Raw genomic sequence first — 144,179 nt, 5'->3', positions numbered from 1 at the left:
ATAATACTAGAGCTTCCAGCAACTGCAGTGAGGCAGGACAAAAAAAAAAAAAAAAAAAAAAAAATAGACACGAGGACTGGAAAGGAAGATATAAAACTGCTCTCCCTTGCAGAAAATGTGATGTTCTGTGTAGAAAATGCCAAGGACTCTGAAACAAAACTCTTAGCGGTAATAAGTGTATTCAGCAAGGGTTGCAGGATGCAAGATCAATACAAACATCGATCACGTTTCTCCCTGCTAATGCAGAACATGTGGAAACTGAAATTACAAAATAATGCCATTTATAAACCGCTACTTAGGCCCACACTTAACAAAACAGGGGGAGGATCTCTGGGCTGAAAATCACAAAATGCCAATGCAAATGGGGGCAGGGGACCCCTGTGGTCACAGGCTTTGCTGCTGGCCTTTAGGACCAAAACATCAGGCTCTGCGACACGGTGTTGGCCTAGGGTATATCTTTGAGACACATAGTCTCTGTGCAGTATGCTCATGCGTGAATGTGTGTGAGAGCGTGCATCTGTGTAAAGAAAATATGAGCTTATCCAAGAGTATTAAACCAATAAGAGCACATTGTGTTATTTTTCAAATTGAAACATAAGTTATTGGTAGGTGTAGAGAGCGGCTATAGTGTCTGGACAGGTCCAAGCCTCAGACTAATGAGAAGGCACAGTCCTCTCATGGCCACGTGCAAGTCCCAGCTTGGCAGGCAGAGCCTCCCAGCACAATGATGGTCAACAGCTGTAGTTGTCAGCTTGAACCTGTGGTCTGAACATGTGGCCCCATGTGCCTGAGTGATGTGGGCTTGATAGAGTTCAGGTGCACGTAACTGAGTAGGATCGAAACCCATGAGAACGTTGTAAACATCTTGACCATGTACCTTACTTTGCCTCTGGCATCTGGCTATAAAATAAAGACATGGCTTGTAGTCCGTGGTGCTGTCACTCTCTATCAAAGAGGGCACTGTCCTACCCAGACCCAGCTTTATTCTCTTGTCTGTCTTTTCTAATCCTTCACCGCCCTGCTCAGGATCACTGAACCTGGCTGAGCTGGCGGCACATAAGGCGTCCTGGGGCTGAGTGTGCCATGGCCGTGCCAGCCCGCCACAGGTGGGTTTATTTGAAAAGAGAAATAAGTCAGAGCGTGTGAACGTAGGAAAGGGGAGTGTGGCTACAGGGACCATGGCTGCAGCACCTGTTTCCTGTATTGCAGCCAGCGTTTGTTTTTCTCATGGTAGGTTGCAGTCAAGATTGCTCAAAAGCCATCGGCCTAATGTAACTTCAGCCTCTTAAGCAATTTACTTCCAAGGGCAGAGTATGAAAATCACCTCTAATATGAAAAAATACGTGGTCATAAATGTAGTGCTTTATATTCGAACTAGGGGACCAGTGCACAAATTTGTGCACCTTGAAAGGAACTGTGGGCCGCGCGCGAGGCTGCGGTAGGCACAGGGGTGGGTCTCGGCCCAGCCTCTGGGCTCCTGCCTGGCCTGTCCTGTAGAAGCCCTCGATCATCTGTCTGCCAGCATCCCCGCTCCCGCTGCCCCCACTCCCACCTGCTGATGGTGCTGGCCCCGCTCGAATCTGCTGATGGTGCAGAGCAATTGGGGCGGGTGCCATCAGCAGGTGTGAGTGGTGGCTTTTGCTCTGATCACCCCTCAGGAGCAGGGGGAGGTGGAGAAGCCCTCAGGGACAATCAGGGCTGGCAGCTGCTGCTCACACCCACTGATGGTGCAGAGTGATTGGGGCCAGTGCCAGGCAATGGCAGTAAATATGCGGCTCCAGCACCAGCTGTGGGTGTGAGTGGTGGCTCTGACTCCAGGAGCAGGTGCGAGTGGCACATGGGAGCAAAGAATTTTCAGTAACCACCAGAGGCTCAACCTGATGACAACAACCAGTGCCCCAACTTGGTCTGGCACCCCTGCTCACCTGCTCCACTATCCTGCTTCAACTGACTCCAGCCATGTTCTGTACATGCCCCCTGGTGGTCAGCACACATCATAGCGACCAGTTGTTCTATCTTTTGGTCTATTTGCATATTAACCTTCTATTATATAGGATTTCCTACAATAGAATCATGTTATTTCATAATACAAGTTTGAAAAGGGGAGGCTTGCAAAGTATTGAGTCCTTTAAACTTTCAAATATGAATTGTATTGTGGAGAAAATGTTATGTTTAAGGGTTTTTGAGATCCCCGAACTCAAAGGACACAGAATGACACCACCCCCTCCCTGAGGGAGGCGAGGAAGAGCGGTGTGCCCCAGGCCAGGGAGCCGCAAGTCCTAGGGGGATTCAAGGCCTTGGAACCTGGTCAAGAGGGATTACTCTGAGCAACCCAAGGAGAAGTCAGAGGGCCTGAGAGCGGAGGGTAGGAAAACCAAATCTGTCCTGAAGTCTAAGGATCCAGGAGGACAGCGACGATGTAGGAACAGAGCAGCCCTGGCCAGTTTGGCTCATGGATAGAGGGTCAGCCTGTGGACTGAAGGGTCCCAGGTTAGATTCTCGTCAAGGGCACATGACTGGGATATGGGCTCGATCCCCAGTGGGGGGTGTGCAGGAGGCAGCCAATCAATGATTCCCTCTCATCATTGGTGTTTCTATTTCTCTCCCTTTCCCTTCCTCTCAGAAATAATAATAATAAAAAATATATCTATTATAAGTAAAAAAGAACAGAGCAGGGGCAAATGCAGGGACTATGGAGCCCAGAGTTGTTGTTGTTTCTTAAAATATATTTTATTGATTTTTTACAGAAAGGAAAGGATAGGAATAGAGAGTTAGAAACATCAATCAGCTGCCTCCTGCACACCTCCCACTGGGGATGAGCCCACAACCAAGGTACATGCCCTTGACCAGAATCGAACCCAGGACCTTTCAGTCCGCAGACTGATGCTCTATCCACTGAACCAAACCATTTAGAACCCAGTGTTTTTGTTTCTTTGTCTTTGAACCTTTCCAAGTGTATACAGCAAATACAGCGCTAGTGCTCTGATCAGATAACCTCATTGTTGATTCAATAAAATGCTCACAATACATGGCAGTATTTTAATTTATTCGGTGAATTAATGAGGAATTGGAGAAATTGTTTTCCCTTTATAGTCATTCTCCTTCTTTCTCACGTCTATACCTTGATCCTGGACGCCAGCAGTGGCCATGGCGTTGTGGAATTGCATTTAAGGAGAATATGCTGTTTATGTGGAAATGTACACTGTGGTAACTTTTGTCCATCAGCAAAGCCCAGGCGCCTTTTGGACCAAGTTCAAGCACTATGGTTAGTGACGAAGGAGACAGGCTGGCGAAGACCTAGAACTTGACCTTGGGTGGGGCCACTGGCAGCCGTCACCCGAGGGCAGACACTGGGGGCTTGTGCGGCTAATTATTGGCGAGAAGGAAGGGCTAGTCTGGGAATGGGTTTTCTGGCTGTTTTTCCATGTGGCTAATTGCATTTTTTTTTTTTTTTTTTTTTTTTTTTTTACTAACGAACCAAGTTTTTTACTTTTATAAGCACTGTCTATGCTTACTTTGGCAAAAGACTGGAATTCACTCCTCCCCCCTGGTGATCCTTAGACTGGCAGCTGGAATTCAATCACAGAAAGGCAGCAATGACTGCCTTGACTTAGCAATGACGGTAAAAAGAGACAAGAGAACAGGTCACGGCGACTTGCGGCCGGAGTCCCGCCTTCACTACCCGGATTCATTTCATCCCACGTGGTTCGCTGAAGTTTTCACTTAGAAATGTTTCCCTTGCTTTTTGATGACTTCACTTTTTGAAACTTTGACTGTCTTTGGTGAAAAATCGTCCTCGCTCCAAATATCCTTCTGCTCTGTTTAATTACTTGTGAGAAGATTAGATAATAAATTGCAAAATAAATGCATCTCAGACACATTTCTTTCCCCCCAATGGGACTCACATAATATTTCACATTTGGTTAACAGCCCTGAAAACCACGAGGTGCAAGCATTGCCAATGACGTATTACCAGGAACAGCGTCTGGGCTGACGGGGGTCTCGGGATGAAGGCGGGGAAGCGTCTGGAGGCTGCTTTTCCATCCACATGGGGCCAGGGCCAGACAGAGGCTCCCCAGATGGCATTTGTGTGTTGCTGGTGTTTTTGCGAGCAAGTATATGTGCGGAGATGACTTTCCATGTGGCCTTCTCTCCCAAATGAACTCAACATATTGGGAAAACAGTTCCTTCTGAGATGAAACTTTTCCAAGGATGCATTTCTCCTGTCTCACTGTTATTCCTCTCAAAATTAATCACCCAGGTGGACTATGGTCACTTTTGCCGGATCTGCGAGTTAAATCTCTGTGGGGTTGGTAGACCTATTGATAGAATGGGATAAAAGTCTCCCACAGGCCAGAGTCATTTCTCTGCTTTGTTTCAGGAAAAGGGGGTATCATCTCATCCCCAACACGAGGTTATCAAAGCTACTCCCCAAATTGGGAGGGCAATGATACCATGATTGTTCTTCCCCATTTCCGGCCCAGGGTTGTTCATCAGTGATGACTTGGGAATGTGATGGTTTACCTTCAGCTTCTCCAAGGTTTATCTGATTCTCACGTGACTTGGGTCATGATGACTTGAGGTCCATGGGGTTGCCCAAGAGGCTTTATTGACATAAAGTTATTAAACGAAACTTGGGGGGTAACACACAGTAGGGTATACTGGTAAAGTGTGAGCTATAGAGACACAGAGAAATGACTTGGATTAACATTTTAGGGACAGTTGTGATTCAAACATGAGATAAGAAACAGCGTTGTACAGCTCCCAGAGGCTTGAAGAATTAAGTGAGTAGGCATGGATTTAGGGCACTCCGTGTGCCAGAAATTATGCCCGTGGTAACGATGATAAAGATATGACCTAGTCCTTACCCTAGAAAAATTCAGTCCAGTCTGGGAATGTAAAATGCATATTTAGTATATGACATGCAAAGAATCATTGCACTTGAATAATCATACGCAAGCAATAGGAACTTTTTTTTTGTGAACGAGAGGATGAAATTTTGTACCAAGTGCAATGAATTAGTCTGAGGGTCTTTTTCTATGCAGAGTAAATGCTCCTCTCACTTCCTCTGATGTCTTTAGAGAATTGATTTCAACTCATATGTTCAGCTGGTGTTCTATTGTCAATTATAGACATTGTCTGGCTTAAACTTCTTCACTGGCTGTCGGCAGAGTTGGACAAATTCAGGGCCCTTATTATCTAAGACATAAATATGCACATTATTTTATGTTTATGCCATTTGCTCATGCTGTTTCTTCTGGAATTTCCTTTCTTTATCTCAGTTCACTTGTCAATGGCTCAATGCAGCTACCCTGAGAGTCCAGTGCTCGCAGCATCCTCTGCTTAACTCCTGCCACCACCCTGTCCGCCTCTTGGGTGCAGCCTTGGAGAATTTTTTTTTTAAAATTCTCACCCAAGGATATGTTTTTATTGAGTTTGAGAGAGAGGAGGGGGGAGAGAGCGAGAGAGAAACATCAATCAGTTGCCTTCTGTGTGCTTCAACCGGGGATTGAACCCACAATCTTCGGTGTACTGGACGATGCTCCAACCAACTGAGCCACCTGGCCACGGCCAGAGAGTATTTGATGCACATTAGGTTTCAGAAGAGGTTTATTAAATGAAAGAAGAGTGAAGTGCTGAATTAAAGTGATTATTTTTATTTATTGAGTACTTTTTATGTCCAACACTGGCTAAGCATTTAAAATATATTATCTCCAATTATCACAACACTTCTGACAGTAGCTGTAATTTTTCTTCCTGGAGAGAGGAGAAAATAGACAGTGAAAGAGGTTGAATGAATTTTCCTGTGCCTCATAGCAAGGCTGTAGCAGAAAAGGGAGTTAAAACCTAACCTGTCTGACTCGAGACTTAAAACTCCGACCTGCATTTTAACAACCTTGTTAAAAGTCAGTGAAAATAAAGTTAGTTTATAAGGACGATTACAGTTTAATTTCCCAGTATGAACATGTAAACATGAATATATAAGGTATAGATGTTACATATAAAATATATGGAGTTCTACTTACTGTAAAAGATATACTATGTTAGTACTATAGCTTACATTCACTGTAAACATAATTTGCAATAGCTATCTATTGGTGCTCTATGAAATTATATGTAAGCATCTAGTAATCTAAGTTTTATGTGTCCAGAGTGTAAAATAATCAAACGGAAGAGCTGGAAACACATAACAGTGGTCCCTGTGTCAGACTTTCCCATCCTTTGTCCCCTTTCTGGAGAATGTCACCCAACTATTTTTTATGCTAGCTTCTCAGGTAATTACCCTCAACTCAAAATGAGATCCTTATCCTCTCGTCTCCTAATTTGTCACTCTGACGCCTCTGATGAAAGATGAACGTTTAGCTCATCGATCGTGCTTCATGTCACCTCTCCTTGTCTCCCAATTTCGAAAGCTCTCTCATTTCTCTGAATTCTGTTTGGCCGATCTTGCTTCTTTATTGTCCTTAAACGTCTATGGCCCCCTTCAGTTTCCTACAGTATTTCTCAACTTCTCTTAGTCGAGAAATGATATTAGAATCCGCCCTTCCTCTGATGTCTCCTTCGCACTCAGTGAACCAGCTCCGGTTACGTGTGTCTTTCTCTACCTTCTTTTTTTTTTTTTTTTTTTTAAGAGTGAGAAATCATTTTATTTATTTATTTATTTTTAAAACATATTTTATTGATTTTGTACAGAGAGGAAGGGAGAGAGATAGAGAGTTAGAAACATCGATGAGAGAGAATCATCGATCAGCTGCCTCTTGCACACCCCCTACTGGGGATGTGCCCACAACCAAGGTACATGCCCTCAACCGGAATCGAACCCGGGACCCTTCAGTCCCCAAGCCGACGCTCTATCCATTGAGCCAAACCGGTCTCGGCTCTCTACCTTCTTGTAGTGTGGTGTGTGTGTGTGTGTGTGTGTGTGTGTTCACTCTAGAAATTACAACGTGCACTTTGACTTTCCCTGGACATTACAAGGTCATTAGAACATTTTAATTCATTACGTTAACTTATAAGCCATCGATTCCTTACATTTTCTAACACATATATCTACACTTACACATGCAAATAAAGGTAAGTATAAATGAGCAGTGGCTGTATAAAACAACAAATCATAATATGGAAACGTATGTTTAGTAGTGTATGTTTTAACACAAGAGTATTATTATGGTTTTATTCATTCACTGCTCATTTATTTATTTTTTATTTTTAAAAAATATATTTTATTGATTTTTTTTTTTACAGTGAGGAAGAGAGAGGGATAGAGAGTTAGAAACATCGATGAGAGAGAATCATCGATCAGCTGCCTTTTGCACACCCCCTACTGGGGATGTGCCCGCAACCAAGGTACATGCCCTTGACCGGAATCGAACCCGAGACCTTTTAGTCCGCAGGCTGACGCTCTATCCACTGCGCCAAACCGGTTTCGGCTCACTGCTCCTTTAGAGCCTCCACTTATGGACTACCTTGCTCTTCATTCCTTCCTATATCTCTTCCTCTTCATATTTTATGCTGCCTTTGGTTGTATACTATGAGTTTTAAAATTCTGTTATAACAGCCCAGAATTTTCTTTCTCTTTTTTATATTTTTATTGATTTTTAGAGAGAGAGAGAGGAAGGGAGAGGGACAGAGAGAAACATCTGTGAGAACCATCCATCAGCTGCCTCCTGCACGCCCCCTACTGGGGAATCAAGCCCACAACCTAGGTGTGTGCCTGACTGGGAATCAAACCAGGAACAACACAACCGGCTGAGCCACACTGGCCAGGGACATGCCAGCACTTCCCTAGCATTTTCATTTGGTTCTTTGAGGTGACAGCTCCCGGCCAATGTTTTTAAGCTTTACTTAGAACTGATTGTTGATTTTCTCCACCCCCACCCCCTTCAGGGTTTCTTATCCTAACATGTTTCTAGTTACCTTAGCTTAGCTGGACATGGTAGTTTGAAAAATTAATTGTGGAAATCATTCAAGGTGGGACATATGTCACCCACCTCTAAAGAGGATTTTTATTTGCCTGTATCTAGAAATTAAATTCAGGCCCAGATGACAAAGGCTGTGCTTTGGACAATATCTCTATTTTGGCAATTTGATAGATATCCCAGGTTTCCGTCCCAAGTCCAGACGAGTGCAGTGAGGGTGATTAAGGAGCTGAAAAACATTGATGTTATTATTAAAGTAATTTTTCCTGAAGAAGACAAATCTAGGTGCTGATTTTATAGGTTATTTTTGAATCACTACAATTCTATTCTTCATATCTGCTCAGCAAGGAATAAGAGAAAATAAGCTTGAAATCTCCCAGTGGGGACAAGTGTAGATTAGATAAGTGACTAAATCAATTACTGACTGAGACACAGGAAATGTTTCTGTATTTCTTCCTTCAGGTACCACTCCCAGTGGATCTTCGTGGGCCGTTCTCACTATACGCCTTGCGTTGTAAGTTGATGAGGCAGAGACCCTAGCTTTTCATTTGATATTTCTTGTGTTGTTTTCTGTCCCTCGTGAAGGATTAGAACACCCAGCCATCAGTTCCGAGTTGATTGCATTCAGGTACAAAATGATACCAATTCCCTTTACCTCTGTATTGTGCTTTGTACTATTTCACAGTGCTTTCTTATCTATTCTCTTCACTGGCACCATATTTAAAAATCAGGAGGTAGGCAGGGTGGTTTGATTAATGTTCATTATATAATTAATGGAACTGAATCCCAGAAAGGCTATTACTTAAATTTCAACAATTTCTGATAAAGAAGTTTGGTTAAAAAGGGGGTTTCCAGTCTTCTTTTCATAGACTTTAATGTGGATGAAACATTGCCATGGGAATGTTTCCCAGAATTTAAATACCAAGTTTGTTGATGAAGGCAAGGCCTTGCACACCCCCACGCCAGCCTCACTGGCTTTAATCTTCTTCATGTTTGATATGAACGATGCCCATACTCTTCCTCGCCCCCATTGCTATAGTCTCTCTGTGCACCTTCTCTCAGCCAGGTACTGCACTGCCTGTGTCTTCCTTGGCCTTTGACATTGTTATCCTTCCTGAATATTTGTTCTTTAAATATTCTCCCCCCCCCATCTTTTTCCCCTTGGATTTCCATTTAGCTCTCTTTACCCAATCAGAAGTAACCAGGACTTATTCCTCTAAACACTCTTTTATTTTTCCTCTTCCTGAGGACTGGGAGCTGTGTAAATAGGTATGTTTTCTCCTGCTAGCTTAGGAAAAAATATGCATGGACTATTAGGTCTCTGTTGGAACATAGAAATGTGTGAGATTCTCAGTATTGAGATTACTATTTCCCTAAACATTCAATTATTAAGTTTATGGACAATGTGTAGAGCATCAATGTAATGTTTGGTCCAGGGTAAGTACCCAATCAGTAAGAACCATTATCACTATTTCTACTACTGTGACCACTAATACTAATAAAACCTCATTCTTGCAAACTCAAATCTGGATGTTTCTTTCTTACTCTCTTGAGCTGAGGTGGCATCCTGGGCAAATGAAGCAACATGATGCCAACTTAGAGGCGCTCCTCTGGCTCTGGGTTGGCTGGGCACCCGAGGTCTAGGAGCCCTCTCTTAAAAAACAGTTTGTGCAATGAAGATATATATTATCACTAACATGCCATCAGTGCTGAAACACGACTTGGCCACAGCTGTGACTATATCAGAAGCATGACTTTCTGGTGGGATTGATTTCTGAAATGACGTTCTCAGCAGGGGGGTCTTCAACCTATCTATCCCACATTTATTTTTGGGAATGCCTGCAGAGTGCAGTGTGAAATGAGGGTTTCCTGAAAAAAAAAAAAAGGGGGGGGGAGATTGAGTTTCAAGATCATTTTTTAAATAGCGTGTGTAGGAGGTTCTGCAAGAGTGAAGTTGAAACTATAAAGAGAGTTTCCTGTAGAAGACATCTTTAAAAACAGAACCACAATTTAATTTTTGTCTTGGGTAAGCTGTCTTTATTTCGTTGACCAGCTTTGGCTGGGGCATGGGGGTGGAGGGTGAAGTGATTAAACATAAGAAATCTTATCTTTTGTCTCAAATGTTTGAGAAATGGGTTTATGAAGGTGAATTCGTCGGGGCCCATTGTGGCAGGAATGTAAAGGTACTGAACTCTGTTTGGGAAATACCGCTACCTCTGTTGTTTAATTGAACATTGCTGCATCAGCCAGAGATCACCTACAAACCAGGCAAAGAGAAGAAATGCTATGATGAAGACTGTGTCATGTGAGCGTTGACATTGTTGACTGTGGAAGGAATTAAATGATGCATTAACCGATATAGGATGGAAATTTGAACAAAGTCACCCTATTATTTATGAGAAAACTCATAAATAAAAAAGACAGGACTCAGATGCTGGCCAACAGGAGACACGTTTGCCCTGCATCACTGATTTGCCCTGTAAATATTTCTAACACTTGAGTCTGTGGCATACTGAAAGCGAAAAACAATAAATCTGCATTATCTGAGTTATGAGAACTCTACCCCATCATGCTAAAGAGGCTTTGAGCCCAGTGGCCTGGCTCAGTGGTTGAGCATCCACCTATGAGCCAGGATGTATGTCACGGTTCAATTCCTGGTCAGGGCATATGCCTGGGTGTAGGCTTGATCTCCAGTGTGGGGTGTGCAGAAGGCAGGGGCTCATGATTCTCTCTCATCATTGATGTTTCTATATCTCTCTCTCCTTCTCCATTCTTCTTTGAAATCAATAAAAGTATATATATATATATATATATATATATATATATATTTTTTTTTTTTTAAGGCTTTGACCATGATTGTGATGCAAACAGATTTTAGAAGATGAGCTACTTCTTAAGGCTGTTTGTTGGACTAGGACCGAGCAGGTGAGCTCTTTCTTTTTGAAACCTCAGAGCTATTGATCAGGAGTGGGAGAGGGCTTTGATTTACAATGTCCCACAAAGTCTAGATTCAGACTTGATGTTCTTCCTCAGAAAAGTGAGTCTCTTTGTGGTTGGCTAAGGTTTCCTCAGATAACCTGATGCAAAAACCGCCTCAGGAGGCCTGGCCAAGTCAGAAATGAAGGTAATTTAGCTGCAGGGGGTATTTCAGAGCATCCTTAGCTTCCCGAGTCTTGCAAGATCTGAATCATCTTTTGTTTAGACGAATCAGAGTTTTATTTTCTGAGCTTCAACAACAAAGCTCCGTGTATTTGAAGCGTAATTACCAATATTGAAGATTATAGCCACCTAACTTGGCAGACGATTACTCTTCCTCCGGCTCACTCCTTTAATCAAGGGCATTTTAGGGGCCAAATTTGACAGCTGCAGTGCTGGAGACAGATTGGGAACAAGGTTCTGGGATAAGTTACATTTTCGCCAGCTTTTGTGTCAAGGCAATTGGCAATCTATTAGGAAGTTTCATTGTCTGCATCACAGCCAGGAGGGGGAAAGGCACTATCTCTTTGGCAGAGGTAACACTAGGATAAAGTGACTTTGATGAAATCTCATTATAGTCACATCTGCAGGATCAAAGGAGGAGAAAAAGAGCCCATTTTTAATTAAATTGATTGGGGTGACATTAGTTAATAGGATCATATAGGTTTCAAGTGTACATTTCTATGATACATGATCTGTATATTGCATTGTGGGCCCACCACCCAAAGTCAAATCATCTTCCATCACCATATACTTGGCTTCTTTTACCCTTTATTATCCTCCTCCCCACCACTCCCCCTCCCTCCCACACACACCTTCTTCCTTCTGGTAACAGTCATACTGTTGTTCATGTCTATGAGTTTTGATTTTTATATCCCACATATGATTGAAATAATATGGTTCTGAGCTTTTTCTGTCTGACTCATTTTGTTTAGCATAATATTCTCAAGGTCTATCCATGTTGTCATGAATGGCAGTATTTCATCTTTTCTTATGGCTAATATTCCATAGTATATATGTATCACATCTTTTTTTATGTTTTCATTGTTGGTATATAGGAAAGCAGTGGACTTTTTTTTTATTTTTATGATCTTGTATCCTGCAACTTTATTGTATTTGTTTATTGTTTCTAATAGTTTTTTGGTGGAGTCTTTAGAGTCTTCTAAATATAGAATTGTGTCATGTGCAAAGAGTGACACTTTTGCTTTTTCATTCCCCGTTTGGATGCCTTTTATTGCTTTCTCTTGCCTGAATGCCCTGGCGAGGAGAATGTGGAGAACTGTGTTGAATAAGAATGGTGAAAGGGGCATCCTTGTCTTGCTCATGATTTTAGAGGAAAAGCTTTCATTTTTTAACACTGAGTATGATATTGGCAGAAAGCCTTTGTTATGTTGAGGTACTTAATTTTTTCCTCCATTTCATCAGTGTTTTAATCATAAATGGATGTTGTATCTTTTTTTGCATCAACTGATAAGATCATATGATTTTTCATCCTTTGTTTGTGGTGGATTGCACTGATGGATTTGTGTATGTTGAGCCATCCTTTGCACCTGGAATGAACCTTACTTGATGGTGATGCATTCTTTTTTTTTTTTTTTTTAACATATTGTTGTATTTGATTTACTAGAATTTTGTTTAGGATTTTTGCATCCATCAGAGAACTGGTCTGAGTTTGGAGACATAATGAGTAACATTTGAAACAGAGGCCTGTTTTTCTACCCTGCCCATCCCCACTCTGAGGACATGTTTTTCTCTTGAGTGAGAAGAAGGTTCAACCTAATGCTTCATCATTCAAAGTGGCAGCCTCATGTTGTAATGCTGCATCATGTCCTGGGACATCGCTTATCTAACAGGACTGGCTGATTATTAGCATACTCCATGTTTTCTCCAGCTGCTTTCTTTTTAAGAAAACAAATTGTCAAGTTCAACTGGCTCCCATTTGTACTTCATTGCTTCTTGACAGCAAACACTCGGCAAAATTGTATTGCCTCTGGGTGTTGATGGTCTTAGGGCAGAAAAAACAATTACGTGTATTATTTCTCAAGTTAAAAACTAAGACCCACCCTCCTTAAGAATCCAACCCTCTTGAAAAGTCTCACACAGCATTTGTTTCTAGACTTCATAAAGCAACAGGGTCTGTTCCTGTGTTCCCTCAGTTCCTTAACTAGCCTTTTAAAGATGTTATTTCATTGAATGGAAGAAAAGGCAGCATCTTTAGGGAGACTGACCACCATTATCAAGGACACTACAATACTATGTAAACTGATGAACAAAAACAGATCCAGAGACAGAGAAGCATCGATCAGACCATCAAACCTCAGAGGGAAGGTTAAGAGAGGGTTGGGGAAAGGAGGAGAGATCAACCAAAGGACTTTTAGGCATGCATATAAGCCTAACCAGTGGTCATGGACAACAGCGGGGTAGGGACATATGTGGGGAGGGGTTTGTGATGGGACTGGGGGGATGAGGACAATTATGTGATACCATAATCAATAAAGACATTTTTTTTTAAAGGACACTACAATACTATGGTATGGAGACCTTCTCCATTCGGGCCGAGCAGGGTTACATGGGGGAAAAGGTGAGGAGAGGAATGATTTATTTTCCAGTCGATTCAGTTTGGTCTGATTCTATTGCTTCAGAGTCTGTGGAAACAGAACCCCAAGGCCGCAACCTTTTCGTTCTGACCCAGGTGTCTGAGGAGCGGATATGTTAACCTCATCGGAAATGCATTAACTTGGCCAATTTCTCCAGCTCCGTGAACACACTTGTTGGTAGAAACTCAGCTTGTTCTTGTCACGACTCAAGGGAAGGATGGCAGGTGGTAGAGTTTAACATGCTTTACACCCAAGAACGAGATTGCAAGTAAAAAGAAAACAGAAAGCATGTCTTGGGCTGGCATTCTCTTCTTTCTTCAGATGAAAGCTGGTGGGAAGATGCTCTTGGAAGACGTACAAATGTGGGATTAGAGACCAGGCCTGCCCGTGGCCAGCTCTGTGATGCTGGGCTAGATACTGGCCTCTGAGAAGAGTGTTAGTTCACGGGTCATGTGAAGACAGGGTGGATTAGTGCACATATCTGCATAATCCAGACCCTGATGTGGAATAAGGCTACAGGAATTTCCCCTCCTCCTCCTCATTACTGTTGCTACTATTAGAAATCATTATTACATATGAAGACTAAACTACACCCTCACAGTAAAATGCATACCAGGATTTTCTTACTATTAAGTTATTATGTTAAATCCTTACATGTCCACGGAAGAGGTGTCAGAGGTATGAACCACGAGTGTCTCCATGAAGTAATGGATGAGATGACAGCTCCGGTGGACTCAGGGAAAACCTTCCAGCTGTGGAGAGACAAAGGCTCATCTTAATAACACGAATGAGAACGATTTCATGTTATTAAGATATGTGTTATTAAGAATACGATTATCTTGCTAGTTTAAGTAAACAGATTCAGAGAGGTCAAATAACCTTCCCAAGATCACATGATAAGGCAAAGCTAAAATTTGAACTTGGGTTTGGTTGACCCCCGTGAAAACTGATTTTGTTTTTGTTTTGTTGGTTGTAATTTTGACATTTGATTTTTTTCTGATTAATAATATAATACTTGTCTATGTCTGGTATGTTGGAACATAGGAAAGCATAAAGATGATAAAAAGGTAATTTGTACTCCCGTTACCATGAGACAGTCACCCAAACATTTTGGAGTTTATCTGTCAAAAACACAGTCCACTGATTGCTTGCTTCTGACACGTGACCCTGCCTGCATTTAGAGGAAACATTATTTCACCGCCCTGGGCTTGTCTAGTTCCCCTTCAGGAAACACTGTGTCCGGGCCTTAGTTTCTGCCACAAGGCATGTTTTCAACTCGTAGACCATCATGTTGGCCAGTGTGGGAATGACTTGGGATGTGAGTATCTATATTCACAGGGTAGACTCCCAATGGTCTCAGCGATGGCCATGAAAGGTCAAAAATTTTCTGCCAGCAACACAAAGGTCTCATTCAGAGCTGGGCAGAAGGAGGAGGAAGGGGCCAGGAACCATTGCACTCCAGTCTAGATCCCCTTCTGCGGCACTCACTTCCCTAGAGCTGGTTTCCGACTCCAGGATTAGCTGATGACAGGTGGGCTACAGGCAGGTGGGGTGGGCATGTGCAATGGAAAGGATGGTGCCTCTGTCCTCTGCACTCAGATGAGAGGTCGTTGTAGACACCCTGTTTAGTGTGACTGCCACCGATGACCTATCTCCTTCCAGGCTGGCCTAGGGACCTGATTCTATTTCATGGTCTCTGATCATCTACTGCAGGGCAAGGTCAGTGTGTGTGTGTGTGTGTGTGTGTGTGTGTGTGTGTGTGTAGGCAAATGTGTCTGTAATTCCATTTAGGATGCTGGTGTCTGTGGAGGGATTATTGCTATATTTATGTTTGAACCTGGCTTATTAAGAACCTCTTGGGGATGGAGGTGGGGGTAAACCAAGCACTCTGCTTTTAAAAAAAGCAATTTTAGCATTTCCCCCTCACTTGCATTTGAATCAAATGTGCTCTTCTTCTTCTTCTTCTTCTTCTTCTTCTTCTTCTTCTTCTTCTTCTTCTTCTTCTAATATATTTTATTGATTTTTTACAGGAGGAAGGGAGAGGGATAGAGAGCTAGAAACATCAATGAGAGAGAAACATCGACCAGCTGCCTCTTGCACACCCCTTCCAGGGATGTGCCTGCAATCAATGTACATGCCCTTGACCGATGTACAAACCTGGGACCCTTCAGTCTGCAGACCGACGCTCTACCACTGAGCCAAACCGGTTTCGGCTTCTTCTTCTTCTTCTTCTTCTTCTTCTTCTTCTTCTTCTTCTTCTTCTTCTTCTTCTTCTTCTTCTTCTTCTCCTCCTCCTCCTCCTCCTCCTCCTCCTCCTCCTCCTCCTCCTCCTCCTCCTTCTTCTTATTCTTCTAATTTAGAGAATATCTAAAGTCACTTTTTAAAAATAAAATTTATATATTTTCTTTTAAAGATGCTCTTAAGGGATTTCTCTACCCAGGACTCCACAAAGCACACTGCTGTATGGGATTTGGGTTGTACACCCATTTGTCATCTCTTGCGCTTAGCTGCTAGTCTTCCCTCTTTCCAAATCCATAAACGCTGAATGCCAGAATTGTAACATGGCATTGACCTTGGGTCCCTGCTCACCCAGTGACACTGAAACCGCACCCAGGGACATGGGAGTGCCGAAGGACGGGGTTAGATGATTAAAAACTGCGAAGAAAGAGAAAGAAGAAATGCATGATGATGAAAATAAAACATAACAATTTATTTTCTTTCACCATCAGTAGCTGGTGGTAGGACCAGCGTGGGAAGAGAAAATGGTGGTGGCCACATCGGAAACCACGCACGGCCTCCTGGGGTTCAGTTAGTCTCTGCGTTTGTGGGGAACCTGGGCCTCAACCATCCCGGGGACCAGCAGCCCCTTGATGTGTGTGGTTTTCTCACCTCCAAGCCTCCATCCTCTTTCTATAAGCTCACTCATTCTTCAAAATGCAACTGAACAGCTTTTCTGAGAATCTTCCCCAGTCATCTTCCTTCAGACTCTCAGTGTCTAGCGTCAGGCCAAGGGCTAGGTGTCCGATCGATTTTGAAACAATGGATAACTGATATAGGAATCAATACTGCTGGTGAGAATGTTCTCTTCCTTTTCCTTGGAGAAAGAAAGGCAGTGGGAGGAGGCACGGTTTCTGAGATGAGGGGAGAGGAGGGAGATGTGAAGAATATAAAATTCCCACCTACCTGTGAATTGATTTCTAGAGTCACATAACAATTGAGTTTCTGATTTAAAAAAATTGGAACAAGGTGAATGAATGCTCAACGACATACCCAGAGCTGTGTCTGGGTGACTGAATAATACATTACATATTTGCATCAAAATAATAGATGTAAGTTATTCCTGCTTTCTTTATCAAGGTTTTACACTTATTTTTGGAACAGGAACTACTTTGGATTTAATTTTCTAAAAATCTTAAGATTCCTACTGGGGATTGAAGAAAGAGGTAGGGTGGTTATAAAAACAAGCTTGAATATATTAAATTTTTTTTTAAATCTAAAAAAATAACTCAAAATGATGAAATGAAGCCATTTGCTAGAACAGGAAAAAAACAAAAATACAGGCATTGATTGGAACTTGGTTCTGTCTGAAATTTGAGTCAGAAAATAAGTAGCAAATATTTTTCAGAACTGATGGCAAACTGCTTTTTTTTTTTTTTTATAAAGGACAGACTGATACTGTTTTCAAGCCCGAGACAGTAGACAGAATACATAAATATTCAGGTTTATCCCATTTTAGAATTCAGTTCAGCTGATTGCATTGGATCAGGTCTGAAGGAAATCCCTCGGTTCCTAAGAAATCAGGCATGGCTAAGTAATTGCAGAAGAAGCGAATCTCGGAGCTGGGATGAATGTTATGAATAATCTAGTCCGGCCTCTTTATTTTATAGTTGAAATTGAGGCTTCGAGAATGAAATGAATCGTCTGAGGTCACAGAGGGAATTATTAACGGAGTGGGAACCCGGATGCAGGCCTCCGGAGCTCAGCCTGCAGCCCATTCCTGGGACAGCATGTGACCCCCGGTGAGGGGGTCAGTGGCTCCTGTACAAGGAGTGACGTGTGGACTTGAACTGCTGCCTCGACCAGATAGATTTCCCTTCTCATGAATGACGAAGCATAATGCCATTCAGCAAGCACTTATTCAACTCGGCCCTGGGCTTGGTGCTCAGAAAAAAAAATTTTAAAAATATATTTCATTTTTTACAGAGAGGAAGAGAGAGGGATAGAGAATTAGAAACATCGATGAGAGAGAATCATCAATCAGCTGCCTCTTGCACACCCCCTACTGGGGATGTGCCCGCAACCAAGGTACATGCCCTTGACTGGAATCGAACCTGGGACCTTTCAGTCCTCAGGCTGACACTCTATCCACTGAACCAAACCAGTTTCAGCGGTACTCAGAAAATTTGAAAAATAACATTAAGATTGAGTTCCTGCTCTAGTGATGCGTGGAAGGGCGAGGACCTCATCACAGTGTGAAGCGGTCAGATGTGTTCTGAGCAGGTAGACCAGAGCCTGGCACATAGCAGATGAGGGGACTCTGCCGTGTGCCTCCCCCTGGAGAACTAGGCTTGTCTGGCACCGCCCAGTGCTGGCCGCTGAGACTAGGACAACTGACTCGAGCAGCTACATACAAGAGGGGCCAAGATGGCAAGGTGTCCCATTGTCTAAGCCACGGGAAAGATTTTCAGATGGTATCCAATTCAGCATTTACCTTTCTATAAATGTAATTAATTATTTACTTACTGAATCCTCACCTGAGGACATGCTTAGAGAGAGGAAGGGAGAGAGAAGAGAGAAACATCGACTGATTGCCTTTGGTATGAGCCCCAGCTGGGAATGGAACCCACAGTCTGGGTCTGAGCCCTCAACGTTTCGGTGCACAGGATGATGCTCAACCAACTGAGCCACTCCAGCCTGGCAGTTTTCTTCGTTTAAAAGGAGGAATACAGTGACGTGGGAAAACACACAAGCTCGCCGGGTGCGCAGCGTTGCACAACACTGAAGCGGCAGGCATAGAGAGAAGTCACCCCAACAGCAGAGTCTCACAGCCTAAAGGCATCCACGAAGCGTACAGTGCCCCTCAGCATCCCTCCCAGCTTGGGTGAGGGAGCTGCTTCCCCAACCCAACACCAGCCCTTGGCTGAGGGTCAAGGGGGCCGGGGCACCCCGACCTTCCCCGGGGCGTCCAGCTCTGTGTCTGCAGCCAGGTGGTCCTAACAGCTCCGGGCCGCCCTCCAAAGACCCGCACAGGAGGGCAGTTAGAGGTAAAAGCACGCGAAGGCCAGGAGAGGGGCGCTCAGAATTGGCCCAGAAAGGGAGTCTGGGAAGAGCACTAACGGTTTCCATACCGCTGGGCTCAGCAGACTGTCTCTGCAGAGGGTCAGGTGGGAACTGGTCTAGGTATTTCGGGCCACACGGTCTCCGTGGTAACTGCTCCGGTCTGTCCTTACGGTGTAACAGCGGCCACAGACGATAAAGCGTGTCTGTTCTAATAAAACTTTACGATGGACACTGAGAGTTAATGCCATGGACCTTTCACGTGTCACAAGGTGTTATTCTCGCTTTGACTTTTTTTTTCCCCTTCCAACTATTTAAAAATGTAAAAGCCATTTGAGCTTCCAAATCTGCAAGCATGGGCAGTGGGCTGGCCAGGTTTTGCAGTTGTACTTTTTAATCATCCAATATCGCAGACTCACCAAGTTCTGGGCACTATATATTTTTTATACATATGTTTGTTTTAATTGATTTTTTAGAGAGAGATGAAGGGAGAAGGGGATAGAAACACTGTTGAGAAGGGAAACATTGGTCAGCTGCCTCCGGCATGCCCCACTGGGGACTGAACCCGCAACCTGGACATGTGCCCAGCCTGGGAATGGAACCAACAACCTCTTTGAACTAAAATTTTGTTCCTGGCTTTGAGGCCAGCGTTGTAACACTTTTGAAATCAAGTGCGCCTTCTGTCACTGTGCAAATTACCCAAAGGGTATTTAAGGCCAAGATGCTTTTTACAATTAATGAATGGTGCTCTCTAATTAAGGAGTTTGGTTATTGGCCTTGTTTTTGACAAAGGCCCGTGTGAGTAAAGGTTCCAGTCTTCACTTGGTTCCTAGGAGGCTAACTCGGAGGAGTTGAATCTTTCTCAATGACAGTCTCTATTGAGGGCTATTCTGAGGGAACTTAAAATGCAATAAACTCATATTTTTATCAGGAAAAACATCCTAGAGCTCTGATTAGAAACCCAAAGCCCTGAAAAACCCAAGTGTCTCTAGAAGAAAGACGATGACTTTTCTGCTGAAGCTATGGGAAAGCTCGGACACGGGAAGACTGGGAGCCTAATGTGGGTCAATTCTAATCACAAATCAAATTTCATTTTACAGACAGCCTGAACGTCAGCTGAAAGGAACGCAGTTTATGAAGCAGCAGTGTGAACACTCACTGTTCCTCTTTCAGTATTTCTCACTGCGCTCTGGGACTCGGTTTGCTCAGCTATGAAATTTTTATTAGAGTGTTTCTTGCTTTTGCTTGGGAAACTAACAAGAATATGACACGTTAGGGGTTACTGGGCGGAAAGGAAAAGAAAGTCTTTAAGACCAGCTGAAGTGAGCTGCAGCTCCTGAGCTGATCACCGAAGGAAGCTGCTGTTCACCATGTCCATCCTCCCCGAGGCCCGGAAGGCCCCCCTGTCGATGGGCAGATAAAGACGAACCCTTAAAATCTTGCGACTCCACCAACACTAAGTGCTCCTCATACTTGGAGCTTGCCTACCACAGCTTCTGCAGAGAGTACTGATCCCTGAGACATTCTGCTTTTTTTTTTTTTTTTTAGAGATATTTTTTTCCCTATTTTATTTTTTTCCATTTTTAAATTAAGGTATTATATGTGTACATATCTTACCAATGCCCCCCGACTCCCATACATGCCCTCACCCCCCAGTGTTTTGCGTCCATTGGCTATGCCTATATGCATGACATTCTGCTTTTTTTAACCATCATGCTCTAGGAAACCAGAAATGCATGTTTGAATCTGGATCCAACAATAAATACTCCGGGCTTTTAGTTCAGGGAGCAGTGCTGTGACAGTGAGAGAACAGGGATGTGATGATGGGTGAACGGGGTTGAGACTGGGATTTCGGTGAGTCCTCCCCGCCCAGAGCTAACGTTGAAGCGGTAAAGGAGTTAGTTAGTTAGACCCAGTTCCCAGCATTGATTCTGCATTGACTCATTTTTCTTCCACGTTTAGCTTCTGAGTTAATTATTCATAATTTTCTCATTTAGTACACGAGGAAACAAAAGCACGATGACCTAGTCAAAGTGTACAACTTGCTTCAGGTAAGTAGCTAATAAGTGGCGAGGGGGCTTCGGACCCTGATCAGATGCTTGTGTTGTTGCCCTTGACTGGAAACCACCAGTGATTTCAACCTGTTTAATAAGCGAGCCTGCCCGGTTTAGTAAGAGATGTAATCGTGAGGAAGTTTTCCCTTGTGTTAAAATGGAGCCTGGCTCCTTGAGAATAATGCTCCTTGTTTTTTGTGTGGCTCCTTGGGGCGCAGGAGAAAAAAAAAATCTAATTTCTCTCTGTGGTAATATATGAGGTCAATTACGGAGTCCCATGCCCGCCTCTCCTCTCCTCGGGGCCTGGGGCACAGCTCACAGCCATCGCACTGAAGCGTCTCACCTTCCAGGCTCATGCGTTCTAATACCCAGGACTTCTGTGTGTCCTGATGAGCTCAGGGTGAAATAGGGTCATCTTTCTTGTTCCAGTACTTTATACCCAGCGATGCAGGTAAAATAGAATCATTCTGGGCACCCTCCACATTTTGAAGATGAATTAAAGTTGACCACACCTCCAAAACAGGTTCCATGTTAGCATGCAAAAAAGTACATGTTTGTAGTGGATCCTTATGAATCTTGTAGGAAGTTAAATCTTCAAATTAAGACCCAGAGGGAGGTTGGGGTCCTGGGTGGAGGTCTGAGTCCAGCCATGGAAAAACAAATTCTGCCATGAAGGCCTAGGCCCGTGGCCGGCAAAATCATTAGTCAACAGAACCAAGCATCAACAGTACAACCATTGAAATTTCTTTTGAGAGACACATTTTTAAAACCTAAACTTGTTCTAATGCCACTTCTTCAAAATAGACTTGCCCAGGCCTTGGTATTTTGTGGAAGAGCCACACTCAAGGGGCCAAAGAGCCATGTGTGGCTCTCGAGCCGCAGTTTGCTGACCACGGGCCTAGGCACAACTTGAAGTCTGAACTTAGGATGGAGGTCTGGGCCCCAGGACGGGGGCCTGGGCCCGGGATGGTGGTCTGAGCCGGGGGATAGAGAGGGTGACCTGGAATTGGCATCAGGACTCCGGGATGTGTGTTTGGGTTCTGGATGTGGGTTTGGGTTTAAAATGGTGTCTGGGCCCCGGATGTAGGTGTGAGTCCTGCCGTGGCCTTCTGGGTCCTGCTATAGAAGTCAGCCCTGGAGGGAGGTCAGAGTCCTGCCATGAATGTCTGGGGTTCTAATAGAGGGCTGATTCCAGGAGGGGTGTCTGGGCCCTGGGATGGAGGTCTGGGCCCACGGATACAGATCTGGGCCCCAGGATTGGAGTCAGGGCCCCCGAGGGAGGTCAGGGCCTGGGATGGAGGTCTGAGTCCAGTCGTAGAAACGGGGTCCCTGGATGCAGGTCTGGGGCCTGGGATGTGACTCTGGGTGCCTGGATTGGGGGCTGGTTCCCTGGGTTATGGTACCGGCCCTGGAATTGTGTCTGGTCTGAGGCCCGCCATGTAAATAGGGTTCCTCCCATGAAGGTCAGAGCCGTGAATACAGGTCTGAATCCCGGATGGTGGTCTTGGCCCCAGGATGGGGTCGGGCTTCCTGTACGGACTCTGTGTCCTGGGATAGAGGTCTGGCCACGGGATTGGCTTCAGATACCCGGATGTAGGTGAAAACCCCGGATGGAGGTCTGAATCTCGCTATGGAAATAGGGTCCTCCCATGAAGGTGTTTTTCCCGAATTGAGGTCTGATTTTCTGGATGGAGGTCTGGGGCCTCGGATGGGGGGCTGGGTGCCTGGATTGGGGGCTGGCTCCCCAGGTTGTGGTAACGGCCTCAGAATTGACGTCAGCACCCACCCGGCACCCAGGTCCGGGCCCTGTGTCTGGTCCGAGGCCCGCCATGTAAATAGGGGTCCTCCCATGAAGGTCAGAGCCCCGAATACAGGTCTGAATCCCGGATGGTGGTCTTGGCCCCAGAATGGGGGTCTGGGGGTCTGGATTGGGGTCGGGCCTCCAGTAAGGACTCTGTATCTTGGGATAGAGGTCTGGGCCACAAGATTGGCTTCAGATACCCGGATGTACGTGAAGTCTTATTATGGAGATCTGATTCGTACCATTAAAATAGGGGTACTCTCATGAAGTTATGAGCCCTGAATTGAGGTCTGATCTATGGATGGACATCTGGCTTCAGGATGGAGGTCTGGGTGCCTGGATTGGGGGATGGTTCCCCGGGTTGTGGTACCGGCCCCAGAATTGACGTTAGCACAAGGAACCCAGGTCCGGGCCCTGTGTCTGGTCCGAGGCCCGCCATGTAAATAGGGGTCCTCCCATGAAGGTCAGAGCCCCGAATACAGGTCTGAATCCCGGATGGTGGTCTTGGCCCTGGGATGGGGGTCTGGGTGTCTGGATTGGGGTCTGGCCTCCGGTAAGGACTCTGTGTCCCGGGATAGAGGTCTGGCCACGGGATTGGCTTCAGATACCCGGATGTAGGTGAAAACCCCGGATGGAGGTCTAAATCTCGCCATGGAAATAGGGGTCCTTCCATGAAGGTGTTTTTCCCGAATTGAGGTCTGATTTCTGATTGGAGGTCTGGGGCTTGGGACGGGGGTCTGGGTCCCTGGATTGGGGGCTGGTTCCTGGGTTGTGGTACCAGCCCCAGAAATGAAGACAACACCTGGGACCCAGGTCCGGGCCCTGTGGTTGGTCCGAGGCCCCCCATGGAAACAGCACCCAACCAGTGACCCACACCGGCCAGGGCTCCTGTTCTGAACAGCTTATGCACAAAGAAAAATCGAATCACAGGATTCATAGAAATTGTAAAAAAAAAAAAAAAAAAAATCTTTTTTCCCCCCTTTGGCAAAAGTACAATTAGTAGGCAATATTAATATTCTGACCAGACAGCAACCTCTCCAGAGAAGTGCTTCATAAAAAGGACTTCTTGTGATGTAATAATGAAACTTTGTTACCAGTCCTGAAAATGGATGCGACTGTGAATTTCAGAGAGTTTACTATAATCACCTTCTGTATGATGGATGGCCATTCACCAAAGTGCGAGGAAGTGAAAGTGATCCCTGTGGGGGCCGGGTGTGCTGGGACCCGGCTCCCAACCGTTCTGTCTAGATTCTGGAAACACAGTCAGATTTATGCTTAGCACGGATGAGAATGATTTTCTGTAGAATCAATAAAATATTAACGGTAGTCGACATGTTTGACAAGCGGTGACCTTCTCACATCTGATGTAAGTCAAATGCTCCACTGAAAATGGCTAATTTTAAAATCCATTTTCAGCAGCTACATGCATCGTATACAAAGAAGAAGAGGGATTCACTGGCTAGAGCAAAAAGCTCAAGAGAAAATGAAATTAGAACATTTCCATTGGCCCGGAATCTAGAGATTAGGTTTAGTGATGAAACCAGAGAACTAGACGCTGAGCCTCAGACAGCTCCCACAGGTGTCGGAGGTGAGGATGGGAGGGGGAGAGTTTGCATTTACATTTACAGCTTCCAGAGTGAAACAGAATTAAATTTCCAGACAATTTCATTTTGGAAGTGTTTGAAAGCTCTCTCACATACAGACGGACCCCCACTCGGCTCCTACGGAGACCTGGAGGGATCATTTTTCTTAACTCTCAGCTGTACAAAACCAGAAGCAGACTCACACCATGGCATTCCTCTTCTCTAGCCATGCTCCGTGCTTTTTCTTGCCGGAGTTTCTCTTGGTAGAAGTAGCTCAGTGACCAGCCCAGTGAGTACTTTATAGCCTGGCTCGGCGGCTAATGCTCTAGGATACGGTCTCTTTGGCTTCCCATACATAATCCGTCAAGAAGTCTTATTGGTGCTGTCTCGAACGACTTCCCAAATCCTATTACTTCTCCACCTCTTTACCGCACTGGTGAAGTCACCGCCATCGCTCCCTTTTACCACGTCAGAAGTCTCCAGCTGATCTTTCATCCCCCACATTTGTCTCCATCTCCAAATCCCTAGGCCATTCTCCAATCAGCAGCCAAAAAGATTTTCGTGAAAGGCGTATCCAATTCTATTAGTCCTTTTTGTATGACCCTCCCAAGACTTTCTTTTGTCACTGTGACATAACCCCCCTTCTTACTATGTCTCTCAAAGCTCCATTCATGGGGGGAGCCTTTCCAATGGGTCTTTGCTTCCCTCCTTCATGCCTCTACCTTGTCCTTCACTCTTCTCCCATCAGGCCGAGCGTGAGATTTCTCAGAGCTTTTGCCATTGCAGTTATCTGCACCACGAACCCTCTCCTTTTTTTTTTTTTTTTTTTTTTTTTTTAATATATTTTATTGACTTTTTACAGAGAAGAAGGGTGAGAGATAGAGACTTACATCGATCAGCTGCCTCTTGCACGCCCCCTACTGGGGATGTGCCGCAACCAGGGTATATGCCCTTGACTGGAATCGAACCTGGGACCTTTCAGTCTGCAGGCCGATGCTCTATCCACAGAGCCAAACCGGTTTCGGTCAAACCCTCTCTTTCTTGATATGTCAGGCAGTTTTTCTATTTGGGGTCTCACTCGGATTGCTAGACCATTGGAGCGGCCTCTGCTGTAGCGTCAGCATCTCTCCGTATTTCTCCCTCAGTGCTGTCCTTTCCTTACGCTGCATTTCAACGTGATTGGACTCTCTCCCCAGAGCTGTTGCAAATGGCTGTGCAGTCTGTGTGCCACGTGGAAGCAGACAAGGTGAGGGAGCTGAAAAGCAGCCTGTAGCCTTGCCTCACTGGATGCTTTTGGGGTTATGTCTGCTCAATGGGGTGCCTCTTTCTAATTTGCACAAAAAATGAGATATGCCAGAGATGGCCCTCTTAATATTCACCGAGCACACCTTCCTATTTCCTGCCTCTGTGTCTTTGCTGTGCTTATTATCTTCTCCAGACTCCTTACCTCTTTTCCACCCCATAAATTTCTTTTCATCTAATCCACGGAAGCTGTCAGGCTTTACTAGGGACCTCCCACTAAGTCTTGATGTTGTGTTGTTTTTTAATTTTAAATATATTTTTATTGATTTCAGAGAGGAAGGGAGCGGGAGGGAGACATAGAAACATCAATGATGAGAGAGAATCATTGATTGGCTGCCTCCTGCACGTCCCTTACTGAGGATCTTACTGCAACCTGGGCATGTGCTCTGATCGGGAATGGAACTGTGACCTCCTGGTTCATAGGTTGACTCTCAACCACTGAGTCATACTGGCTGGGCAAATGTTGATGTTTTTAATCGTTTCCATAATTTATTTGTTGACCCTCCCTGTGAGGTCTCTCTTCTCACAAGAATAAATGCTCTATTCTCAGGCAAGGAGGGAATATAGTTACATTTAAACGAGGGGAAAAAGGGAAATGACTGTCTTTCTGTGTAACAAAATGAGTCTTTTAGAAAGCCAGACTCATAGAAATAGAGTAGAAGGGTGGAAGCCAGGGACTGGGGGAGGGGGAGAGGGATCCGTTGGTTCAAGGGCACAGACTCTGAGTTCCAAGATGAGTGTGTTCTCAGGAGCTGAGGTGCAGCGTGGTGACTGCAGGTCACCATCTTGTCTTGTGGGCTTGGGATGTGCGGTCACTACTGAGGTGACAGGTGTGTCGACCAACTTGGTTACGGTAATTATTGCATGGCATGCACAGATTAGCCCATGGTGCACCTTAAATATATACAATTTTATTTGTCAGTGTCCCTCGGTAAAGCTGGGAGGGGGCAGGGGAATCAGTAGGGCGCTGTCCCTGGTTGGAAGCTCCAGGACAAGGCTGGATAGAAGTGGCAAGAAAGGGCACCCTTGTGGTCTCCTGGTCGGAGGCAGAGGGCTCCATCTTCTACTGTTAAGCAGCATCTTAGCCCCAGGTCTTGCCTGTAGGCGCCTTTTCAAGAGGGAGAGGGCCCCCCCCCCATCCCCATCTGTCCTAGGGCTTTTATCACAAATGAGTATTGAATTCTGTCAAATGCTTTGAATGTATGGATTGACGTGATCACGTGAGCTTTCTCGTTGAGCCAGTTGATATAGCGGATCACATTGACTTTCAAATATTGAATGAGTCTTGCATCCCCGGAATCAGCCTCCTTGGTCACACCAGGGGGAATGAAGGACATGGGAGAACTTTAAATGTGTCTGAGGGGACAGAAGTCCATCTGGAAAGACAGCCTACTGTGTAATTCCAACTATGTGACACTTCGGAAGGCAGGACGATGGGGTGGGGAGGGAGGTAAAAAGATCAGTGGTTGTTAGTAGCAAGGCATGTGGAAGGGAGGAGCAGGTAGAGGATTTTCAGTGAGGACCATTCATGCCACAGTACAGCGGTGGACACATGTCATTAAACATTTGTCAGAACTCTGAATGTAAACCGTGGGCTCTGGCTGATAATGAGATGTCAGTGTAGTCCATCCTTGTAACTTGTAACGATGCACCGCTCTGGTGTGGGATGTCAGTAATAGGGGATGTTGGGCCTGTGTTAAGAGAGAGGCTATTATGGGAATTCTGTAGTTTTCACTCCGTATTGCTGTGAACCTAAAATGTCTATAAAGAACAATGTCTATTAATTAAGAAAACAAAACGAGTAAGTACAGGATGAAGAAGCTATGGTTTGAATCTATAGCAGTTTTATGTAAAACATCCAGAGGTTTTTCATGGACCACAAATTCAAGACAAACAAAAAATACAATGAAGTTGCTAAGGAAAAAAGAAAAAAAAAAAAAAAAAGAAAAGATCCCTCTATCCTTGATTAAATAAAAATGGAGGAAATAATAGACACATTGTAATAAGCTTTGATCCCATTACATCGGGCATTCAGTACGAGGCCCTGCATTTTAAAAAGAGTCATTTTCATGTAAATGAGAAGGCTGCTAACTTGTGGAAGGTTCTTGAGCTTCCTCATTATGGAAGCATTATGAGGGGGTGGAAAATGGATGTCCTGCCGAAGCAATAACGGAAGAAAGATCTAATGTCTGTATCTCAGAATTCAAAACTATTATGTTTAGGTGTTTCCGCCATAGCTCCAAATGCTAGGGTTTGCATCCAATCACAGAAGTTAGAAGACGATCTTTAAGAAATGAATGTTATTGATTTCAGAGTGGGAAAAGAGAGGGGGGAGAGAGAGAGAGAGAGAGAGAGAGAGAGAGAGAGGAGAGAAAAAACATGGATGAGAAAGAAACATCATTGACCAGCTACCTCCTGCCCGCCCCCTACTGGGGATTGCAACCCCTGCATCATTTGACCTCCTGGTGATGGGATGATGATCAACCCACTGAGCCGCAGCAGCCAGCGGAAGAGGGTCTTTGTAACCTCTTTCTCGGGAAGGGGTTTGGATGAGCTGCTGCTGTGAGTGCTGGGAAAACACACACACAGAGCTCAGATGCCCCTGTGCCCGAAGGTCAGAGCGAACTACTCCATCTCCAAGGCCATGGGTCCCAACCTGGTGGGCACCGTGGCACACGAGACAATGGTATTTGTGTCACCCAGTGCGAATAACTGACAAGACTGCCTAAGGCTGGAGGCAGCTGGCTGGAGCTCCATCCACCGCACTCCCTGTGGGCGGGACCCTGTCTCCAATCTTCTCTGGCCTGTTCCGTGTGCACTGTGGAGCTGAGAGGCACAGGAGGTGAAAGAACGTTGCTCAAAAATCACATCCAACTGGAAGACTCTGTGGCTCCTCACTGCAGGGAGGAAGGATCTGAAGTGGACTTTTCTTTCTTCAGCAAGCACCAGCTTCCCCATTAGAAAATAAATGCTAGAAAATAGAGCGCACCCAGGTGAAGTGGTCTGATGTCACTGCTCTGCCCTCATCCTGGAACCTGGTTTGGTTTTCTGGTCATCCTGGGAACTTACTCCCAAATAAAAAGTCAATTAAAAATATATATTTTATTGACTTTTTTACAGAGAGGAAGGGGTGGGAGAGAGAGCAAGAAACATCAGAAGAGAAACATCGATATCAGCTGCCTCCTGCACACCCCCCATTGGGGATATGCCCACAACCAAGGTACATGCCCTTGAGCAGAATTGAACTGGGATCTTTCAGTCCGCAGACCGATGCTCTATCCACTGAGCCAAACTGGTTAGGGCAAAAAGTCAATTATTTTATTATTTATTTATTTATTTATTTAATCTTCACCCAGAGGATATTTTCCATTGATGTTTAAAACATATTTTATTGATTTTTTACAGAGAGGAAGGGAGAGGGATAGAGTTAGAAATATCGATGAGAGAGAAACATTGATCAGCTGCCTCCTGCACACACCCCACCGGGGATGTGCCCACAACCAAGGTACATGCCCTTGACTAGTATTGAACCTGGGACCCTTGAGTTCGAAGGCTGATTCTCTATACACTGAGCCAAACAGGTCAGGGCTCCATTGATTTTTGGGGAGAGTGGAAGGCAAAGGGAAAGTCAGAGAGAAACATCGATGTGAGAGAGACACATCTGATGGGTTGCTTCTTGCGCACACCCCAACCAGGGCCAGGGAACATGCAACCAAGGGATGTGCCCTTGACTGGAATTGAACCCAAGACCCTCAGCCCGTGGGCCTACGTTCTATCTACTGAGCCATATCGGCTAGGGCCATTGTTTTCTTTTGAATCAGGGTCAAGAAGCAAGGAGAAGCAAACCAGAACCTTGGGCCTCCTCTTCCACTGGCAGCCCTCCCTCATAAGTGACGGATGTGTGTCCCAGCGCACCCTCTCCCCGTCCCTCCACCCGGATCTGCGCTCGCTCCCCTCCACGCACTTGAAGCCACAGCACACGGTATGGGCTCCACCTGTGGCTGATTTGCCTTCCAGGTAATTCCTGGCTCCACCCACCCAGCCCAGGCGCCATGTTCAAAAAGGGGAGCGGCCAGAGCAGAGGCCAGTGCAGAGGCGGGAGGAGAGTCCAGAGCAGAGAGCAACGCCCCGGCTGCTCTTCAGGAGAAGGGCACCAGGAACAGCCAGCCTGGTGTCCTGGGACCCGGCATGAAGCTCCCGCTGCTGCAGAGGAACACCTGCCCCCGGACAGGGCAGTGGAACGGCCATGCTGGGTGCTGCTCGCTGGCCCCGGGCAGACTTGGATCAGGGCACATCGCTGTCCCCCGGCCTCTGCCTCCTGGGAGGTGGTGGGCTTGCAGCCTGTGCATACACAGTCCAGGCCCCTCTGGCCTAAGGCCTCCCGCCCTGCGGGGCTCCGGGCCACCCTCCCGTCCGGGACAGCAGTCTGGGACCCTGGGACAAGGCCCCCCAGAACCGGGGCGTCCTGGGAGGCGCCGGCCAGGACTGGGGTCTGCTGGCGAGGTGGTGTCGGCCGGACTCCTTCCCATCCGATGAGCCGATGGGAAGCCTCCAGCCCCTGGGCGCCCAGATGGTGCTCATGCCAGGACTCACCTGCGGCCCCTAAAGCGCCTGAGGCCTCCTGAGGGCTCGTTGCTAGGAAGTGGGGCTGCAGCCTCAAGGGCAGACTCCCGCTGCCAGACCCCCCATGCTCCGTGCATCGCAGCCGTCCTGCCCCCGCGCCGCTGTGGGCACGGCAGCCAACGAGCCGCCCTGCAGGCTCCAACCGCGCCCGTTGGCCTACGTGGGGAGCCCGCACGCCACGCACCCGGACCAGGCCGGAGCGGCTCGCCCTGGAGAAGGTAGGGGACCGGCGCTTCTATCTTTGCTTCAAATTGTTTTTCTCAAGTGAACATTCCTCTCGAGGCACACACAGCAGCCGCTCATGGGTCACGTTGCACAGTTACCTTCTGACGAATGTGGGAGCCCAGGTGCCAGAGGATGAGTCAGGAGAACCATCGGATGTACGGAGGCGATGAGACCGTTACCCAGGGGGTTCCCTGACATCTGCCCTCTGACCTCCGCAGCCCCGGGCCTTGCCGTCCCGGGGGAGGAGCAAAGGGCAGGGAGACCCACTGCCACCCGCGTCAGGGAAGCGACTAGAAGCTCAGTGTCAGATGAGCGTTTGTTAACCACTGTTTTGCCGGGGCCCGTGCTGGAAACTACACGTTCTCCTCCTAATGGGACCATAAAAGTAAAAGTCTCACTTCATAGGCCAGCCTGCCTGTGGTCCACATCACTGGAGTTAATTAAGCCACATTCTCGCGAAGAACAGATTTGCTTGGTTGAGGTTGTGGGCAGGTTTGAACCCAGCATTGAGAGCGGTTGGGGGGGCGGGAGGGGAGGTTTGGAGGGAGTGAGGGGCACGCGTCCGTATGCAGGCCCTGTGGCCAGGCTGCCTGGGCGCACAGACCACCAGAAGCCGCCCAGCGCCCCAGCAGGCTCCAGCTGCACCCCGTTTGTCCGCGTGGGAAACGCCGCACACCACACTCTGGACCAGGCCCCGACCCGACCCCTACCCCAGCTGCACTGGAGGAGGTAAGTGACCAGCGCGGCTCATACAACCCACACACAGCTCATGTATCACATGGCATCTTGGGAGTTTTGTGCAGCTGTAAGGGGAAGGGTCTGATGGGGCTGGGGGCCCAGAGAGGACAGGGTGTCTCACACTCTAGCGACTGGAGCTCGGGGGTGGGAGGCCCGTAGCAGGCCCTGCAGCCAGGCGCTCAGCTGTTCGCGCTGAAACTCCCTGTTCCGCACCTGCGCCTCATTTTCTCTTCACTGAGAAGGAAATAAGGTTCTGACCTCATAGAGCTGGGCTTGAGGTTGGAATGAGTGTGTGTGTACTGTGCAGAGTTATGAATAGGGATGTGTTGATGTTCTATGCAAATCCTGAAAAAAAACAGGTTTTGGAACGTGTCCAGCCCAAGGTAAGTGCCTGCCGTTATTATTATTGTTGTTGTTATTGGTGCTATCACGTGCGTTTAAGGTGACGTTGCTTCCTAGAGAGACGTAGAGTGTCTGATACAGAGTCAAGGAAGGAAGGTTAGAATCCGCACGGTAAGGTAGGCCATCGTTAGCGCCACTGAATGAGACTCTAATGTCACTGTGTTCTTTCTGGGTTTAAAAACTGTTTCTAAACTAGAAAAATCTGAATTGCCAGCAGGGAGCCTTCCTTTCTGAACTGTCTTGTCTTTCTAATATAATACTATTGTCTCCAAAGGATGCGCTTCAGGGATCTTTCCTTGCGCTTTTTCTTTGAACGTATTAAGATCCCCTTTGGTGTCTGTGGTACATTCAGTGGAGCTGGGTTTTTCTAGAAATGCTTTCGGGACTTCGGGGGAGGCGGCGAAGGAGAAAGGCAGTTTTCCTGCGTGAGCGTCCAGCGCACAGCATCTGGGCAGGAAATGAGACTAAAGGGGGAGTGTGAGCATCTTAGCGATAGGACACCACCATTTGCTTTCACAATCATCGTATGTGGGGCTGGAACTGGGGACCGTCTCCATTGTCTCAGAAACGCTCACCCTCGGTCCCAGTGGCTAGCATGGAACCCTATCCGCTCTGTCTTGTTCAGCTATTGGCCCATTTGTCCGGTATCCCCTGCTCACCTGAGGCTTCTGATGCGGCCTAGAGCAGCTGTCGCCAAACTGTGGTCTGAGGACCAGTGGGGTCCGTGAGGTCTGAAAGGTTGGCACTCGCCACTCTAAAGGGTTCAGATACGTTGACCAGGGAATGGTTGTCCTGATTGTTGACCAAGTCATTGTCTACTTCAGTGGTCAGCAAACTGCGGCTCGCAAGCCACATGTGCCTCTTTGGCCCCTTAAGTGTGGCTCTTCCACAAAATACCACGGCCTGGGCGAGTCTATGTTGAAGAAGTGGCGTTAGAAGGAAGTTGAAGTTTAACAAATTTGGCTCTCCAAAGAAATGTCTATCATTGTACTGTTGATATTTGGCTCTGTTGACTAATGAGTTTGCTGACCACTGAAGTAGACAATGATGATACACTTATATAATGTCAAGTATGGGCATGCTAACGAAGAAATAAGTATAGGGTGGCTGTACATGATCCATAGGAACCACTAACTATGTCTCTAACCTAGAAAGATTCCTCTTTAGGACAATGACCTTCCTCTCACAGAACGGGGATTCTTTTTTTAAAGCAAATATTTTGACATTTAAAATGGAGGACAATGTCCTTCGAAGGTCTGATTCATCTTGCCAACGGATGTCAACTGACTTGTGAAGTTTCCAGAGTGAAATTTTCACGCAGGCATCGGGGAGGTGTTCGGATCCGACCTCATCTGACGCAGAGGCGAGCTCGTCCGTTCGCATGTGTCACCCAGAGGGAGGGAGGTGTCCCTCGGCCCCACACCCAGTACATGGTCCATCTGGGCCGCTCTCTTCTGGAGAATGTGCACCTGCCCCATTCCTCCCCACCCCCTGCCCCTCCCCCGGGCTCTCTAAATACCATCCTCAGGTCGGCATGTCCTCCTTGCATAGAGAAGGCATGTCCTGAGTTCTCATGACAACGTCGGTGGTCAGACCTTCATTCCTCTCTTTACTCTGGTTTCCTTTTGCCAGATGTTAGATTCACTTCCATAAAGGAGGCAGAGGAGGGAGGAGCATGAGGGGGAACGATCCACTGTGTTCTATGCACATATAATTTAAGCTTTCGGGGTCTTTGTCTCCACTAGGGGGCTGGGTCTCCAGGCCCCATTAAGAGTAGGCAGATTGGGGTGGCAAACGGAAAGAACCTGGGCATGAATTTGGTTGACATCTGGGAGTTCAACTTAGTTGCGAATTTTCTAAACTAGAGTCCATTCCATTCTCCTCCTTAGCAACTACAGCAGAAAAAGGAACGTGTATTTGAAGTCCCCCTTGCTTGCTGCATTTTAGACAGGTTTGATGAAAGTGGTTAAATTCCTATGAGAAAAAAAACGGGGGGGGGGGGAAGGTTTTTCATTTAAAAAGGGAAAAACAAAACAACAAAAAGCGAAACAGACATGTTCAACGAGATGCTGCTTAAAATTTGAGGAGACTGTCTCTTCTCCAGAATATTCCTAGCGTTGCTGAGAGAAAGGGCCGCGGCGAATACAGCTACAGCGGGGAAGGGGTTCTCTTTAAATGCCATCTCTTTGCCGGGCCTGAGCTGGGGAAGGATTCAGATTTGATTCATTCAATTACCGCTCCCAGCAGCGCCCTCCCCAGCAGATTGCTTTTCCGGCCGCTCCGAGAAGCTGGAGGAAGATTGGGCTGCACGCGAGCAGGGCCTCGGAGAAAGAGAGGGTTATTGGCTTTAAAAAACGACCGCAGTCCATTTTGTACCTCGTGTTGTTGGAATGAATGGAAACAGGGTGTGTTTTCTTTTAACCTCAGAAAACAAAGCTTATAGAAAGAGTCATAAAATGGACGAGAAGCCCAAAACACAAGTCTCAGATCTGGTCTTCTGCGCGTTTCAAAATAGAACATTCTAGTTTTATGATCAATATATATTTATTCTGTGTCAGGCGATATAGGAAAATAGGCAGAAATTAAAAATGAGTAGAGCGAGGTAGACCTAGTTTCCCTCAGTATGATGCCCTTTATTTTCTCCGTATAAATCAAATATTTGTTGCAATGACTCATGCATCGAAGCTAAAATATGCTTTAGTTGCTGTGCTACCGGAGAGCTACCTCGAGAAGGGATCTCATTAGGAATTGTTGCAGGCATGGGGGAGGGGTTGGAAGGTATTTTGCAGCGGGGCGAGGCGAGGCCAGTCAGATGGCATGGTAACCTTTCAGCCAGGGTGCGCTGAGCTGGGAACATTTCTGACCTGAGACGTGTAGGCGTGTGTGAAATGGAGGATGAGCACCCGAGCAAGACTTTCTTGAAAGTCATTTGGAAATTTCCAAAAACAAAATTACCTAATATGAAATGATCGGCGTCATTACAGACACGAACGAATACATCCGTGGGCACCTTTTCCTGAAATATTTGTTGGAAAGAATTACTCACCTGCAGTCCCAGAAGTTTGAGAGTCTGACCCCAGGTGGCTGTCGCTGACCCTGCAGGGTGACAGCTGAGGCTGAGCCCACTGCCATCACGTGCTTCCTGGCCCCTTGGTCTCAACACTTGCGGACAGATGTGGACGCGTGTTTTGAAGGAAGTGGGGCCCCTCGCTGGGGGTGAGAAAAGGCCTCCTCTGAGTCCCGTCCTGTTCTGTGTGTGTTTGTAGTGAGTCTTGGAATTTCATCATCTCAATGAATCGGTTCACACAAGGGTGTTTGCTCAGACGGTCGCGAGTGATAGATAAGGATTCTACCACTTTCGATAAATAAGCTTAAAAAATAAATACAGGGAGCCTGGCTAGCGAGGCTCAGTGGTTGACCATCGACCTATGACCCAGGAGATCATGGTTCGATTCCTGGTCAGGGCACTTGCCCAGGTTGTGGGCTCGATGCCCAGTGAGGGGAGAGCAGGAGGCAGCCGATGGATGATTTTTCTCTCATCAATGATGTTTGTATCTCTCTCCCTCTCCTTTCCTTTCTGAAAGAAATAAATGAAAAAAGTAAATCTGGGTAAAATGTGTGATTGACAGACAGATTTTTCTTTCTTCTGCTTGGTGGTGGTAATTGGGTGCCAGTGTCCTAACTCAGAAATGCAGTTCCATAGGCGCATCTCACTTTGTCTTGGCATCAGACTCCATGCTGGCTTTGATGCAGAAGCATCAGGAGCTGCCCCAGGGCGAGGGCCGGGGTGCATCTCTGGCCAGCAGCCAGCCAGAGCCTGAGGATCTTGGTCCCGCAACCCCTCAGGGAGCGGCCTTTCCACAACCACGGGCTCTTTGAGGCTCATGCTTCCCGCGGCTCTCAGCTGAGAGGCGGCACTGGCTGACCCCCGGGGGGTGGGGTGGGGGGGCAGCCACGTGACAGAGACCCTGACCCAGAGATGCTGACCCCCCAGAAGCTGAAACGTAACAGATGTGCGTGGTTTTAATCCTCTAAGTTTGTGCTAATTTTTTTTTTCCACAGAAAGATGTGACTAATATACCTCTGATTTATTCATTGTGCCATCTGTTCTTGGCGCAGCGTGGATGAAGTATTTATCAAGAGCTGGGAATCATGCTGGCAGGGAGGACATCACGGGGAACGCAGCAGGCAGGGTTATTGTTGTTGAGTGGGGAAGGCATGCCATTGACGTGTGATGAGAGGTACAGAACAGGGGTCTTGGGACCCCGTGAGCCTTTACAGAAGGAAAACCTGAGCCGTGATATTGGGAGGGTCTGTCTAAGAAAGAGAGCCCTCATTTGAGGTCTGAAGAGGAAGAAATGCGTTAGATGAACGATAAGGAGAAAACGCCAGGGAAGGGGAAGGTGTGCTTGATGACCTGGGATGAAAGAGCCTTTGAGGAAAGGATAGAAGTTCTCCGTGTTTGGGTCCGAGAGAGAGAAGCCTGTGTAGATAAGTTGAGGTCAGGCCCTGAGGGTCCAGTGAACAATTTTCAAAACGAGGGCTTTATCCCGAGGAGGGTGGGGCGTGGTTAGCAGGTAGCGCACACGACCACCCTGGGCCCTTGGGACACACGCTGGTCTCTCGGTGATGATGGTTTGGGTCAGAGGATAAGGGAGGAAGCAGAGCTGTGAGGGTTCTATGGGACTCAGATTCTGCTGGAAACAAGCCTGACGCAAATGTAGGAGAACCAGTGATGGAAAGATCTGGAAAGGGAGCTTTGCATGGGAATCTGAGACGCCAAGCACAGCCAGCTACGGGAGAAAGCCTGGAGGCGTTGTTCATGGAGACGGGTGGTGGTGGGGGTGGGGCCTCCGTGTGCTGCTGCTCCCGCTGGGCCCGCCTATGAGAATCTGAGGGCCTGCAGGAGGGAAGAGGAGCTGGACTGTTCCTTTGGTCCACAGCACTCATCTCTCTCTCACCTGCCATATTCTAGACTCGCTTTCTTTGTTTACTGTCTGTCTCCCGGTTAGGGAGGTAAGCTCCATGAGTGTAGGGATATTTGATTGTTTTATTTATCCATATTTTCTAAGTCTAAATATAGCCTAAGACAGTGCCTGGTTCAGAAGATCATAATAACAAATAGTAAAATTACATCGTTTAAATTTTGAAGTGCATGTGGGGGTTTTGTAGATGGTAATTCTCCAAATACATTAGTTAGCTCTTTTTTGCTTATGTTAAAAGGATAAAAAGTTGTCTTAAACATGATTACACACATCGAAACCCTCCTATGTCAGGATAGAAAGCATTTCGTTTTACTTCTTATTTTACCTGGACAACTACACAATTGAAAATCAACTTAATTTGTCCAAGTGGATATTTTTTTAACTTCAAAAATTCAGGTGGTGATCATTGCATATACGAAAACGAGAGGACAGTCCAGTCCTGAGTGAGGAGTCATGAGAGAGCATGGCTCGTTTCTCTCTGTGCAGTATTGATCTTCAGTTCCTAACCAGTGACTTTATTTGGGGCAATTCGCTTTCCAAAACACGAAACGGATGGGATCCTAATATTAGCTGCGGGGCCTGCCCGTCACGCCCGAGGAGGGGGCAGGGAGCCCGGTGGGCAGGAGGAGTGAGCTGGTCCGAGCTGGGCAGTCTCCCTCATTTATCTTCGGGCTCTGCAGGCAGCAGTTGGGAGTAGCTCCTCCATCCGGGGAGACTATGCCTGTAGCTCTTGGGCTCATAAAAGGTCAAAGAGTGTTTCTGTTGATTCAGTTCAGCCTCTCTCGGAGGCCAGGATTAAACAGCCTTCGGGATTACGCTCCTGTAGATGCGAGATGTTTTCATTGATTTACCCTTCCGGCCAGCCCGTAAGCAGGTGTAGGGACGAGCCTGATAAGGTCAGGTCCGTTACACAAGCCGGTAGTTTTGCTTCCTGTTGTGTTTCCCACACAATGCCTTTCACTGCTTTGTCTGAGACTGTGAGGACGAGGAGTGCGGATTCTGTTTAATTTCCATGCTTCCGGTATAGTTTAAAAACCCCAGAAGACAATCAGGGAAATTGTCTCCGTGAACAATTACCAAAAAAGCTATTCAAGCTAAATGCCTTCCTCTAAAGCGGGGCTTCAGGCATGATGTGAATTGGTTGTAAGATACGTTTCTGATGAGAATTATTACAGAGGGAGGAAGGACAGCATCCCAGCATTCTAGAGCCCTAGAGAGGCAGGAAAACGACTGGGCAGCCCGCTCTCCCTCCCACAGAGCGGCTGGCACCGCAAGGAGCCCTCATCACCCCTGGCTGTCTGAGATGGGCGCTCTCCGGGGATGGGAGGGGTGTGGGAAGGGGTGCTGGCTCGTCCTGCATTCTGCCTTCCCCCAGCATCTGTGATGCAGGTCCCTTCCCCTGTTTAAGCACATGTTCTTCATTTCAGCCCCCAGACTTCCCATTTCCTGGTGTAATTCTCTCTGATTTCTCAAGGACCAGCAAAACTGTTGGGTGGGGTTGGAAAACCATTTTTTCCTGACAAGTCCCCATTGTTTTATTCCTGAGAAATCACACTGATGAGCATTTGCTCATGAATGCTTTAAACATCTCTTACGTCTGGAGCTGCACACCTGCGCCTACGATGGCCTGGTCATAAGCATTCCTACCGTCTACATCTAGGATTAGAATCATATGATGTCATCCCCATGAATTCTAGCACACGGTACACAGAAGACTGGTTGATTTAGTGACTATATCACGTGCTAGGATTCATGGGGATGACATCATATAATCCTAGATGTAGGCAGTAGGAATGCTTATGACCATCCTCTTTCAGGTAAGGAAGCTGAGATGACAGATACTAAATGAGAAGGCCGCTGTACACTTTTGCCAAGTCATAGCATCCAAACTTCATGTCACCCAGATTTTTAAAAATGGTCATTGTACAGAAAAGTTAAATCTCCAAAATGCAAGAGGAAGTGCTTGCTAGTCAGTGAGATACTCACTTTTCCCAGCATCATTCTAAAGCAGGGGTCTTCAAACTACGGCCCGCGGGCCACATGCGGCCCGCAGAGGAGTCTGATCCGGCCCGCCAGGTTTTTTGGGCAGTGAGCGCAGCCGAGGTGTTACAGTAGGAATTAGTAGTTCATATAGTCCGGCCCTCCAGCTCTCTGAGGGACCGTGATCTGGCCCCCACTTTAAAAAGTTTGAGGACCCCTGTTCTAAAGTGACCAGCACACGATTACTCAGAGCACGTTTCAAAAGCAAAGCATTCCCGTCACCCGAGCACAACGCATCGTGTTTCCTAGCCGAGGAGAGGGAAGTGTGCTGGGGGAAGGGACCTGTTTCCCAGGACTGAGACACTTCTCCCTGTGCGCGCTCAGTTACCTGCCTCACTGAAGCCCAAGCCCTTGAAGTAATTCTCTAACCTTTTCCTCATCATCCCGACTTCCTGTCCTCATTCCGTTAGCATGTCCTGTTCTTCCACCGTGCACCTCTTTCTTCCTTCCGTGTTCTCCTCTTCCTTCCGAGGATGTCCAAGCCAGAAGGGTACTTGGCCTGTAACAGAGCGAATGTCTCTGAACTGGACCCCTTGAGTCTCCTTCTTACCCTGTTTAATTCTTTGCTGTTACCTAGATGGAAATGCTACACTTTGCTTAAAATAGCTGGTGGATTCCAATTGTTCTTTGAATCAAGTTCCAAAGCCTTGACCTCGGCTTTGTGTCTGTGTGTGACCTGCTTTTCCTAGTCTCACCCAGCTTTGCTCTCCTGCACGGTCCTACGGAGGTATGGCTGTGGCTCATCATGGGCACAGGCCTTCACTCCTCTTTGACTCTCCCACAGAGTGTGGCTGTGGCTCATTCTCTCCCGTGTCTCTTGTAAGAGAAGCATTGCGGCCAGAACTTGGCAGAAAATGGACGTGTCTCCGGCGTCCCTGGAGTGAGGGCTAACCTTCCCGGGTGTCAGAGCCGTTGCCTTTTAGGGTTCAGTGTTCCAGCTGTTTACCAAATGACGGAGGAAGATGGAGAAGCTTAGGTGCCTTCCTCAGGCCACCAGGTGGCGGCCTGGCTGAGACTGCTTGGCTGCAAGGCCATCCATCTCCAAGGACCACTCTGCCAGGGACATAATTGGGAGGTGGCTCTCTAATCGTGCACCTACTTAACCCTGGTCATCTATCCTCCTCCTCCTGTGATTTTTCCCCCTCTCCATTGCCCTGTTTAGGTGTTAGCTTGTTTCAATTATTCATCCAGTCATTCCTTCCATTAACTTTTCATGAATGCCGACACAGAGCGTAGTTAAATAAAGCCCGGCTCTCCGGGCGGTCCCAGCCCGTGGGTGGCCGGGAGGAGAGGTGGGGACTGTTAATAAATAACGACACCACGATTTAAAATGCGGCGCCCGAAGTAGAAATGTGAAGACCAGGTTTGAAGGCTGCGCGGAGGGAGGGCCTGTATCTAATAAATAGCAGCTGATGCTTCATTAGCCCGCCTCCTGCCCACTTCCTTCCACCCTGCCACTCGGTAAAATCTCTGCTCAGAGCGGAGTGGACGTGAACTTGGCAGAGGTGTCTCTGATGAGGTCTGGCCTTTCGTCTCCTTGGGAGCGCCTTCTCCTCAGAGCCGTCCCGTCTCTTAGTGAGATCTGAATGGCATCATTGGGCGGGGAGCTTGGTTTCATTACCTCGCATTCTCCCAGCGGCTAATCCTCCCAGTTCGCCAAGGAAAGTCACCGCCAACCAGTTTGGTAACTGGGCCGATGAAACCGGTTACTCAGATGTGACTGGTTTAAACCACAAGTTGTTTCCAAAAAGACTTTCGGGGAAGTAACAGTCCCAAGGGACATGCGAGGACATGGACAGTCGTAAACACAGGTCTGAATTGTTGGGTTCGTCTGTCCTGATAATCTACAAGGTCAAATATTTTCAGGGGTTGATAAATTAGTCTTTAAATGCCACGATCTTTTCTCAGGGGCTCCTGGCCGAGATGGTGATGTCCGCAAGCCTTCTCTTCACACGCTCCCAAGGCCCTTTCCTTCCGCAGTGCCATCGGGGTCGCCAGGAGAGCGTTTGTCCAGCTGCATTTCAAACACATGCGTTTTCTTCTCTTAACATGGGATTTAAACTTGAAGCTAAATGTTATTTCACTAAAAAAGTAGAAGCGGGAGTTTAATGTCAACTGCCTGTGGTACAATTCCCAGCTCCCGTTATTTTTCACAGGAGAGCATATCGGGGTTGAATCCATAGAAATTTTCTGCTTGATCGTAATTCCAGAGCCAAATGCAGACATGGCCTTGGATGCTTCAGGCTGTCCTGAGGCTGCAGAGCCTCTAAGGACAGCGGCCTCAGTGAGGCCAGTGTCCCTCATATAACAGAGTCTGTAGGACAGCCAGCTGCTCTTGCTATGAAAACGAACGCCTTCTGTTGCTTCAGCATTTATGGATGGCAGGACACCATTGACTGGTAGGAATAATTTATTGCTTTGGCATTAGTTTTGAATTTTTCTGGATAGTCTATAAATACACAAATGATTTTAGATCTTGAGTCCTTTCATGCAATTTGAGAGCAACTAGTTTCCGACTTGAAGCCCTTTACTGCTGTGTTTGCTTGTTTATATATGTAACATGAAAATAATGACAAATGCTACCGCCCATCCCACCCCATCCCATCCCATCCCTTCTCCACTTTCTATGAGTTGACTGACTTTCTTAAATCTTACTGTCCCATTACTATTTTTCAAAATGTTTCTTCTTCTTCTTCTTTTTTTTTTTTCCAATCACAACTTACATTCAATATTATCTTCTCTCAGCCTCAGATGTACAGCACAGTGGCCAATCATGTACTTTGTTTAGTGGCCCCCCAGTATTTCCAGTACCCACCTGGCCGCACATGTAGCCGTGACATTATGATTGGCCATCTTCCATACCCTGCAATTTGTATCTACATGACTGTCCTGTCACTACCAAGTTGTACTTCTTAATCCTTTCACCTTTTGCACCCAGACCCTCCTCCCATTCCCTATCCCTTTGGCAACTTGTCAGTCTGTTCTCTGTAGAAAGGTGTTTCTCATATAGTCCTCATCTCCCACATGTTTTTCTGTTGCAGTTACAGGATATTATCATAGTACACTCAGTCTCATATGCCTACACAGTGTTAATGTTATTTTCTCTAGAAAGAGACATTTTAGAATAAGGTCTTCAATACCACCTTTGACTCATTTCGGTCTAACTTTTTGAGAGTCAACAAGTTGTTGTTGTTATTTTTGAAGCATGGGTTACTTACCTTGTATTACTTAAATGCAAGCCCTCTGGTCTTACCTACCTGTGTATGCAAAGATGCTGTATGTCCTAAATGTCTGTGGAGGGAGTTAGAGATGATTAAGAGAAAACAGAATGTAATGGTATCGAACGGCAATTTCATTAAGAGGCCTGAAGTCAGACCAAGAGATGGGAGGGGAAGTCCTTCCAAGAGATATATTTATGGGGATTTGAACATGTTTTAAAAAGCTGAGATGAATAATTCTCTCAGGAAAAAATGCATCTAATAAATAAAATTACGAATTAATTAATGCTGACCTTTACAATAACACACATGATTAAATGCATATCGTCAGATTTGCCTTCCTGTCCCAATGTGCTGCTCCTTCCTCTCTGCTTATTGACTGTGGTTAATGTATTCTGTGGACTTAACACTTGATGTATTTGGGAAAGTAGAAAATAATTAACCACTACTTAGGTTATTGTCAGGAATGATAAAGTAAGAGATCCCCAGGACCCATGGACTGTGGCCTCACAACAGTACACGGTATATCTGTGGGATCTCACTAGTGGCACCTGCAGAACAGCATCTTTGAGGAGGAGTCTTATCTGCACTGCGGGAAAAGGACACATGGTGTCTTGTGCATTTAACCTGATTTCAACAAAAGTAGGATTTGATTGACAGGTTCCGGCTAAGCACTTGAGAAATACAAGCGACTGAACTCCAAGGTGTGAATGATTGGTAGAATGCTATGGTCTTGGGAACCCAGTTTTGGGAGGAAGAGGGTCTCGTGACTCTGCTGTGGGAAGCAAGTTGATCAATGATGTGGGAGAGATGTGCTGTAGCCCAGGAATGTACATGTAGACAATAGAATTCTCAAACAACCCTGGGATGTAGCAAGTACCAGTTCTTAATTGGACACTGGGTTAGGTTTGATCCCCTCCCCAAAACCACAACGTTGGGAATCCAGTACAGGTCTGTGTGGCTCCAAACGGACACTCAGTTCAAGGTTGTTTGGCAAACTTGGCGATACAGTTTAATGGATGGAAAAGAGCAGCATTGTTGCTTGATGAATACAGAGCGTGGGGATTAAAGGGACAGCACCTGTGTGGCTCAGGTCTGGTGCGGGCTAGTCTGTGAAGAGCCAGAGGCACACTTCACGTATTCAGCGATGCCCCATTGTGAAGATGCAGGAGAAAATTGGAACAGCTGCTTTCGTTTTCTACTCAGTGGTCTCAGAGCAGACACAAAGTCGAGGGGCAAGTCAGATATGAACCAGCCTCTAACTGTTTTATATATTTTGCTAAGCTTCCTTAAGTTGTTTCCTACTCATTTTTAATTTAATTTTTATTTTTTTAAAAATATATTTTATTGATTTTTTTTTTTTTTTTTTTTTACAGAGAAGAAGAGAGAGAGATAGAGAGCTAGAAACATCGATGAGAGAGAATCACCGATCAGCTGCCTTCTGCACACCCCCCACTGGGGATGTGCCCACAACCAAGGTATATGCCCTTGACCGGAATCAAACCTGGGACCCTTCAGTCCTCAGGCCGACGCTCTATCCACTGAGCAAAACTGGTTTCGGCTTCTACTCATTTTTAAATGAGGACACTAAGGCCCGCAAAGGAGGAATGAATTGCAGGATTGAGCCTTTCTGCTTTTTATATAATTAAAATAAGATTCACTACGAGGCCCATACAACCACCACCTTCAGCTGTTCATTAAGAAGTCATTACATCACTACTGGGGACAGCTAAGCACACTGCGCCTGATTTCAAATGGGTTGGGCAGTAGCATGATCTAGAAGACAGGGCAGTTTGGTGTTCAGTGTTCAGGCAAATCCCGCACATGTCCTGAGAACGGGTTCGGGTGTGACAAGAACATTTCACACGGCACTTTCCGATGGCCTGAACACTGGAACGCTTTGCCATAAATCTGCTGTTAGTTTGCTCCAAGGTGTACTGTTTAGGAGTAATTGTGAACATGGCCTCAGCAGTAAATTGTATTCACAGGCTTGCAGTTTACTCGCATTTGGAGATGCTGTCAGCACAAGAGCTCCATGAGAGAAAATAGGAAGTTTTTGATATGTTCACCGAGGTCAGGGGCAGCATTCTCTCTTATAAAATGCCATGTAGCAAATGCTTTTTATTTTCCCACGATTGGCCTCTGTCACACCCATTGGACTCTGTCACTGGGGGGGACAAGCAGCCAGACACAATGGATGTGCTAATGTTATTTACAAAACGTTCTTTACAAAAAGAGGTGGTGGGAGATTTGGCCTCTAGGCTATAACTTACCAATTTTAAACTTAGACCTACAGCCTGCTTACTAGAAAGATGTGATTAATGGAATTTTAGAAACAGAAGGAATTTTAGACGTTTTCTGAGATTCCCCCATTCATTTTTTAACATTATTTTTATGGTTGACACCATTCTAGATGTTCCCATTTCCCCCCTTTTGTTCCACCACCACTCAGCCCCCACTCCCCAGGCCTCTTGCCACCACCACACTGTTATCTGTGTCTCTGGGTTATTGCATATGTGTTTTTTGGCTAATCGCTTTGCTGATTATTTTTAAATGAGGAAACTGAGGCCCGCAAAGGAGGAATGAATTGCCTGGGGCAGCAGGGGGACTCCCTCAGTCACAGAAGGCAGGTCACAGGCCCTGCATCATTCAAATGCGACCTACCTGACAGTGTGGAAGGACACCTTTTGGGAGTCAGGCTGCATTTTCCTGTATGTCAACATATGCAAATATATGCTAATTTAAATGGGATATTTGGCAGGCCTTGGGGAACCCCATTTAGCTGCTACTAAGGAAGCTATTCCCAAAGAATACAAACTAGAAGAAAATGGTTCCAAAGCCTGATTAATATTTTGCGGTCTGCATAGAGCTGCCGGCTCACTTATCCCATTCCCTGAGCCGATCTCCTCTGTGATCCGCTCTTCGCTTCTGCAGAGATCACACGACAAACATGCTCAGACTCATCCCTTCCTTCTCATGTATAGCTCCCACGGCCACTCAGGCCTGTGGTCCCTGGTGTGGACGCAGATGCTGGAGCCCTTTCAAGCTGAAATATTTCATGTCTGGCGATAGATAGGTGCTAAGCGATTTTGTTTTTTCCCCCCACTTGGAATGAGTTCTGGGGATGAAAGCAGGGGGTCGATTTAGGAAATAGACTTATTTTAGAGCAGGAGACTAAAAAGCAGGAGCAATTTTCTTGCAATCTGTTTTTGCAAAGAAAACACCTTGAAAATACTAAAGGCAAGCTACATGTTTTGGTCATTTGAATATGAACATAAATCAGGGCAGCATGAAGGAGGAATTCTTATTAAAGGAACAATACACATGGCTCTGATAAAGAGGTGGATGATGACGATAACTAATGATTGTGGCGGAATTAGGATGTGACAGATACAGTTCTAAGGGCTTTACAACGTATTAAATAATTTGCATTGTTGTTAACCCAAAGATAACAAGGTGAGACGAGGGGCAGTATTTATCCCACAATGTTTATTTGGGATTAAAAAGAATTGCAATTGTGGAAACACAGATTTAGGCAGACACCCAAGGGTGTCCCAATTATAAGGCGAGGACAAGGGCTTTTGTGAGAAAGGGAAGGGAATGTTTACATGCATAGAAGAAAGAAACGTCTGTTGGTGCCAACAAGCTGAGTTACTCTGGCACTATACATGGCTGGGGGGCCCTAGGGGTGAATACAAGGAAGTAGGAACAGGAGCAAAGGAGCCCCACAAGCTGTGAGTGGAGCACAAGAGTGGGGAGCAACCAGAGAGAGGATTCCTTTGTTTAAAGGAATTTCCATGCACTTGTCAGCCATCTCTGTCCCAGGGGTTTGATTGACAGGCAAGTACCTGCCCTAGTCCTCTGGTTTCCTGGGCAGGCATCTATCTTCCTTTTGTTGGGTTCCTCCCCCCCCCCCTGTTTTATAGGGGAGAGGCCGGTGATTCTCTGGGGAGTGCCACGTTGCAGCTTCCTGGTGAAGCTGCCCAAATGACATGCCTATAATGGCTGCTCCCTCTGCTCCCTTCCTGATATTAATAACTAGCTAATCACCACAGGATCAGTTTGGTCCCCTCCAAAGACTGCTTTGCCCTGTCCAAAGGTCCATGGAACGGGTGTCCACATTTTGTTCTGTGCGAGCGCCCTCAAAACTCTCCCTTACATACAGAATAAATCTGCCATTCTGAGCATGCTGCGCAATATTCCCTCACATACATTTTTAGTCCTTTTATTTTTCTCCTCCATATACCATATGCCCTAGACATTTGGACTCCTTGCTATTTTTATAAAGCGTTTTATTATCTCCTCTGGGCCAGACGCTGCCTAGGTGCTGTGAATACCAACACCGGGAGCAGCTTTTCCCTTTGGAGCCGCTCACTGTCTAGATGGGGAAGGAGCTCGCCATGATTCCCAGACCCCGTGAGCTTGACTGGAAGGAATGGGGTGGATAAGCCTTGTTGTACCCTCAAGTGGCTAATTGGTTCATCAGAGCAGAGCTATGTATTACACATCTTGATCCTCTCACTTAAATCTCAGATTCCACTTATTACTTGAATGCTCTCCAAGGTGCTATTAAATAAAAGACTACGTGTCGGGAAAATATTAGCTCTTATTAGCTTATCCACATTTGGAGAAAAGGGGGAAGCACATAAGGAGAAGTTATTCTAAATGCAGATGGAAACTGGGATTTGAGTCTTGGCATAAACTAAAATCAGAATAAAAACATCTCTTTAAAAAAATAGGGTATTGAAAGGGTCCAGGAGAATGAGGACAGAGAAAAGACCCTTTAGTTTGTCGAGAAAGACCCTCAGGAGAGCGTTTTTAATAGATTGGAAGTGACAACGGATACACTTCTCACGGTCACAGAGAAAACACGTGCGCATGCATGGAATTGAACCTGGGACCTTTCAGTCCACAGGCTGACGTTCTATCTACTGAGCGTCAGTTTTGGCTACAAATACAGTTTTTAATAAAGGGATGTCCTTCATTCTTTTATTAAAAGTATTTTTATTGATTTTTTATTTTTTTAGAGAAAGAGGAAAGAGCGAGAGAGACATCAATGCTAGAGTGGAACAGCAATGAGCTGACTCCTGCATGCCCCTGGGGATGTGCCATGACTGGGAATCTAACCACAACCTTTTGGTGCATTGAATGACACCCAACCAACTGAAGCCACACCGGTCAGGGCTCTGACTCCATTCTTAAAGAGCATCAGAACTCTGATACCTTACACACCAAACCCAGAGAGCATGCAGGCTTCAAACAGTGCAGGGCATCTTTGCTCAACTCAAGTGCAGTCTGATTTCAGAGCCAGGTAGCTCGATGTCTGAATCTCTCTCTCTCTCCTCCATTCTCACAGTTTTGATATGAGTAAATTAAAATTAAGCTCATAGTCAACAATAATAGCTCGGTTGCCTTTGTACTTCCGAATTTTGAGATGCGCTTGGTGTTAGTGATGAGAAATTGGATTTGGAGCTGTCTAGGTCAGTGATCAGCAAACTACAGCTTGCGAGCCACATGCGGCTCTTTGGCCCCTTGAGTGTGGCTCTTCCACAAAACACCATGTGTGGGTGGGCACGCAAGTATGGTGCGCGTCCCATCCTGTCCCACGTGGCAGGAGGAAGGGGAGGAGAACAGGGAGGCAGAGAAAGCAATGGCTCAGACCCCTCTGGAAGCCGGGAGACCCCTCTCCCCCGCCAGTCCTGCCTGCCTCTCCCCTGTCACTGTCCGCTCCTTGGCAGCTTGCCTGTCGGGAGAGTGTTTCTCCTTCGCCTTTGGAGTTTCCTGTCGCAGGGAGCAGGGGTAATGGGCCATTTGGTACAATTTATAGGAACACAGTGACAGCAGCAATTTCTCCAGGAAGCTCCCGAAATGCCACCTGTAGTGAGCGTGGGTTTTGGCAAAAACAAGGTCACCTACTTGGCCCTTTAGGCAGATGGATCAGCGCCGGGGGGCCGGAGGCAGGTTTCAGGGGGGCCCGGGTTTCCTGAAGGGCTGCAGTGTCGGTGGGGTGTTATGACTTGGCCCAGATAGATCAGCGCCTTTCCCAAACGAGGCGCTGCTCATGGAGACCCTTTCCTGACTTGAGCCGAATGTCTTCAGTAGCTGTGGCTATGCAGGGTGACAGGGCTGTAGCTGCTTCTAGAAGGGCCCAGCTCAATAATGACCAAATAAGGAAATAAGGTTCCCACACTTTGCAGGCTGTTCAAATCCATCAAGGCTCTTAACCTTTGGGGGTGGTGGTGGTGGTGGTGGTGGTGGGGGTGGGAGGGTAAAGGAATTAGCAATAAAAAAAGCAACTGCTCCGCATTCCCCAGGGATTCTTGTTTTGTGCACACCATTCAGGAGGCCTATTCTTATTACCAAGTCAGCTCATCCATCTTCCCATCCTGCTAAGTGATTCCAAAACAGCTCATCGTATTTGAAATAATGACCATTTTTACTGGTGAGGAAAAGATCTATCCTGATGCCAACCATAATTCACCCTGATCACTTACCACTACCCCTTAAATACATATGCTGAAGTGCTCGGAACCTTTTCATCAAGGGTATGCCTGAATCTGGGTTTAATATTAAAAATTGAAGCCGGAGGGGAAAGAGGTTAGCACACTTCTTGAGATTGCTGTGTCTTCGAATGTCAGAGCCAGGACTCAACTTCAGATTGCTTGATTTACAGCACGAGCGGATGTCTGCTCTGTGGTATGGTTTCCATCGGGCAGTTGACATGGAGTTGAGCTTTGGACCTGCTAAGAGGCCGAGGCTGCAGAGAGGGGTCTCTGAGCCCTGGGTTGTGAGTGTGTTGCTCACTGGGTCTAAGTGGGGTGATAAATGTTTTAAAAGTGGACGTGAATTTAAAGTTTATCAGTAAACCATAGAATTAGCTTCCTTTTAAGGAAGTAAAGACTTTTTTGGGGGAAAAATGCACACATATACACACACATATATATACAGAGTATCCCAAAAATGTATGCACACTTTGAATAACTATGAATTCAAATGGAAAGATGAAAAGAAAAAAACATCAATTGAGTTATCAGCTGTGAAGTGTAAATACATTTTTGGGGATACTATATATGTATGTGTATATATATAAGTATGTATGTGTGTATATATATGTATGTATGCATATATATGTGTGTATATATATATATATATACATACACACACATATATAAAGATGGAATATGCAAATTGACTGTAACTCCTCAACTAAGATAGCAGCACCCACAGCCAATAAGGAGGGAATATGCAAATTGACACAACAAGGTGAGAGGCAGAAGGTGGTTCTGGCTGGAGCGAAGGTGGTGCCCGCAGCCACAGGAAGGAAGGCCTATTCTTGCTAGAATCTTCGTGCATCGGGCCTTTAGTGTATATATATTTAAATTATGTTCTTCCTGTCTTAGTTATTTCTGTGTCCAACTGGAAGGGTGGGTGAGGGGGGGCGGAGAAGTGTTCCTGGACATAGCAATGGGTCTTTCCTTCTGTTTCATTGACTAAGATGGAAATTGCTTGTTGTGGACTGAATTTTGTTCCCCCTCCAAATTGTGGGTTGAATTAGCCCAAACCTCTAATCCCCTAAGGAGACTATTTGGATATAGAGTCTTTGCAGTTAAATGAGGGCATGAGGTTGGGGGCTAATCTCATAAAAAGGAAGAGATTGCTCTCTCCCTGTGTGCACAGAGAAAAGGCCACAGGAAAACACAGCGAGAAGGCGGCCATCTGCAAGCCCAGGAGCTAGGCCTCACCAGCAACCAACCCTGCGGGCACCTTGGTCTTGCACTTCTCGTCTCCAGAACTGGAGAAAATAAGCTCCTGTTCTTTAACTCACCCAGGCCTTGGTATTCCGTTATGGCAGCCAGAGCTGACCAGTACAGTCCTTAACTGTAAGAAATAGCATATCCCGAGAGTACCCATTTGGCCTTATTGGTCTCATCATCTATACAGGATGTGCCTAGATGAGACTGGAAGTTACTTTTCTCCAAATAGATATTTCTAAAGATGCTACTTTTTGAAAGGGCTTATAGGCCCCTTGGTTTAAAGGTTAGAAAACACTGATAAAAACAAAAACAAAAAAAAAACAAAACAAAAAAAAAAAAACTACCTTTGACAAAGATGGGCTGATTTCATGTAGTAATTTTTTTTTTTAATATATTTTATTGATTTTTCACAGAGAGGAAGAGAGAGGGACAGAGAGTCAGAAACATCGATGAGAGAGAATCATCGATCAGCTGCCTCCTGCACACCCCCCACCGGGGATGTGCCCGCAACCAAGGTACATGCCCTTGACCGGAATCGAACCCGGGACCTTTCAGTCGCAGGCCGACGCTCTATCCACTGAGCCAAACCGGTCCCGGCTCATGTAGTAATTTAACACGACGAAGGACTTGTCGCCCTTGAAAAGGTCTAAATATTTATCCCCTGGATGATGACTACTTCCTGGGGTCTTTTTAACATTGTTTGCTCGGTACACTTCGTAAGCCATGGGCGGCGTGTGCTGTGGCGAACGCAAACAGAGCAGCCATCAGATTCCTCTCATTAAGGGGAGATCAGAGGAAGATCCTACAGAATTTCCCCATGAAACTTTGATGCACAAATGCAGTCCTTAATTAAAAGCAAACAGCCTTGCTTTCTGGGACTAAGCCACCTACTTGTGAGAGGGGAGAGAGAGAGAGAGAGAGAGAGAGAGAGAGAGAGACAGAGAGAGAGAGAGAGAGAGAGAGAGAGAGAGAGAGAGAGAGAGAGAGAAAAGAAAACACCACCAGCATTTGCTCCAAGCAAGCGCCATCCATAAGGCAGGCTACTAAGAATAAGCACCAGAAGCACGTTTGGATAATCTGTGCTTCACTTTCCCCAGCTTTTGAAGGACTGAAGGTGCCAGTGGCCCAGCTCCAGGCAGAGTTGAGGTGATGAGACTTGGGGAAAAGTGCAGGTTGTGAGAGAGATCATTGATCCGGGCTGCGGAGAGCCATCTGCCCCAGGTCTCAGATTTATCCTGACCCCCTCCGCCAGCTCACTGTGTCACCCCAGGCAAGTGAGTTAATCTCTCTGTGACTCCTTTTAGACCTTTGTCAACAGGATACAATCACACCTAACTTCTCCAGGGTTTAATTCAATTAGCGCTTTGGGCTTCTCAGATGGAAGTTATTGTAGAAATGCAAAGTGCAGCGATGGAAGTCATTTTTCCTTCTCCCGTGTGCAATGTGATGACTGAACCACATTTATTTTAATTGGAAAATTGACTAATTGCCTTCCTGGTGGCACGTGGTTCCTGGGACAGTGGGCCAAACCTCTTTATAATAAATTGGCTCTTCGTCGTCTAATGCTTTATTTAGCAACAAGAGAAATCTGATCTGTGGCAAAATTTTAATTATTTCAGGAATCCTTCCATATGTGAACATTCTAATACCTGGAGATAAAAGCAATGGGATCTGATTAAAAAACGTGGCGTCTCTGTAGGGCTGATTCAGTTCTCACGCTCTTCTTCTGGGGCATTTATTCATTTTTGCTTTTTTGGGGGGGAGATGGGGGCGGGGAAGAGGAAGTTGGGAAAAGCAGTGCTGTTTAGTCAGGAGGATACCAACTCCCCGAAGAGAGAAAGTTTCCACTAGAGCAGCATTTTTCGTGCATGCGCCGTAGGACCGCATGAGCCAGTTGCTCAGGATGAAGTCACGGGGAGAGGAGGTCAAGGGCATACCCCACACGCAATGGGGACATGGGCCCAGGGCCCAGGACACGAGATGGAATGAGAATCGATGCTGATGTCACACAGCACCCTGCGAGCCGGTGCCTTCTTCACTCAGAGGCGTTCTGCCCCCTTTGACCCCCTTATCCGAGGTATGGCCCTCGCAGTCCCTCCCTTTTCTGGCCGAAGTGGGATGTAGGCACCATATCAGGATGTTTCGAGCAGCCTCCGAAGGCAGGTCCCCTACTCCGGCAGCAGATGGTGCTGGCTTTTGGGGAAATGCTAACTGGATGCCGTCTCTCTCAGGGAAAAATGGGGATTTCCAATTGCCTGCTAGTGAGGAGAACAGAAGGGCTATACAGCCGCCAATAACACGTGAGCCCAAAAGCTCTGACAAGGAAGAGAGTAATGAAGCTATTTCAGTTTCTATTGGAAAGCAGATCCTCCCAGTACTTCATTGTGTGGGGATGGCTCCACAGATGTGCTTAAAGGAAGAGAGACAAATTTTAACCCCAAAGCCCCCAAATACGTATCTCTGTTATCTTAGTAAAAGAAAGGCCGAGTACAGAAGGGCAACGAGACACTATTAATTCATCTTCCCTATGTGCTGCTAGTCTAGCATGGCTAGCAGTAATATTGGCAGTAGTAAGAGTAGTTATAGGAAGTCAGACTGAGCACGCTTCAACTGGCCCCTCTCGACAGGCAAGAGAGTCAAGTTTTTAGCTTGGATTACTACAGACTTAAGACTTGAAGTTTCTCTTAAATTAATCACTGTGTTTAAACAAACAACTAGTTAGTCCTATTATGAAGACAAATGCAAAAATAACTAAAGCAATTTAAAGGCCAGTGACGAATGAATGACTTTATAACATCAGAGGCTGTGCTATTCACTCGGGAATTCTGACTGAGGTCGTTGCTGCGTTTTTAACAATTGGTTGCCTCGTTCATTCGTTCGGTCAGCAGTTATTTATGGGGAAACTGCTCTCTGCCAGGCAGGCGCTCACGCGGGCAGCCCAGGCACAAACAGGAGAAAGGCAGCCTGGTCCCCACAGGGATGGGGCTTACCTGCTGCTCGGCATGAGTAAGCAGGTTCAAGGACATGACCTTGGATCTCGCAGCTGAGTTCTATCAAGAAGCATTTAAGGAAGGGGTCAGTGCCTACTCCCCGCTCTTACCAACCTCCCAACACAGCTCGTCAAGTGCTGGGACGGCAGAGTTCCCCGCAGTCCTCCAGTCAGTCCGAGCTACTTTCTGTCTGTAGCAGCCAGCCCCGTTGATTAACAGGCCCGCCTGGTATTTCGTAGACACACTGTAAATATTTGCCAAATGAAGGATGAACTCCTCCCAGCATGCCACATTCTGACCTCAACTGGCCTCCCTTGTTTTTTTTTTTTGTTTGTTTGTTTGTTTGTTTTTTAATATATTTTATTGATTTTTCACAGAGAGGAAGAGAGAGGGATAGAGAGCTAGAAACATCGATGAGAGAGAAACATGGATCAGCTGCCTCCTGCACACCCCCCACTGGGGATGCACCCGCAACTGAGGTACATGCCCTTGGCCGGAATCGAACCCAGGACCTTTCAGTCCGTAGGCTGACGCTCTATTCACTGAGCCAAACCGGTTTCGGCTGGCCTCCCTTGTTTCAGTGGAACTCAAATGCTAGGTTTTCGGGGGACCTAGATGCTTTGAAATCAGCTGGAGAAAGCCCCCAGGGAGGTTATGGTGCCCGAGGAGGAATGTCAGCCTAGTCCAGGCCTGTTTCTACGGTAACACACACTCCGCTTTCCTTTGGGGATTGGCTAGTTCCCGCTGTTTCTCAGAACCACTAGACATTGAATGGTTCCCCCAGAGAAGCACTCAATGGGAGCTGATGCAGCGAAACGCTGGTCCGAATGTGGGGTTCATGTGAAAGGGGTTTAGCATCATTCGTTAGCTGCTGACACAGGAGTGTAGAGAGGAAGGAACCATGGGTCTTGAACAGGGTTATGCGAACGGAATATCCCTAGTGAGGCATAGGGTTCGGTTGAGTGATAGGACAAGATGAACTGTTCGTCTTAGCTCCAGCCAATTAGTAAGCTCACTTTCCTCTCTCCTTTCCCTGTGGTGTCTTCCCCTTCATTCAAAGCGATATGAGCATCTGAGATCCCACACATGCACGTCCTTTATGGACCTTCCCAAGTCACAGCTCTGGAGAAGCCCGAGCCCAACCCTGGGAACCACCTAGATAAGTAGTTTTTATACTTACAACAACAGAAACGCGTTCTGACTATGAAAGCATATAACAGAAACATTCTAGAAAGGAGATAAAAGGGAGGAGGTTGCTCTCGTGGGAGGTGGTGAGGGACAGTTGGAGGCCCTTGCCCCATCTCCGTTAAGTTCCGCTGTCCCTCTGGCGACTCTGAGGGGACCCTGGAATGACCTCAAGCTCTAGAGGGGAACTGTTGGGTAACTACCCATCCAGCCAACACTCTCATCTACAGAAACCGAGAAACGTGCCCCAAGACGGGTAGTTAGACCTGCCTTGCGGGAGAGTTGCTTGCGCTCCTATGTATGAAGATAGGGTCCTCACTAGTGCTAGTTAGAGGGCGTTACTTAGGGGAAGAGGTTGACGAGCATCACATTGCTCATGGGCGAATCCTTTGCAAACCCAGGATCAGGGAGGAGGGTGACAGGTGAGAGGCCCACTTTAGCACATGCCCCTGGGATAAAACCCAGGTCTGATCTACCAAAGACAGAGTATATATCTAGGCAAGTCTTTACTACATGGGTAAAAAGGCAAAATAAGGAACCAAGAGTTGGGTGGGCAAAAATGTAGATTTTTTTTTTCTTTAAAAAATCGGTGTCAAGGAGAGAAATAACGCTAGTAAGGACGGTAGCCGCTTTGAGCTACTTTGTTCTGCAATGAAATTGACCACATTACCAAGGAACAACGGACCCAAGAGAGTAAAGGAAGCCCATTTCTATCTGCTCGACAGCCGGGTCCATGCATTAGGAGTGTTACCTTAGGACCTCATGGACATCTATCCCCAATAAAACACTGCGGGAAAAGTTAATATCTCATGACCTCTGAGTGGAACAAAGTTTGTTTAGACGTGGGAAGGTGGTGACTCTACGACTCAACTCCTATGCTTCTGTGGTTATTGTCCTTTGCGGTGGGATGATTCTGTGTCAGACCCTGTGCTAGGATATCTGAGGACAGTGACTCAGAGCACAGGCAGACAGCTCTGGTGGGGCTGGATTGGGGAGGTGGTGGAGGAACTGAGCAGAAAAGAGCGAGAACTCATGGCTGTGGACAATGGTGTGGTGAGTGCGGGGTGGGAAGGGGAGTGGGAAATGGAAAAAGGCAGAAATGGTGATGGAAAAACAAAAGAATAAAAACAGGCCTTCTGAGCTTGGATTTCTTTACTGATGGGATTATGTGAGCGATTTATAAATGCTCATTTCCCTCATAAAACTTATTTTATTTGAGATTTAAAAATAAAACAGTAATTAGAGTAAGTTCTTATTTATTTCAGGCACAAAACTGATAATTTATGAAGAAAAATGCTTCTGAACTGTGAATGTTTAATGCAGACCTCTTTTTCACGCTCATGGTCCCTGTCCCGGTCCCAGCGACAGTCCAGGCCCCTGTGCGTCCCCTGGCAGTACGTGCATTGGGGGCCGGAAGGTGACAAGTCCCACAGCAGGTGAAGGGCTTTACAAGCCACGTGTCTCACAAAAGCCTGTGGCAGTCCAGGGTGGGCATGTACGTGACACCATATCCATCTTTCAAAAAAATGAAAGCTAGTAATGACAACCCAGCTGTTTGGAAGAGGCCCTCGACTTCAAAGTTCATTCATCTCTGCAGTTGACTTTCTTCTCTTCATATAAACTCTTGATGTTCAAAGAATTGGCTGATTATTCTTGTAGCGAGTGTATAACGACAAGCAGATCCCCTCAACTTTCTAACACCCCAAAGCAGAGGAGAAATTAGATAAATGTTTTCAAAGGGAAGGACAATATCACCAAAGGACCACAGGAGGCAGGCAGACAGAAAGGGAGGGAGGGAGGGAGAGAAGAAGGGGGAAGAAGTGAGGGAAGGAGAGAGGGAGGAAGGGGGGGAGAATAGGAGAGAGGGATAGAGAGAAAGAGGAAGAGAGGGAGGGAAAGGGGAGGGAGAGAGAGAGAAGAGTAAAAGAGGGAGGGAAAGGGGAGGGAGGGAGGGAGGGAGAGAGAGAGAGAGAGAGAGAGAGAGAGAGAGAGAGAGAGAGAGAGAGAGAGGAGAGAGAGAAGGGAGGGAAAGCTTTGCTAAACTTGGACACTTTCAAGATTGGGTTATTTTATCCTGCATGTTTGACAGTGAGCTATTTGAGGATGATGGCTTACTTGTGAGAATGGAAATGAATTTCTTAAGCATTAGCATTTCTTTACACAATGCTTTGTCTGAATGGTTATATCCTTACTTTACGAAGGAAATTACAGTAGAATTTATGTGCGAAACTAAACATTTACAACCATTTAAGTTATAGCTTATTTATTATACCCTATACTTTTTAAAATTTAAAACCAACCCATACTAGTTTCAGTAAAATGGTGTTAGGTAAGGATGTTTGCTATATGGAAAGTCTATCCAAACTCAATGACGTGTTCGGTAATAGTATACTGAGTATATGTTTTGGGAGTTAGTGACACCAAATCTGATTCAAGCTGTCTATTTCGGTTGCATTGCTTCTGCACACAAAGAATCTGGGTAGCCAGGGGTTGCCTTGCAAATGGGTCATTTGCACATTTAAACGGCACAGACAACTCCCAAGTCTTCCCATCATTCTCTTTTGCACAAATCCTGCCAATAACCACTCCCGAGCTTATCATGGGAATCTAGATGATATGATATTACAGAACTCTTTTAAAGACTTTTTATATGTGCTTCGTGTACTTTTCTAGTGCTGGCACATGGAATTACTTTATTGCAAGTTGTGTGTGAAATATAAGTTAAAACACTGAGATATTTAATCACGAAGAACATAATCTGTTTGGTTGTATCATAAAGGAGGATAGTCAACTCAAGTTCAATTTGTGTGACTTAAGGGTTGCGTTCCGCAGGACGAGCAGACTGACTTGCCCATACCGAGTCTGTGTGGCATTGCGTGTCTGTGGTCTGGTGTGTGTCAGGGGTCAAATAAAGACCGGATGGAAGGGGCCTGGTTTGCATTCCTGTTGAGCTTACACTACCATGGGCAGGGAAGCCAGGAGGATTCTTCCTCCGGACCACACTTGGACATGGGCCCCAGAGGGTCACTGAGGTTGAACTTCAGTGTAGTTTATAAAAAACATCACTTACTGTCACAGAAGTGAAGAGAGAACAATTGCACAATGGTGGTCACAATGGTAGAAATACAGGTTGCCAATCAAGTGTTAGCAAGAGATTTAAAAATGGCTGTACAGCACCGCGTCGGAGGGCTGGGGAACAGCGGGACGGCATGTTCTTTCCCGCGTAAAGCAGATCCTGACGTCTGTGTTAGAAATGAGTGGGGAGAAAGTGCTTTTTTTTTTTTTTTTCCCCTTTTCTTCCTTTTTTCCCCTTCTGATCCTACCAGAATATTTTCTGATGTGGAGCTAGAGACAGAAGTGGAAGAGTTAGAAGAGAGAGAGAGAGAGAGAGAGAGAGAGAGAGAGAGAGAGAGAGAGAGAGAGAGATTCATGCATTGAAGCTACCATTAGTCTCTGACACTAGGATAAGGCAGACCATTAATCTTTTGCAAAAGTATGACGTTATCCAGGTAAGCTCTCTTTAGTGCTTCCCATGACAAGGACATGATAGGCCGTGTGAATGGAGGAGTTCCGATGTGTGTCCAACGGGCTCATGGAGGCGGGCTCCGCGGCTCTTTCCCCGGACACCCACGTTATGATAGAAATGCTTTGGAGGAGGGGTGAGGACACCCTAATGAAGAAAAGCAATACAGAAGGAGGCCTAGAGAATGGGTCACAGATGACACTGTGTAGCTGGGCGGAAACAGGTTGCACTTGCTTATGTGTCGTCCTCGGTCTTGATGATGTGGAAGAGGGTGACGTTGAACAGGACCTGGTGGCCATTGTTCCAGGCGTAGAGCGCCCTGTCCCTGGCGTTGTAGTCCAGCATGGAGATGTGGGAGTACTGGTTGTGGAAGGGGATGTCCGTGTACTCATAGCTGGAGGTCTTGGTGGAGTAGGAATAGTACACCTTGGCCCCGGTCAGGTGGGAGTTGGTGACGTACAGGGTCCCGCAGATCATGAAGGACTCGCCGGCACTCCTCTTGGGGTAGCCCGTGTTCCAGCTCTTCACCACCTCCAGGGTGTCTGGGTTCAGCTGGCTGATGACGATGTTGCCCGCGTTCTGGTTGGTGGCGTACACGGCCCACAGCCCGATTTCGTCGGCCATCAGGTCGATGTCAGAGAAGCCGCCCCAGGTGTAGGGGTAGACGTTCTGGAAGCCGGCGTATTCCAGGCTGCGTTGGGCCAGCACGCGGCCCAGGTCGAAGCTGTACTTGATGACGATGTTGCTCTGGTACTTGTTGAAGTAGAGCGAGCCGTTGTAGACCACGTGGTTGGTGCCCGCCCACTTGAAAGGGAGGTTGTAGGTCCTTGATTCAGCCCCGCTGACAAAGTCGGCCATGGACTTGTACTCACGGACTATTTTGTTGTTAATGTAACTGTCCATGTACCAGACCTGGGAGGATGAGAGGGGAAAAAAATAAATGAATGGAGCACCTATGTTCTGGACTTTGCTGAGAATTCCAAAACAAAGACAGTGAGAATCAACACACATCCGTATCAGGATGCTGAGGATCCCGGAGGACACATTATCTTAGGGCGGATGGCATGGTGGGCTTTTGCAAAAAGAGAGTGGCATGGGTTGGTGGAAAGGAAACAGCTAAATTTGCTGCCTTGAAGTTGATTGGCTTCTTGTCCTTTCTTTTTTAGACCGTTCAGTGCCCGTGACTGAGTGAGCCAAACACGTGTCAGTACAAATCACATCACTTTGTTTAGTCACCTGATCGACCCGTGCGATCAATAACTGCAAAAACACCGCCTTCAGCAAATTTATTTATTCTGCAGCTCGCTCTGAAAAAAAAATGTGCGGTCTAACTTGACACCACTGAACGTATTTCTCCTTTATGGATGCACAGAACCTTCCAGTTAACTAACCCTTGTTCACTGAACCTGCTTCTAGGTACACCTACCTCTTAACACAACCATTTCACTAATCTAGCTACAAATCTTATTTGGATGTAACCCTGTGAATCTTAATGTATAGTAAGTTCTACTGTAGCACATGCCCAGAGCTATAGTAAGTTTGCGGCATATTGATTTACATAATACAGGTATTGCTGATTTATGAAAATATCTGCCCATCCCCCAAAGTTTCAGTGCTATTTCCCTTAAAGTTAGCTCTAGACTCCATGAATATTTTAGCTTGTTTTGTGAATTGGTAAGCTCAAGTTTTTCCCTTATTATTATTATTTTTTTTTTGTGTGTGCGTTTGTGTGTGTTTTCACATTAAAGAGCAAGTTTTAGTAGAAATATAAAGAGAATTTTGTATTCTTATAATTTTTGCCCTGTGAAATGCAAAACAAGACTGAAGCAAATAAAAATTAGATTCACCCTATTGGAGGATTACAGGATAAAACATTTTACTAAGATAAATTTGCCTTTTATCTCTGTATCTGTGTTAATATTATCAAACTGAAAATATTTACAGTGATGTCATCGTTTCCAAGGTGAAACTCTATCGCTAAAGAAAATGAATGGTCCAGTAGACAAAAAGGTATAAATAAAACATAATTCTAAGCAAAGACATTGGTGGAGGCCACATACTCTGTTGTTTCTCTCGGATGCTAGAGGATCAGTCATCCAGGCACCGAATCGGGTTCCAGACGTTTTGACAGTAATTGGGCCTGTGATTTTCATCAACTTGCCACATGCTGAAATTAGAGAAACATAAACACACGAGGTGACCATGGGGCAATGATTCCAACACACAGACTCACAAGAGCAAAACAAGGGCTACTGAATCATGGGGTTGACATCACGTATTCTGAATGAATGATCATTCGTGTCGGGTGTCATACCTGTAGCTATAGTTTGAACTCAATACTCTAAATCAGAGGTGGGGAGCCTTTTTTCTGCCAAGGGCTGTTTGGATATTTACAACACCATCCTCAGGCCAACACAACATGATCCACTCAAAAACTAGCAAGGAGACATAAAACTCTTATTTCCCCTCGACGTGTGCATATTTCAGGTGTTGATTGGTTTCCTGGGCTTAACTGATCTCTGGATCCCGTTTATGTAGATGTAACATCAACAGGAGTTGAGTTGGATGGGTTAGTTAAAAATCTGCCCCAGAGTTCCCTTGGGCAGTTATCTGTGCCACGAATCTCATAGAATCAACAATTTCCAAAAGCGACAGCACGTGGGTGGCGTGGGTGTCCCGGCTTCTGTGGTGTTTGGGTAGAATCCAATGATGTGAACATATGGCAGAGGGGTGCTGCTGAGCCTCAGGCTGTTCAGACCAGGAATGGAGACAGGAATTATACCAGTGGTATAATCCTTCTGGTGCCTAAACCTATAATGGCAAGGGGCATTTCCTCTGAAATAGGTCAGCGGTGAAACCAGCAGTTTCTATTTAAATCTAAAGTAATATATTCACCGAACAACCATTTCCTGAGAAGCTATGCTGTATCAGGACCATGCTCAGTGTTGAGTTGACAAAATAGGTTTATATAGATAGAGGCATGGCTACACATGGTTACTACATAGATTAAATTACCATCTCCTGTGGGTTCATTTATGGTTTATATAAAAATAGGTTTATATAGTATAACTTTTTTAAATTGTTTAAAATTTAGTTTTGCTAATGAGTTTCAGGAATTTATGAAAACTGGCTGTTTTTGTAATTATAATTTTGTGGATCTCTGTGGTAAGTAAACACTGGTCGTTTCAGCTGCGGATGACATGTAGAGATTGGAAACACGAAGTCAACAGTGAAAGTCATTTCTGTTTCTTGGCTCCCCCTCACTGGCTTTTGTTCCAAGACACAATTACCTTTCTCACTTCGCTCTCTTTCTGCACGGACACAGGGAGCCAGACGGAAAGGGTGATTTTTCCTGGGCACCGGGAAGACAAATGTTCAGCAGAAATGGATGGCAAAGAGTGAAGTGAAGGGTTTTGGTTCACTGGCTTTTCTCCCGCTCTGCTCTCATGGGCAGTGAGACATGGGACAATGTTAGAACCATGCACACACAATATATTGTAAAATGCTATCTATTCAGAAAATGTACTGACGAGGCAGTTGAAGGATGTGGCCATTTTATTTCTCCGATGCCTTCTAAACATTGGACTTGGTAATATCGCGATAGCCCATGCTCAGGAACAGGTGGCATTTGGAATTCAGCAATATCAGTTGTTTGGATCCACAAAGCATGGAGACATGTCTCTTCTCTTTTGTTTCTTTAATATTGCACCTTGCGATGGCCCGGACTAATGGCTTCTGACTTTAAACCCCAAGGCCATTTCCATATGAGTAAATTAAATGGAATGGTGAACATTTCTTCACAATCTTCATTTCTTTTTACTTACGGCCATTGGAGAACACATAGCAAGAAGTAGATATGATTTGATCTTCAACATCCATCTTTTGAAGCTACTTATAATATATTTACCTCTACCACACATTTGTTTCTATTTAACCTTTTATTTTCATGTCTAACTCAGCAACTGCAGTGCCGGGGGAAGGTGGTGACAGGGTGAATATTACAGTTGCCATAAAAGGAACGGGCACTAGAATGAGTTTTCAGTGGGTGTGTGTGCGGCAAGCGGGACCAAGAATAACATGTGTCCAAACCCGTCTGTTTTCCAATAAATCGCAAATGAGTTTAAGCTGGACAATCTGTGTGCAATCAATTGCATAATAAGGCCTCACCCAGAGTTCTCGCGGCGATTGGAACCGCCACATGGAAGAGAGAGGCTGGCATGGTGCCCATCACGCAGCCGGCTGTCAACACGACTGCACTTATCTGCTATGTGCTTGTGTCCTCACAGAATGCCACCTCCCTGGCTGGGGATGGGGATCTGTCTGCTGCTTAGCCTTGTCTCCCAGTGCCTGGCCGAGTGCCCACACACACCAGGGCTCATTCAATATCGGTTGACTGTGCAAACATGACTATTACCACCTGGACATTTTGTTTTCCCTTTTGAAACGATTTTGGCACTAACATGGCAAAAACAACAACCCAAGTGTCATTACTTGGGATCTGGTGTTTTGAACGCTAATGATACTCCAAAGGCCATGTTAATGGGAGGAGGTACAGAGAACTTTCTAGATGGCACCGCACCATCGCCCAGGGGTAGAAGTGCTTAGAGGCGGGGAGAGGGCTGGGAGCCTGGTTATCAGCGACATTAAATGTCTGTCGGTGGTCTCGGGGGTTGCGAAGGCTTTCACCGTGCTTTTCAGTTTAATCCTCACATGCGTGTAATTACAGTGTGCATGTCTGGGAATACAGCCCGATTTAATTAAGCACAGGGGACCTCTCTGTCTGGGCTCTGGGATAGAAAACCGTGCGTTTAGGAGAGCACGACTTTTCCCGTTCAGGCCAGAGGGTGCACTGCTGTGGGAGCATTTTTCTAATTTCTATCTTTCGCCCAAACTTGAATTCTCTAGAAGTAAGCAGACACTTTATTTACTACGTGGGAGTTGCTGAGACCCAGCAGGCGAGGAGGCTCATTTGTTTTTTAATTATCTTAAACTTCGCACACTCACCACTGTCCACCTCCTTTTGCTCCACCCTGCAAATGTTAGAGGTGAAGTTCATTTCTAAAAAGGAGGAAGATCCCAAGAGTTTTCCCATGTTGTTCCCACAAGAGTTCCACGCGCCCACTTCTGGTCGGGCTTATGGTATTCACCGGGTACGACCCTCCCGTGACCTGGCCTGGCTTTGGTGGAGTTGGTGTGTCATGAACAGTCCAGGAGGGAAAAGCAGGGAGGCCAGCACACGCCTGGCTCAGCACACGCCTGGCTCAGCACATGCTACTGATCAAGTGTTACATGTATCCTTGGAGATTTTCTTGACCAGAAATTATTTTCCTCAACTTCTTTACTCCTCCTCCCAGTGTATTGCTTCCTTCAGACCTTGAGAGAGCACTGTGCTGTGGTTGAGTTGCCTCCTTACCCCCCCGTCATGTCAACTACTAACATGCCGTTCCGGAATGTGCTCCCAGCCTCTCCAGTCGGTTCCCTGCCATGGACTCACGCCATGCTGGCTTGGACTCGTCCCCAGATGTTCAGCTGGATCACAGCTCACGGGTCCAGGCTGAGTCAGGGACTGCAGTCCGGGACCCATATGCATGTGTGGCCCTTACGGTCTGTAGGAGCCGGTTTGGGAAGGTGCCTCCTTTGATTCCGTCAGTGGGTCGGAGCCATCGTGGGCAGCCCTGCCCGAGGGGCAGTTGTTTGGGTTTGCTCTCAGCACTGCGGCTTCCCGTTGTGGCCCAGGGCCCCCTCCTTTCCTGCAGTCTTTACCTTTCTCACTCCCTGCGGTGCCTCCCTCACACACCGCTTGTCTGTAATAAGACGCATCTCCAGTGGTGTAGCTCAGTGGTCGGCAAACTCATTAGTCCACAGAGCCAACTATCAGCAGTGACAACGACTGAAATGTCTTTTGAGAGCCAAACTTTTTAAACTTAAACTTCTTCTAACGCCACTTCTTCAACATAGACTCGCTCAGGCCAAAAACCGACTTCTGTGCACGGGCCACGAAGTTTCAGTCCCACTGTACGTGTGTGCCCGCACGTGGTATTTTGTGGAAGAGCCACACTCAGGGGGCCAAAGAGCCACACGCGGCTCGCGAGCCGCAGTTTGCCAACCACAGGGGAATCGGCTCTATCGCCAGACTGCTTATTTCCAACGTAACAGGCTATTGGGGAAGCGGGCAACTGCCAGTCCGGTGCCACTCATTCCCAGGGGCGTGGAAGCCATCGGGAGCACTGACCTTGCCCTTGGAGAGCTGGCCCTGGTTTCCCTGATACGAGGCACATCTGACCATTCCCACCATCGTACGGAACCCACGCACACACACAACGTGGACGCCGCGCCCTACTCACTGAGCTTCTTCATGCAGTCACGGAGCCGGGTCTCCAGGCTGAGCACCCGGAGGTGCAGTTCCTCGTAGTCGTAGGCACCCAGCTCCTCCTGGATCCCCGTGAGCACGGCCGACAGGTTCCGGATCTCCTCCTTGAACTGCGTGATGAGCCGCGCGTCCGTCTTGTACTGCTCCAGCACGGGGATCAGCGGCAGGAGCTCGTCCATCTTCTCCTTCAGGTCCTGCGGGGAGAGGGCCGGCCTCGTGTCAGGGAAACCAGGGCCGGCTCATGGGCCCAGAACAGAGATTACATACCGCACCCCCCAGAGGGCCAGCCCCGTCCTGTTCGCAGGACCTGCTCAGTAAAAGTTGGTTAAGATGAATTCATGTGCTCTCCAGCCTCTATCTTTCTCTGTATGCCATCTCCCCACACCGTGTCTGTCCTCCAGTTCACTCTCTCTTATTCCCAACAATCTTTTAAGTTCCCGGTAACTTCTAGGCTTTGCTCAAGTTTGTTCTAGTTCCTTAACGCCCCCCCCCCCCCCCCCCCCACCGGCCTTGCGTACATCTTTCTTCAACCGAAATCTCGTGTGTCATCCCTTTAGCCCATTCTCCTGCCAATACCCTCAGCCTTCCTGCCCTCCTTTTAGGTGAAATTTTAAATGCGGTTCAATGCCAGACGGTTTTTTTCTGCCCTCTGCCCTCTGCCCGGGCTCCTGGGGACCCGTGCGAAGCAGAGAAAAGGGCCAGCTGCCTGGCCCTCACACCGACACGTGGAGGTCAGACCTGCTCCCTCACCACCAGCACGCCCCTCGCTTCCTGGCTGGCAGGGAAGCTGGGCTGTGACCTCTTATAAAACCACAGCGTGTTTCATAAACGGCGTGCCGTGTCTTTGCAAGGTGGGCTGTCCCTTTTCCATAGTGGTGCAGACGGCATCCTCCTAGTCAGAGTTTATTTTAACCGATGGCCCTGTCCCTCAGAGTTAATAAAAGCTCACACGCACCTCGTCTCCGTTTCCAGTGTTTCTAAATAATTGCCCATAAACCACGGAAAGTAAAAAAAAAGGTCTTTGGGTCAAATCATAAAGCAACCCTCTTTCTAAGGCTATTGGTAATGATAGTACTGCCTCATGGAATATTTCTCGTAGTAGGGCATAAAAAACTTCACCAGGGGGAAGTTGAATTATTACTTTTCTTTCTGGTTTCCCCTTGTCATGGACATTGAAGTGCCTGTAGGTCTATGCGGACACTCCCCCGCGCTCTTGCAGGATTAGCTTTGTTCTAGCCAGCCTCCTGTGCGCCCGGACAGCTAATGGCAGGGCCAGTGGGGAGATGCCGGGCGTCCCCAGCGAGCCCTGACCCTGGCCTGGAGGGGCCAGCGCAGCTGTTTCTATCTGAGCCACAACGGCTGCCCAGCCCACTCGGCATCGCCCGGGGCTAGACAAGCTCACGGGAGCCAAACCTACCTGGAAGTGCTTGGTCATGAGTGTCTTCCGGTCATCCTCAATCTGCCGGAACTTGGCCTTGAGCCCCTTCATCTGGGTTTCCATCTTAAGAACGTACTGGAAATCCCTCTGAGTCCTCAGGTTTAAGACTTCAATGGACTGGGACATGTTCTGGACCTGTCCAACGAGAACACTGGCCGTCAGTTAGCGTCTGTGCCCAGGTCCACGCAGTCACCCGCGAGACAGCCAGAATGGCATCTACATGGAGAACTTGAGTCCCAGGTCCTATAGCGCGTTCCCACACAACACGTTTCTAGAAGGACAGTTCTCCCTGATAAAGAATTCAGCGAGAGACAGGTAGACCGAGGCAGGAAGTCATGAAACGGGCGTCCGAACATTAGAAATGACTGGATATCAACGAGGCCTTCACATGTCAGAAAAATACGTTTCATGAAATAGATTTTTTTATTCCAATGCCCTGTTTTGTCGAAGGTTAAAATGAGTAGTTTCTGTAAGGACTAACACTGACCTCTGACCCCGAGATCTGGGGTGCTTAGCCATGGTGGGTGTCAGGAGTGCCTAACAGACATTCAGTGCACTCTCTGTGGTACAGTCACCTCGAGACACTGGACAAACCCCCAGAGGAGGGGTGGATGGACCCAGAGGGGAGGTGGATGGACCCAGGTGCACGGTGGCGGCTCCTGGACCCCTGCTGGGCCCTCCTCACCCGCGGAGCCTGCTCTCGCAGACCTGGGAGAAGGCAGCGGTCACTGGTGTTGGGCAGGTGGGCACACAACACGGGTTCCCTGTGCCCCAAGCTGTTTAGAGAAGGGCACAGATGACCCTCCTCACTGTTGTGGCAGCGACATTCTGGAACCAGAATGAGGGACAGGGAAGGGGAGCTGCTGACTGGCTCGAGGAGGGGAGAAGGAAGCGCTAGGTGAGAGGACAGGGCAGTGCCTTCGGTACCCAGAGTATTGTCTCTGGGGCCGGCATCCTCCTGGGAGCTGGTCCAGAACCCAGAATCTTGTCCAAAAAATGTGAATCTGCATTTTATCAAGATCCCCACGTGATCCCTTTGTGAAATTTTGAGAAGCAACGCTTAACGTGGAGGGATTTCCTGGAGAAAAGCAAGTCGGAAAAGCCAGTTTGCGGGGTGAGCTCTCTCAGGCTTCCCCTGGGGGTGAGTGCGGGTGAGTGCGTGACTTCCTTTAACTTCAGAAGGAAAGACCACAGGACTCCCACGTATTTATTGATTTACAGTCACTCCTGCATCAGAAAGCCTCGCTTACAACCCAGCCTCAGGGCAGCGCAGAATTCCCGTGGCAACATCTCGAGCATCGTGGCTGCATCTTGGGTAAAGGTAATGCTCTCAAAATGCTTCTGAGTTTCACTACGGTTAAGCCTGAATAAAGAAGTGCCATTTATATTAAGGAAAGTGCACAGGTGAATACGGCGTTTGCATGAAGGCCCGCCCATCACTGCATGGCCAGCCTCTCCCTGGAGGCCGTGCCCAGGAGAAAGTGATGGGCAGGTGTGGGGTGTGGATGGAGTGGACACAGCCTCCTGTTACTTTGCCTTTGACTCTCCCCCTCGAGCTCCAGTGCAGCTTTCCTTGGGCTGCGGGAAATGCACCAAGAGAATGTGTGCCGAGTCCTGGTCTGGCCTCTGTGCTGCAGAATCGTGTTCAATGACAGAGCTAGTGATAGAGCTGTCCGAGGGGACAGGCCCTGGCTCGGCTGCCTTCCACCTCTTCCGCTGGCGGTCCCCAGGGACTGGTAAGCTTCCCACTGGTTACGGGACCCACAGAGAGACGGGGTCCCCGGGATTCCATGCGCAGGGAGGAGAGCCATCTGCCGTCCTGCTGTCCATCTCTCCACTCGTGTCCCGGTGCCCACAGCCTCTCCGCAGGGCTTGGCAAGCTCGGGGTCCCCCTTTGCTGGTAACATGTTGGAACTCTCCATCCTGGTTCTTCCCGTGAGTCACATGTCTGAGGGCTTTCAGATGTCAGTGCAAATTAACTCGGGTTTCACTCTCTTTCATTGAAATGGCAGCTACACTGGGAACAATCCAACCATTTTGTATGTTTAGAAGGCGCTGGGCGAACACAGAGAAACAGGTTTCTTCACTGTGAGGCTTCCTGTGAACTGCGAGGTGGAATCTTCAGAGCAAAGAGTCGTGCACTGTGTCTCTCAGGACCATTTCGTCCTGAGGACATCACTGGCCTCCTGTTCCCAAACCACACTGGGGAGTGAGCGAGCTGGACAGCGCGGGCGTGGTGACCTGTGCAGGGAACTGCACGCTGGCCAGCTTTGCTAAGGGAACAGCGTTAGGTTGGGCATGCTAACACCTGGAACATGGGAAGCCACTTGCGGTTCTCCTGGTATTCACCGATACAGTGCTGTCCAGCTTGCTGGGCTGCTGGGCAGGGCAGTGCTTAGTTAGGCATGGGGCCCACCAGGGGCGTCTCGAGACACTCATGGGGTATTGAGAAAACACAGAACTGGAGGGGCGTTGCTACACAGTCTGCCGGTGAGTGACATCGCTCGGTGGTTTTGCCTCAGGGAGCATCAGCTTCCTCCCAGGGGTCTTGAAACTATGGCCCGCGGGCCACATGCAGCCCCCAGGGGAGACTGATCCTGCCCGCCAGGTTTTTTGGGCAGTGAGCGCAGCCAAGGTGTTACAGTAGGAATTAGTAGTTCATATAGTCCGGCCCTCCAGCTCTCTGAGGGACCGTGATCTGGCCCCCACTTTAAAAAGTTTGAAGACCCCTGTAGGTGAACCGAGAGAGGCAACCTCGTCTGCTCTGCGGGTTGAACAGATTGGACAGGAAGAACAGACGGGAGCTGTTACGAACATTGCTGGTGGGAGCAGCGTTCTCCTACCACGTGACATGCTTGGTCCATGGGAAATGCGAAGGTCAGGTCCTGTGTGCCATCGGGGACCTGGGAATGGCATACATGGGGATGCCTGTACTCGGAGATTCAACGCTTTCATTTTTCTAGCTTCTCTTAACTTCCTGTGAAGCTCTCATGGATGTCTAGTTGCATGGATGGACATGGCCCTGCGTGAGTTGTTGAGGGAGATGTCCTCCAATAGCTCATGCCACCTGATGCATCGTATCACCCCCGACGGCAATTAAACTTGTAGCTGCTGCCACCTCCCCCTCGCCCCCCGTCAGCCTGGCCACCCCAGCTGTGCTGCTGTACCAGGGACCCCGCTCAGACAAAGTCTGAACGAGAAGAATGGGAAGAACCTTCCATTGTTGCTCTGTTTTGTTTCGTTCTTGCTTCACCACATATCAATAACCTTTCACGAGCTGACTGGTGTCTGTAACAGAGGGAATCAGGGCCACTCAGCAGTTGATTGTTGGGGACTGGCTTCAGTAAACGACTCGATGAATGCCATTGAGTGAAATTGAAGAGCGCGATGCTCAAAGGCGTGCCTCAGAGAGTGATGGCAAATACGTGCAGTTGTTCGTTATCCGTCAGAGAGCTTGCGCAGTGCATGCCATTAGTTGGCTTGCTTGCAAGGTTCATAATGGAATCCCAAGAAGCCTGGTGTAATTCTGAGAGTCAAGGCTCCATTTCTGGCAGCATAATAAGACTCCCTACTCTCTCCCCGTTCTCCCCTATATCTTAAGGAGACACCAACTGAATGTTAAGATAGATGACAGAGAGCCAGTCTAAGGAGATGGGGTTGGAAGCAGTGAAAAGCCACAGCAGTAGAACAGAGCAGGAAGCGGGAGGGACTCCTTCCGGGAAGGAGCAAACACTGGGAGGACCCTGATCCCCACGCCCCCCCACTTCCTTTTCAAAGAGCAGTGGATTTCAGCCGGAGACCCGGGACCCCTACCTTTTCCAGCAGCTGGCGCAGCTGCCTGCTCTTGGCATCCCGGGAGCACAGGTTCTGCTCCGGAGCCACCACTGTGCAGATACATCGGCCATCGGGGTCCTGCGCGGAGCTGTACACCTGCCACCCCTCCTTGGGGCTGACCTGCGTCTGGGGAAACGAGAAAGCACACCACACACAGACCCGTCAGAGCAGGGAGAAGGCCAGTTGGTAGCATTTGAAGCAAAACATCTTTCAGGCAGTGAAAGTCTGGTTTTACTCTTTCCAGTTAAAAAGGAAGCGAGGAGACGGGCTGCATGGAGCACAGCCTCCTTCAGTTACAGCTTCCTTAGCAGTTCTCTCCCTCTAGGCTCCGTGATGGATACTCAGCGGCCTGCCCCCTCCCCAGTGCTCTGTGGACAGACGAATGCTGCTTTAGGAGAATCTGATAACCACTTACACACACACACACACACACACACACACACACACACACACGACCAGTCTTTCTCCGTAGGATCCTACAGCTTGCCTTTCTCAAAAATAGTGGCGATTAGTGTGTGTGTGTGTGTGTGTGTGTGTGTGTATATATATATATATATATATATATATATATATATATTCAGATTTACTCATGTGCGATATTCTGAAGCAAAGCTTTATCCCAAGGAGCTGCCCTTGCATTAAGGGCCCATTATTATTTTTTAAAATACGTTTTTATTGATTTTTTTAGAAAAAGGGGAAGGGCAAAGGAGAGAGAAAGAGAAACATCAATGCTGAGAGAGAACTATGGACCAGCTGCCTCCTGCACACCCCCCACGGGGGATTGAGCCCACAACCTGGGCCTGTGCCCTGACCAGGAATCAAACCATGACCTCCTGGCTCATAGGTCGAAGCTCAACTTCGGAGCCTCATGGACTGGGCCAGGTAACTGTTTTTAAAGGCCAGTCACATGGATGTAGGAAAACCACCAACCATCCAGGTCACTTCTGATTGTGTGTTTCCTGTGAAAACAGCTCTATGGCCGCCTTCAGTGAGTGCTGGCTCACGCCCACACTGGGACCTGACATTCCCAGCATCCCTTCTCGGCTTCCCAGGACTTAGCAGGCCAGGAGGGTTTCTTTTCTGGCCAGGGAAGAGGAGGACGGATGCAGTCTAGAAAGGAAGGAGGAGAGATGCAGTCTAGCGAGGCCTGGGAAGGCTGGAGAGGGGCTGGGTGGGCCTCTGAGATGGGGCTGGAACAGCACGTGATTGGAGGCCAGCAGAGCACTGCCTTGCGACATGCCCAGAGTTACTGGCTGCTCTGTTTGCCTCCGACGTCGCAACCAGTTCTTAAAGGGACAAATCAGGCAGGCTCCTCTCTCCCAGAGCCGCCGGGGACTGGCATCTCTCTCTGGGCTTCTCAGCGGTCATCTCCTAGTTCTTCTGGACCAGCCCCCAGCTCCTCACGCACTATCAACCAGCACACCGTTCTGTTTCTTTTCAAGGGGTTCTGCGACACTCCCATCTTTTGGGGCTCCTTTCGCAAACACCCTTTTTGGGTAGTTCATAGAAGTCTCCTATTGTCTCGCCTGTTTCTGGGGCATTGGATTTATGAGTATTTCTATCTTTTTCATCCTCCCTCACCGCTGCCTCCTAGGATTTATACCTGAATATCCAGTTGGGATAGAAAGCTGTGTTCAGAATTACATATTATTACAGTCAGATAGAATCTCAAAGAATATACCTTTTGAATGAAAGGAGAAAACAATGCAAAGAGATTACGTACAGACCGGAGATGGAAACAGCTTAGCAGTGGTTTCGCTGATATGATTAAGGTTTAAGCTTAGTAACAGGATGGGATTAATACATCCAGACATAGGTTTTGTAGATGTGGCTGGGCTTCTGGCATTGGACACAAATCTCAAAAACTGTCAGAACATTAAGGCCTGTCACTCGAATTTAGCTTTCGGATGAAGGAGCAAGGGCCACCCCAATTATAATGTCCGAACACCTTCAACAGCAGCGCCAGCAGCGACCTTGACACCTGGCAGCGTTCATATCACTGTCCACCCTCCAAGTGTTTGACCACAGCCAGGCAGGGGTCAGGGGTCAGGCGCTGCCTGGAATGAGGAACGTGGGGAGGTGAAGAGGTTTGGTGTTCACTCTGCATTTCCCGCTTCATCAAAGTGCAGCCTGCAGCCTCGCCTGTACTTCCAGTTGTCTCCCTGTAAGAATCATTGTAAAGAGCCACGACCTTCTCTACCACGGAGTTAGTCTAAATGATCCCAATGCAACACGTCACCTCCTGGGCGGTGAGAAGGGACCTGGAGTGCGAGGCAGGCCACTCTAAGAGGAGACCCCTGTTTCGGGTTAGTGATGAGTCCAGGGGGTGGCGGAGTGTCACACTCGCGTTAAAATGAGGATCCAAAGGAGACAACGGAAACCTCCCGTGCAATGGAGGAACTAGGTGGTTGTGCAAAAGGCTTGCTTCCATTGTACCTTGTAGGAGCAAGCATTCAGGTGTCAGTCACACGTGTGTAAGAGTGGCAGCAGACTTGCTCTAGCCATTGCTTGGCAGCTCACCGGTGCTACGGCCTTTGAACATGGTAGTGACCTTGTAGACCAGGGGATGTTATTCTGCCCATTTTATAGACGAGGATGCTGAGACTTGGAGACAGGAAGGAACCTGCTCCAAGGTCATGGGGGGGGTCATCAGCAAAGCTGGGATTGGTGCCTGCCCAGTCTGAATTGGAGCCTGGAAGTTTGCCAGGGAACCACCAGTTACCCGAACCTCCCTGCGCCACGAGCATGGCCGTGTTAGCATTGTCTGAACAACTGTGAAACCTGCACTGGGACCTGGAGGGTGTGCGGAGTCCATGACCTTCCAAAACACCGCCAGTCACAGCGATGGCTGGTGCAGTCCCTTTGAACCTTCTGTGTTAAGTAGAACTAAATGAACTATTTAGAAGTTCTTAATATTACAGAAGTCATGAAATATTTAAGAGTGCTCTAAATAGGAGCATGAAATGACAATTTGCACAATCGGGGTTTAAGTCTGCATTCCTTGCTTATGATCTAATTGCAGAGCCGTCTTTGTGAATGCAAAGCCACCACACGGAAGTTACTCCAAACTTCAGGGCTTCTCCCCCCGCCCCGCCAAAGATGCATACACGCCTTCACAGCTGATAAGCTCAGTTTTTAAAATGAAATGTTTTGATAAGCACTGCCTTTATACTTATTCAAAGTGTAGACACATTTTTTTGGGGGGACACCCTATATTGATTCAGCTTATGTAGGATTTGAATAAAATAGCCAGATAGCCGGGCATAGCTGCCAAAAATAGTGTGAAAATTCCTGGCTTGGACGATTCCTAAGAGCCTTTCCAGCATTAACATTTGATGATCTTAATCTAGGAAGTACAGATTCATTCGTTTTCACCGCGGGAATTCTAAAGTATAAGCAATTATCTTGAATAATTAAGGTGGGAAAAGGCCATCACGGACATTGCTCTTGGGCAAGGTACGCCACTTCTGTAAAGCATGCGAAGGAGAAAAGAACCTTTGCCAGCTGGTCTCTCCATCCATTCTAGTAAGTATCATAGCACAAACTTTCCAGAACTTTCTGAGGCTTTCCTTTTTTTTTTTTTTTTTTATCCAAAGGAATATTTGGTTGTGACTGCACATCTATAAACCATAGCGATGCTTTATACTTTTCAACCAACAGATTACCAACCAGAAAGTAAAGAACATAAACTTACTTTAAAATGACAAAAGAGAGGCCCTAAGAGAATCATGCATTCTTTTGGAAATTCAAATTCTCCGCCATCAACATTGGAAATAACCAAGCCAATGTCTTATCTACACACAAGTTGTCCATCTCGGAGGCAAGGCGCGGAGTTTGAGGAGCTCAGTGCTGAATTTCTCCATTCAGTTCCACTCCCGGACGGAGTTTATTACACAACCGAGCTGGTGAGCACCCGGTATTCACATGCACAGTGAGGGCATTTGGCTCGGGGATTAGGAAGTGGTGTGAGTTTCTTTGTTTTGTAATTGTTGGTGACAGAATGCTTTTTTTTTTAAAATGTATTTTTATTGATTTCAGAGAAGAAGGGAGAGGGAGAGAGATTGAAACATCAATGAGGAGAGAGAATCTCAATCAGCTGCCTCCTGCAATGCCCCCTACTGGGGGTTGAGCCTGCAACCCAGGCCTGTGCCCTGACCAGGAATCGAACCATGACCTCCCTGGTTCAGGGGTAGATGCGCAACCACTGAACCACGCTGGCTGAGCTCCTGTGCATTCTTTCTAACGGCAGTCTTCTTTCCATCCCTCCAGCCACACACCATGCAGCCAGGAGGGGAGTCTCGGCACCTGGCTCTGAGCTTTCTTAAGTCACTGGAGGGCAGAGGGAACATAAGGGCAGGTGACAGTGCATCTCCCGTGAGCTTTGCTGGTGCCCAAGCGCCAGGCCAATCAGGCTAATTATGTAACTAATTTGACCCCCTGGCTCTACTCCGTTCATGCACATTAATTGATAGATTAATTAGTAGTAGTAGCTGCAAACAAGTCTTGAACATAGACTGTCTCGTGCCTTTTTTACTGGCTTTTTCCGACTGTACTTGCGGGAGTCCGTGGCAAAAACAGATCAGAGGAAAACATAGACCTTCAGGGGCGGCAGGGAGACTGTCTCTCTGGAACAACCCGTCTATTAGGTGTATGCACTTCTATTTGAAAAAAATGATAGTTTTTGTTTTTGCTCAGGAGGGTTAAGAGGATTGCTAACTAAGGTGGGCTTCCAGTTATCAGAAGAGACTTGGCTTCTAATCTGAGGAGGGCGAAGAAGCCATTCATTTTAGGGAAGAGAGACTACAGGAGTTACACTTGTAATGGAAAAGTCTTTATAAAAAATTAAACAGTGCTGAGAGAAAATTAAACAGGCACGCTATCTGTTCTTGGCGTTTCTTAGCTTCTTAAGGTCTTTCTGGCAGGCTTTAAATTGCTGAAGTTTTTATTTTATTTTATTATTAGTCATTTATGTTTAAAAGAGGTTGGCTTCTCTGGCTGAATGCATTGCAAAGTCACAGGAATTCAAGTTCAAGGAAGAACCTGCTATTGCACAGCTAGATTAGAAAGGCGAGACTCTGTAGAAACAATTAATGGGATTTATTAAGAGAAGATCTAAAATACAAGAAACAAAACAAATCAAATGTCCTCCCAAACCTCAGGTTAATATCTATCGTTACGTGAACGCTCTCTACGCTGAAGCATTCAGTGAGTCTGCTTTTTCCTTGCGCAGGTAGTAGTATCTGGGGAAATCTATTCTTTCATGGAATTTTTACGCGTTCATTAAAAAAAGACTAACGTTACACCCGCCCAGAGAAGGAAAAATCTCAGCCTTTGAAATCGCAGAAGCCAGCCCGCTGGTTAACGCACGCACTCCCCCAGAGGCCCAGCCCGCCCGCCGCGTGACTTACGAAGGCGTCTGGCGTCCACAGCCTCGTGGTGTTGAGCTCCACCAGGGCGGGGAGCGTCTGGGACATCCAGTTGGAGATGATGGCCATGGAGCTCAGCAGCGCACCCAGCTGCAGCAGGGGCGGCGGGCTCATGGCTGTGCAGCTAACGAGTTTTCCTGGGGACTGGAGACTGCCTGTGAGGCTGGTGCCCGGCTGGCAGCTGGGAGGCGTGCCCACCACAGCCACATTTCCGCAGGAAGAGAGATCTCTCCCCAGCTCAGAGGCAAGACAGGCTGCCTTCTCCCCTCCTGCCTGCCCGGGAAGTGCCTGCCCCGCCTTTTCCCTGCTCCCCAGATGCTTGGATCTCTCATCCCAGGAGTGCTGGGCAGGCCTGGGCTGGTGTTTACTGGAGCGGAGGTTGCAGGGAGGGGAAATGGAGCTCGCCCTGCCCTCCACCAGGCAGCGAGCGTGCAGAGTGCATTCCCTCCAGGGTTTCTGTGCCTGTAATGGGCTGCTCTTTATCCCTCATAAAAAATGCACCTTCCCAGGGAGGGAAGCCAGCAGGCCATCCCAGACACCACGCGGTGCCTGCAGGTTGCTCCGGGCACAGTCAGGGCAGGAGAGCAGGCCTGCAAAGGAGTTCCAAGATAGGAGAGGTTTTCTTAAACAGTTGCTTAACATGAGCTTTGTTGCCTCTAAAAAAAATAAAAAAATAAAAAATAAAGAAAAAGAAAAGAAAAAACACTCAAAGAGGAAGAGCTATTGCCTGCAGGGTCAGACAGCCTCAGCGGAAGGCTTCTGGTGTGGGAAGTTCACGTGTGCTTCCAGGAGATGCTCAGGCACCAGGCAAACTCGGGTAACTCTATGTTCTCCCTCAGAGGCACAGCCACGGATGCCAGGAGTCTGCCTCTGAGAGAACAGGTGACTTAGCGAAAATGCACAGAATCGGAACCAGGGGGTTGGAGGGCTAACCTTTGTTCTCATGTAGTTTGTTGCGTGACTGGCCAGTGACTTACAATCTCCCCGGCTTCAGGTTTTTATGTCTCTACCGTTTCTCTCTGCTCTCCCAGGCTCTCTTCAGATCTGTCCGTCAGGGTTTCGTTCGAAAATGTGTAGATGGAATTAGAGCCCCTGGCTCCCTTCGTTCTATCCTCTACAAACACCACAGATCGCCCACATCCCCATCTTTGACCCCAAATGGTAGAGGTTGTCTGCATCATATATTGGGTTTAAAATAAAAATAGAGAGAAGACATAGGGAAATATTGTTGAATGAGAATTACATGTTCTAGAAAGAAAAAAAAAATACTTTTTTCCTTGAGAGAATTCTGAAATTGTTTGTAATTGGAATTTTCTGTCAAAGCTCTGTATTTTTTCTGAAACAGTTTTGGCAGGCAAAATGAAGACAGTGGCTTTAAGAAAATGGAAGGTGGTTCATGTTTATGGAGATGTGTGCCCTTTAGTCTTAACAACAGCTTGAAAGTGGGGTGATTGCTGAGATACCCCCAAACCCTCCCTTCTAGTTCATAGGAACCAGGTTGTGATTTTCCCCTTTAAAATACACCCAGAGGATTTCAATTGACTTTTAATTTTTAACCAAGTGTCCAGAAAACAAAAAGTAACATTGTTGTCTTTAAAAAATCATACAATATAGGAGAAAGCAATAAGGATAAGAGCACAATTGTTTATATACTGATCTCAGTACTAAAGAAAAAAGTATTCCTAAAAAGGACTGTGAAATTTCACCTTTGGAGTACCTTGTGTCAAGAACAAAACAGCCAAGTGGATTCACAAATCTAATCCCGTCAAAATGCACCTGTAACTCTATCTGACTCTAATAAAGGAGGGGAGTATCTTTTCAAGAGATTAATTCCTCAAGTTGAAAACTAATACACATGCAATTACTGGATAATTTAAGATGCAACATGGCAGATGGTAATTCTACTTATTAACAAAACTGTCAGTTGACAAAATAAGTCTCTTTAGAAGAATATAGGCTTTAACGTCAGGAGGAACCAGACTCTTCATTGCAAATCTGAAAGAAAGGAAGAAATAAAAATCCCACATAAAGGGAAAGCTTCTCGCAATTTCCCAGAGATCCGAGATGCAAATCACCACACTGAAGACAGAGAGAAAACAACAGTGAAGGCTTGTGATTCGCTGATGTTGATGAACAGCAGAAGAGCGCTAATGTGTTGTTTTTAGAGCAGGTTTAAATGGCACATGTTGAAATAGAAAAGCTTTCATTCTAATGATTATTAGTTGTGGGACATAAACGTAGCTACCATTTGTACAGACCTAAATAGTTTTCTGGTGCTCCCAGACTCCAGCGAAGTGATCATCATTCTAATTTCCATTCTGGAAGTTGAGTTCTAGTTTGCAAAACAGGATGGTGATTATTCTTTGTTCAATAACTATAAAACCTACAAAATGCATTATTGCTAATGGAATGCTGAAAGATATTGACCAATGCATTTATTTATTAGTTTTCTTATGGTAATCAACCTTCCTATTATCCAGAGAATATTTAATGACTAAACCTATATAATAAATAATTAGTAAGCAAATAAATAATGACCAAAAAAAAGACTTATAGGTGATCCTATGTGGTTGTGACATGTTCTGTCACTGGAATTTTATCCCCCTCCCTTGATTTGGAGCACAGAAATTTAACATCGCTTTAATGCTCAATGTACTTTCTAGTTTGGGGCTATATGTGGGTTTCTGGGGTAGGTGTGAGTAGGTGTGGGTTTCTGGGGCAACTCAGCTGAGGTAGATATGAAAAAAGTCAAATGCATAGAAAGACCCTATGGCCACATAAAAATATGGTAGAAAATCCCAAAGTTTGACCTTAAGCAAGACAAGAAAAAGAGAGTGGGATTACTTGTTAAGCAATAGGATCTTAAAGAAGGAATCATCATCTAAGTGTACTTTATTGTAGTTTAAAACATTGAAACTTTGAGGTTGGTTTGAGGAAGGGAGGAAATGGCGTGTTAGATGGAGTTGTGGAGATCAACTGAAAAAATATTGGAGGAGGAGGAAGAAGAGAAGAATTGGGTAGAATAATGATATGAATTGTGGTCGGGCTCAAAGAACAGTTGAACCAAAGTGCTGTCAGGGACACCTCTTCCTCTCCCGCTCGCTGTCCCTTTAGAGCAGACCTTCTGGAAAGAGTTGTCTGTGCTCACCATCTTCGGTTTTTCTCCTCCTACTCAAGTTTTTGTCAGCACTTCTTTACTCCACCAATCAATACTACTTTTGTCAAGGCTGACAGCAACCCACACGACTAACTTTAGCAGCCAGTTCTCAGCCCTCAACCTTCTTGACCTCTGGGCAGTATTCATCAGACGTTTACTTTCTCCTCCTCAGAATAATTCCTTTCCTTGGCTTCACGGACACCACATTCACTTAGTTTTTCTCCCCGACTCCCTGACCTGTCTTTCGCAGATTCTTTTGTTGATTTTTGCCCCTAATCTATATGCTAATGACTCCCAAATTCATTTCTTCCTCTCAGACCTGTTCTATCAATCCAGACCTGTACATCCAATTATCGGCTTGACATCCCAGCTTGGATGTTTAATAGACATCTTAAATTGAACACGTTAAAAAAACCGAGCTCCTAGTATGAGGTCCCCATCTTTAGCAGACAAAACAGAACCCCAAAGAAATAAACAAACACAAAAACCACATACACTCAGTCATTCCTATGTAATCCTCCCCATTTCAACCCCAAGGTTTGGTTCGTCAGGCCAAAAGGTTAAGTTTCAACCTTAACTTTTCCTTTTAAAAAAATTACATCTTGGTGCAGGGGTTGAACAAAACAGAAAATAAAAATTAAAAACTCATGGGTGCTGATTGCCAAGGAGAAGATGGGTAGTGCAGGAAGGCACAGGGGGATAAATGGTGATGGAAGGAGACTGGACTTGGGGCGGTGAACACGCTGTACAGTGCACAGATGATGTCTTGTAGAATTGTGTGCTTGAAACCTATATAATTTTGTTAGCCAGTGTCACCCCAATCAATTCAATAAAAATGAAAATAAAATAAAATTGTATATCTCTTACTGATTCCATCAGCAGGTCTTCTAGTACCTATTTTAGAAACAAATAAGCCAATGCCATATATTGCACTTTGCATGTGTATATTTGTGTGCCTGGTGGATGTATATGTGCATGCAAAAATATTGAAACATTCTGCTTATGGCTAAGAATGCTTTTCCTTGCAAGGGTCAGAGTCAGAAAGCAAGCGGCTGGGGTCTAAGCCTAGAAGTACTGTTTCCAAATCTTGTTATGTGTTCTCCTGATAAACCTCAGGTCATCCAAACTTCAAATGCATGTGGAAGCAACCTTCTCTGCCTCTCTCGCCTTTGGCTAATGAAGTTTTGTCTTTCCCATTGCCTGTGGTCCCTTCTGCCTTCCCTCTGTTATTAGAGAAGAGTTCAAATAAAAGGGTTAGAAGGAGGTGGCTGTCTGTGTGTCCAATCACCGGACTCCCCCGGTTTGGCCCTGGGCAGCTAATTAGGGGCCACGGAAAGCTCCTGGAAGTCAGTGCTTTGCAGTTCTTGCCTGGAGGTTCCAGGGATGTCTTAAAAGCGTTCACTAATGAAAGAAGGAGTTTAGAGTGAAAACCACGCGCAGAGTTGTTTGGAGGAAGGATTTCTGTCTTCTCATCTCCACCTTCCTCTGCGAGGCCCGAGGGGATCCTGTGTTGGCAGCGGCTGCTGCTTCAAAGGAGGGAAAACGGGTGTGTGGGAGGAATGCATTCGGGGCAGACAGCTCCTTCCTTTCCCCTGACGTTCTTCGCCAAGTGGAAGACGTGGGAACACATACATTCAGGATGAAGCCAGAGGGAAGGAGGGGGCACAGGGCTGGGACAGAGAGACCCTCAGACCACAAGGCAAAGGATGTAGACTTGGTCTTGGTTTAGCCCCCGCCTTACTCTGCATTCTACAGCGGGAAACGAAGCTATTAAAGCGAGTCTCCTATGCAGCCCTTTCCCTACCATGGAGTCACATGGAGGAGCCACCTGTGTCCCTGCACACCCACACACAGACTCCTCCCACTCTGTCCTGACACACTGCTGTCCATGCAGCTGCCCAGAGCCTCGGGTTCCTGTGTGGAAATTGGGGTTAACAAGAGAACCCAGTTCCGTAGGCATGGGTAAGGGTGGAGTCCATGTCAACCTATGAAGTGCTTGTCACACACAGGCCCCAGAAGATAAGGAGCTGTCTGTCCCTCCGTGTTTGGCATGAGTCCAGCACCCAGGAGTGTCTGGGCCTTCTCTCATCACCATGTGAAAAGGAGAGAAGGAGACATTGCGAGTGATGGAGAAGGCCATCAAGCTTCGGGGTGGATTACGCACATAAAGGCTTATCTCGAAGAGTTTTAGAAGTGCAGCATATTCTTGATTCTATTGTGGTTGGTTCATAGGGATTGGCTGCTCACAGCATCCTAGGGCGGGTCTAAGCCATGCCCCTCCCATAGACCAGCCTAGGGGAGCGGCCTATTGCAGCCTGTCTTCCCAGAGCGCATTCTAAGGACTTCACTTGCAGGAACTCATTCAACTCTCACGCAAACCCTAGGGGTCGGTATTGTTGGCACAACCAATTTATACACGAGGCACTGAGGAACTGAGAGGTCCAATGGGCTAGTTGAGGTCACATAGCTAATCAATGGCAAGGCCAGTATCTGAACCCCAATAGTCACATCCTCAGAATCTCCTTAGTCACGTGCTCATGTGCACACAGCACACACAGACAAGAACAATGTGATCATGGCAAATATTAATTTCAAAGGTTGTCCTTTTAAAATAATTAGAATTATTGGTTATGATTTAGCCATTGGCATGCTAAGGTGTCTTCCGTTCCTGAATTTATCTTTGCTTGTGATGGGACAGAGCAGTCACCCGAGTCTCAGGTGAGGGCTCGGCCCCTGCTTCACTTCCAGTGGCATCTGTTTTTGGGTTTTTCTACCTCGCCCACCTCGCCAGGCAGCCCGAAGTGTTAAATTATTGCCAAAAGCTTTTCAGAAAGACATTGCTTAGGAAGAGGCACCTCAGCGCGGTGGGGAAATTGCCCGGTGATGAGAAGTGGACCGTCTCTGTGGCAGTGTGAAAGGATACCCTCGCTTCACATGTGCAGTTTTCTAACAGGGTGTTTCCTAAAGCTTATCCCCCTCGTGAAATCTCAAATGGATGTTTAGCAGGAACCAAAGACCTGTTGGTAGTAAATAACCCCAAACATCAAAGGATGGAAGAATGGGCTAGTTGAGGTCACATAGTTAATCAATGGCAAGGCCAGTATCTGAACCCCAATAGTCACATCCTCAGAATCAACAACTCTACTTCAACAGCCCAGCTCTGCAGGGTGAGTTTCATGTAGGGGCCTTCGCTGTGTCATTTGTCTGCACAGCCCCTCGCCAGCACGTGTAGTTAGGGTGGTTCTGTAATCCTGGTGTCAAAAGATCTGCACTTGCAGGAAACCAGGCAGGCTTTGTCCTTGGAAGGGCCATGAGAAGGACACATTTTGTAAAAGGGAGTCAGAAAAACAGGGTCGGTCATAGAAGTACCACCCTGTAGATGAAGCTGTATAATGCTTATTTCCTCATCCTCTGGGCTTTTTGTTTCCAGGCAACTAAGAACTATTAACCTTATGAAGATGGTTTTAGTAACGACAGAAGTAGCGATAACCAAAAGAGGTCCAGTGACATACAGAATTACGAACTTGACCGTGGATAAGCAAAATGTTTTTGACAAATGCTGTCCAGCGTTATTGGTGATCCCCCTCCCGTTTACTACCTTTTGTTCTCCCCACATTTTTCAGCTTCGGTATGTGTTGTGTTTTGCTGATAGAAAAACACAAGCGGAAGCATGTCATTACCCTCTCATTGACCTCTAAAGACACCGATCTATGAAACATTAAGTTCACTCGCTGGGCCAGAAACCGTAGTACACTGAAAAACACAAGGCTAAGATGCACGGCTTCATCTTTTGAGGAGTTATCAGTCTTGGAACAGAACAGAACAGAACAGAACAGAAACAACTGTGGCCATTTGGGCCGCACAGTCCCAGCCTTACCGGGATGCTCAGCGGAGGCGAGAGAAGGCAGGGCGAGTGCCATTGGCGAAGCGATGGGGAAGGGCATCCTTGGGAAAGGGATGGGGAGGACTTCATTGAGAAAGGGATGGGGAGGACTTCATTGGGAAAGGGATGGGGAGGACTTTATTGGGAGAGGGATGGGGAGGACTTCATTGGGAAAGGGATCGGGGAGGACTTCATTGGGAGAGGGATGGGGAGGACTTTATTGGGAGAGGGATGGGGAGGACTTCATTGGGAGAGGGATGGGGGAGGACTTCATTGGGAGAGGGATGGGGAGGACTTCATTGGGAGAGGGGTGGGGAGGACTTCATTGGGAGAGGGGTGGGGAGGACTTCATTGGGAGAGGGATGGGGAGGACTTCATTGGGAGAGGGGTGGGGAGGACTTCATTGGGAAAGGGATGGGGAGGACTTCATTGGGAAAGGGGTGGGGAGGACTTCATTGGGAGAGGGATGGGGAGGACTTCATTGGGAGAGGGGTGGGGAGGACTTCACTGGGAGAGGGATGGGGAGGACTTCACTGGGAGAGGGGTGGGGAGGACTTCATTGGGAGAGGGATGGGGAGGACTTCATTGGGAGAGGGGTGGGGAGGACTTCACTGGGAGAGGGGTGGGGAGGACTTCATTGGGAGAGGGATGGGGAGGACTTCATTGGGAGAGGGGTGGGGAGGACTTCATTGGGAGAGGGGTGGGGAGGACTTCATTGGGAGAGGGATGGGGAGGACTTCATTGGGAGAGGGATGGGGAGGACTTCATTGGGAGAGGGATGGGGAGGACTTCATTGGGAGAGGGGTGGGGAGGACTTCATTGGGAGAGGGATGGGGAGGACTTCATTGGGAAAGGGATTGGGGAGGACTTCATTGGGAAAGGGATCGGGGAGGACTTCATTGGGAGAGGGGTGGGGAGGACTTCATTGGGAGAGGGGTGGGGAGGACTTCATTGGGAGAGGGGTGGGGAGGACTTCATTGGGAGAGGGGTGGGGAGGACTTCACTGGGAGAGGGGTGGGGAGGACTTCATTGGGAGAGGGGTGGGGGAGGACTTCACTGGAAAGGTGCTGGAGCCAGTTGTGCAAATTCAGTCTTAAATGCTCTTCATTTTTAACCTGCTCAGGACAGTGGACAGTACCATGTACTATAGGTCCTACAATGAGATGCCGTGTAAGTTGTGAGGAAGTGAGTTCTGTGCTTCCGATGGTAGAGATTTATATCCTTCAGCCCTTTCCGGGTCAGTGTGCATCCCCTGTCCCTGTGTGTCCCAGGTTGACCTCTCTTTCTGTCAATAAAGAAAGTCGATCATAGAGGGCGGTTGAGGGTAAGGAGACTGTGGAGCGGAAGTGAGTGTTGCTGTGAAAACAGCCTTTTCTCGGGAAGGAAGGGAGAGGAGGACCGGAGCTCCCAAGGGCCCGCGTTTACCAAGAAAACCGTCATCCACAAGCACACGTCACGTGAGCAGGGAGTAGCGGGAAGGCGAACACTTAGCCGCATGTGAGGAGGGAGGCATGTGGCCAAATTAATTTCAACAGAGACACTTCCTGTCAGGCTTCTGCAGAGGTGTGCAGGCGCAAATCACACAGGCAGCTGAGAGAGAGGAATGGAGGTGGGCTGTCTGCGGTACAATCCCTCTCTCCCCTCTCGGCCACACCCCCTCCTCTCTCCCTTCCTTCCTTCTTTCCTTCCATCTCCTCCTTTCCTTTCTCAAACCTCCCTCCCTCTCTCCCTCCCTTCCTCCCTCCTTTTCTCTCTCCCGCATCTCCTTCACTTTCAGCAAACCTGGCTGAGCCTCTAATAGCCCGCACTAGGTGGGGGCTGAGGAGGGTTGCAGGCTCCCAGGGGCTTTGCTGTCTTGCCGAGGAGAGGAGCTGACTGCAGCTGGAGCACCCTCAGAGGGCACGCACGTTCTGCGTGTCCCCTCTCCCTCCCCCGATGCTGCTGAAACAAAGCAGAACCAACAAAGGCCCTTCCCCCACCTGCCTTCAGCATGCTGCTCAGACTGGGATTCGCCTCTGCCTCCAGTCTGGGGGTTGGGGTAGGGGTGTGGGGTGGTTCCAGGCAGCTATTGGATTAGCACTTGGGCTGCTGGGACCTGCTGCTCCACAATGCCTGCGCCCTGCTCCTGTGGGCCTCACGAATAGCTTTCTTTCAAGACGTCCATGAGAGAGAATGCACTCTCTCTCTCTTGTAAGTTTGCCTTTCGATAATATGTTAGTCGATAGTTCCCCACAAAAATTAGATTTAGAGCCATTGGAGGAGCAGGGTTTGTTTCACGGGGATCACTTATGCATTCCCCAGGATTTATGGATCATTCTCTCTGCGCTGGACACTGCATGCGAGCCATCGGCGGGGGATAAAACCCACTCTCAGCATCTCACATGCCGCGGGCACTGACAGAAACAAGGGGGGATGTGGGGCGAACGTAAGTAATTCCAGTAGAGCGAGTGGTGTACAGAGGCAGCGGGACAGGAACAGGTTACAGCCCATTCTGTGGGGGGCAGGAGAGCAGCCGTGTTGGTGGGCCTGAAAGAATAAAATGTCTAAAACTTGTCTGTTTTATCTCAACCCCCAAGGTCCCTAGCTAGTGATGGGAACAAACCAGGAAACAGCCCCGAGCTAAGGGCTAACAAAGCAACACAGGACTCTAACAGTTAAGAAAAACAGGATATAAGATTACCAGAGGGGACTGTTGACTAAGCTTAGGTACTGTCATAAAACCTGTTATCAAGGAGTCCAGATCCCTTTGGAATGTCCTAACGGCCTTTGTTCCCTTCCTCCCCCTCCGTGTGTAACCCCTCCCGATGTGTGGTTTTTGCCTATATAAACTTGTAAGATTTTCTGCTCGGGGCTCGACTCCTCTGCTCCTGCGTGAGTTATGAGTTGAGCCCCAGCGCGCTGAAAGAAAGCCTCTTGCTGTTTGCATCAAGTGACGCCTCCTGCGGTTGATTGGGATCGCCGTCGGTCCGTGGGACAGAGTGAGGGTCTCCCTCTGGGGGTCTTTCAGGCCCACAGCGGGCGTGAGCGACAGGGCAGGTGCTCCCTGCGATGGGATGGCAGGTCAGGATCCCGGATGTGGGCCCTCCTTCTTCGCACCTTCGTTTCCCTTCGGCTCCCGCTTCCCCTGACTCTGTGCTCAGGGTTGAGAGCGTGGGTTGTGAGGCTCATTGTGTCGCTCACCCTGTGGCCCTGGATGGGCTCTTTGCTGAGCCTCGTGTTACTGTGATAATATGTGTGTGTTTATATCCTGGTGGGCTCTCTAAGTATGCAATCTGGTGCTCCGGGGTGGGGTGGGGGGTATTTCAGCATGGGAGGGAAGGCACGTGATTCTCCCAACTCAGGGCCACGGGAGGGGCTGGCATCCCTACGCCACGGAGCGCTGTCTGTGGTATTTAAAATCATTAGTGTTTGCCCTAGTGTATCCAACAGCCGCCCAGAGCCACAGCCGGCAGCCCCAGAGCCTCTGGCTGCGGTGCTATTGGTCCAGGGCTGAGAATGACACGCGGACTCAGAGTGGGCAGGTTCAAGGGCGAGCAGGTCGAATTAGGGAACTCGGAAACATTCAGCTCTACCAGATGTGCTTTTAAAAAGAAAAGGAAGAGTTGGCAGCCAAGTCTTGAAGAAGTCACACGCCATTTCTAGTCAGCTCCATATTTATGTGGTCAGAGTTTTTCTCAAAGAGAAAGTTAGCACAGTGATTTGTCATTGTATGGAACAAAGCCATTTGCATCTCCAGATGCACACATGAGAAAAAACACAATCATATTTCATCAGCCGAAGAAATCTATCCAGATGTAGAGCGCTAATTTGCTTATTTAAAATATATCCAGGTGAAATAGAATGTCCCTAGTAATCAGGAAATTGTTCCATAGGCCGAATGCATTTAAAGAACACAATTAAGTGGCTTGGTAAATATAAGTGAATATAATAAAAGTTGTTTCTACTTTAAAAATATAATTGCTCTTTTGGAAGTAGAAGCTCAGTACTTCTCTGTTCTACTCAATAGAATCATTGATTTGGATTAAAATGTATTTTTGTGTTGGTATTAAGTTGAATAAATTTTATTTATCCTAGTTCCGTTTTACCAAAGTTAAATACTTTCAGCATCATTGTTCACATACTGTGATTTGCACATTGAATCAATAAATAATAAACATTTAAAGTATATACTACCACCATCTCTTTAGATTATGGTGATTAGTACCTAAATATGAATAGTTGGCTTCATAAAATCCTAAGTAGTTTGTTAAATGTCCCAGCATATTAGCAATGCAATCTGCATTATGAAATCTGCTGGATGGCAATTTTTTAAAACAGCCATAAAAGAATGTGGTGAATTAAAGAACATTTAACAGTACTTAATGTGAACTAAGTTAGCTTATGCAAATAAACATTCATCTACTCATATTAATGTTTTCAGATATGCGTTCTGCATAAAACATTTTTGCAAGTTAGCTAATCATTGAAATGCAACATGTAATGATCACTTATCATTTATTCAAATATTTGTAGGTTTTAAAATAAACAATAAACATAGCTCAGTAATGGAATATTGCTCCACTAATTTTAACTTGTGTGTGTGTGTGTGTGTGTGTGTATGTGTGTGTGTGTGTGTATGGGATATAAAATATTTATTTGGCTTTACTATGTGTTGTGCCTCAGAGAAAACAAGCTAGAATATTACATTTTGATGATAGAAGATGAATGGTTTCTTTAAAATTCAAGCAGTCGGCTCTTTGCTGACAAGATCCATGGACAGTGGTCTGTCTGTCCCTCCAGCCAGGGGGACAGCAGTTTTTATAGGTCCTTCCAGGCCGTGTGTCTGCTGGTCACTTACAGCAGGTCTTCTGGTTGGTTTGTATTGTTAAACCTCCACTCATGATGAATAATTGGAGGCCGAGAGAAGGTGAAAATGCCACCACGTAGCAATGCAGCAGAAAAACCCACTCACACTCTCTCTACTGAAATGTATAAAACAGTACTATCTCAAATATGTTTTTTCTGTCTGTCATTAGACCATCCCCCCATTTTGAAGCTATAACAACCCCCCCCCAAAAAAAAAAAATTGTTTGCATGGGAGGGATTGAGAAAGTGTCCTCAGTTCTTTATTCCTACCTTCCCACAATCGAGCGAAAATGGTCTTGCCAACTTAGGAAGAACTTCAAGGGGAAACTTGACCGCCATCATTTGAGCGTCACAAATTGGGTTTGAGTTGGATGCAAAGCGATTTAACTGAGCTTGCAAAGCAATTTGCGCAAAAAATGAGGAAACCATTTACATCAGTGACTGGTTTCTCGTGCTGCTGAGCATTTATCAGACTTTGCCGGCAAATTCAGTGTTTCCCTGCTAATGTAGTTACTGTACTTCAGATGAAAGGCTTTCAGAAGGAACACAGGAGGCTGTAAATACTTAAAGACTGTGCACTTCCTGCGGTTCTCCGTGTTTAAAATCTGCTTTTCCCTTACACTTACAAAGAGGATTGGGCTGCTCATAAATATTCATTTCATGAGGATCTTCCCACAATTCTTTGCTGGCAGTGGGAAGCACCTGCTCTGAGCAGCCTCGGGGTGCAAAGCGGATGGATCAGAGGGAACTGGAGGGGCCAGAAAGCCTGGTGCCGGTGTTGGGTGGGTCCTTAGCTCCCCCCCCGCCCCCAATTCATCAGCTTCCAAGGTGAACACCGAGGGAAGCCATGGCTGTGGGGCCACTGGAAAAATCCACACCCTCCAAAATGCTGCGTCCTCTGGGACTAAGAGTGGCTGAAACATAAACGCTAGCTTCCGAAATTTAGGGCAGGCAATTAAATAATTCCAGAGCTCTTGTTTTGTTTTTATTTGTTTAACAATGAAGACAAGTTTAAGTCAGGCCAAAGGAAGGAATTATTTTAACGTTAAAATTCCAAGTGGAATATTGTCATCGATGTAGTTTATTCGTTTTTTTTTTTTTTTTTTTTTTTTTTTTCTAGTTTGGCTTCCCATGTTTTTTCATAACTATTCTACCTTAACGCTGGATGTCAGAATTTTTTAGGGGACAGTGTGGGTGGGCTGTCTAAGGGTTTCAGTGTGGGCTGTACAAATCATTAGAGCTCTTAGTGTGTGTGTGTATATATATATATATATATATATATATATATATATATATATTTTTTTTTAATACACACACACACACACACACATATATACATATATGGTTGTGAGTTCTGTGGAATGGCCCAAGGGAGGGAAACGTGGAGTGATCTGGAATGAGCTGAACTATCCCCTCAGCCTTGAGATTCTAACAGAGTTAAAGGAGAGCCATGAAAGTTCCTCAGAGGTATCTAGGGTCCTGGTAGACCATGGATCCTTCCTTTTGTGAAGGGCCAAAGCACAGAATGTATGTCTCAAGATTTATCTATTAGCATCACTGGTGTGACTCAGTGGTTGGGTGTTGACCTATGAACCAGGAGGTCATGGTTCGATTGCAGGGCACATGCCCAAGTTGTGGGTTTGATCCCCAGTAGGGGGCATGCAGGAAGCAGTTGATTGATAATTCTTTCTCATCTTTGATGTTTCTATCCCCCTCTCCCTCTCTGAAATCAATAAAAATGTATTTTTAAAAAAGATTTATCTATTACCCACTTTATTTTCCTTTTAGAGTTCAGTTTCATGGTGTTGCCAACTATACAACATAGTTTGAGTAGTGACCTTCTTTTTTCTTCCTATTCTTGATGATTTCTCTATCTTATATAAATGGAAAACCATTCCTTAAAGTAACCACGGAATTCAATGTTAGCTATGTTGCTGTTTCTTAATTATTTAATGCCGTGCTCTTCATTATTTCATCTTCTCTTCGTAAAAGATGGTTTGATATTTGTTAGGTGTTTCATGTCTTTCTTGGCTTTAATGAGCAGTTTTGCGTTTTGATACAACACACAGTGTCTGGTTCTAAAATCCTTTTCTTCTGTCTTTCATCATGGCTGGAGTATTACTCATTCACACAGTGAACTTGGGTTTATGTAGAAGCCTAGATTTATCTATGGGCTGACTGAATGCTCTTTTGATAAATGCAATTCTGAATAGAAGATAGCCAGTTATCTTCTACTTCATATTCAGAAAATTTTAATTTATGGAAGAATGATATAAAGACCCCTTGGTACATGCATTTTCTGAATTTCTGAAATATTCATAGAGTCAGCAGTAGAGTGAATTTATAAGAGGCAAAAATCAAGTTTCTCTTCAATTATGTGCTTACCGGAAGGAATTAAGAGTCTTACAAATTAGCATACCTTTTATCTCATGAGTTTTATCTATTTGAGTCTCCGCAAAGTAAATAGTTCTATCTAAGAATATTTTTAATTGCAAAAATAAAAACAATTTAATTTTCAATAAAAATGGATTGAATAATTACATTCACATATGTTCAATGTGAAAGTAAATAACTTAAACGGGAATTTATTTTTATGTATAAGGTGGGGCAAAAGTAGGTTTACAGTGATTTGTATGGAAAATAACACAATAATAATTCAAGAATAAACTCTGTGTCTCACTTACTGACAACTGTACCTTGCCCCACTCTGTATGTTACTTAACATTTAATATGTTCATATTTTATTTATTAAACTTCATTCCTATCTTGCTTCTGTCCCGATTACAGGGATACATTTGAGGAGTGAATGAATTCCAAGAAAGTGGGGGCATCAAGATAACACTCCATTTCCATAACTTTGGCAGCAAGGTAGGGGGGCAGATGATACGGAAACTTGACACAGAGCCGTCACAGAGAGGAAATGAGGAAATCGAGCTTGCTTGCTAGCCAAAGAGGAAGGGACCTATAGGACAGAGGGAAGGCTTGGAGGTGGAAATGGAGCTGAAAGGAACTAGGGAGCTTAGAATAGACAGAGGGCAGAGGACAAGTTAAGGGAGAGTGTTGCAAGAAAGAATGTCTCAGTTATCACCTGCTATGCTGAGAGAGAAGTGGGAATGCCAGAGAGAACTGAGGTGCTAAGGAACCCTCCAGTCCTTTGGTCCTGATGGCAGTAATCGGGAACAAGAATGCCTACTGTTTGTTGAGGGGCTGCTCTTTGCCAGGAACTTAACTGCATTTAATGGGTCAAGTGAGGTCCCTTTCATCTTTCCAAGAGCTCTGGGCAGGGTGGGCAGCAAACACTCTCGTTTTCAGTGTAGGGAACGGAATCTTAGGGAATAGAGCTTGTTGGAGAGTCTCAGTGAGAAGTAGGCCTGTGAGTCAAACCTAAGACTCTCTGGCTCTGAAGCCCATGAACTTGACCTGCAGGCCAGGTGGGTGGGTTGGGGAATGGGAGGATCAAAGGGATTTCCCAGCAGCCCTGGTGATTCACTCAGACAGCCTGGCTCTGTATTGCATTGAGTCTGGTTTTGGGACATGGTCCCAGCAGAATCTGGCAGCCTTAGGACAAGAAGGCAGTAGAGAATTTGAGGCACTGCAAGGCAACCATTGCACATGGACAAAGGAGACAGAAGTTGTGACGTGAGTGCTGACCTTCTCAGGAGAGAAAGAAGAGAAGCCCATGAGGGTCGCTAATTGGAAGTTCAGGGACTTGAACTTGACAAGGACAGGGACAGGGTTGCTAGGTATGAGAGGAGGAAAAAATGGTTTCGGAGTGGAGTTTCATTCCTTCAGAAACACCGAAGCACCACACAGGTGGCACTGTGATGAGCCCTGGGTATCCAAAGGCTGACGAGGTGTAGTTCTGCCTGGGGGATGGGCTTTAAGGTGCTGAGATGGAGCAGAGTCTATGTGGACTGAGTCTATGTGGGGGAACTTGGGTCTCTGTGGGGGGAAGCTGAGTCCGTGCTAGCCCCCAAACACCAGGCTGATGCATGCAAATAGCATCGCACAAGACAACTGCCCAGAGCTGGTGGCCAGCAGCACAGTTCGGTGATGACAAATGACTCTCCCGGAGACTTTCTTGGAAGGTGAAAATGGATGGCCAACAAATCAGGGCGAGTTACTTCTTCCTGCGACTGGAAATAACTTACAATTTTGAAGACCAGTCATCCAGAAAACACAAAACTGCTGACATCAGTCCTGCTAGGACCTGCCCGCCTCTGCTCCCCACAACATTCCCATCACCACCAGCCCCCGCCATGTCTCACATAACACACTGTCAGCGTGTGGTCTCTCTCTCTCTCTCTCTCTCTCTCACACGCACGCACGCACACACACACACACACACACACACACACACACGCACACGTCATCTGTGGACATGGGAATGGAAAGCAGGAGGAGGGCGGAGGAAGTGTCTGTAAAACATTCTCGTGCTACCGGAGGATGAAAAGGACCTTTCCCAAGGTTTTCTAAAGACGGTTTGGGTTGTGTGGTGTGGCAGCTAGGGATTTGATGGTGCACATGCGTCAGAAATACTTGGCATATTTGGGGGGTTTTGTTTTCCACTGGTCAGCCTCCAACCATCCACATTCTTCTCTGTGGCATCCAGCTAAATCTCCTGCCTTATTGCAACACTAGAGGGAAACCCCTCCCCCAGTTTATAAACTGGGAGGAACATAAAGACCACCCAGTGTTCGCCCATGGCAGCTGACTGCAGCTAAACTTCCTGGAACATCAAAATCTCATTAGGTGCAGCCTCCGAACGAGAATATCACTTAAGATACACTCAGGGATGGCCTCCAGCCAAGTGTAATTTAATCCGGACTGGGTATGGGAAGCCGTTAACTCCCCTGGTGTTGTGTTGCCCAGAGTTATTTTACTCTGGATCTGTTGACTTGGGGTTAGAGGGAGCCTACCCGTTCCCCTGCAAGAATTTAAGGAAGTTGTAAGTTAGTTTCTCAGTGGGGAGTGATGGGGAGCCAACAGCTGATTTCCAGGGAGGAGCTCAGCTCTGAGCTGGCTCTGAGGACCAGGAGGAGGGGACAGGGTAAGCACTGTGATCACCTTCGTTCAGAAGTGAGAAGGGCCCTGAAGGCCTGCTCAGAGCGGCAGCCAGGGTCTTCAAGGCTGAGTCCCAGGCAGCCGCCAAGATCTACCAGGACACTCAACAGTTGGCTGAGGTCCCCTTTAAGGGCTAATGAAGAACTCAGAATCAGCAATAATCCAGTTCTGGCTTGAGCAGAGGACTCCATGTCCCAGCAGTGCAACCCAGAGTCTGTCTGTTCCCAGCACAGCAGCTTGGCCTGGGCTCCCTTTGCCCTAGCATCCAGTTAAATCAGGAGTGGCCAGTGGGCGGAGGGAAATCCCCACCCCAGCTCCTCCATTTGTCAGTAAGAGTCAGACTGCCTTCCCCCTGAGCAGTGGGGATCAGGCCTAAACCAGCTATATCCAACATCCCCCCAGGGGTCTCAGATTGCAAGAGGGTGCAGGCCAGGCTGAGGGCCTCTAGTTTAAAATAATTTCCTGAATCCCTCAAATCATTTACATCTTCAAAAAGACTTTAATGTACGTAGGCAAGAACTCCTGTTTGTGACTAGTTGACCCAAGAAAACACAATATTTTTTTGTATAAATGGAAAATGTTTTTAATATAAACCAAGTTTTCCAGGAATATATTCACCATGTAATTGAAGAAAGAATGAATTTTAGTTGGTTTGGAACTTTACCAAGATTATTTCACCATTTTCCAAATTGTCCACTAACTAATCCAATGTGTTGTGTTGGCAACAATATGTGAGTTGTTAATATCACACACTTGGTGACTCTTCATTGTAATTTGCATACTTAGGAATATTATACCCATGGGAGCAAGCACTTGATTAGCTAATTATGTCTTTTAATATTGAAAGGCCCATTATTCCATTACCATTACTTGTCATATAGCTCAACTAGAATACAGACAGCTCATTATATTGAGTTTTTAAATTCTTGGAATTTTTCAAAGCATTGCTTTGGGGGCATTAAAAATATTTCTAATGAGAAGGGTATATGTTGGTTTGGAAAATGTTAAGATCCCAAGCTAGAAGGATGTTTTTAAAGGCAGAGTCGGTGTCGGGTACAATATAGAATTGTCCAGTAAGATTTTTTGTACCATAGAAACATAGCACATCTGGGAAGACTAGATGAAGTCTCATCTCCGTGCATGTCATTAAGATTTTTTTTCTTTTATCCTATGTCCCAAGGAAGCTTCAACTCTACAATGAAATAACCCTCTTGATCATCCCTAGGTGTCGATTGAGTAGTTACTATGTGAAAATATACCCTGAACAGATTATAGCAGCAATTTTCTACCTTTTTCATCTCATGGCACACACAAACTAATTTCTAAAATTTTGAGGCACACCAAAAAATATATATATTTGCCAATCTTAAAAAATAGGTATAATTTTTATTTGACTTACAAAAGAAATAATAATAGTAATTACCTACCCTTCAGTCACTTTACTCCAAAGTGACTTTTTAAAAAAAATCAGATGCCTATATTTGTATATATGGACTTCTGGTATCAAGAATTAACCAATCAGTGCTCATATTAACCAATCAGGCAGCACATATACTAAAATTGGAACGAAACAGAGAAGATTAACATGACCCCTGCGCAAGGATGACATGCAAATTCATGAAGCGTTCCATTATTTTTTAAAAAATTAACCAATCAGATGTAAACTCAATATATGACGAGACCGCCCTAACCAGTTTGGCTCAGTGGGTAGAGTGCCAGCCTGCAGACAGAAGGGTCCCAGGTTTGATTCCGGTCAAGGGCATGTATCTTGGTTGTGGGCACATCCCCAATGAGGAGTTTGCAGGAGGCAGCTGATCAATGTTCCTCTCTCATCGATGTTCCTAACTATTCCTCTCTCTCCCTCTCTGTAAAAAATCAATTATATATATATATATATATATATATATATATATATATATATATATAATTTTTTTTTTAATGTGATGAGACCAATAAGATTCAACTCTATGACCTATATATTTAAGGTTCCAGACCGGCCATTCACACCAGATAGCTATCGTTGTGTTGGCTGTTGTCTATTTTTTACTTGACAATCTAAGGAAAAAGAGATCAGTGCCCCCGACTAAAGAGCCAAGCAGTGCATGTTTAAAAACGTCTTGTGGCACGCGGGGTGCCGTGGTACACCGTGGGAAATCGCTGGACTATAGTATAAGTTCAGCCTTCTGCCCTCACATGTACTGCCTATATGAACTGTAAAACATATACACAGAGCCTGGACTAAATTCATGGCCATTTGTATCACTTTCGGGGCTTTCTCCTCTGGTTAATATTTCACATGTCTTTTTATGATGTTTCTTGCCAGTCTTTCTTAGAGTGTGGAGTCCTGAGGGCTTGGGGCCATGTTTAAATAATTCTCTTTGTACAAGCCCTGAAATAGCACAGGGCAGAATTAGCACTTCCCAATTCTTTTTGATGAGGGAGTCCAATTATGCCCAAGTCCTGGATAGAAATCACCGCTATTTCCAAATTACATAACTGCGGTATTTAAAGCTTCTGAAGTGGAGCAATTAGTAAAAACTAAGATTCAGTGACATCTTTGGGGGGAACTCAGAATTCCAGGGAGTGATTTTTCTTCCCCCCTCAGTCATCACTCAGAAAGGGTGTTCTGTCCACAGAATTGTTGGCGTTGTGTTGTTAAAATATTTGAAAGGAAAATAGTGCAATAGCATAGCAAGTCCTAAGGGTAATATTTTATGAATCTCATTATTATTTCATGGGTAGCTGCCCCATGATTAAAGGCGTAATAAATCCAGTCAATGATTTACTAGGGAATTTTTTTTTTGGGGGGGTCTCCTTTAACACAGCGGAAGCGGATCTCTGCCACTTAATAAATAAGCTTATATTTGGCGGGTGGCAATGGATGCTAGGGTGGGTGGGGTATGATAGTGGGATTTTTATTTTTTATTTTTATTTATTTATTTATTTATATTAATATTTTATTGATTTTTTTTTATAGAGAAGAAGAGAAAGGTTTAGAGAGCTAGAAACATCAATGAGAGAGAATCATTGATCAACTGCCTCCTGCACGCCCCACACTGGGGATGTGCCCGCAACCAAGGTACATGCCCTTGACCAGAATTGAACCTGGGACCTTTCAGTCTGCAGGCCGTCGCTCTATACAACAGTGGGATTTTTAATATAAACCAAGAATTAATGTTAGAATCCGGGATGGCCAATACCAGAAGACCAAAGCTGAAAGCGGGAACTGAGAGTCGAGGCCTCCTGGCAAGTTCACAGGCGCGACTGGACTTGTGTGGATGCCTTGCCTGCCTTGGGAGGAAAAGATGGCACTTCCTTCCGGCTCTGATGGCCGCCTGCTCACTTACTGTGACACGGTGGCAGGAACGGAAGTGAAATGAATGTGCTCTGGGTTTTTACTCTCACCCCTGTTCCTCGGTTTACACTCACAGCAGTCCCCCACGGCTGTCAAAGGAGGAACCCAATACTATTTGGGCATTTACTGTAAAGAGACGGAGGTGAGCTATTCGGAGACCCGTTACTGTTCTGAGGCGCTACTAAAGCGCTACTGTCATTGCCCAGTTCTTAGAGAGGGGGCAGCACAGTCTAAGTCAGAGGAAGGAGCCAGCACAGGGCCACCCCTCTGTGACTTGCCTAGGGAGGATTTCATTCAAGCCTAGAGTTTCATTTGAGTCCGCACACTACTATTTCAAATTACTTCCTTGAACACTCTCCCACATTCTGACTTTTCTACTCTTGCTTAAACAGGTACTTTCAGAAGATATGTGATTGAAAAGTTCAGTGTTTTGTTATTTCATATTGAATACGGAAGTTATTAGTATTTAAAAAAATCTCACAAGTAGAGAAGCTTTGGCAACGAGGCATGGCAGAAGGGGAGAGGAGAGGGATTATCAGACACCTCCTTGTTCTGCATGGTGTTCTCCTGCCCCACAGGTGCATTCTAATTATTCCTCTGGCAATGAGCTGTGCGGGTGCACCCAATGGCTCCTGTATCACGTGACTTCTGTGGCGTCTCTGCGCCTAACATTTGAATTGCCTAGGGCTCCCCCCCCCCCCCCCCAGACATTTGCCCTCACATACGTGCAAATCCAAACCCATGGGGGACCTGAGCCGTGGAATGAGTCCTCCTCGCTCCATCCCTTGTTTAAGCTTCGGAGGTGCGTTCAGCAGGGCTTCCCTGAGGGGCTCCAGCGAGGTGAAGTCCTAGTCGCCAACCATTTAATGGTGACAACAATCCTATGGAGGAGGTTGTACTATGACCCCTACCTTAAAGATGAAGGGACCGGAAAAGTCACGTAATCTAGGGGCCATTGGGTTGCACCCGCACAGCTCACCGCCAGAGGAATAATTAGAGATGTAGAGCAACATGCTCAGAGTCAGTTTCCTCATGGAGCACCTGGGATTCGAACCTATGACTATCTGATTTCCCAGTAAACAGTTGTTCCCCGAAGCAATGCAGGAGAGCGGAATCATCTGTGTGAAGGGATTTGGGGTAGAGGTCCAGAAAGCCTTGGGGACGCCTGCAGTGAGAAAGAACAGTGACGGAGGCAGTCAAATCTTCCACCTTCCAAGTTGGTATAATTTGAAGAAGATCCAGGTGCTCTCTGCTCCCTGCAATCTCTCTGCTGCCTCCTCCCATGATAATACACACTCCCTCCATAAAATATTTATTCAAGATGTGTTAAAATGCAAACACCTTCTGAAAAGGTTTCGCCACGGAATCTCTGTAAGGAGCTAGTTGTCAGCTCTCTGAGAGTAGTAGCTTGAGACAGTGAAACCCTTAAGCGCGTGGCCAGGACGCCAGGACACAGGGAAGGAGCTGAAAATAAAAGGAAGCAGGAAGCTACAAATCAAATTTCCTTTTCCTTGATCTTCTTTAAGGCTTGTCCAAACAGTGACTACAGGGGAGAAATTCCACTGAAAGCCCCCCCCCCCCCCCCCTTCTCCCACACTGCAGTGCCAATCTGAAGATTAATTAGTAGGAAGGCCTTCTCATTTGAGCAGTCTTGGAAGTATTTGAGCGAAGTGATTTCTAAATCAGTGCTCCGAGTTGAGCGCTCTAACTTTAGTTAGAATATAAAGAAATAATTACATGTCTGGCGTCCTCATAATTGCACCATCTTCCCTGCCATAAAAGGCTACAGATTATATAACTGCAGCGATTGATTTTCTACATCAGACACTTTAATTGAAAGGTTAAGAGGAAGCTGGATCAGCAAAGTTGGAGGTTACTAATTCTGCATTCGGTAATTTGGGACTTCAATGCCCCTCCACTGACTAGAGACCAAGAATTTTATAAGAATAATTTCACTTCTTGGAAATGGCGTGTCACTGTTACAAATGGACAAAAACTGTTTCTATGCCCCGTCAATGTGGCTCAGTGGTTGAGCAGCAACCTATGAGCCAGGAGGTCACGGTTTGATTCCTGGTCAGGACACATGCCCAGCTTGTGCACGCTAACCCCAGTGGGTATGGGGGGGGGGGGTAAGAGAGCATGCGCACAGGAGGTAGCCAATCAATGATTCTCTCTCATCATTGATGTTTCTCTCTCTCTCTCCCTCTCCCTTCCTCTCTGAAATCAATAAAGATATATTTATAAAAAGAAGACCATATTTACAGCCTGGTCAAAACAGAAGACATGAACTTTGTATACTTTGTTGCTGTTGCTGATGTTTGGGATGTAGACTACCAAAGACCCTACCTACCGCCACTGCGTAGCCACCATTGCATTTCACTGACAATGGCATTTGGGGTTCTCAGGTGGAGAAGATGATGGCAGTACAATTATGGAGGAGCTACTGGCATTCAGGGGTTACAAAGTTCAGTCATAAAAATTCTGCAGAAAAAATATCAATACCACTAGCCCACTGTAAAAAAAATACTGATACCCTAATACCATGAAGCAACAATAGAAACAGTAATTTCCATGATCATTGGAATTGGAGATTCACTGAAAATTTAGCACCAGAATAAAATGATCTCCATGCTTCATGGGAAGAGAAAAAGTGAACTGGATAAATAAATGTAAAATGAAAGGGGTTAGGGAAGGTCAAAAGATGACTAAGTCTAGACATTGCTCACAGGACTCTGTGGAACTCTAGATGTATTTATTCATTGTATATTTGGTTAATTAATGCTATATTTGAGGCATGAAACTGAAAACCAAACATATAAAATAGAATAGTTGCCCTCACAAAGATGTCCAATGAATTTTTATCTATTTTCCACATAAGCTGTATATTAGGTCATTTCCAAAAAACATGGGATCTACATACATCCCATATAATAAAAGGCTAATATGCACATTGTCCCCTCAGGAGTTCAACTGGGAGACCGGGAGTTGGGTCACTCGCTATGATGTGTGCTGACCACCAGGGGGTGGCGTGGAATATGGCAGGTGACCAGCAGCGGCAGCAGGGCAGGGAGCTGAGGGAGTGAGGGGAGGAAGAGGAAGGGAGGTGGGGAACCTGATAGGCCCTGATTGCTGGCCAGGCCTAAGGACTCTACTTGTGCACAAATTTTGTACACCGGGCCTCTAGTAATGAAATAAATTGCTTATTACAAATGGTGGTGGAAGAACATCTTACCAGCTCTAAATTACTCTGCAAGTCTGCCTGCCCAGACAACGTCTTGATGCTGTTCTCCATGCCTCTGTCTGGTTGGGTTTTCCATCCTGGCTTCCAGGGCCTGCTGCCATGTCCAATGTCTTAGCACCTACCACCTTGGTTTTGAAATTATCTCTTTAGTGTCAGTCTCCCCCCAGCACACGGGGCACGTAATTGAGGGTAATGACAGTGTTCTGTGTGTTGTGTCAGTCTTGCTTGTTGAATGGCAGTGTCTGACACCCCACAGTCATCATTAAATGGGGCTCAGGGTCTCACTTGCCCAGATCCCCATTCCAGACTACCCAGTTTGGAGAAGACAATTTTGATAGAATTGGGTTAGCTCATTGCTTTGGAGTGATATTCTAGGGACCTCTGCTACCACAGGTATCATTTCAAATAATGCCAGGGTGTCAGAAACTGCTCAGGTGAGAATGTGCTGAGGCAGGCTCAAGGGGCAGGATTTAATACTGTGTAGGTAGTGAAAGGGTGACGCCTTCCAACCTTTAATTTACTGTAGTTGTCAAAACGGTGACAGAATTTTCAAATGAGTTGAAGCAAAAGCATTGACATGCCAAGAAAAGGCACACATACCAACACTAGGTCCATACCACGTGGTAAGCTGTGTGTCATCTATGTGCACAACACATGTTCTTGATGAAGTAATAGAATTGTTAGAGTACAAAGTACACAGTTGCTTAAAAGAAAGCTAATTTTGATTTTGAGTGTATTGGGTTGATGCTCTAATCAGCTAAGATACTCAGCCAGGGCTTATTTTGATTTTTAAGTGGCAAGAAATATAAGTGAAGGCCAATATTTTGTGTATAGTGAGACCAGTATATTATCAGAATGCAGAAAATAGTTATATTTTTTTGGTGTCTTTCTTTTTAAACACTTGAAATTATTATTATTTTTTTAAATGAGGTCTAGTTTAGTTTTTAAAAATTTCCTTTGAATAATTTTTACATTGTAATTTGCTTAGGATTTGAACTTCCCAAAAGAAAGCATCTTTAAAAGAGATACTAGTAAAGAGGGTTGTTATCTTGACGTAGATGATAAGAAACAATGAAATCCTTTATTTTAAAATCTATGTTTATTCTTTAAAGCTTGATTCTCTATTCTTGAAGAACTTCACGATAATGATCGTAATCATTTGATAGAACTAACACCACAATAACCCTTTTCTCTTAGATATAGCTCAAAATCCCTCCAAGAAAATAAGTTGGCCAATATTGAGAACAGGAAGAGATGAATGGATGGATGTAAAAATAACGATCATCTTTGCCAGGTAGATTGGTTTCATTTCCTGTGGCTGGAGACTGCCAGGAGACAAGGCCATGCCAGCTTTGGCTGCCTTTGCGAAGTCTGGTCCTGCACACTTGCCAATTCCTTGGAACTTTCTACCCTGAAAATAGATCATTGTAATATCCTCAGGAAAACAACCCGTTGTTGTGAATTCGTGCCAGATTTATCCGTGCTACTGAAATGGTTATGAGTATTAGCAGAGCCATAACACCCCTCTGTAGTGTTCTAAGAGCTTTCATCTGTGTTGCCTCGTTTGACCCTCTCAGCAACTCGGAGAGGTACAGAGGGCTAGTGATTAGTATCCTGCGCTTTGTAGATGCGCAAACTGAGTTGTAAGGACTGAATGGTCGTAGGCAGGTTCCCCGCTGGAGACTGGTCTGTAGGCCCAGACTCTTTCTTATTTACAAAGTGATGGGAGTATTTATCAAACATTTGTTCTGGGCAGTGACTGCCACCTCCCGATCATAAAAGCTGAGTGCTGTGTTTACTTTGTCTCGGACCCTTTGGCATCCTTTGTCTTCAAAAGTCCAAACACATTTCAAAGGTAGAGATAGTGCAGTCCTCTCCCAAGTCAAGATGCGGAGGCCCAGAGAGGTGTCTCCATGGTTTCTACATTGAGGTCTGTTTGATCCCAAGTTCAAGTGCTTCCCTCTGGGTAGTATTCCACTGAATCCTCTCTCTGCCTCTCTGAGGTAGGTGGGGTGCACCTCTTATTATAAATCTGGAGGTGATCTCGGGGAGCCATAGCACCAGGAAAGTCTGGTTGGGGGACTGGCATTCTGGCTGGCTGAACTTCTAGTTTTTGTGACTGTCGACAATACTTTTGAAATACATAGCTAAATTTCCTGCTTTACCACATATATTGAGAGCAACGGAGATTTTTTGTTGATGGTGGTTACATTTCAATTCCTAAGGACTGTTAGTTAGCTTTATTCATAGTTTGCATTATCTTGGTAAAGCTATCAAAGGGAACAAATTGGTTTGAACCTATACTGGCTGTCATATATTATTGAATTTTGTGTTTTTTTTTTGTTTTTGTTTTTTTTGTTTTTTTTTTAAATCATTAATGTCGAAAACTTTTTGCAAGATATGGGTAATTGGTATATTACTGAGCACCCACTATGAGCCAGATATTAAGCGAGATACTGAGTATACCTACCTACCGAGAGTATACTAAGTATAGCTGCCTACCAAGCATGTACTGAGTAGTATATTTACCTACCGAGCATGTACTGAGCATGCCTACCTACCTGCCGAGCATGTACTGAGGATCTCTGTCCTTACACATAATAAACCCGCAGTTCTGAAACCAAGTGGCCCAAACAAACAAAGTTATAAAACCTGACTATGACCAAGGCCATCTGACGCCTGGGCCCTGAGGCTTAACCATAACCACGAGGGCTCTGCCCAGCACCTCCTGGGTACCAAGCAGCCTCCTGTAGTCATTTCCATAGCGTATTTCTGTAGAACAACTGGCTTTAATCTCACTTCCCCCAACGAATGCTAATTTTAAAATTTACACAAGGATCCGCTCCTTCCGATGCGACTATTCCTTTACGTTTGAATATTTGCTCCTGAATATCATATAAGGAGACTTGGTGGAATTTATAAGTACGTCAGGATTCTCCCGTGGCCATGTCCTTTTTAATCTTTGCATTTGTAATCTCAGTCTAATGACTGCTTTTTAACTTTATTCTTGCACTGAACTGCAGGGGACTTTCAGTGTTGCTGAATGCTGAACACCCTGGCAATAGGGTGTCTGAAATAATTCTCAGCCCCATTTTATGAGCGGGGTAATTAAATTGGGGCTCAAATCTGTTTAAAGTTTATGCAATTAGCAGCACGTGGTAATGGTGAGGGGTGGGGGTCCTATGTCAATCTAACAAATGAAATTCAAATGTTTTTGAGGTATTCATAAATAAGGAAAAGAGAAATCGAGTCAATTGTCAAAAAGACCTAAGACTATAAAAGTTCTTAAGATCATTATCTTGGTCTTCTCTACCTGCAATTCCCTAGACCATTGTTTCCCAAACTTTTGACATATGTGTACCCCTTTTATAATTTTCATAATGCTGAGTACCCCTCGTACTCATGAGAACGTAGAATTAGGCGCAGCTAAGCACGGTGCAGTGCATATCCCCACCAAACTCCGGTGCAACGTGTACCCCCACCAAACTCTTCCCCGTACCCCTGGGGGTATGCGTACCACACTTTGGGGAACATTGCTAAACAGTTCCTTTGATTTGCTAATTCAGTTTATGCCTCACGCACAGCACTGAGTAGCCCTAGTTCTCCTGGTTTCCCTTCTAAGTGAGGCAGGGACTGTGTTGTCTGGCTGTTATACACTAACATATTTTCTCTCTCCCCATTTTCATACATACTTTAAAAAATCTGCAAATTTGTTCCTTTCCTCTCTCCACTTACAGATAAAACTCCTAATAGAAATTTTGAAAAATATCAGTTGCATGTGATTTAAGAGTCAAAATTTTGCTGAAACCGGTTTGGCTCAGTGGTAGAGCATTGGTCTGAGAACTGAAAGGTCCCAGGTTCGATTCCGGTCAGGGGCATGTATGTTGGTTGCGGGCACATCCCCGGTACGGGGTGTGCAAGAGGCAGCTGGTCGATGTTTCTTTCTCATTGACGTTTCTAGCTCTCTCCCTCTCCCTTCCTCTCTGTAAAAAAATCAATAAAATATATTAAAAAAAAAAGAGTCAAAATTTCCCCCTTGATATCTTTAACGTTAACCACCTGTGAGGTAGGAGGATCATACCAAGTGCAGTAATCAACTGCTTAGAACTGAAAATTATGTCCACGAGCTAAGAAATATACCTAAGGCAAAGCATTAATGTTGCATGCGATATTCCCGTTGCACATATGTAACTTAGAGAGTCAATCAGCTCTCTGTTAACGTGGAACATCATGGACAGGAGTCTATAGATTTCGCATCGATGGTAAGATGCTTTAGAGGAGGGGTACCAAGTGCCTGCATTGACTTTTCAGCCACAGTTGACTCAAAACCAAAGAGGAGTTCACACTTCTTCCAGCTTTTCTTTCAGTCCAACCTGACATATAGCCCATGGCAGATGCTTAGTAAATATTTGGTGACTACGTGTAATCACATTCGTTAGCGCAGTGGTAGGCAAACTCATTAGTCCACAGAGCCAAGTATCAACAGTACAACGATTGGAATTTTTTTGAGAGCCACATTTTTTAAACTTAAACTTCTTCTAACGCCACTTCTTCAAAATAGACTCGCCCAGGCAGTGGTATTTTGTGGAAGAGCCACACTCAAGGGGCCAAAGAGCTGAATGTGGCTCTCGAGCTGCATTTGCCGATCACTGTGTGAGGGTAATAAGTCTGACCCAAGGGTTAAGGATGCAGAGGAGGGAGGGAAATGGTCATCTCGAAGTCTGGGCTGACCCTGCGTGGTTAGTGTGTAGAAGAGGGTCATAAATAGACGCCACTCCTGCTCATAACAAATAGGTCAATATTTAAAGCCTTAGGTTAGTTCGATGGAACCACACCATAAAAACAGACATTTCTAGCTACTGGCTTAAGCTAATTAAACCATATATTCAACCGCATTGAGCTGTGCAGTCATAAACCTTTTCTCCATGGCATTAAGATGGCACTAAAATCAAGATGATCTCTTTTCATTATGTAAAAGGGGAGTCTCTAGCACAGGCAAGACACTGTTTATAGGAGCTGGTCTTAAATCTCTCCTTTTTGACAGTATGACTCAGTTCCTCACATCCTTTCTACTCAGATTGCCATATTTAGGGTGGGATTTCCAGTTGTGATGATTTTTGTGTCCACACGAAAGTACAGTAATCAAACCCACTTTTTTGCCCCCCCCTCCCCTATATCCCTGATGTGTCATCAATGCAGGCAGACGGTGTAGCAGGAAGAGCTATGTATTAAGAAGGAAGTCTCCAGGCCTGATCAGTTTGGCTTGGTGGATAGAGCATTGGTTCAATAAGGCAAGGACACATGCCGTAATTGCAGGCTCGATCCCCACCAACCAATTATGTGTCATGTCACATCAGTGTTTCTCTCTCTTGTCTCCCTTCTGCTCTCTCTAAAAGTCAATGGAAAAATGTCCTTGGGTGAGGAGGAATAACAACTAAGAGGATAGAAGTGTCCAGAAAAGGTCTCAGTTTCACAATTAAATCACCTGGTGATGTTGGACAGGTCATCGTCCACTGGGATTGAAGCTTCCGGTTTCAAGCTGGCTGTTGGATATAAGTGGGGTGAAACAGGGAAAGCGCTGTGAGAGTAACTGACACACTAGGGGCACCTGCTTCCCCTGGCAGCTCCCCCTGGTAGCTCCCCAGGTCCCTTCACTTACGTATGAGCATTAGTTGTGCCCATTTTGGAGTCTTTCAGTCTATAAAAATGGGATTTGAGTCTGTCTGTCCCATCACTCAGTGGTTGAGCATCAATCTAGCAACCAGGAGGTCATGGTTCAATTCCTGGTCAGGGCACAGGCCTGGGTTATGGGCTCGTTCTCAGTGTGGGGTATGCAGGATCCATGATTCTCTCTCCTCACTAATGTTTCTCTCTTTCCCTCCCTCTTTCTTCCTCTCTGAAATCAACAAAAAATATATTTTAAAAAGATGGGTTTTCAAACTAGCTGTTTCCATTTTATACAGGATAGACCTTTATTTCAAGTCTGGTAGAACTTAAAAATAAATAAAAGCTGAGCACAGTTTTCCAACTTTAGATCCAAAGGAAGTTCCCCCATTTTATTGCATTTTTAGAAGGCAGTCCTTCAGTTCCCTCATCGCCTTCTACATGATGACAAGGGCGGAGACGTAGAAACCGGCTGGAATCGCGTTTGCCCATTGACAAGGGAAGGCCACCACGTGCCTTGGGATTGAAAAGCATGCGAGAGGCACGCTTAGCCCGAAACCTTTAAAAAACATTATGCTGCCTCATTTCCACGGAAAAATGGCTTTCATTTTTTACATATAACCACTTTTCAATTTTTACACAAAGAGCTAGAAGGACTGAAAATGACAGTCCTCGCCTACCCAACGCTGTAAAAGCCTAGAGAGGAATTGTGAGCAAAGAAGTAAAAACCGCCTTCCATGGCTGGACATAAAATGGCTCTTTTCTTCTAAAATGATTTTGACTTGTCTTTACGTTTCCTTTGAATGAGACAGAGAGGAAGTAATCTAGAATGGGCTTATTTTTTTAAAGTCCTTTGAAAAATAATCCATTCAGGTGGAGGAAGAGGCATCACGTCGCTGGGCGTCTCCTTTAAGAAGACCCGTCTGATCACGTGAGCCCATCTTGCAAGATGTGGGGGGTAATGACCATCTGGTAGGAGGATAGTCAGGTCGGAGCTGGCAGCTCTACATAAAATCTCCTTTCAGGCTTCCACAAAGACTGTTCGACTTTTTTAAAACCTGAAGTCTTGTTCCCAGCCCCCTTTTTTCCCCCCAAGTTAAAGTTAATTCGGGGCTGGCAAACTTTATTACAAGGAAATATATTCAATAACTGCTGTGACCCAGTCATTATGCTAAATAGTAAAGATTGTATACTATACTACTACTTTGGAAAAAAGTAGTGATCTAGGAATATATGTAGAGAGACATTAGAAAAAGTAGAAAAAAACACATACCAGGCTATGAATGGTGGCAATTTTGTGGAGAATTGGATGATAATGTTTTCATTCCAATCTGTATCTTTTGAATTAAAAAAAAAAATTATTTGTATTGATTTCAGAAAGAAAGAGATAGAAAGATCAATGATGAGAGAATATCATTGATTGGCTGCCTCCTGCACACTCCCCACTGGGGTTGGAGCCTGCAACCTGGGCATGCACCCTTGTCTGGGATCAAACCTGAGACCCTTCAGTCCACAGGCTGATGCTCTAGCCATTGGGCAACACCAGCCAGGGCTATCTTTTGAATTTTGTACGAGAATATAATTGTCTTCTGTAATTAGGAAAAGATGCCACTAAAACATCATAGGCCAACCTAAGTAGCGAGTGAGAGATGAAGGAGAAGGTATCAACCCCTCAAAAGGCAGGACTCCAATGGTAAGATAGGTACATATATAATAATACCTTAATAAAAAAAAATGAAAAAAACAACAACAAATAAGATAGATATAGCCACTACCTATATGAATAGTCTAAAGAGAAAGATATTAAACCAATAAATATACAGATAATTAAAAAAAAAAAAAAAAAAAAAAGGCAGGGCCCTCTCCTGTTCACGATGGCGCCTCCCAGTGCCTGCCTCGCAGAAGGCACTTAAGCCTTTTTCTTGAATGAAGACGTAAAACACTGAAGGAACCCGTCAGCACTCATTTCAAGGCTGCCTCAGAGGCCACAGAAAGTCTTGGCTCAGAGGGGAGTGTTAGAACGCTAGACCAGAATCCCACATCTGTGGCCACTGCCATGGGCAGTCAGCACGTTCCAGTGCTTGCAGGTGCGAGCCTTTGGAAAGGCAGCCGTGCGGCGGGAATGAAACACAGAAAATCTGTTCACGGAGTTTCCTGGAACAGCTCTTCCTGCAGGATTATGGAGGCTTATCCTGCAAGACTCAACACACAGTGAGCTTGGCAGGCCCTGCGGATCGAGGGGGCCAGGCCACCTTCTCCTCCTTGCTTCCTGCGTCTCCCTGTGCTGGGGACTGCCTCCCTGCATCTGCTCAGTGCCATTCGCATGGCCCGGGACGTCCCCTGGGTGCTCCTGAATGTCCCTTAGTCCTCCGTCTGGACAGGGAGGCCCTGTCCGCTCATCATGAACAAAACGCCCACTACTCAGCGGGTCGCAACTCCAGATCCTGCCTGCTGTATAGCCTGGGTCGTGCACCCTCCAGTCCGCCTTCTATGCTCCAATCTGAGGCTCCTCCCAGCTTGGCTCCTCTCTGGGCCATATCAAGCCTAACGTGGAACAGACTCCTACCCCCTTAAGCTGTCTTCCCCCTGGTGGTCTGTGCATGTCATAGCGACCGGTCATTTGGCTGTTAGGGTCAATTTGCATATTAGCCTTTTATTATATAGGATATTAATAATAACAGGTAATGTTTATTGAGTGCCCACTGCATGCAGGTGCTTTAAGCTGATTTATGTCATTATGACATGGGGCTCTCACCACCCCCTTTACTCACAGGAGCATGAAGAGCAGAGGTTCAGCTCTTACCCAGTGTTACCCAGACAGCTGGGAGTCGATGGTTTGAACTTGAGAAATGAGGTCCCGGACTCCCTATTTATAACTTCATGTGCTCATCCCCGCACCCCTACCTCATTGCCGGTGCCTCCCCGCTGGCCTGCTTGCGGCTCAGCCTTTCCCTGGCTGACAAGGGCTGACCTAGGTGCTGCCGGTCCCATCAAAGCCATCGCTGTGCCATCCCGCTGGAACAGAGAGAGGCCTGGGCCCACTTATGTGGAGGGTTATTGGGGCCCCTGCTGGGTGCTCCTGCTCTCTGTTCTTATGTTTCTCCCTGGCACACATTAGAGGACATGTTTACGAGGCCCACACTCTCAGTGCGTTATAGGCCTCCCCGAGGCTGCAGAGAATTGGAGTGTCTCTCTCAAGTGCTCCCCCTAAGCACCCTCCATGCTGGGAACCGGCACACCTGCACGGAGAAGCCCCAGCTGCCTTGTCTATCTGGGTTAACCTCCCGCCACCTGAGTCCTTTTGAGAGAGCAGGACTCGGGAGAGGGGGTTCTTTGTCCTAATTTTAGTCTATAGTCCCAATTTTACTATTTCCTGTAAAATTATAATGCCAGTGTATACCTTGTTTTGTAAAATTGCTGCAATGTTTAAAAAAATAACAACAACAACAACAACAACAAAAGCCCAGCCCGGCGAGCATGGCTCAGTGGTTGAGCATCCATGTATGAACCAGGAGGTCATCCATTCGATTCCCGGTCAGGGCACATGCCCAGGTTTCAGGCTCCATCCCCAAAATGGGACAGCCAGGAGGGAGCTGGTTGCTATTTATCTCCCATCGATGCTTCTATTTCATTTCCTCTCTCTCTAAAAACCAACACAAAACATATTAACAAATTAAAGAGAGAGAGGGGGGGGGGTGATGAAATCACACCCTGGATCACATAAGTATTTGGTTTCCAATCACAACTGCTTGGCTCTGAGTAGAGGCTTATGCCCACATGCGTCTGACTCATTTCAGGGCAATAGGATATTTGGGGAACTAGAGGAAATGGTGAGCCGTCTCCCCAGGAAACCACACAGGCATGCGCATAAGCAACAGTGGAATATTCTTCCTGAAGCACTTTCAGGGATACCTCACATACCTAAAACCCCCATAAGAGCAGCGCAGACTATGGCTAGTGAGGTGCTGAGGTGTTTGCTGTAACGTTAGCTTTCGCCAGAGGAGAGTTTCTGTGGAAAAGCAGGACCAAACAACCAAGAGCTTTAAGCCCTTCCCCACCTGCGTTCTCTCTCCTACACCCGGATTGACATCCACACATGCGATTTTGCAATTCAAGTCTGGGATGTTGAGTTCCAGGGAGCTGTTACTAAGTGCTGTCCCCCAATGTGATTTCTGCACTCACACTGGGGCCCAGGGTTTCCTGTGTCATCCTGTGTCCCTTGTGTGTATACACACCCCTACCCCACCCCCATCCCCCCTCCCCTGAAATCGTTCCTCTCCCCTCTGTTCCGGTGGCAGTAACCCTCAAACTCACTCCAGGGCACCGCCCTTTGCAGTTGTGTTACTTCATGGACTGCTGTGATTTTTTCCAATCACGACTAGACAATTGCCCGTCGTAATTGATAGCCATAGGGTGAACCGTTCTTTGATGAATGCGGCGGAATATGAGGACTGAAATTATTTTCCTCCCACCGCGGGTGAATAAATTACTGGAGAGTGATCTTTGACTAACAGCACTGCCTCAGAAGGAGCTTCCGTTCCATCCGTGCTTTGTTCTTGGGAAAACAGAGGGAAAGGATAACCAAGAGTGACCTTTTGTCTCGTAGCAATTAGACCATGATTTTCTCTTCAGTTCAGAGCAGTGACTGCTGCAAACAGCTATTTACAGCTTTTATTCCTACATAGCACCTTGGGCCGGCCATGGCCTGTGGGCGTCTAAGCTCAGACACCTATAGCTTTCTGTCCCGTGCCCCGAGCAGGACCCTGGATCCTTTGATGGTCTATCGATGTGTCAGCTCAGCGAGGCTGCGGGCCCTTGAGTTTTCAGACACGGACTACGTGATGCTGCGAAGATATTCTGTAGATGTGATCAGAGCTCACCATCATTGCCCTTAAGTAGGGAGGTTTTTCCAGGTCATCGGGGTGGGTCCGAAGAGGTCAGCAGGGAAGGCCTTCCTTAAACACAGAGCTGAGGCTTACCTTCGGGAGAACTTCCACCTGCTCATGCTGGGTGTGTCGGGCTGTCCTTCCTCACAGCATGTCCTACAGATTTCTGACCTGCTCTGTGACCGTGTAATACATGTAATACGTGTGACCTGCTCTGTGACCGTGTAAGGTAATTATATGCGATATATCTCTTATCTTCCTCCAATATTGACTGACCCTGGTCCATCCATCCATATGTCAACTGAAGTAGAGCAATGGCTTCAGGCAATGCCTCAGTCCTTGAGAAATACCCAAACTCCACATAAGGGTGACCTCATGTTAGAGGGGAACATGATTCCCTTGTAGTTTTCAAAATATTGAATGGGTCTGGATTGTAGATATCTCGTTTTCTGTTATTCTCACTTAACTTGCAAATAGATTATCAGTCTTAGTTATGCTATTAAGTATAAAATATATAGGCATATGTATCTAAAGCTATAGAACATCTATCACAGATCCACATATATATGTATATATAAACACACATATATATATCCAACACCCCTCAACATGTGTTTGCCTCAGAATGTCCCAGAAGAATAATTGCTAGTGTGTATTGGTAGATTTGATAACAGCATGTCAAATTACATTCATTTGCATCATGTCACTACCTTAAGTGTCTGACTGAGAGAAACATTTTGCCTGGAATGGAACTTAGGCTGTCCGACATCCATTTTCATTGTTCTTAAGTACTGAGGATTTTGTTTTCTGATGTATACCAGTCAACCCATCTTGTATTGTTATTTTGAGCATCCAGCTGTCTTCCAAAGAAATAGAAGAAAGAGGAGGAGGAGGAGCAAGAGGGGAAGGAGGAAGAAGAGGAGGAAGAGGAGGAGGAGGAGAATAAGAGAGGAGGTGATTGCCTCTTCAAACACATGTATGTGACAGAGAGGGCATTGGGTGAAGCAGTGAATGTAAGGGAGATGTCCATTTTTCTGAAAATCCCAGAGGCAAAGGGGCACAGGTGTTTAGCAAGTCAGTGATGCTGGTCCTTCATCCGGTGCCACACCTTTAACTACACAGTCAGGAAAGGAAGCAAACAATACAATTTCCTTTTGAAACTACCTGAGTCATCCCACCTCTATTTTTAAAGTAGCTCTAACTGGAAAGGCTGACTTATAGAGATCATAAATGCCAATCCTTTACTCAACTAATTCTATACTCTTAGTTATAATCTTGGCTCTACCTTCAACATCTTTTAAAAAATCAGAACCTTCATCACACTTTGACTTCCATTCCTCTGGACAAGTCTGTATTAACACCCATTTCTATTTCTTGACCCCTATATCCCCTTCAGATCCTGTTCTCTGCAAAGGAAAAGGAGAAATCCTTTTAGAATAATGGTTTGGATGGAATCACTCCTGTGTTAAAAGCCTCCGATGGCTGCAGTTTTGCTGAGAAATTGAGTCTACATTCTGCTTACTATATTTAAGACCCTTTGGGATCTGGTCCCGCTGACCTTCCTGCTCTCATCTCTGATCACTCTTTGCTCTCCCCCAGCATGCTGGCTTCGCGGTGTGCCTGGAACACACCAGCAGGACTGGCCATCAGACCCCTTTGTCTTTCTTTGTCCTGGGATGGGGACTCTTCTCACGTCCTTTATATTTCTGCTCAAATGTCATTTTAGCAGAAAGACACAGCATGACCTCAGTGTGTGAAATCCAGACCAGCCGACCCCTTCACCCTTGATCTTGACCCTGATGGATTTCTCACGTTACCACCCTCTATTGTTACTGATACAGTTTAGTTGTGTTTCTTTTTAACTGACTACCTCTGTCGACCCAAGCGTCCTCTGTAAGAACAAGGGCTTTGTCTGGGCTGTTCATTGCTCTGCCCCTCACAACAAGGTCAAGCTCAGAAAAGGAACCCAATGGATATTTATTGACTGAACAAATAAATGAGTTCCAGATCTGCCACTTGGGCAACTTGGTCAAATTACATGAAAGCTCTGGGTTCCAGTTTCTTGATTTGCCAAATGAGGAGAGGAGAAATCTAATTTGCAGGCTCTATTTTAGGCCCAATGACTGTCCATGACATGGGGATAGTTAAGCATACAGTACATCTTGATAAATGGGTTATATTACTATGACTGTGGGATCGGGAAATATTTAAATTAGCATAGCTTCATCGCACCTAATTTTTCCCATTCTAAGTTGCTTAAAATGATAAAAATAATGACCACCACACACACATATTTTGGAAGACCAAGCGAGACCAGTGAGTGAATTTTGAATTCGTCACTGTGAATTCTCTGTGAGGATTTATAACTTCTTGCTGCCGAAGTTTGTTTATCCGTGCAGTGGGATAGAGACCCAGGGAACATGGAGGTATTCATCTATATTTCTGGCAACGCATGATTGTAAATGAGCCACACGGCTTCCTTCCTATCTCCATGCTCCAGGTGCACACAGGCCTCATTACAAACTGGAGCCCGACTTAATGAATCATCACGATTGATTTGAGCTGATCATCGGGATGATCAGATGCTGGCAGGGGCTCCTGCCCCAGGGGAGGTGACGCACTCCGCACAAGGAACTCAGAGTTCTGGAGGGTCTTGGCTTCTTCCCCAACACTTAGTCCCCCTCCCCCCAAACACTTAGTCATCCTCTGCAGCTGTTTATTTTGTCCAAAAGGAAAAGCCATCCAGGTTCAAGGCTATCAAGGCGCTATTTCTTCCGCAAACATGTTCTGTTCTTGACCAATTTTGAAATACTCTGCCTCTCTGCAGTGTTCATTCAGAATTACATTACAAGCTCTTCCAGTCACCAAAACCATTCAAACACAACCATTTTTGTCCCAAACAGCAAGTAGGTTTGCAGTTTTGAGTACATGAAACAGAGTTTATCCTTGTTATTATTAATTATTGTATTATTTTCCATATGAACAACTGTATACCTATGTTTGCCCCACCTCGTATCCTGTCCTTTAAAAAAAGGTTTTGTTTTGTTTTTTAATCAGCAAAAACCCTACAAAGACTCTAGAGGAGGTACATGGAAGTGGAGATGGAAGGGGAGGGGAGATGGTAAAGGAGAAGGTATTGAGACTGACTTCCAGCCATCTGACTTGTTCAGTTGGATGGATAGTGACAGTCACAGGGGCAGCAGCCATTAGGCGAAACCCATGTTGGGAACTAGAAGTCCCTGGGCGAATTTTTGGACGTTATTAAATCTTAGGTACTTTAGACACGTCTACAGGGAGCTGTCAAGTAGATGTTGTAAATGATGGCTTAGAGCTCAGAGCAGAGTCAGGAAATATGACACATTAATTAGCTATCTGGCTAATTAAAAAATAGCATCCCATTCTTTGAATTGATTTACTGAAAAATGATTGATATTGAAAATTTATGAGACCTTATCCGTGTCAGGGATAAAAGATGGCTAAACTAATTCCATCTTTTTAAGAGCTCATAATCTACTCGGAGAGATATAGTCACATATGCAAAACATGCAGGTAGTTACTTAGCCATGTCCTGTCAGACTGGAGGGATAAACCTCCACAGGGCAGGAAGTGGATAATCTGTTGAGTAGATGAGGCTGCAATATCAGGGTTAGAAAGGGGAACAGAAGCTATGAAATTGTAGCTGGTCTCGGTAGGGTGGTGAGCAATATCATTCTTAACTGAGCGAGTGAAGCAAGTGCCTTTGCAGGGGCCTTAGCTCATAGCACACCTTTTGGGGGAATGTGGACAGGTGGGTGATACTTCTCCTGCCTCTCTGGTTGCTGGGGGAGGAACCTTTCAGAGCACCACTCATCGGTTTTTCTCTTTCTGACCATCTTCCCACTTTGCTGTTCAACCAGTTCTCACTTCATCATGAAATTAGGTTGATAACCTTCTAGATTCAATTATTTCCTTTCGATGTCTGCACTTAAGTCTTCATAAGTATCTTGTGGTTTCAGGCCATCTATTTGTGTCCAATACAAAAGGCCCATGGAGTGCTTTGGGAGGCAGGCCATCAGAGCAGGTGGTTTTCAGTAGGCAATCCATGCCTCCTGGTCAGGTAAGACATGAAGGGGTGCACCTGGAGGGCAGTTCTGGTGCTAATCTCCCCGCTAAGAAGCTGTTGTTCCAGACCTAAGACAGCTCGATCCAGCTGAGGTTTCAGACCCGAGGCAGCTCAATCCAACTGTGGTTTTAGACCTGAGGCAGCTTGATCCAGCTGTGGTTTCAGACTCCTAGTGCAGGAAGTAAAGCCGTTTACTTGATGTTTTGGTTGCTGTTTTGGCGTTGGTGTTCTGTGGAGGATGTTTGGAGAGCACTTAGACTGGAATACCCATCTAATGCTCCTCACCCTGCCACCAGAGACAGTGCTGACCAGAGGCAAGTAGATTAAGAAACAATGAAGGGACAGTATGAGAGCTACCCAGCCACCTGAATGCAAATGAAAATCACCATCTTTGCAGTGAACCACACAGAATTCGTAGGTCACAAATATAAAAACCCGCCCAGCTTGTGTGGTTCAGTGGTTGAGCATTGAACTATAAACCAGGATGTCACAGTTAAATTCCTGGTCATGGTACATGCCCAGATTTCAGACTTGATCCCCCATAGGGAGAGATTCTGATCATTGATGTTTCTGTCTCTCTCTCCTTGTTCCTTCCTTTCTGAAATCAATAAAACTATACAATGTAAAAATCCAACCCAATTTTCTGTGAAGAGCATAAGTTAAAAATCAAATCGTTCCTAATTTTATTGCCAAGTATGGCTGAGATAATACACATGGCTTGCTATGGCACCAAAGAATGGCTGCAGAAATGGAAGAGTAGTTAATACTTAACTTTCATGGACTCTCTCTTTTCCCTTTGAAATTTAAGAAAATCATAAAGGCTTGATGTTACATAAATGAGGTCTCTCTGGGAAGAAGCTGGGTAATTGGAAAGTGAAAGGATCACATTGTGGGTTCTTAAAAAGGCCAGAGACTGTTAACATGGACAAATCACCAGTTCCAAGCGTCATATTGATATATCAAGGAATGGCAAGGAAGTGAAAATGGAAATTGGAGAAACTTTAGACAACACTTTCTTCTCAACTGTGTTTAATGCAGGCAGTGTCCCGGGGGAGAGGGAAGATGGTAATACAATGCTTACATTTAACCAACAACCAGATCAAATGTGAGCGCCCAGCAGGAAGGGATACAGTGACTATGGAATTAAGCGGTGATTGATGGGCTAAATGAGTGGCCTTCAGAGTGTTGTCACATTCAGGAGACGGCACCGGTGACCGATGATTTAGATTGGCACATTCAGGAGGTAGCATCGTTGGCCAATGGTTTAAGAGTGCTCCATTCAGAAGGTGGCATTGGCAGCTGAAGGGTGTAGGTGACCTGTAGTGCCTTGGATTTTTGGGCCTGGAGTGGCCAACCTGATTTCCCTGGAGCATGGACACTTTTAAAAGTTGGATGAGAAAAAACAGACTTTATGCACTACTTAATACGGACAATTTGGACTACATGTTAATTTTATGTACTGCTTTTATTAGCTTGGAGGTTTTTTTTTTTTATTGAATTTCACATCAAAAAATCATTACAGTTTTAGTATGGTGATACACTCTTCCATTTATGTGGCCCATCGTAATGGATTACATTTTTCACAGTGGACCTTCACCACACTGTTAAGTAGTAGGCATGCCTGATCTTACTGGTTTCATTTTACTCAGAGAAAATGGGCTCAGACAGGTCTAATGGTTTTCCCAACTCCGACAAGGTATCGGTGTTAATATCGAGATGATCCTATCAATTCAGAGTCCTTTTAGAATACTACATTATAGGTCTTGGGGTCAGAAGGGCATAAAGATGAGATGCATCTCAAGTTTTCTTCAGGAACGTAAGCTCTTGATCATCCCAAGTTTAGAATGTGGCCCCATTTGCTCTCTTTGGGCAGGCACTGAAGATTGGATTGGGAGAAGACATAGGAAGATTCCTGGCTAAAATCCATGGGCATGAGAGTAGGTTGTTGAAGAAAAGTGATTTTTAAAGATCTTGAATAGAGCATGCATCATCTTTTAATTAACTTGAGAATGAAAATTTGGATAAGGTGGTTATAAACTTTGCTATCAATACGATAGCCCCAGGAGGTGCTCTGGACCCCTTAGAACTACCTGAGGATACAATGTATATAGACATATTATTGATACCGCTTTTCTGTTTAGCAATACTACAAAAACAAATTTCATTTACTGCCCAGTATGCTAGGAGTTAGAAATGTAAAGCTGAACTCGATAGGTCTTAGACTTCAAAACTACTACATCCTTCTAAATTCCCAAAGCCTTCTTCCTTCCCCTCACTCCCCTCCTTTTGCTTGTTAAAGCTCTGTTGACTTTGGAAGCATTTTGGTGGGAAGAGACTGGCACAAATGGAATGCGTTGCCATCAAGAACTATCCTAATGGGTGTGCTTGGCACTCCCAGCACTGGGCTGGGTTTATGACACATTCACAGCAACCCTGTCAGTGGTACCTAAATACCATCATTTCTTCATGCGGAACATTAGACTTAGAGAGGTTAACTGATTGGTCCAGAATTGGGAATGGAATCAAGATCAGTCTCCATTGTGTTGCAATATAGAAAATAGACATTTACAACAGTTGCCTCTCGAGGTAGAAAGGCGGGCCAGTCTCAGAAGAGGCTAGATGGCTGCTGAATCACGTCCTTAATCTCACTTAGTTGCTTGGGGTTCAGAATCCGGTCATCAGTTTTTTTTTGTTTTTTTTTAGCATAGAAACAGTTTTGTTAGTACTTAGAATGGATCGACTGTTGTTTGTTGATGTGAGTTAACCAAATTCACAAGAGACGAACATATGCAACAAAAATTAAAATTCAAAATTTCCCATGAGAACTATGTCAAGTGGATTGGATGTTTACATGGGACTGACCAATAATTACCAAAAGTTGCTTCAAACAAAGGAAATCAAAGCAAGAAAGACTTAGTCATAATTCAAGTAACACCAGTGTATGTACCAAAAGTCTCTCTACAGAGGTTACTAAAAGTATTGTAACGTGATACCTGGATTCTTGAATCCAGTACCTGCAAAACTGTGTATCCTATATAATAAAAGACTAATATGCTAAGGGTCCCACTGTTCCTTAGACTGTTCGACCACTGGGGGGCAGACACTGCCACCGGAGGGTTAGCTTGCTGCTGGGGTCAGGCCGATCGGGACTGGGTGAAACGGGCTGGACAGGCCTTGGATGAGTAAGTGCAGCAGGACTATGGTTAAGAATAACAGTGCTTATGGGTACAACGGGTTTGGTACAACCTACATAATTATCCAAAGCCTTAACAAAAATTGGTACCCAGAGAGCTTACTTGGGGAGGCAGCTCACAGTAGCTGGAATTTGCACCATGAAGTACCAGAAACACCAAAAGCAACAGAGCGCACCTGCTGACTGATGGGCCGGGGCCACGCAGATGAGACGCAGTGGTATATATATGCCCAGGTGACAGGAACTACCACTCGGGGCAGGAAAATGGTCAAGAAAGATGAAGGTTATAAGATTAAAATGTGAGCGGTTGCACAGGGCAAAGATTTTGAAGGGAAGCAAAAAAAAAAAAAGTGATATTTCTGGAGAATTAGCTATTAAATCAGGCACATTTATTGCAGTCTGAGTTGGCAGTACAACTCCTGGTAAAAGCGTGTCAGAGGTTTCAGTGTAAAAGTCCTATTAGAAGCGGTTATTGTGTAAAATTAGCCGCCCAGATCTCTGAGCGTCCGTGCCATCTGGCAGACACGCACAGCCCAGATGTCCTGTGTCTGTGCTGCGGAGTTGAGAGTCATTGGGTAGCACACCAAAACCCATAGCCATCTCATTCTGGGGAAGAGATCAGGGAGTGGTGATAGTTTCAATGTACTTTCTTATTAGCTCAAATAACACAACATCTGTATTTAGAGTACTCCTTCGCTTCAGTATACCCCAAATCTTCATTTCCTATAGCGACACCTGTATTTTTGTTTTGTTTTGTTTTGTTTTTAATCCTCACCCCAAAATATGCTTTATTGAATTTTAAAGAGAGTGGAAGGGAAAGAGAGGGAGAGACAGAAACATTGACATGAGAGAGAATCATCGATCGGTTGCTTCCTGTACATGCCTCCACCGGGGATCGAACTTGCAACCTAGGTACATGCCCTGACCAGGAATCGAACCTGCAGCGCTTTGGTATATGGGACAATGCTTCAACCAGCTGTGCCACTGGACCAGAGAGGTACCTGTTGGTAATGTGCGCCTCCAGGGCGGTGAGCCACCCCCTTCTCCTGCAGAGTGTTTGGGGGAAGGGCCTATGTGGGCAATGGAAAGTACTGGAAGGACACCAGGAGCAGTAGGAAAGCCAAGTCAATATATTTGTTCCTCTAACTCTCTGCCTTTACCCCAAGTCTCCATTTATTTGGGGTGAACCTCTCCCACAGGTGTGTCTCTCCCTTCAGGTAACTGCTAGTCCCACCTCCCCACTATAGGCTGGGCAGGAGCTGCTTGCTTTGGTTTCTACCTCAAGGCCATGGACTATCATCTCTTGGTTTCTCCCGGGCAAACAGTTGGTGTTGGAACTGTGGTGTGGCTATTGTCAGGTGACATTCAGGTGAATATTTAAAGCCACACCGCACACCTCCCAGTCCCATGGCCAGAAAGGAGTGACCACACACATGGTTTTAGTCTTTAAAATGAATGTGAGCTTATCACTGTGTCCCGATGCTTTCGACTGTATGGGGCCACAAGCATGATTCTCTGGATATTAAAGAATTAATAGCAAAAGCATGTTTAATGCCTTAGTGTTTTTGAAATACGTCTGTTTTTGCTGTAGATGGAGGAGTTCACAGGTAGCTGAGATAATTTGCTTTTCCTGGTGGCTTTCTGACTTGAGGTCCCCCCCGCCCCCAATAATATCATAGTTTCTTAAGGATAAAAATGGCTCCTTTTTTGTCATTTGTGACCACTGGCACAGAAAATGCAAACGACTTATTATTACTGTTTGGGAATACAACAAGGAACACCAACATTTGAGATAAGAGCTTGCTATTACATAGAGATGGGAGTTACCGAGAGCTTGAGGAAGATAGCGGGATGTAGCTCATTGCATAGAGGGCACGGTCTCCAGGTAAAAACATGTAGAACATGAGAGGCAGCACACGACACAGACACGGAGAGTTGGAAAGGGAGGGACCACAGTATGTAAAAACGACAGAAAGAGCATTTACAAAAATCAATGTAGGAAGGCAAGTTCAGGAGGAATGAGAGGCGAGCGTTAAGGATTTTCCTGTTCACAAAAGCATTGTTGTCATTGAATGGACATTTTTAAATTCCAGGGGGGCATTTTAAGCTCCTTGAAAAATTAATAGGGAGAGGACAGAACAGAGATTGAGACAGAAGTCCCCCAAACACTAGGATGCAATAGAGTCGATTTACAATTAGTGACTTGTGTGTAGCCTTTTCATTCAGCTTTGAAAATAAACATACCCAATAGGCAAGCAGATAGTTGCACATGGCTCGGTTTCCTGGTTAAATCCCAGGTGAGACACTCTGACCTGGTGGTACCTCAGGCGAGTTCCAGGCGCCCCACTGCACTGCCGGGCCATCTGCTCGCTGGAGGGATGCCCAGCATGGGCGGACTTACTGATGGTGAGCCGCGCCCACGCCCTTTCCCTCTTGTGAGAAGCACACATGCAGAGGGCTTACATAATCGGTAGCCTAAAAACAGACAGTTGCACACAGACAACAATACTAACACCAACAATAGGCTAGCTCTCGGGCAATAATTGGTGTCAGGGTCTGTATTGATTGTCCATGTCTTACTGTGCCAGGAAGTATCCTATCCTATGCTTCCCTAAACAGTCTCAGGTTTTGCTTTATCCTGAAGTTATTTATATATAAGGAAATTGAGGCTCGTGGAGGTTACCTATAGCAGTGTACGTCCCTAGCCCCTGGACAGTCTGATTAGACATTGGTATATAGGGTGTCCCTCCAGAACGTATACACACGCTTTGAGTAATTATAAAAGCAGTGTTTATTTGAATACATTTCAGTTTCAAAATTGAGCCATCAGCTGATAAAGTGTGTTACATTTTGGGGGGACACCCTATATTTAAACAACCTTCCCTGAATTATTTCCTCTCAAAAAATACTTTCAATAAAAACTGGGTAGCAATAAACTAGAAATTTTACTTTCAGGAAATCTTAGTGGTGGATATGCAAATTATGTGCTAGGACTAGAATTAACACCTTTTATCAGAATGGAAGAGTGCAAAGGAATTGAAATTGAATAATATTCATTTGGGAGTTACAATCAAATGAATATTTTTCCTGTAACTATTGAAAGTTCTCAGATGATCCATGGACTGATTTTACCCTCTTCTGGCATCTTGTATGACTCTTTGTTCTTGGAAATACCTTATGTTGCTAAAGAGCTGGACCACCAGTCAACTGAAGTTTAGATCTGTTTGTATTTCTCTTTCCCTTGAGCATTTACTAGGGTTCTGGATAAATACCAAATGGGGCATGATTACAAATGGCATAGCAAATTGGAACACAATTCTTAGCAAAGATTTGTTGAACTGAAAAGCATCTCTGAATTGGAAGGGGCTTTAGGGATCATTTGTTCGTCCAATTCTATTCTACTTGGTGGGAAAGAATTTTCAACACTAACCCGTCACGTTCAAGAGATGAGAGAGGATCTGTCAGGGAGTAAAGACAGAAAATAGAAAAGTGCCTTCTTCCACCCCCATTTTTTAACCCTCATAACAAATCACTGGTTTTCTTCTTTAAAAATATAGTTGATAGTTGTGCTGTCGATTTATTCTCACCCCCACCTTCCCTCTCCACTGGTCTGCTTGCCCCCAAATGCCCCCCTGCTGGCATGCTCCCTCCAAACTACCCAACTCCACCGCTGTCCTGATCACCTCCAACTGACTCCCACTGATGGCCTGCTCACCCCAACTGGTTTCCCTGCTGGTCTGCTTATCCCCAATGACCCCGCCCCCCACCAGCCTGATCACCCACAACTGCCCTCCCCTCTTGGCCTCTAACCACTCTACCTCAGCCCCGCCACCATGGCTTTGTCCAGAAGAACATCTGGAAGGTCTCCCAGTCTAATTAGCATATTACTCTTTTGTGTGTGTGTGTGTGTGTGTGTGTGTGTGTGTATTAGAGGCCCGGTGCATGAAACTCATGCACGTATCGGGGCCTTCCAGCTGATAGCCAGGGCCTTCCTTCCCCAGCTGCCAGCTGCCGTCCAGGGCCTGCCTTCATTCCATGCAGCCTCTTGGTGGTCAGTGCACATCATAGCAAGTGATCAAACTTATGGTCTCCTGGTCAAACTCCCAAGGGGACACTTTGCATATTAGCCAAATATATATATATATATCATCCTGAGAATGATGGGAAATTGGAAAAAATGAGCCAAATGTATGATGTCAGGTTATACAAATAGCACGGTAGGTAAGAAGTAGAATGTATGACACACACAATATATTTTGAACACTAATTTACTGAAAAATAAACTGCCATTTATTTAGTACTTACTAAATGCCAGGCAGTGTACTTGGTGGTTCAAAATGTTCCCTTATTTAAACTTCACATAGACCCACAAGAGAGGTCTAATGTTCCCCATTTTATTACTGAGAACCACATGATTTCACATAGCAGTAACATGTTTCAAGAAAGATAAGAAATTTATTATAATTTCAATCAAGAAATGTATTTGTTGCATTTTTTTTGTCATTTGGACTCTATACTAATTGTGACAGTGGTTAAATATGATGGTTTTGTTGTTGTTTTTTTTTTTTTTTGCATAAAAACCAAAAAGCAAGAAAAGAAGCAAGTAAAGAAGGAAATGAGTTTTCTTAGTGTAAACTGAATTTTCATGGGAAATTTAAATCACCTATGTTCACTTAATGGACAGGATAATTTGAATGTCATCTCATCTGTTTTTTACAATGAGCTCTAACCACCTCTATTAGGCTTCACTCTTCAAATACAGTTGTAGGATGAACTTAGCTTATTGTGTGATTTGGAAATAAGAGGCATTTAAAAATATTTTGTAGCTCATGCTGTTCACTTCTATAATTAACATGATTAGTTTGGACGGTTGAGATTTACTCTCATAGTTTTCAGATGAAGCTTTCCCTCCTTCACATGCACACACACACACACACACACACACACACACACACACACACAGGCACCTGCTTTGATTTTTCTATTTCCAGACTCTTAGCTCAATGCCAATGTTATAGTACCTCACACATTCCTTTTACTCTCTCATAATGTCATCCCATAGCAAGGGAAATGAGAAGAATGTGAGTCACATAAATCTTTTTTTCCTTCCTTTTGTCACATAAAGCTAAACTTAACATTTTTCTTCTTTTACGTCTGTTGGATGATTAGAAAGACCTCATATAATAGATTGAGAGCCGTATGTGAGCCATGTCTCCTTAGGCGTATTCCAGACCCAAATCAATTGCTAAGTATGAAAAACTACAGATTTCTTTTCATTAATACAGCACATTAAAGTAAGATTTCCTTTTGATCTCAGGATTAATTGCAAAAACAAACATAAACCCCGTTTTTCCTGTGTGGCTTTGGTGGAGCTGAAATGATATATTCTCTTGGACAGGGGAAGTCTAAGAGACATGCAGTTTTGCACTGATAGCCCCATGTCAGTCAGCATACAACTTTCTTATATTGCTTTAAAGAATTCTCAGAATAGAGTTTTGCCAAATATGGTTAAAATATACAAGCCCACTGGCTGTCAGCCAGCCCTTCTTTCCTCGTTATATGACACTAGAGGCCCGACGCATGAAATTTGTGCAGGAATAGGCCTTCACAGTCACGGGTGACTGCCTGATCCCTCCCTCGCAGCCATGGTGGCTACAGCTCTGCTTAGTCCAGAAGGACATCTGGTCTAATTATCATATTATGCTTTTATTATTATAGACTGATTTCCAGACTCAATGGATGAGTCCTTCCTCAAGTAGGATGTGACTTCTTAGGTAAATGAAGCCCAGGCTGAGGGGTGGGGAGTGGCTCACCTTTCCACTGTCTATTCTAATCTGGAGAAATTCAAAAGATAAAGGGAAAATCTTTCCCCATTCTCCCCTAGTGATGTGGGTGTCATGCAATTGGTGATTGGCCCAGACTTCTGTAACAGGCTGACAGTACTCATTCTGTGATCTTTGTTGTAACATGGCTATCCATTTCATGCAGTGTGAACTTTGGGGCTCCAATTTTAACAGTATGATAGCATTTTAATTGCATTTTTGAATGAATAGAAGAAAGAACATGTATAAAAGGAAGAAAAGGAAGGAAGGAAGGAAGGAAGGAACAAAATAAGAAAGGCAAAAAAAGGAACTTTCTCTTAATCCAAAATGAATAAATTTACATCATTAAAAAATGCACTTAATAAAATTTAAAATCAGTATGCAATCTGAGTAACAGTTTGAGTTGATGCCAAATTCCAGGCCAATTGAACCAAGCCAGAATTATCTTGTAACTCGATGAAGATATAGTAGAAGATCCTTTATTTAGGTGAAGCCATTCGAACCACAAATTTGCTATCAAAGGATAACAATAGTTTTAGTAACTGAGTAATACTGTTCATATATGATGGTGGTGACACAATCCACAATGTAGAACATCTTCAGTCATGACTTTCATGGGATCCCAATGAGCATGATGTGGATGAGACAGGGACACACAATCACAGTGACATCATGGGGATCTTGTGTTAAGATAGGTGTTGGGATTCTTTTCAATAATTTATGTTCCGATTATTAAAGTAGATAGTGGTTACAAAGCTATGTAGGTAGATAGAGATGAGGATAGATAGATAGATAGATATAGATAGATAGATGGATAAAATACAGAGATACTTGGATATATGGCTATATATGTACATATATGTGTATGTATACATTTAAATCTTTATTGTTAAAAGTACTACATAGGTCCTCCTTTGAGACTTCTTGCCTTTCAATGGAATATTCCTTCCCTTTCAAACTGATCTTCCCTTAAGCATCACCTTCCCCAGGAAATGTTCTTTTATGCCCCCGTAGATGTCTGTTGCCTCTCCTTGCTTGTCTGCTAGACAAGTGTCTGTTGAGGAGCAGCATATGGCAGAACAATAATAAGTACACCTGCACATCTTCCAGTAGAAAATGCTAAGGGCTTTGGAGAGTAATAACTGCTACTCCTTAAAAATGCTTTTATCTCCAACTCCAACAATAGTGCCAGGCATGACCATTTGTTGAAAAAACTATTCCAGTTTTTTCAATGGACGATTACATCACAAGTGATAATTACGATCATGGGGAATCATCCATTTTTCGGACTAATTATTTTCTTTACATTGCAAATTGTTGTGAAGCTAAGAACAAATCTCCGTTATTTTAAATTAAATAAGTAAACACAACATTTCCCCCCCTCTACTGCACACGAATGGGGGTGGCTCCGGCTCGTCGTTTACGGAATGTCGCCGGGCCCTCATCGTGTTTGGCAGCGCCTTTATTGTGCACCATGCATTGGTTCTGGCAAAAAAAAATTGCTTTCATCTGAAGACATGCCAATGCCTTCGGTGGATCAGATTTGACTGATGAAAAAGAAGGAGCCGTCATCATCGTTTTACTGAATCAGAGCAGCCAATTTATTTGTACGTTCACTGTCGATTACAAATCCAGTATAAACATTTGACATCCACTGCTGGCAAGTAAGTGAAATGACAATAGTTTAGATCGAGGGTGAGGCTCTCTAGGCGGACTTTTCCTGATGGAAACAACAAAAGGCTCACTGTGCGTCTGACAGATGTCACCTAGGGACACCGTAACCTGTCATGTAAATCGATTAGAATTATGTGGAATCTAATTAGTCTTCTTTAAGAAGCAATTCTTAGTTCTATTTTGCCTATCCTACTTGGTAATTTTTAGGCCTCACTGTAATTTCCAGATATGGTCTCTTCAATCTTAATACTGACAAGCACAGACACTACTGTTATTTGGCTACCTTACATTTTATGCTTATTTACACATTAATTATTATCATCCAGATTAGTGATTTTCAACTAGTACATCATGAGAATTTTTAAAACACGTAATACCTGACTAATCGTAGGCACTGACCTTCCTTTTAGATCCTCAAATACAAAAATGTCAACAGCCAACACAACAATGTTGGTGTGAATGAATCAAAATTATATCAGTTTTTTCATCAAATCCGCAAAAAAAAAAAAATTGTTGTTGTGCTGCAGAATTTTAGTAATTAGTAACAAATGGCCATAAACTTAGTAGTTTAAAGCAACACAATTTAGTATCTTACAGTTCTGGAGAGCAGACATCTGAACTCAGTGTTAATGACATTAAAATCGGTGTCAGCGAGGCTGTTTTTATTTCTGGAGCTTTTAGCGAATCCATTTTCTTGGCTTTCCAATGTCTAGAGGCAGCCCACATTCCTTGGCTTTAGGCCTCGTCCTCTATCTTTTAGGTGTTTCTCTCTATCTGGTTCTGTAGAACAATATAGTAAGTTGGCCAAAGCCATACAACTGGACATCTGATAATCTGATGTCACGGCCCAGCTTTTCTCCTAATTTACTTCTCTGTCCAGTTTCCTCATTGGTGTATAATTTGCCCCGATTTGGTATGCTTTCTCTCTTTCTTGATCTTCATTTTGCATGTTAAGGTAATATTAATTAGGTTGAGTCCCTTGAGCGGCAGCTTTTCCAAAAGCAATGATTACATACAAATGCAATCAGGTTCCTATTGCCTCTCCATGTGCAAAATTGGGATGCAAGTAAGAAAGGAAAAGGACCTGATTGATGCTCTTATTTCTGCCTTTTCCTTCCTTCTAGTTCTTCTTACCAAAAGACATTAAACATTAGTGAACTAATTAGAGACCTTGTTCTAAAAGTGAATGCCAATACAACAGTTGCTAATAGGAGGGTAACCAGGTCTCAGATGAATGAATATTGTCATTTTATGTGTGTGTGTGTGTGTGTGTGTGTGTGTGTGTGTGTGTGTGGTGCTGGTAGGGAGAATAAACTTTACTTGTGATGCTTCAATACACATCACCAGATGTTATGCCCCATCTTTAAAAGCTCCATCCTCTACATGTAAACAAATATTTATCTCTCCTCAACCCTTCTTTTACTTTTAACTATCTTTTGTTCACATCTGAGATGCATATAAGCTCATTTATGATTCTATCACTTCTTCAAGTATTATTCCACTATAGTTTTAGGATGAATGTTTGGACATGGAATCTTTTCTTGCTTTGACAGGTGGTGGGGGTGGGAGGGTCAGGATGCTTTGATGCCTATGAAAGACACTGAGTAAATTCAGTGCATCGCATGCCCAGTTTCGAGGCATCACATGACAACCGATACTTTTTTGGCATGAGCTTCTAATGCTCCCTACACTTCCTCCTGCACATCCCCAGGGTGCTTTAAGGTAGATGGCAATCACACTGCCGTCCTTGCACTCTCTGACGTTGTCTAGCACTCAGCTTGTTTTCAAGAGTAGAATATATCTGTATCAGGACGTAAATAATAAATGATACCGCCAACAAAATGTCTCTAGTGGATCCTGAAGCACACAGGGTTTCAGTCTGTTCCATACCAGGGTGCTGGGCACTAAAGATGGGGTCATCCTGCCATAGTACATGGAGGTGTAAAAAGACTCGCCATCGGTGCTAATGCAGAGAATCCCCCAGCAGCCATTGGCGCCCATCCTTCCCGGAAGTGACTGTGTCTTTTGAAGGCAGGATTTCACCAGGGACATCGGTGCCAGTGGTTTGGCACTTGCAGCATGGATGCTCTGCTTTCTGCATTCCTGACATCTGGGCTTGTGCCCTCCGTGAATGCTAGTTAATCATTGTGGGTTAATGCATCTCAATCACCTTCAAAGTTGTTTGAAAAAGAAAAAGAATCACCTACTCCATGTATGCCCTCTCTTGGGGGTTATCTCAGCAGCTGTTGGCTTGAGATGGCGAGACAATTTTATTGCTGACATTTCTTTCCAGAGCATTTTAAGCTACAAAGTTAATTATTAACATTTTGGATTATATTTAGAAGTTATAATTCAGATAAATCTAACTCCACTGTACCTGTGTTTGCTTTTAATCATTCGATGTCATTCTGTAAGTGGTGGTATTCTCATATAGCAATGCAATACAAATCCAGAATTGATATTACTTTTTTTTTCTGTGATACTAGTGTAAGAATATCTAGTAAGAGAATAATTTCAATAGGATATTTTACATCCTTAAAAAAATAACCATCACTAGAAAAAGAGGTAAATACAGGTAAAATACTATTTTCTCCAGTAAGATAAGACATGGGATCCAGTAAAGGTTGTGAAACAGTTAGTACTGATTAATATTCAAACTTATAAAGCTATGCAAACAAAGTAGATACATACATACAGCAAGGAATATGAGGATAATACGAACTTTGCCAGAGTACCATGAAACACAGCAAGTAATTCACAAGAGGATCAAAGTCCTAGCATCCCAGAGTTACCAGATGTAATAACAACACTAAAGATGGTGAGGTAAGACAGGGAAGTAATCAAAAAATTTAAAAAAGCATAATCTTGCAGCATTCTTCAAGATAAATGGCCTGATAGGATCATGTTAAGCCCTTGAAACCAAGATTCTTAAAACCAGTCTTACTTCTCTGTTTCTTTGGTATGAGGGAGCCTGGGCCAAAACCAGAGATTATTTCCATGCATCATTTATCGCAGGATTATAAGTTTTTTAGGGCTTCCTTGGCTTTATCTATTCATTCAACATTTCTTGTTAAAAATCTTACCTGAGCCTGGCCCGTGTGGCTCAGGGGTTGAGCATCAACCCATGAACCAGAAGGTCACAGTTTGATTCCAGTTCAGGGCAAATGCCTGGGTTGTAGGCTCAATCCCCAGTAGGGGGCATTCGGGAGGCAGCCAGTCGATGATCGTCATCATTGATGTTTCTCTTTCCCTCCCTCCCTCCCTCCCTCCCTCCCTCCCTCCCTCCCTCCCTCCCTCCCTCTCTCTCTCTCTCTCTCTCTCTCTCTCTCTCTCTCTCTCTCTCTCTCTCTCTCCTTTCCTCTCTGAAATAAATAATAAGATGATCAAGACCCACAGCCTGCCCTCAGCCACAATATAATTTAGCAGGGGAGACACAATACATCAAACATCCAATTAAATAGAAGAAAGGGATACGTATGACAAGAGTGATTAGAAATAGAGTATTTTGCAAACTTTGGGGGTGGGGGGTAAAGGAAATCCAATTCAGTCTGTTCACTGCACACCTACTCTGTCAGGCACAGTGCCAGGAGCTGCAGGTGCAGAGACAAAGAGAGCACGGTTCTTTTCTTGTAGGAGTTCTCAGTTTATCAGCGTCACCTCCTCTCCGGCGTGAGGAGTGTCGGGAGGATATGCGGGGGAAGTGACATTTCAGTTGCATCGAAAATGTAGGTAGACTTGTGACATATGGAGAAGCAGAAAGAGCTTCCAGGGAGAGGGGAGAGCAGGAATACCAGCATCTGGGATCCTCTTTCTGAACTTATTTCTATTCTTCCAAAAGCTTGCTGTGATAACGACAGAAGGCACAGCTTTGCGATATATGCTTCACAACACCTTATATTTAAAGCATAGAAAAAGAGAAATGTTCCTAGAAAACTGTATTTTTAGCAGTTTCAACACTTTTGAGTACTTTTATTAGGAAAATTACTGGCATGGCAAGTATTTTTGAGATAATACATTTCTTAAATATTAGTTGTTCATGAGTAAGGTCTATCCTAGGCATTATATAGCTGCTCTCATCTATTTTTTTAATCCTTCATATTATCTATATGGGTTGAACTCAGAAAAGAATCAATTTTTGAGTTACTCAGGTGGACATGCTTTTGTGTTTTTTTTAAATCTTATTTTATTTTTTGTATTAAATTGGGGTGGAAAGGGTGAGCTAGATCTCTAGGGCCTTTTCTCTAAGGGCACTAATCCCATTCATGAGGGACCCATCCTCAGGAACTAATTACTCCAAAGACCTCATATCTTAATACCATCACCTTGGACAGTAGGTCACCATATGAGTTATGGGGGAGGCGGGGTGCAGAGTCAGTCATTCTAAAGTTTCACAAAGACATTTTAAGAACAGGCGGACCTCTCATCTTATGGGCGAGGGCCCGAGATCACATCTTCCCCGGAGTCATTCATGAATGTATTGTCTTGACGGCAAAGGAGGGATGAAACATGAAGGCCTGACTGCACCTGCTTTCCCTCTCAGCGGAGAATCAATAAATTGTCCCAATAACATTGTTTTAAAGAGAATAGTTGCAAAATACAGGAAACGGTAATTTTAAAAATAAAGGAAAGCAGTACAATTTTAACCTTTTCAAGTTGCCAAGAAAAAGTGGGGGGGAAAGAATAATTACTTTCTGCAAAGTAAAAATGGAATAGGAGCCAGGAGGATGGAAGAAAATGAGAGTAAAAAGTCATTTGCTCTTTCAAAACATGGGTAGGTTTCCCTGAGCTCTCGCTTCCTGCCACATCAGGGCCGCTGGGGTGTGACCGTAGGCCTACCACGTGTCCTTGGTCCATACTTGCTGTTCTGATGTGAGTTGATCCTGCCGTAGAGAGGACCTCCCTGGCACACAGTGGGTTCAGGAGAAGAGAGACCACTTGAGGCGCATTTTAAAGGAGACTGGTACCCATCTCGGTTCACTGCTCTGGCTGCTCTTGCTTTTTATCCATTTCATAAAAAAAAAAAAAAAAAATGGTAGGGACTCTAACCAGGTTTGTGTACAAAGCCAGCTCTCACCAATGTAAGCCTGATGCTTCTCTTCTGCAATTCTATAAGACGAAAGTGCTTAGACACGGGGCATTACATTAAGAAGCCCTTGGCGGCATAATTACTCCAGTGCTCTTAGTTCCCCTCGTGCTTCTATGGCTTCAAAGCAACCTTCTGGTGCAAGACGAGTCCTGAGTGGCTGGGTTCCTTTGCTCAGAAAGAGCCGTTTGTGCCTGAAGAGGCTTGCCGAGTCATGGTGACGGCTCAGGTCTGTAGTGGGAGCGAGGACTGTGGTGGGAAGTTCTGTCATCTATTTCTAGGCAAGAAGAGAAGGAAGGCTTCCTTCATCTGGGCATGCTGGGGCATTCTGCAAGGTAGTTTTCACACAAGTATGACCGCCGGACGCTCACGGGCCCTGCCACGCGTGACGGTGGCCACTGGTACTCCAGGGTGGGCCTTGGGTGTAACTGTTCTCTTGGAAAACTGCATGGCCCCGCGTGTACCCTCCTTTCTCCTGCATTCAGCCGTGCAGGGCAGGGAAACGCATGGCTCTGATGAACGGCAGCTACTGCTTTATTATCACATTCAAATAACGGTCTGCCAAAACTCCTATAAGAGAGGAAGGCTCACTCTCTTACTCTCAAGGTCATTACTGGACTCATTTCCTTCCCTGGAAAAGCACAGAGATGCCATCTAGCAGCCGCCCTCAGCAATTTCCTGCCCAGAAATGGTCCTTTCTCTCTAAAAGCAACAGCCGAGTTCCGACAAGCTTTCACTGTCTAAAGAGAACTTGCTGGGAGAAGGATGGTCTGGCACACGGCCTGTACTTCAGACGCGCCATCACAAATGAAATTAATTAATATCTCCTCAATAGGCAAAGTGATAGACCCGTGAGTTCTAAATGGAACTGGAAACTCGTTAATAAGAATTTAATTAAGAAAACATAATTCTCATCATTTTCCTGAGAGGGAAAATTGATCGTCTGTCTGCATAAAAATACAAATAATTAGCGGTGAATGGCCTTCCTTTGTCGAAAGAAAATACTGACCTCGCCAGTTTTTCTGATGTATTAAATGAGAGAAAAGAGAGTAATCAGCACATGCTAAAAGTGAGTTCAGAGGTTTGGGCATTTAAAAAAAAAAAATTTAAAGATAAATTTGAGCTTCAAGTAACTTATCTTACCATAAGATGGCGATACTTAAGCACTTTATACAATGTCATAGAAAATTTATAAATTTCAATCTCAGGTAAAATGATGATAAACATGAATACTACATAGTGTTTGTGAAATGGCACCGGTAATGTTGTTAGAAAGCCTTTTTGTTTGCAGGTAAATTAATATACAATGCACACCCTCCACGATTTAGATTTCCAACATTTGGCATGTGTGGTATAATCCTACACATGGAAAAAGAAATCTCCCATTTTAAGAACTCTCCTGGTTTGTCAGGGTATCCATGTGTGGACATGCATATGCTTACTGTAAACAAACATAGCACACTTGAATACATTTATATTAAAATGTTATTAGAAAAGATGTCAGTCCGAATATGTTAGTATGAACAAATCAGCTGTTTAAAATCACTGTGCATCTCAGTGTCATCACTTAATGATCACTTCCCAAAACTGGGATCTTGAGTGGTCTTCGTGGATTTTTCATTTCAGTTTTACTAAACATAATCTCTATCATCAATATTAATTTTAGTAAGTAAAACCTTAAGTAGTTAGTATGATCATCCATAAAATCTGAGAGAATTCCTAGGTTCAAACCTGATGGATAATTACTTTGAGAATTAAATGGTGCTATTTGTGATGGGAGACAGGGTGGGGTGACAGATTGGCGATCAACCATAGTTTGATAAAGCATACAAAAGTAGCTTTTGTTCACTTTTAAAGCCATATTTTCCTCTCCCTGTTCAGAAACACTGATGGCCATGTTCATGTTCTCTCTAATGTCACATGCGGCCTCGGACCAGCAGTGTCTTCTCCTCTCTGCACACTGCAGAGCAGTGTCTGGGAGCTGAAAGGGACAGTTTGCAAAGTTAAAGTGTGTGCCTCTCCTCCCTGGGCCTCTCCCTCATTTGTACCAAGCCACCACAGTTAAACCCACGAAAAGCACACCCAGAAATAAGCTTATCCATACTAGAAAGGCTCCTATTGACTAAAAGTGGGTCATTTATCTGGAGGCATGATCTCAATATTTAATAGAAGCTTTTCTTTGTTTATATATATCAACATGGGAAAGAACGAAGGGCAAAGAGGTACAGATGCTTATGCATTAAAGATATCCAAGAAATCACACACGAGTTCATTTTTAAGAATGACAGGATTTACGTTATGTCGAGTGATTTTTTTTTTTTCTGCAGTAATTCAGGGAGTAGTTTCAATTTTAAAACGTGTTTTACCAAGAATATCTCAAGTGAGGTACACGATGGAATGTACTTAAAAGTTTCAACCAACACAATATAGTGACAGTGGCACGTGGCACTGTGAATCCAGAGGCGAAAAGAAAAATCAGACTATGAAATGATAAAAACAAAGCCAACACTTTTGGGTTAGGGGCAGAATGCCTTAACGCTGTCCATTAAGATCACCAAGGTGGAATTCACGCCGAAGATTCAGGGCCAATAGAACCACCAGGGCTTGAAGAGAAAATGATTTGATTCTCATCAGGTCTCTCCAGACACGAAACGAGCACTCACTTACCTCTGCGTCTACAGGACGTGTCTCTAACTTTTCGCTATGCGCTACATTGGGCCTACAAACACAGTCAACCACAGCATGAGATTATGCCTGGTTACATCTTAATTGGTTCTCATTCAATGATGGAAAGAAAACGAATCTCTCTCCACCACAGAAATGGATGTGTAAAGCTTTAAATACATAACTTGCCAATATCCCCAAAGACAGCTTCAAATGGCATCATTTGTCCGTTTGTGTCCAGTGCTCTCGGCCAGGGAAATAAGTGATAATTATTATTTTTTTTTAAATTGTAGCTCTTACTCTTTGTAACCAGACGCCTAATTTCTTATTCCGTATAATGAAGATGATTGTACCATGCTGACGCTGTCAAATTCTCTCACTTTGTCATCAAGACTTTTTTCCCCTGCAAACATTTCTCGGGATTTTCCTGCCTTGTGAGGAGAAGGGCTCAGCCTTCACTCTCCTCCTGGCCAGAGCTGGCTCCTTTTCAGAGTTCAGCAGCCAGGCAACACCTCCGCCTCCCCAGGACTCGCACTTCCTGCCTCTTACCAGCGGTAATCAGGTAATCAGAACTTCCTCCGAGCCCCCTCTTCCTCCGGGAAAAGCAAGCAGCCCGTGAACACCAGCCCCTGTCACCGACGCCTGCCTCCCGCCCGCACCAGAGCCAGCCTGGCGCTGCCTGCGCCCTGAGTGCCACCAGCAGCAGCATCGCCGGTGCTTTTGGACACAAACCGCAGCAGCACGTCTGCCATGGGAGTCCTCCTCCCCCGGATCCGCTGGAAAACACACACACAGCCCTCCTGCTCCGCTCTCCACCGAGAGACGGTCCCCTTCACCATCTCCTCGTCCATCCGTGTGGACAAATGTCATTGTTTCCGCCTCCTAACTCCCTGGCGTGACCCCCGCGACTTCCCCACGGCACGTTGGCGCTCGGACCCAGAACAGAGCCCGTTCCCCTGAGAGAGCCGCATTGCCCGCTGCCCATCCTCATTCCCTCCGGTCCTGGTCCCTCCCCCCTTCCCGGACTCTACCTGGAGGCGCTATTCCTCAGCAGGCAGGCAGGCAGGCAGGCAGGCAGTTCACCTTGTTATCTATCACCCAAGCCCTGGACAAACGCTGGGCATCACAAGGTAGCCAGGACAGCCGTCTTGCATGCGGGGTTTTTTTTTTTTTTTGGGGGGGGGGGGAGAGAATGTATTTATTTGCATTTTGGGTCGGTTGGTCGGTTTGTTTCCTATTGCACATTGATTCCGAGCCAAGAAGGAACGAATCTCGCCTACCTTGGAAGGACCCAGTCCAGTCAGCAGCGACAGCAGCAGCAGATTGAGCAGGCGGGACGTCGCCGGCTGCATCCTGACCTGGGTTCGGTGGTGCCCCCTCTTCACTCCCTCTTCTGCGGCCACTCCAGGGTCACTGCGGGGACCGACACCTGGCCCTCCGGTTGCACCCGCCGCCCGCCAGCCAGAGCCGCGTGGAGGAGAGACCGAGGCAGCTGCAGCAGCAGCCCCAGCAGCCGCCCTGGGGGGCGATCATTCCGCAGGCATCTCGGTGTCCAGGCTGCTCCCTGCTCACTGCGCGCAGCCGCCCGCCCGCCCGCCCGCCCGCCCGCCCGCAGCTCCTGGAGGGGTGTCTGCAGCGGGCGCTGGCCGTGGTGCTGAAGCGCCTCCCAGCTGCGCGCCCGCCCCTCTGCCCTCGCCTCTCCTCCTCGCCAGTCCACCTCAAAAGTTTGGACCCAAGAAAGAGACCGAGGGAGTAGGCGCCTGGAGAGGTGTGGAGACCTGGACGACGGATATGACATCACCACAGCTCCTGGGGGCTTGGGGCGGGGCGGAGGAGTGGGGGGGGGCGGGGGAATTTTTTGTGGGGAATTTCTTCACCAAACGAGGATGGACTCTTAGCTCTGTGCAGCCTGTGCAGGTACCTTGAGCCGCAGGGAAGTAAAGCATAAGAGGGACACGGGATTATGAAACCAGCAGCGCCTGGAACCTTTTGCCTTCATTGGCAGAGGACTCGATAGCCTATGTATGCATTGCTTTCAACAAAGTTTGCGGTGCAGCCTCTCCTTGTGTGTTTTCTGTCCGAGGCACCAAGTCTGGAGCTGTTCCATTGGCATATATGCACTGTCATGTAGGAAGAGCCTCTTGGAATAATCTGTCTGGTTAGTACAAATGTGCATTTCTCTACCTAGGGCGTCTGAGCATCTGAAAATGCTATATGCATACATAAATGAAGAGGCTGGCTCTTTTTTTTCCTTCTTCTTCTTATAAATGGGATATTGCATTAGTGACTCCCCACAGCTGAGATCTCTCCCCTCACGCACCGCGATACCCAGAAATATAATTTCCCTGTCGATTTGACTCCTGTTTACGCCTGAGGGGGAATTCAGTGATGGATGGACAGTGGCATGGAAAAAAATGATTACCCTAAGCTTCCAAAATACTTCCGTTTTCTAGAGCTCAAGAAAAGAGGCAGAATAGCTGCCTCCTAGGAGCAGAGAAAGAGTGAACGGCTAACCCTTACACGCTGCACCATTTAACTACTCTCAAGCATCTTTATTGCTTTGAAGCTGGAAGATACAAGTGTTCTTCAGGATAACAAGGTGGGCAGGAGTTGGCCACCACTCTGACGCCTGCCTCTCATACAGTGACGGCCTTGGGCACTTCTTGAGTTACGTCTTCTGTTGATTTTTCTGGAAATGGTATTTCCCAAGGATTCAAATATGTGGATTGAAGCTATAAACGTTGCTTCCATATTAAAGAGATGACACATTGCTTGAGATATCAGACACATTTTATGTATAAAATCTCCACCAATCTCTCCCTGGGAACTTCATATTTTTAATATAAGAAATCTCAATTGGGATTCAAGACTTCTGAAAATGATAATTGCCAAGGGTTTGCATCAGATTGCATCTAGTTTAGCCTGCTATTATATGTGTGAATTAATAAGAGGACAGATTCTATGAAACTTTGCCAGAGAAATGTGATGGATGATTGTACTTAGATACTGAAGTATGCAATGTGGTAATTATGCTACAAATGAAAACAGATGATCTCTGAATATTTACAACCTACTTGCCCTAAGAAAAGCTTAGTCATTTGTAGAGAGCAAACAAGTTTTGTAATAAACAAAAAAACCAAAAAACAACAACAACAAAAAAACCAACTCCTATATACAGGCCACTGAAAAACAAAAGCTGTAATAACACAAATTCACCAATAGTCTAATACTTCTTCTGTCGCTCTTAAAAAATAAGATCTCACAGTTTTTCTGAAACAAAGTGTGTGTGTGTGTGTGTGTGTGTGTGTGTGTAGGAAGCCATTTGTTTCACAGTAAAGCTGTCTTATACTTGCATACAATCAACTTGATGAGATTATGGATCACAGCACATCTTATTTGTCCATAGCCATTTACACAACATTCCTCCTGGGAAGAAAGTCCATGAAGCTCCCCAAGAGTTCTATCTCAGAGAGGAAATGGTAGGTCTGCTTTTGTGTTCACAGTCACTTCAGCTAGGTCACTGTAACTTAGATTGGTGATTGCAACTTAGAACAAAATGAAAAAAAAGTGATGCATAGCATAGATTTAGAAATATTGCGTTTTCCAATATATGTATGAGAAAGTATTTGATATTTATCTATCTAATTAAAGTTAGCCTTCTAGGCCTACAATGGGTACAAAATTGCCTTGAAATTTATAAAGTCCTGCACAAATTTTAGCCAGCACTATCTACAGAAAAAGAAACTGATAGGAAATGGTGTACATATACAAAAACACAACAAAGGGTCTAACTTTTAAAAACATTTATGCCCCGTATTACAAAAGTAACTTCTTAATTGTATAATGAATTATATTTTAGTAGACTGTGTTGAGTGTGTGTTCATCTTCTTTTGATAAGAGTGTTTGGCATAGTTTTTTATATATTTCATACTGCACCAATATCCCAGGGATGTTCCATTTTGTTTAAAAAAATGCTGTTACTTATTATGATTTTCATCAATCATTTAACACTGATGGACTTAGCTGTTTTAGAGGGGAAAAAAGATTATCCAGCAGGTTATATAAACCCTTGAATAAATGTTCACCTTTTGTTATATAAGTGAGGATCGTTTTTGATTTTTTATTTTCTTGTGTCTTTGACCTGCCACACTTTCTTTTATTTGTTCCTCTTCAGTTCTCACTGGAGGTGACTTTTCTCTCTTGCTGGCTTTCAAGCCATGCCCATCGAGATCCCCTACCTCTCGGAACTACCCTGTCTAAAATAACACCCCAGTCATCCTCCATCTATTTTAAGTAGGTTGGTTATTTATTGTCTGCCTATATATTTCTAGGAGGAAGGCCCTTTGTCCATTTGCTGTTCTGCTGTAATCTAATCACCCGGAGTAGTGCCTGGCACCTGGCAGTGACTTAATCAATAATGATTTAATGAATGCATGAATGAGTGAATTTTCAACCCTAATTCCTTCTTGCAGGATATTTATATGCCCAAGGTTTGCTAGATGTCACTCAATTTCTTACAGGCACCTCAGACTCAATATTTCAAATCGATATTTTCCCCCCCTCAATCCCATTAGTTTGTAGCACAATTTTTTTCTCCATTGCAAAGCAAGAAGCGTGAAAGTCACACTTGATCCTCCGCACCCCCATCTTTATCCCTGCTTGAAATCTATCAACAGTTCTGTTGACTTTTTCTCTATAATATCTCCAAATCCATCCACTTCTCCAGGTAGACCCAGATCAAACCCTCCTTGTACATGATCTAAATTATTTCAGTGGGTTTCGCCCCCTGGTTTTCACCAGTTTTGATTCTGCTTTCAATCTTCAATTGAAACACTAATTTGGTCCTATTACTTCTTAGATTGAAGGCCTTCAGTGGCTTCTCGTCTTTGAGGGGATCCAGTGTGGAATCCTCAATATGGCTTATCCAGGGCTCTCAACGAGTTGGCCCCTTGCCTCCCTCTTCCATTGCATTTCTGACCACTGTCTCCCAATAATTAGAAGCCAGTACAGTTTTAATGCTTATAGTCCTCTTAATACTGTTCTCATTGGTCATGATTCGCTTTTCTTTTGCCTGAACAATTTTTATTGTGCCTTTCAGTTTCCTTTTCAATGTCATCTTATCTGGAAAGTCTTTCCTGGGCCCCCAGTACCCTCTCTCAAGGTTTCCCTTCTCAGTCTCCCCTCCCCCCCAATAACATCTTGTGCACACTTTTATCATTTATATATTTACTACATTGCTTTATTAGAATCTACCTGTGTGTGTTGGTTCTTCACCTGATTGTAAAACTCTTGTTTAGGTTATCAATTGCTGTGTAACTAACCCTTCCAATGGGTGGTGGTTTAAAACAAAAATATATCCTGAACTCTCGTGGGTCTGTGATAATTCTCACTGATAGTTTCTGATGCAGGAGACTGGAGTCATCTCACCCTAGACCTGGCTCGATGTCCAAGTGGCTTACCTACGTGGCTGCAGTTGCCCCTGGCTGTCAGCTAGTTGCTCAGGTGACGTGGTTGACCACCATGTCATCTCTTTGTGTGGCTCATGTTTCTTTCAAAAGAGCAGCTGGGTTTTGAGCAAACCGCCCAAGAGCTGGTATTCTAAAAGGCCTTGGCAGAAACCATAAACATTCTCCATTAGCTGAGTCAAGAGAAAAGTACAGTAGCTCAAACAGCTCATTCTCTGACACATCCTGTCTAGTTGGATTGTTTTTTTCTTTCTTTTGCATGTCTATGTTCACAGTGGGAAATACTAATGATAGACATTCAAGATAGCAGACTGGGCATCTGTGTTTATTACTTCTCCCTCTCATGATCCTCTTAACTCTATAGATCACGACTTGTTAAGGATGTTGTATAAAGTCAGGGGAGCAGAGATAGCAAGGAAATGAGCTTTCAGTCAAATTGTGCAAGGTCACAGCAAGAGAGTGTGAATGACGGAAAACAGGAGAGAAGACCACAGCCTTCCAGAGAGGGGATGCAGGGAGCTCTGCCCAGGGGGCAATGACAGGTTTGGAAGAGGAAGGTCTGCTTCCTACTCTTCACACACCCCTGACCCTCAGAGCAAAGCAGCCTGATGATCCCTCACAGGAAAACAACAAAGAGTGTTGTCTTAAACATGCAAGAAGCATCTCAAAAGAATGGCGAGTCAATGTGAGTTCTCTTCCTAGGAAGTGGGTAGATCATTTGGAACCGCCTCAATTTAGCCTTTCACACTCCCATCCCCACACCCCAGAACACAACCAACCACTTTCTCCTTCCAGGGGCTGCTGCACCCAGAACAACCCTGCTCTCTTAGCTCCCTATTTTTCAAAATGATGTGATTTTCACAGCATATTGGATGTGTGCAAAGTAATATATACAGTGCAGATAAGTAAGGGACAACAAATACCCACTAATTCCAATCAATGGCCCCAGGTTTGTCTTGACATTTGGCTTGGCTTTGTCCCACACGTTGCTTTTATCTGAGTCCTTTCTGAGTGAGAGCATACCAAGAATTTACTTCAGCGACAGGGGCAGTCACATACAAGAGAGGGGTCAAGGAGCATCCTTAGGGGGAAAATCAACTTGACCTAATTTATCTAAAAACAGGTGCACTGGGTAAGCAGGACACAGACACAGGAGGCTTTGTTTTCTGTTTGTCAAAATCGTCAGTCCTTGACTTTGAAGCTGTTCTCTCAGGTGATGGGAGAGGTATGGAGGGCACCAGGAGCTGTGGTTGAGTTAGAGCGACTGCAGGCCCATGGAAGCGAACACATCTTTGGTATGGAGCTTTCCCAGCATCCGCATTACCTCTGGGATCTTACAGCTTCCACTCATTTGCGTTCTTAAAAGCACTATGCTTCCTTGTGATGTGTGTGTGTGTGTGTGTGTGTGTGTGTGTGTGTGTGTGTGTGTTTCAAGGTCGAACTAAGAATCATTACACCAGTCGAACATTATTAATACCACATCAAATAAGCAAGGATTAAAATAAGAGGAAGACAGCCTATTGCATGGAATAGAGGCTCTTGTTTTCTCTCTGTGAAACCACTTTTTCACAACTCAGCATTCTGAAATGAAGTGCTATTATAGTAAACCTTTTTGCTCATGCCCATTAAAGTCGCCATTGATGCTGAAGTGACAGTGATTACTTATTGACACTGGCTGGGGTAATTGCAGTGAGCAGCCCTGCTATGGGCCAATTAAGCTGGAAACCCTACATACAAGGTGAAGTGAAGACTCTCTAAACAGCACTAGAAATAACTAAGTGACAAAGACCAAGAAAGAAGACCTTCGTTGACAAATAGAATAGCAAAGGGCATGTTGTAATGTAGACATAGTCAACGGAGCAAGTCATTTTATATTTGAATTCCTCCTCCATTGGTGCTGATTACTTTTGAAATGTAGTCTTTGAGGAATGGCAAGTAGAAGGTTATATGGCTAGCCATAAAGATAGTATACATTTTTAGTCAGAGAGAGAAAAAGGGGTATACCTATTGAGCTATAATCGAGAAGATAGGAGAATATGAAATTGTGTCCCTATAATTTCTTTTGAAAACATATTAATATCTAACAAATTAGGATAGATATAACCTAGAGCTCTAATTTGTGGTTGAGAAATACATTTGACATTTTTCCTGATGACCCAGAGCTGCTGATTTAGAAGGAGAGATGTCTACAAAAATTGTCAGAGATATTTTCTTTTTTATTTAAACTTAAATAACAATTAAAAATTAACTGACTTTTTTCCTTCATAAAAAAACCAGTAAGTACAGAAAAATGCAGGAGATGTAGCAAAAGTCATATCAAAACAAAAAACAACAGCAACCTTACCATTCAAAGATGACTAATTTTAACGTATTAGTGCAATTCATGTTAAGTCCTGTTTCAAAATACTTTGCACATCACACATGGACTCAGCTATCCTAATTTTATACAAATAATAATAAAAGCGAAGATTATTGACTGATTTTTGTGTTAGGCATGCTGTGACCACTGTATATGCAAAACTGCATTCATTGCTCACAGCAGCCCATGACATAAATTGTATAATTGTCTTCATTTCACAGAAGAACCTGAGTTATGGAGAGGTTAAGTACCACCCACCCAGCATCACCTAGGCAACCAGTGGTTTGGGGATTAGGACCCTGCCCCAGAGCAGAAGTGTGGAGCTGCCATTTAAGCTACGTTATAGTAATATGTACTGCCTACTTAAAAACCCCTTAAACCAATGTCATGCTATATGTCAGATATACCTCAGTAAAAAAATCTTATGTGTGGAGAAAAGGAAAGGACTAAAAATATTTTCATGTATTTTGTGTCAGGTAGTACTTACTGTAAGTATACACCTAACCGGGACTTTGTTATTGAATATTTAGGCTACTTTCAATTTACCTCTATTACACACCAAAACAGATATTAGGAAATCCATATACAAAAAGCCCTTAATTTTATTTTATGAACCCTTTAAACAAGTTTTGTTGGCTGGTTTCCTAACCCCAATGAAGATGTGGCCACCTCTCCTTTCTCTGCTTTACTCTGAGACTGGACTGCATTTCAATCCACCGACACATCTCACTGTGCATACTGAGAATAGCCGTCTTTGGTGTTCCAATACTATGCCTAAAAGTTCTTCTACACGAGGCCCTTTTCCGCCATGGTGACGTTTGAGGCTTTGGAAGAGAAAAATAGAGTTGTGGTTGGGATTTGACTGGTTATGAGGCTGTAATTGAGAGAATTTAAACCAGAAAGAAACATACTCATGAATTATAAACTAGAATAGAAAGAGCACGGTCAGCACTTTCTTTGGATTTGCTTTCTTCATTGTTTATCTTGGCAGGACTCAAAAGTGTGGTACCTGAACGATGTAAAGCCTCAGAACCTCAAAAACCACATGGCCAGACTTTTAATTTCTTATGACAGTCCGTGGAAAAATGAAACTTACCCAAAGAATTCTTCCCTCCCCTCAGTAGATCAGGCTCCTTTATTTTTTTTCTTTCTTCTCTTTTCCCCTACGACACTGATATAAGAATTCGGACTCCTAGGTAACCTGTCCATCTGCACTTTTATTTGTGTCTCACTTCTTAACATGTGTCTCTCGAATTTCGCTTCCACATCTTTATTTCCTTCCGGATGTTCTTGCACCTGTCTCACCCACAGGAAATTTAAGCCAGAGAATTTTGGTTCATGGAGGGTAAGATAGCCCAAAATCAATAACTCAGACATTCAGCAAGTCAGGCTTCTGGCCCTGTTACTTAGGTAAATACTTCTTGGTATTTTTTTTATGTAAAACACTGTGATAAGCATGTCCACATTAGATCATATGGGATCTGAAAAACTGACTTGACTCTTCCACTTACACAACTAGAAATCTAGACGAAATGTATGGAACGTACCGTTTGGAGAAAGACAGCATTGGCCTTTGATGAATTTAACTTGATTGAATACACACACACAAAAAAAAACAACAACAAACAAGACAAACAAAAAACCCTAAACAAACAAACAAACAAAAAAACACACTAAAACTATTCTGTAAAACTTAGGAATTCATGTAACTACATACATCCTTCAACTGACATCTTAAAGACAGAAGTTCAGGAAAAAAAGAGGTTGACATCTTATTGAAGAAATCAAGTTCCACTTTTTGTGTAGTTGCCTTACTTAACCTTGTGGACAGGACCATTGTTAGCTGAGCTATTACATAATGACCCATTGGTGTACACAAGGATGGCCACCCACACTGCAGACACTGAATTATAAAGCACAGCATAAAGCTCTCCTAAGCTATTTGGGCTTCCTCTTAGGAAGGAAAGGAAATGAGTAGTGGATTTGGCCATGCTTTCTCCTCAGCATCTCAAGAGAGTCATTAAGGAAGGATTTTGCATTGCCAAGACGCTACTTTATATGTTACTAAATGGCTTCATTTTCTGGTAGTCACTGGACAAAAAGCCCTTAGCTATGGATTGGTGCCTGTTCTTTTCACAGCTGGGAGCAGAATTTTCTCTGAAATCCTTTAGCATTTTTATCTGCACCTCTGTAATGGCTCATGTCAGTTTAATCCTAGAATTTTAATTATTTATATACCCATCTTCATTTAAACTATCAGATACTGAGGGAAAAGATCCTTTTGTTTTTTATATGTGTATTTACATATTACTATGTTAATGTATTATGTACATTATATTAAATAATAATATTTTTTACTGTGTAGCTCTTGCTATTTGTATAAATTATTTTATAGCTCAGTGTTGAATCTTATATACAGCATATTTAATGTGTTTATTAAATTCACAGACTTGGTAATTTCAAAAATTTACCTAGTTATGACATTCTATGTATTTCCTCCTATTTTAATATAATTAGTAATTCCTCTTTTCAGAAGTCTAAATGAGGCTATGTAACAATATTGTAGATTTAAACTCAAAATACAAAGATTGAGACTTTCTAATGCAGTTGGAATTAAGTTTTCACCTTAACAAATATCTAACAGCACAGGACATATTTTAATAGACTTTAGACCTTTGTATTTTAATGACTCAGTGGAGTTAAATCCGTAATTCAGTGACTAATTACTAACATAAAAACTTTCTGTTTAAAAGGCACCTAACAGAGTTCAGTGTCAAGTGGTATTATTTCATCAAATGTGGTATCGGTCTTTATTTTATTTTCGTATTTACCTTTTTCGTACCCATTTAGGCTGTGGAATTCTTAGGGTTACGGAGAATGAACCCCAAATCAAGGCATTTCCCATTTCCCATCACCACGCAGACTCAGTGTGGTGGGGCCAGGCAGCTCTCCCTATGACCCTTCATCCAGAGGGATGCCCAGCTCAGGGAGAGATCAGCGGGGGTGCTGCAGCTAGACGGACTTCCTGAGGAAAGGCAGATGGTGCATCCTCCCAGGTCTATTTTCAGACATGGACGGGTTCTTTCCTACCCTCCTGCTGAACCAATATGTCGCGTTGGCACTCCCAGGGCCGTGCCCCTTTCCTTCAAGATGATCACGCATCGAGGTGTCCCCTCTCATCGGAGGGTACTCTGGTCGCTGAAAGCAGGGAGTAAGAGGCGTCTTTCTCTCCCCTTGGTGGAGATTAGGGCTTGCCAACTCTCTAGCTTTTCCAGGGCTCTGACAGCTGCAGAGCTACTCATTGGTTTGGACAATTTGGATTGTAAAGATGGTGATTTGATTGACAGTTCTGAGAGTTTCATGCTTCAATTCTCATAACGTCAAAATAAGGGTAAGGCTTCTCCACCCCCTGTACAACTGAGGTCACTTCATCTGTACTCGGCAATTCTTATCTCCCAAAATCCTGTGGTTAAGCAAGCAGGGTAAAAGGGCTCTAATTCAATGTCGGAAGATCCAGGAGAGCCAGCCACATGGTCACATTTCCAGGAATGACCTTTGAGAAGGAAGTGGAATGCCAGGGAGAGAGGCAGCATCGGCTTGGAGTGGAGTGGACCTCTTTCCATGTGCCTTGGACTTTCCCCTTAACTTCTCTCCACCTGTTCCACCATCCCCACAATGGTGGTAACTATACCAACAGTGCAGGGAATCAGTGCAATATAATCCTATATAATAAAAAACTAATATGCAAATTGACCGAACAGTGGAACAACTGGTCACTATGATGCACACTGACCATCAGCGGGCAAACACTCAATGCAGGAGCTGCCCCCTGGTGGTCAGTGAACTCCCACAGTCAATCTCCTGTGGTCCCTCTCCCCAGTTGGCCACCCCAATTGGCCCTGATCAGCCCCAATTGCTGGCCAGGCGAAGGGACCTTACCCGTGCACAAATTTGTGCACCGGGCCTCTAGTCATACCATATGTTTTCTTTTCCATTTCAATCCTTTGGGTTGTTCAAGTCCATGGTCTTAGACCCCACATAAAACCTGTCAGGAAACCATGTTGGTTTGTCTTTCATATGTGTCCATCATTGGATGGCTTATGGCTGTCTCCACCACTGCCATGTGGTCCAAGACTTTCCTTCTTTCCCCAGGTTAACTGGGATGACCTCAGTGTATTATCTGCTTCTGCTCTCTCCCCATAGCTTGTCTGTTGAATGATAGGCAAAGCTGTTTTTAAAAAACCTAAGTCAGGACATTCCACATCTCTCAAAATCTCCCCAAAGCTTCCTTCCCATCTCACTTCGAGCCAGATTTCTTTAAATGTATCTCACAGCCCTCCCTGATCCGGTCATGTTTTACCTCCCTGTTCATTCTCTGTAAAATCCACTCACCCTTTCATATGTCTATCCCCTTTCTTGTCTCATTTCTGCTCCATAGCACTTAGCACAGTCTGCCTACCAAGCTGGGTGTTGTGTTTTATTTATTGTTTACCCTTTTCTGCTGTCAACCACTGTTGTGCGCCATCTCCAATGTGCTCACCTGTTTTGCTTCCCCCACCCCCTCCTCATTTGTACCTCCTGGATCATACGCCCCACTGGATTACTTGTAATCAAACTTCCATTTTAGGTTTTGTTTTGTGGGAAAACTCAGGTTGACAGAGGCACCTGCATTACCCAAGAAGCAGAAATGTTGTGGGTGGATGACTAATCAGTAATGTGACAGTAAGAAACATAGCTCTCACATATGACGCGTTGGGATGAAGGGAAATGGAAGTAAAACATTGTGTCCTGGGGTGACTCTGGTAGTTGGGAAATAGAGGCAATAATTATTACAAAGATTACAGCGGATGTGTAACATGACATTTATCAGTTGAAGAAATGCACACTCAGAGAAAATTGCCTTAACAGTGTCAGTTGGCAAGAGACAAACAGCTGGGTGAAACAGCATTTTTTAACTTTCAAAGCTTGCACACATTCACTCTGTGCGCAGCTTTTTATCCCGATAATAGGCAATTGTTTGCTTATAAACATGAATTTAGTTATATTCCTACATCCTTCTCTCCATTAGCAAATAGCATTGACTAGGACGATTGAGCAAAGCTGTTTATATGAACATGGCTAATTTAGTAAAATATACTTTGTTTCAGTAGCATAGACAAATACTATTTCTCTTCAGGGTTATAATACTTTTCATTCTTGTAAAGTGTGTATTTTTTATATTTTAATTATGAAAACCTTTTAAACATCCATAAACATTGAAAAGAATTTTAACTGAACATATTCTTGATTTCACAGTTAAGATTTTTTAACACAACCTGTTAATGGCATACAGTATCTATCCATCTTGCCATTTTCTGTTCATCTACCCGTCTGTCTTCCCCAAGCAGTTATAATTATGTCATAAATTCTCTTCTGTGTCATTTTATTATTGGCTGCCTCTGGTGTTGGTCTCTGTTGCATTG

The 144,179-nt window shown here is 45.3% G+C and overlaps 1 protein-coding gene across 2 annotated transcripts; it reads right to left on the bottom strand.

Moving 5' to 3' along the window:
• Window positions 1-54,908: 54,908 nt before the first annotated feature.
• Window positions 54,909-132,655, bottom strand: OLFM3 (olfactomedin 3). Of its 2 annotated transcripts, none has more exons than XM_084865130.1 (6): window positions 132,174-132,655; window positions 68,814-68,960; window positions 64,980-65,135; window positions 63,537-63,756; window positions 59,253-59,359; window positions 54,909-58,104 (listed from the first exon to the last, which is right to left on the bottom strand). In XM_084865130.1, exons 1-6 carry the CDS (start codon window positions 132,243-132,245, stop codon window positions 57,427-57,429), a joined length of 1,380 nt encoding a protein of 459 aa, XP_084721256.1. In that variant the 5' UTR covers window positions 132,246-132,655; the 3' UTR covers window positions 54,909-57,426. The 2 variants fall into 2 exon arrangements, with proteins under 2 accessions (XP_084721256.1, XP_084721255.1); XM_084865129.1 differs by lacking the exon at window positions 132,174-132,655 and adding an exon at window positions 74,243-74,524.
• Window positions 132,656-144,179: the final 11,524 nt, after the last annotated feature.

Source organism: Pipistrellus hanaki (assembly GCF_964339955.1).
Source record: "Pipistrellus hanaki genome assembly, chromosome: 18".
Classification (NCBI taxonomy): domain Eukaryota; kingdom Metazoa; phylum Chordata; class Mammalia; order Chiroptera; family Vespertilionidae; genus Pipistrellus; species Pipistrellus hanaki.
The sequence above is the reverse complement of the archived record's forward strand: the minus strand, read 5'-3'. Positions and strand labels throughout refer to the sequence as shown.

Bases quoted from the DNA above. Each gene is read 5' to 3' on its own strand.
- OLFM3 (XM_084865129.1), bottom strand. From the start codon at position 74,374: ATGAGCCCGCCGCCCCTGCTGCAGCTGGGTGCGCTGCTGAGCTCCATG. The intron at 65,136-68,813 runs GTAGGGGTCCCG...CTCGTTGGACAG, and splicing joins TGCGCCAGCTGCTGGAAAAG to GTCCAGAACATGTCCCAGTC. The intron at 59,360-63,536 runs GTGAGTAGGGCG...CTCTAATTTCAG, and splicing joins TGACTGCATGAAGAAGCTCA to CATGTGGCAAGTTGATGAAA.